Source organism: Alligator mississippiensis, chromosome 6, assembly GCF_030867095.1.
Source record: "Alligator mississippiensis isolate rAllMis1 chromosome 6, rAllMis1, whole genome shotgun sequence".
Lineage (NCBI taxonomy): Eukaryota > Metazoa > Chordata > Crocodylia > Alligatoridae > Alligator > Alligator mississippiensis.
The window spans coordinates 66,414,036-66,554,998 of NC_081829.1; the positions used below are offsets into that span (position 1 = coordinate 66,414,036).

General features: G+C 45.5%; 2 protein-coding genes across 2 annotated transcripts; both read left to right on the top strand.

The window, feature by feature from the left end:
* The first annotated feature begins 264 nt into the window (after nt 1-264).
* LOC102560557 (lipase member M) lies at nt 265-68,810 on the top strand. Its single transcript, XM_006269070.2, has 9 exons — nt 265-372; nt 50,344-50,461; nt 53,525-53,723; nt 56,365-56,474; nt 57,716-57,852; nt 66,431-66,471; nt 66,884-66,953; nt 67,331-67,396; nt 68,577-68,810. The coding sequence occupies exons 1-9, from the start codon at nt 265-267 to the stop codon at nt 68,808-68,810; spliced, it is 1,083 nt and encodes a 360-aa protein (XP_006269132.2).
* A 20,620-nt stretch (nt 68,811-89,430) lies between these two features.
* On the top strand, nt 89,431-118,085 carry LOC102560781 (putative lysosomal acid lipase/cholesteryl ester hydrolase). The gene is made up of 11 exons (XM_019484179.2): nt 89,431-90,026; nt 91,775-91,837; nt 96,494-96,604; nt 97,776-97,893; nt 101,889-102,087; nt 103,170-103,279; nt 109,669-109,805; nt 111,944-112,090; nt 115,572-115,643; nt 115,945-116,010; nt 116,509-118,085. The coding sequence occupies exons 1-11, from the start codon at nt 89,919-89,921 to the stop codon at nt 116,740-116,742; spliced, it is 1,365 nt and encodes a 454-aa protein (XP_019339724.2). The 5' UTR covers nt 89,431-89,918; the 3' UTR covers nt 116,743-118,085.
* The last annotated feature ends 22,878 nt before the right edge of the window (nt 118,086-140,963 follow it).

Here is a 140,963-nt window from a genome sequence, read left to right on the forward strand (position 1 = left end):
TATGTTAGATGTTTCACAGGTTATACCTAGCAGTTTACATCTAAGAAAAACATGGACATTAATTTTTCGGTCAATATTCTAAATAGATTTTCTTCAACTCAAAACATGAAGAGGGTACAAGGGCAAGGGCAGCAGCAAAATGTTGGCCAAAACTTTTTTTGTTGCATAATGGATTATACATTTTGGACAAAACCAAGGGGTTAATGTATCTTAGCAAAAGCAAGATGGATTGTCTGTTCCTAGGATGCCTTACAGAGATCCAAGATGTGGCTGTTCATTACAGTGGTGTACATTATGCAAAGAACTGTTAACTTGGAAGAAGCCAGAGGAAGGAGAGATGTTGATCTTAATCCTGAGCAATTCATGAATATTGTAAGCTTTTTCCACATAGCACAATAATCCTTTCTTTGTTTTCACATGGAATTAACCTAATAAATATCCCAAGATAATTGGCTAGTAAGTGCGAGGCAGGGAAGCAAGATGACCACAGAATCCATTAGAGACCCTCTGAAGAATAACAAGCAGGGCTGCACCTTGGGTGAACTTTTCAAGTAAATGTGGGGGAAGGGGAAGGAAAGGGACAGAACGCTGGAGGGACACGGCTTCCCAGAGAATGGGGTGCAGGCAGGCAGAGCACTGGAGGGGCCTGGGTTGCAAGAGCAGGGAGGAGGATGAGTGCAGCAGTCTCACCTACGCCAGAAACTCAAAATGTCCCTAGCATGGTCTGCCTGCCCAAGCTGCTGCTCTTACAGCATCAGTGCAAAGGCCATGCACCCAGCTACTGCTGCAAGAGCAATGCCATAAAGCAGTGCTACTAGGGTGTGGACTCTTCAGGGGGTGGAGGCAATTCTGGTGCTCATCCTAAGTTGGCATCCAAGGCCAGTGCTCCCCTCACTTATCCCTAGTTATGCTACTATTTGCACTCTTTACATTTCTTGAGGGATCCTCAGAAAGGCAATCTAGACAGTCACCAGCCTGTTCGACACAATCACAGATACAAGTCATTGAATTTGTTATTAGTAATTTCATCAATGTCCTAAGTTATATTCAGATACAAAACAAAGACTTTATCATCTTTACCTGCTGTTTGCACTTCAGAGCAAGGCTTCCATACAATTTGCAAAAACAGGAGTTTTTGCCACTTATTACTATGCTATTTTGGGGCTGTTCAGACTATCTACAGTGGGACAGGAGATGTTAGAGCTGTGTCCTCATTTATTGTGCTGGCATCAAACATTTTGCAGTCATATAGAAGGTCTTGACATTTTGCAGTCAAATAGCAGCTTTCCCCTTTCCCTCAGTTTGTGCCTGTTTTAGGTACGTCATATTTCATGGATTGATCACAGAGAATTGTTTTCCTCCTAAAATGACAACTATCTTCTTCGTGACAATCCTCTTGAATCATAATTCACTTAGATCCTGTGTAGCTACTGAAGCTTTTCACATTTCCAAAATATGAAAAATAAATTAATGACAATAAATAGTTGCCTTCTTTTCAGCCATCTCTACCTCAGACCTTTTCTCAGCAGCATTCTTCATTTGGTTTAGTGATAGAAGAGAAGGGAAAGTTTACCAAACTTACTTCTGGTAGATTTCTGGGCTTTCAGGTTCCTAGTTTGGGACAAATTAAAATAGAAAATTCATGAGGAAAACTCCCATCCTCTAAAAACAGATAAAAATAGATACTATATGAGGATAGGCTGGTACCTGCACTGATCAAACATATTTCCATTGACTTATTTGGAACTTGGAAGTGCAGGGGCACATGATAATTAAACAAATCTATTTTCTTGGCCTATCTCCCTTGCTTGTACTAGATAAGAAAGTATAGAGATATGTACAAGCAATGTTAGTCCAAAGCCTTTGGTCTTCATTTGGCAGTGTGAGATGATCTGGTACAAAGGATACCCCTGTGAGGATCATGAAGTCTTAATGCATGATGGTTATTACCTTGCATTGAACAGAATTCCTTGTGGCAGAGGAAATCCAGGAGACACAGGTACGGCTTTCACCTCACATGAAACAAAATTAGATGAGCAGTCAAACTATTGCCTAATCTTTTTTGGGGGGGGGAGGGGAGGGGGGATAGAGGACCGCTAAAGTAATTTCTTACTACATATAAATGTTCTTTGCAAAGGTTGAAACATCTCTTATTCAGCTAGGCTATGGACAGACATTACACATAAACCAGTTTAAGTGATCAGAAACTGGTTTAAACCTGTAACAGAACAGATGTTCAGTGCACATAAACCAGTTTGAAAATGGTTGAAACCAGTTTGAGATCAACTTGGTTGAATGTAGTATCAGCCTTAACTGATTTGGGTCAAACTGATTTATGCAATGTCTGTCCTAGACCATTGCATAAGACCTGTCGCAGGTCTTGCTTGACCAATATTATTTCCTTTTATGACCAGGTGACCTATCACCTGGACAAGGGAGAGGAGATTGATGTTGTAGATCTTGACTTCAAAAAAGCCTTCGATCTGGTCTCCCATGATCACCTTTTGGCAAAACTAGCCAACTGTGGCTTCGGGTCCACCATGATCTGCTGGCTGGGGAATTGGCTCCGTGGTTGGACCCAGAGGGTGGTGGTTGATGGAAGTCAATCATCATGGTACCCTGTGACCAGTGGGGTCCCTCCAGGCTCTGTTCTTGGGCCTATACTATTTAACATCTTCATTAATGATGTGGACATTGGAGTCAGAAGAGGTCTGGCCAAGTTCGCCGATGATACCAAACTTTGGAGTAAAGCATCCATGCCTGAGAACAGGAGGGCAATCCAGGCTAACTTGACAGGCTCAGGAAATGGGCGGACAAGAACCTGATGGTGTTTAACACCAAAAAATGCAAGGTTCTCCACCATGGGAAGAAAAACCTGAAGCATCCTTATAGGCTTGGCAGTGTTACACTGGCTAGCACTATGGATGAGAGGGACTTGGGGGTCATGATCAACCACAAGATGAACATGAGCCTTCAATGTGATGCTACGGCTAATAAAGTGAGCAAAACTCTGGCTTGCATCCATAGATGCTTCTCAAGCAAATCCCAGGATGTCATTCTCCCGTTGTACTCAGCCTTGGTGAGGCCGCAGCTGGAGTATTGCGTCCAGTTTTGGGTTCCACAATTCAAAAAGGATGTGGAGAAGCTTGAGAGAGTCCAGAGGAGTGCCATGCACATGATCAGAGGGCCTATGATGAGAGGCTGAGAGCCATGGGACTCTTCAGCCTGGAAAAGCATAGGCTCAGGGGGGACCTGGTGGATGCCTATAAGTATATAAGGGGTGAATATCAGGATCTGGGGGAACACCTGTTCACCAGACTGCCCCAAGGGATAACAAGGTTAAACAGTCAAATGGTCCTCCAAGACCGTTTCAGGCTGGACATAGGGAAAAACTTTTTCACTATCCGAGTCCCCAAGGCCTGGAATAGACTGCCTCCAGAGGTGGTGCAAGCATCTACTCTGGACTTTTTTAAGAAACATTTGGATGCCTATCTTGCTGGGATCCTTTAACCCTAGCTGACTTCTTACCCCTGGCTCAGGGGGTTGGAATCGATGATCTTCGAAGTCCTTTCCAGCCCTAATGTCTATGAAATCTGTGAAATCAGTGCTGAGATCCAGAAAACATTCAGGGAGAGAAACTATGTTGTGTCATTGCATTGTAAAATTCTTGAGACTAAGAATGTATAAAATAACTAGCCAATTGCCCATCAGAAATGACAGTGGATGGGGATGGAGCTCCGTGCCCCCCCTGCATCTAGGCCTGCTCCCCCTTTACCCCCTGCTGCTTGGGGTCTGGGCCTGCTCCCCCACCCCACTGCAGAGGTATGGGGAGGGGAGGAGTGGACCCAGGCCCAGTGCAGGGGAGGACTGGGCCCAAGGGTGGGGAGAAGCTGGCCCACCATAGCAGGAAAAGCAGCAGGCCCAGGGTGACCTCATGGTGGTGGGGGAACGGGAGGAGTGGGCCCAGGCCTGAGTGGGGGAGGCCCGAGCCCAAGTCGGGGGGAGATGCTGCGGTGGTCAGGTGGAGAGCAGCAGGCCTGGTCCAATGCGGCAGTGGCTGGGGGAGGGGAGGAGCAAGAGCTCATGAGTTTAGGGTGTTTTTTTTTTCTTTTCTTAAAGGGCCAGAGCTGGGGCAGGTGGGCAGCCATGGCGGGGGGGGGGGCTGGGACAGCAGGGCAGGGGTTCAGGGGCTTATGGCAGAGCCCCCCATGCAAAATGGGGCAGTGGGGGGCAGCAGAAATCACACCCCCACTGGGCAGCAGCTGGTGAGTAGGGGCTGTTTTTAAAGCATCAGGACCTGGGGCCGGGTGGGGCAGCCATGGGTGGGGCTTTCATAGATTTCATAGACATTAGGGCTGGAAGGGACCTCGGAAGATCATCGAGTCCAGCCCCCTGCCCAAAGGGCAGGAAGTCAGCTGGGGTCATAGGATCCCAGCAAGATAAGCATCCAGTTTGCTCTTGAAGGTGTTCAATGTAGGCGCTTGAACCACCTCCGGTGGCAGGCTGTTCCAGACCTTGGGGGCTCGGACAGTAAAGAAATTCTTCCTTATGTCCAGCCTGAAATGGTCTTGTAGTAGTTTATGACCATTTGACCTAATCATCATTCCTAGGGGCGCTCTGGTGAACGAACGTTCCCCCAGATACTGGTGGTCACCCCTGATAAACTTGTAGGTGGCCATCAGATCACCCCTGAGCCTGCGCTTTTCCAGGCTGAAGAGCCCCAGGGCTCTCAGCCTGTCATTGTAGGGTCTGCTTCCCTGACCTCTGATCATGCGCATGGCTCTTCTCTGGACTCTCTCAAGCTTCTCCACATCCTTTTTGAATTGTGGAGCCCAAAACTGGACACAGTACTCCAGCTGCAGCCTCATTAAGGCTGAGTACAAGGGGAGAATGACGTCCTGGGATTTGCTTGAGAAGCATCTATGGATGAGGGCTGGGGGAGTGGGCAGGGGTTGTGGGGGATGGGGGAGCAGGCAGGGGATGGGGCCTGGCAGGAGTCCCCCCATGGTTCCCTCCCCCCTTTTCCATCCCTACCTCCCCACCCCCAACTCCAGCTCTGAGTCCAGGTCCACCTCCCTGCTGCAGCAGGCAGGGACTGCCCGAATCACGGAAGCTCTCTGCATCTTTTCTGAATCAATTCAGAGAGCTTTGAATTGATTTGTGCTTTTTAATTGGTCCCCTGGTTCAATCTGAATTCAGAGATTTGGCCAGCAAATTGGGCCAAATCTCCTCCAAATCATATCAGCACCTGAAGCTTTGCATAGCCCGAATTTCTATTGCGCATGATTTGCTTTGAATGTATTCATTATGGATGTCTCCAAAGTGACTGTGGTTTACTTGGGTATATTCTCCTGAGTTTTTTTGGCTAAGGCTGAAATAACTGCATTAATTAGTCTATGCAATTTGTCTGTGGTTAATGCATGTGCCATTAATCATGTGACACCAGCTGTGTGCAGACACTTTAAACATGATATAAAATAACCAGGTCATGGCCTGAGTGTCCATGTGCCACTGTTTTCTGTGGCTTTCAATCAGTTGTATACATCCTTTCTGCTTAGATGAGTAAACTAAATTCAGACAGCTCCGAATTGTTATCTAGTAGATGTCACCACTTTCAGGACTTTTGATGTACTAGTGGTCACTGCAGCTGACGTTGTATTGCACTGCATGAGCACTCAACATATATAGAGAAATGTAATACATAGAATTTAGCATAGAGGAGGAAAATTGATTTGCAAATATTACAAGAGCAAATATAATTGCTTGCAGGGAAGATAGTGAAAGAGGTCTCAGGATAGCATAGCCAATATCTTACTAGTCTGTAAGAGAAGACTTGCTTGGTTGGGATGTAATAAATAGCAGACAGAGAAAAATCCTTTTTTAATTTCCCAGGCAGACACTTACCTCTTCAATGACTTCTCTGGATATCTAGTATGTATGTTTGCCTACTTTCACTGACCCTATTCAAATAGATATAAATTATATTTTCTTAGGGTTTCTCAAACTTTGCAAAGGTGAATGCATTATATGTATCCTTTTGCCAGGAAAATTAATACCTAAGGGAGAAGTAAAAATGTATCAGTAAACAGTTAAAAACATGTTACATTTACTACTGTGGACATCTTTGTGGTTGTATGAATTAACAGAGTAAAGTAACCCCTTTCTGTGTTCCTTTTAAAAACCTCTTTCCCCGTCTATCTATTCATCATGGCTCTGGCAGCAATTTTCTGGTCACTTTGCTTGCTGGTGATCATTCTAACTCTTGTTTCTATTAAACTTAGTAGGAATCCAAGCTATGCTTTCTACAGAGGCTTATCAGTAGGTGTCTGGTTGCTGATTATGGATAGTCTCTCACAGATAGCAGTGTTCAACTGAATTACATGTTTTGCTTGAGCTTTTCCCATCCTTGAGGTCTCCCTCCAATCCAAATTCCAAAATGCCGAAGGAGTTGCATTTAGGAGCTTTAAAGTGGCTCCTCAATCTGGATTTATAATCAAGCAAACAAATGAAAACTTTCCTCTTTTTATAATAATAGTTGGATAGTTCTTCCTCTCTCTTTTCTGGTCGTCTAATTTTTTTCTTTGCCTTACCTTTTCCCCAGGGCCTTGAAGCCTGTTTCTGAAATCATCTAAATGCATGAGGGCACTGCCAGACCACAGCTTTGGTCTTGTCAATGTCCCCAGCCATTCTCAGATGTATTTGGCTAGAGGTACAAATTTCCTACTAGCTTTTATCCAAGCAACAGGATTTTCAAGCAATAAATGTAGTTCTGAAAGTGCCTTCAGTTGTACAAATCAGTAGCTTTTCTTCCTTTTCTGTGAACAAGCTCTACATTATGAATCAGGATGAAGGCTGAGCTGAACCAAACTGAGTGTTTGAAGGAAGTCTGATGACAAATTTGGCTTTATGTTCTCCTTTCCAGGTTTCATTGCATTTTCATCAATGCCACAACTAGCTCAAAAAATCAAAATGTTTTTTGCTTTGGGTCCTACATACACACTTCAAAACACCAGAAGTCCTCTGCTAAAGTTAGTATTTCTTCCAGAATCATTACTGAAGGTAATGATTAATCAATATTTCATTTTGCAAGTGGCTATACTCATGTTATAATTATGGGTATAATTATATTTGTTCTCTTACTTTCTGCTATTTATTTTAAGGAGCAGTGGGAATAACAAGATTCAGTGAGGCTCATTCACCCATTTATCTATTTATGGATTACAGTGTCACTTAGGCATAATTTTTACAAATATGAATTTAAAAACATTTAAAGTTCTAATTCTTTTTCTAGTATGGGCACATGCGTTTGTGATGTATAGTTATATCAAACCTCTAAAGAAAAAACAGTGTTTCCTAAGAACCCCAAAACTCTTATGACTGACTGAGCATTTCTGGCCCACTTTTATTGGTTTTACATAATCTATATTCAAGACCTGGTCATCATGAATATGTATTGCACAACCTGGCTGCACATGAGAAACAGGGCTCCTGTATTTTGAAATGTTTCCTGTTATTCACTAATTGCGTACACTTGTTTAAGCTTTACCCTTACTTATACTTCAACTTACTCCAATTCTTCACTTTTGACACTTTCCTAGATCCAACCTGTAATGTATGAAAAATAAGTCAAAATAAGGGAGATACCAAATGGTGTTTTTATCTTTTTACAGATGATGTTTGGCAAGAAAGAATTCTGTCTCTTAAGTAGGCATGTGAGAGCACTTATTGCTAGGGTGTGCAGCAACAGTTTGATAAACTGTCTGTGCACTAGAGCACTTTTCCTTGCCAGCAGATTTAATGAGAAAAACTTAAACAAGGTGTGCAAGTTTAAAAAAAATCTGCATTTAAGTTCCTAGCAAAAATTAACCCAAAATGTACAATGTTTGTGTTCACAGTTTACTTAAAACTAGAAAGTAAGATTCTTGTCTTACACAGATTTATTGTTTTTTTTCCCCATCTCCTAGCAAGTGCCATGTAGGCTTGTCTAGAATGGTGGTTCTCAACCTATTTGCCACAGTAAGCCACACTTGCAGCTTCCAATATAGACTCATAGATTATAGGGTTGGAAGGGACCTCAGTGGGCCATCTAGTCCGACCCCCTGCCCCTGGCAGGCAAGAAAAGGGTCACCAAACCTGGGATCCTGGGATCCCAGCTAGGTGCCTGTCCAGTCTCCTCTTGAAGACCCCCAAGGATGGGGTAAGCATCACCTCCCTTGGGAGCCCATTCCAGACTCTGGCAACCCTGACTGTGAAAACCCTTTTTCTAATGTCCAGTCTAAACCTACTCTCCAGTAGCTTATGGCCATTGTTCCTTGTTGTTCCAGGGGGTGCCCTGGTAAACAGATCATTGCCTACTTCATGTTGCTCTCCCCTTATGAATTTGTACACTGCCACAAGGTCCCCTCTTAGACTTCTCTTAGAGAGGCTGAAGATGTTAAGGTCCCTTAGGCTTTCCTTGTAGGGCCTTCCCTGCAGGCCTCCAGTCAAATGAATGGCTCTTTGTTAGGCCCTCTCCGGGTTGTCTGCATCCCGCTTGAACTGTGGCATCCAGAACTGGATACAGTACTCCAGCTGCGGCCTGATCAGTGCTGTATAGAGAGGGTGAATCACCTCCTTGGGCCTGTTTGTGAAGCACCTATGGAAGCACGACAAGGTGCGATTGTCTCTGCTGACTACTTCATCACATTGGCGACTCATGTTCATCCTGGAGTCGACAGGGACTCCAAGATCACTTGCTGCCTCAGCGATGATGAGAAGTTTGCCCCACAGCCTCTAGGTATTATGGCAGTTCTTTCTCCCTAGATGTATCACCTTGCACTTGCCCTTATTGAATTGCATCCTGTTGCTCTCTGCCTACTTCCCCAACCTGTCTAGGTCAGCCTGGATCTGATTCCTCCTCTCCAGGGTGTTAGCTTCACCCCATATTTTTGTGTCATCCGCAAATTTGGACAGGGTGATTTCCATCCCCTCATCCAGATCACTGATGAGGATGTTGTGGGCTGCACCCATACAACTTATTTCCTGTGTATCTATTTAAAAAATATTTTTTATCTATTGTCAAATGGGTCACGGCAGTATGCTGATTGGGCCGCATGTAGCCTGTGGGCCACGGGTTGAGAACCACTGGTCTAGACCATACCCAGCCATGCCTATTGATGTCTCCACCACTCCTCCTAAATGCACATGGGTCACTGATGCCCTCTGTTGCTGGTAAACCACCTATGATTGTCCACTTGATCCTGTATTTTTCTCTGCTGAACTAGTCTACATTTCACTTCAAGTTTGGTATACTTGAACTGTCCCTGTACACTAAAATATTAATTAGAACAGGATTTGTACAGGATGAGATACTTAAAAACACTAATTAGGTGTCTAAGTGGATCTTCATGCGCAAGTACGCTTCTCTTCCATCTATTCATAACTTGAAAAATCCATTTATACCTCTGCTTTGTGACATGCCATCATCTCACCCTTAAGACTGAGTCATACAAAAGTAGCAAGGAGGAGGAATATCATCCACCTTTTACATTAATTATTTTTTTCAGGGGCTAGAATAGGTAGATTGGAATAAATTTGCACTTTGCCTCATTTAAGCACCTAATAGATGGGACAGTATTCAGTTCCTAGTTTCCCAGCTGGTGGGAAGCAATTCTAGAGTACAGTTTTGGGGCACAGAAAAAAGCCAAAGGAATCAAAGATTAGGCACAATTTATTGGGATAAGTTTTGGGGGGAAGAACTTGACTCCCTCACTCCACTACTATATTATTCACAGTTTGCATACTAGAGGGTGGTTTCAAAGTTGGTGGGCATTAATAAAAAAAAAACCAGTTTATTTTGGAAGAAAAGGAATTGATGTTGGAGACATGGTACATAGTTTTAGTGCAGAGAAGGAATGTTCAGATGGTGATTGATTTGCTAGCTGATGCAGTGGCCTTCACTGACTGAGAATAATTCATGCAGGACACTGACAGCATGAATACAAGTAGAAGTAGAGCAAATACACTAAGTGCCTCTAGGGAAAGTTACGTTTCCTGGTGCAGGCAACACAGACTAAGGACTTATTTAAATACTCACGTTTGGGCTGGAGCACTATAAGCTAGTTTTACCTAATTTCCACAAGGAGATTTAAATCAGCACAAGTTGATTTAGGATTTGTCTCAGACCCATTCCCAACCTGCCTAACCTATCACAAGTTTTGATTTGAGATGACAGTGGGTATTGCAGATCTTGCACTACAGCAATATGAAATCAAGATAACACGTAGCTAGTAGCTACGTTAATACAGTTTAATACAATCTGGATTGGACTGCCTGATTCTGAGAACTGTATAAACCCACAGTGAGAGAAAGTTTCTGCTAAATTTATAATCTAAATTAAGACTTGACAAAAGTGGCTGAAGAAAACAACTGTAGTAAATAAAGAAGAGATGATGGGGGTGAAGAGTGAAGGGAACACAAATAGCCAAATAATACTGCAGAAAACACTTGGGGGTTTTATTTCATTTAAATGAAAGCAGTTCATATTTTTCATGGTAAAGGGAATTTCCCTGTTTATTGAGCTGTTGAAAGTTTGTTTGGGTACAGCATTTTCTGTTATTTTAATTTCTTAAACGAAAGACATCTCTAAAGCTAGTTTTTGGTTTTTTACAGAACCTAGTAGATGTGTATTTATCACACTTCCCCGATTATACTTCTGTAAAAAACATAATTCATTGGGGCTGGGTACAGTTTCTGAAATTGACACTGCCTATTAAACTCTGCCTCTGAATCTGTTGTATTGAATATTTTCTAATATTATCTAACTCCTCTTGTTACATGAATGTTGGGGAAAATAACAAATATGCTTGTCTTTTTGAGATTTGCAAATGAGCATATTATGCATAAATTTCAACACTAGGAACACCAGAACCAGGATCAATCAATACCAGGATAATTGTCATGTATCACCTCTCTTGATTTCTAAGTCAGTTGCATAGGTCTTCATTACTAGCAGGAGAAAAGGCCAAGTAAACAACAAAAAAGACTAAGTACCGCAGAACATGAAAATGTCTATTTCTACTTGGTAACAATACTTCTTTTGCTAAATCTAATCCTGAAAAAGAAGGAAAGACATTTTTCATAAAAGACCCCCAAATTTCTAGTTGCAACAAAAATGAACAAGTAGCTGGAAAAATATTTCTATTTTGCAGTTTTAAAAAATAGCAACAGAGACAATAGCATAGGTGGGCAAATATGCTTAAATCCTGATTTATCTAACTAAAACTGTTACAGGTCTCAAAAACTGTGGTTGGATTGTCAGATAGAGTTGCAGACCAGGGTTTATGTGACTAAACACTGATTTAGGAGGGTAATTTGAATACAGTAACTCTATACTGTATTTACCTTTTGTCCCATAAGTAATAAAATATATTATACAATGCTGCATTGGCCCCAGTTGATGCCATAGCATCCTAAGACCTTGTACAGAACTTTAGTTTCTCCTGGGATAGTGTTTTTAGTTTCCCTGGAGAAAGTATGGAGAAAGTATGAGTGTTCAAGAAGTTCAAGCTTTTTTTGCTCTGAGTAAAAATGGCTACTCTAGGAAACACCCACTCTGGGAATAATGAGTTAAATCACTCACAGGACAGTTTCTTATGGGAGAGTAAATGTCTTAACAAGCTGTGTGGGTAAGTTTTTTCTACCAGGAGAATAAAACAGATTTTTTTCAGATTAAAGAACATTAGTAAGAGGCTAAATATTCACAATGAAATAAAACTACACCAAACTTTTTTTCATTTGTAAAAAGAAATCTGAGAAGACTTTTAATGTACTTAGAGCAAGTTTTTCTCCATACTCCTTAACTAATTCAGTCCCTTGTTGGCCTCAGTGGTTCCTTATAGTCATCCTGCCTGGCACCATGCACTTCCTCTTACAGTATTAACCCCAGCCTAACCGCAGATTGGTCAACTCCCTCCAAACTGCCACATGGTGACACTGTATATGATTTCTCATTTTAATAAATGGATTCTATCATACATAAAGGATCCTTTTACAAATAATTTTTAAGCATTCAAAAAAATCCTCCAGAATGCTACAATTGTTTAAATGCTTTGTAATGTAAAAACAGTGTCTAGTTTGATACGTTGCAACAACAGTTTTGTTGTAATACTTTTGCAGTCAAAGAAGAGTAAGCCAGATTATTTGTCCTTGATCTTCAAGGATCAGTCTGCATATACATAGAAATAGCCTCTCTCTAAATAGCTCTGGACTGTCATGCACCTTTAACATCTGACAAGTTTGGGAACAGGTTCTACTCCTTTTGCCACTGTGGACAGCAATGTCATGACATAAGAAAGACCTGTATCTGCTCCCTGCCCTCCAGTGTGTTAACTTTGCCCCATAACTTAGTATCATCTGCGAACTTGGAGAGGGTGCTCTCCACACCCTCATCCAAATTGCTGAGGAAGATATTAAATAACACTGGTCCAAGGACTGAACCCTGCAGGACCCCACTGCCCACCTTCTTCCAGCCCATCCACCACCACTACACATGCCCCTGCTTACCAGCTCCCTAGAAATGGTCAACCTTTTGGCTCTGTGGTTCAAATGAGTGGCTCAGGGCTGGTTCAGTGGCTGGATTGGGCCCCATACACCAGGATTGTGCCTGCATGCCTGGATCAAGCCCTGCACCACCCTTGCCTGGACCTGCATGTCAATGCTCCATGCCAAGATTGTTTCCTGGGGCCCAATACCACCCGTGCCTACCACGCACCAGGATGGGAACCCACACTGTCCCTACCTGTCCCCACATGCTGCAATTCATGGCCTTGTGTCATCTTGCTTAGGCCCTGTGTGCCAAGATCAAGTCTTGGGGCCACATGCTGCCCCCACATGCCAGGATCAGGGACTCTTGCTGCATCTTTCCAGTCCCACGTGTCAAGACTGGGCTTCATGCCACCTTACATACCCAAAATAGCATATGGCCACAGCCCACAGAATACCCCATGGACCCCTGAACAGGCCTCTGGGCTGCATGACACAGGGCTGGGGCCTAGATCTGTGCATATCAGAGTCCTGACCCTTAATATGCAGTTTCTTACAGCATGTTCTAATTTTAAAGTCATATAGCATTCCATAGTTAGCATGTGCTCGCTGTAATGCCTCTACTTAGACTAGAACCAAAGGTAATATTCTAATTTCACAGTTTCATAGTAGTTAGGAGCGATAAGGGACTTTACAGATCATCGGGTCCAGTCCCCCTGCACTTGGGCAGGAAAGACTGCTGGGATCAGATGACTCCATCAAGATGGGTGTCAAGACCCTTTTTTGAAGATTGCCAGGGTGGGGGACTACCACTTCTGGGGGGAGCCTGTTGCAAACCCTCAACACTTGACCCCAGAGAATCACCCTCCATGTCCCCTGATTGGTCCCTTGGGTCACCGGGAGAGGGATAAAAGGGGCAGCACAGCTGAGTCAGGGGAGACCAGAGAGGAACCACAAGGAAGGAGTTTCAAAGAGCTGACAAAGAGCTGGGCCAGCAGGGTGGGAGCAGTTGCCCCAGAAGAACCTGAAGGAGTGGGACCTGCAGGCAGCAGTTGAACCCTCAGCAGCACGGTGTGTGGCTGGCAGGAGAGGCTCCCCGCTGGGCTCCAGGATCCCCTGTGAGAGGCTGTGGCCAGCAGGAGAGGTTCTCCAGTTCCAGCAAGGATCTGAGCAACGACCTGAGAGGTTCCTAGCTCTGCTTTCAGCTCCTCCAATAAGAGGCCAGGAAGCTTGACATGAGGCCGAGGCTCCTGGAAGGTTAAGTCCCCTAGCAGCTTGAAGTAGTGCCAGCACTGCTGGCTGTGTGGTAGAGTTTCTGCCTACCACATACAAGATCTGTGTTCAAGTCCTAGCTAGGATGACTTAGAGTGAGTGAAGTGACAAGGAGAATTTCTTGTTGCAGTGGAAAGGGGTCATTGTGTTTTCCTCCTCTCCCCCTCCCCCCCTTCAGGTACCTAGGCCCTATATTTCTTGTTATTTGACATTTTGTATTTTGTGCCTTTTATATTTCGCCCACCACTATTGTTTGTTCTGCTGTTTGTATTTTATATTTTGCTAACCCTGTCTTTTGTCAATGATTGTAAGTGTCTAACCTTTGTTGAATCCTCCCCCCTTGGGGCATTGTAGTGTCCCCTATACCCCCCTGGTTTATACCTGTTATGTTCCCACTACTGTTCTCTCATTAAAAGGTATATGGTTAAGTTCCCATTGGTAATCTGGCTCTGCTCTATACGGGGAGGCAGATCTCTACACCTCCTACAATGCTTGTGCACCTGCTCTGATCCCTTCAATTGAGGAGGGGGTACATCTTGGAGTACCACCTGGATTACACATCTAGCCTGAGGCAATCTTCAATCAGCTTGTGTCCATTATTTCTTGTCCTCCCCTGGGGGGCTTTGGTGAACAGATGCTCCCCCAGGCCCTGATGTATGCCCTTGATGTACTTATAGGCTGTCACCAAGTCCCCTCTCAGTCTTCTCTTCTTTGAGCTGAACAGTCCCAAGTCTTCCAGCCTCTCCTTGTATGACCTGGTCTGTAGGCCTCTAATCATGCACGTGGCCCTTCTTTGGTCTCTCCTGAGCTTCTCCACATCTTTCCTGAAGTGCGGCGCCAAGAACTGGATGCAGTACTCCAGCTGCAGTCTCACTAAGGCCAAATAGAGGGGGAGTATGACATCCTCAGCCTTGCTCAAGATGCCTTGGTAGATGCATGCCAGTGTTAGATTAGCTCTGCCAACTACAGCATTGCATTGGGGGCTTATATTGATTTTGGGGACTACAGAAGGTGCGGGGAAAGCCTGAAAACAGAGAGAGGGACAGCAGAAAATCACAGGAAAAGTGGCAGGAAAGACTGAAAGGCAGCAGGGCAGCAGGAAAGCAGAAAAAGGCAGCAAAAAGTCACAGGGAAAAGGCAGTAGATGGCACAGGAGGCTGAAAGGCAGCAGGGACAGCAGAAAAGCAAGGAGAGGCTGAGAGGTGGCAGAAAATGGGAGATGGAATTGGGAAGAAATCGGGAAACTAGCAGAGAGGTTGGGGACTGGAGCTGAATGAGAATGAGGCTGGAATTTAAGATAGGGAAGGGACTGGGATTCAGTAAAATATGACCCAACTCAGGGTTGCAAATGACAGTGGTTTTATTGAACAGGGAAGATGGTAACACAATGTCTTATTGGTTCCCTTGCACCCACACACACACATGCATGCACATACAATGGCAGCAGGGGTTAGAGAGGCTTAGTGCAGGGGCTGAAGTCCACTTAAGTCCAGGAGGGGAGAGGAGGAGGGGAGAGAGAGAGAGAGAGAGAGAGAGAGAGAGAGAGAGAGAGAGAGAGAGAGAGAGTCCAAATTGTAGGAGTTGGTGTGCAGGTAATATCTACCTATCTCAGGCTGGAAGTTGATCCTCGGTGGCCAGTCAGGGTCTCCTTCAGCTTGGTGTTGTCCAGAGGGGGTCGCTGGCAGGGCCTCTGGGGTGGATAGGTGACGTAAAGCTGGTCTGGTCTGGTTGGAAATGGCGTTCCCACTGCGTCTGTCTTCACTGCCTCTTTTTATAGGGGCAGACCTTGTGTGACCCTAGTGACAGGAGGCATGCCCAGGCAAGGGTCAACCCCTGGCATACTGAGCATGTGTGCTTCATGCAGGGATGTGCAGTTTCAGGTGTCTGTAATGGTGGGGTACAAAGGTAGAGTTGTTGGTTCTGCAGAGTCTTTTGTCTTTTAAATGCTGGGTTCTTGTCTCTGTTCCTGGGTGAATTCCATGGTTCCTGGATGAATCAATGTGAGGTGATGGCCCAGTTATTATAGGCCATTCAGTAGGTGGATGCCATCCCTTCCCTGTAGGCCACAGTCCCAGAGGTGCGTGCCATGGTCAAAGAAACCGAAGCCCTCATGTTAGCACCAACACCAGAGTCTTCTGTTTACTTCTTCTATACATCTATCCCTCCTGTACTCGTGGCCTGCAACTGGGAGGACTGAAGAGAAAACTACCTTCACCCCAACACCTTGAGCTCAGAGCTCTGTAGACTCTCATAACCTGGCCAGGATTGTTCCTGGCAGTGTCATTTGCTCCCACATGCATGAGGAGCTTGGGGTAGTGGTCAGAGGGCTGGACAAGTTTTGGGATTCTTTCAGTCACATCCCAGATGTGAGCCCCTGGGAGGCAGCAGACCTCACAGGTTAGGGAGTTGGAGTGGCAGATCACTCCCTTAGTCCCCCTTAGTAGGGAGTTGCCCACCTTGCATCTCTTCTTTGGGGGGCCTGGCTGCCTTCCTTCCTCTGCTTGACACTATGACTTACTCTGGGAAAGTCATAGTGCCAAGCAGCATTAGCTTCAATTCTTGAGATATTCAGACAGAACCCAAACTCCTCATTCAAGCAAATCCACTGATTTAATAACAGAGTATCTTGTATAGATAAGGAAGCTAAGGGACTGAGACTAAGTTGCTGACACTAGATCAAAAGAAAGCCTGCAACAAGCAAGGGTGACTTCAGTTTTCCTGTTATCCAGCATCACACTAACACAATGGTTCTCAGCTTGTTTAGACTCAAGGTTCTCCTTGACCATTGTGAGGCATTCCTCAGAAAATACCAGCTCTTAGCTTTCATTTTTTTTTAAGTTAAAAAAAATGTCAGCACTTCTGTTGCAAAAAACTCAAAACCCCCAACAGTTCTGAAGTATTTAACACTACATTAACACGACTCATCAGAATGTGTGATATGAATTCTATGCACCTCTAAGTATATTAAACATTTCCTAAGTTGTGCTTTTAATAGAAACATTTGTGTACCTCTTTCTGGCTCAAAATATTTAACAGTGTTTATTAAACACAATGCATTATTTTTCCTCTATATGTTACTCATATTTTTACAAGTCAGTAAGTTGAACAACACATACCTATACAAAACATTTGGAAACATATAGCTAGGGACCTACCTAAGTTGTGGTTAGATTAAGTGTTTTTTGCTGCCCATATTAGTGTACAGAGCTGATTTTACATACATTTTTCAGTAGCCCCACCCCAGGCTGCAATTGGCCCTGCCCCTCACTTCTAATTGGTGGAAGGCCACTTCACTCAGTCTATACTACTACCTTTAAACATTTTGGGGGGGCTGATTTCAAAGGAAATCATGGCCAATGCCCATTTTACCAGAAATTGTAGTAATAATGGACAATGCTGTTTTTCCCAGTGTGGATACAGTTCAGCCTCTTGACACTTGACAGGACTGAAATGGTTCCTTAGGCCCACAAGGCCTAGAGTAGCTCTGGCATTTGTAAACCAAGTGTGCATTCATGCAGTTATGCGATTGTATAACCTGTTTTCTACAGAGAGTCTGATGGCACTTGTTTTTCTGCAAAAGTCTGATGATAAAGGCTTGTTATGGATAAAACAGTTTGTAATAGTGCATTCACGATAGCCTGGGAGATAGTGACCATCACTTGGTCAAGTTCATTATCCAGCGAAGGGTGGGTAAAGTAACTAGTGGGGCTAAGGTGTTGGATTTCAGAAGGGCCAACTTTAGCAAGCTTAGAAGGCTAGTTAGTGAGGGGATGCAACTCAAGAACATAGAGCAAATGGGGGTCCAGGAGGGTTGGAGGTATCTCAAGGGAGTGATCCTTGGGGCTCAAAAGGAGCCTATTCCATCATATAGGAAGGGAGGTAAGGGGGCAAAAAAGCCCCCTTGGCTGAACAGGGAACTCCAGGAGAGTCTAGGGGCAAAGAAAGAGATGCATAGGCAATGGAAGGCGGGAGCAGCCACCAAGGAGGAATATATCTCCCTGGCACGCTATTGCAGGGAATCAGTTAGACAGGCCAAGGTGGGGCTTGAGCTCAGGCTGGCTTCAACAATCAAGGACAATAAAAAGTCCTTCTTCAGGTATATAGCAGGCAAAAGGAAAGCTCAGAGCAACATAGGTCCCCTGCAGGACAAATCAGAACAGTTGGTGGTTGAAGCAGGGAAAAAAGCAGAGCTCTTCCATGAGTTCTTCTCTTCAGCATTTCTATGTACCGACCAAGGCAATTCCCCCACCTCGATCACTGATGGATGTCCACATGACACCAGTCTGCCTATGGTTAGTTCTGAAATAGTTAAGGAGCTCCTGGAGGAGCTGGATGGGTACAAGTCAGTAGGCCTGGATGATCTCCATCCATGGCTGCTGAAAGAATTTGGATAGTGTAATAGCTGAGCTGCTGGCACAGCTGTTCGAGCACTCATGGTCCTCCGGCCAGGTCCCTGAGGACTGGAGAAGGGCCAATGTGGTGCCCATTTTCAAGAAAGGGAGAAGGGATGAGCCGGGTAACTTTAGACCAGACAGTCTTACCGCTATTTCTGGGAAAATGCTAGAGAAAACAATCAAAGACCACATTTGTGCAGGCCCAGCAGGAGAAACGATGCTGAAGGGAAACCAGCATGGGGTTGTGTGACAGCCAGAACTAGAGGGATTAATAAGCAATAATGTGTGCTTCTTGGAGGCATTTGGTATTTTGCCTAAATAGGTAATATTAGTTTATATAAGCTTGTAAGTTTGTAAACTGCAAATGTAACTTGTCTGTCATAAGTTTAACCAAACTGATAAATTAACTGTTCATGGAACTGACTGGCCCCCATAGGCAAAGCTGTAGCTGTGAGATTAGCTGGCCTAACGGTTTTTTACTCAGGGTTCAGCCTTAGCGATAAAAACTGGATCTAACTGCTAGGCACACCCAAACACATTCCAGGAAAGCATATCCTAAGAAAGCATATTCAATTGAAGCCTAAAAGGGGTTGGGATTTAGGTGGAGCGATGTCAATTTCAAACCTAAACGTGCTGCATCATAATTTGCTTATTGGATAAATCTGAGTCTGGGTAGTAACCTTTTATGATAATTTTAACACCTTTTAATCCCATAGGGTAACAGCTATAAGGCAATATTGTGAGTGGCCCTGAGGCCAACAGATTAACATAAGACTAGGTATAAAAAACACACATCAGGTAACCAGAAGGAAGGAGGGAACAGAACGGTCATTTCTGTCCCACGCCCAGACCCCAGACTCCCAGTGTGAGTGAGGATCGGATCCTGAGCAAGGGACCTTCCCCGGTAATCCCTCTGACAGCGCTGATCATCAGGGACACCTGACTTCGCTGGAATCACTTGGTGCGCACCTGGCATTGAGGGACTATCGATAAGTTGCCAACCCATGTCTGTCTATTTGTTGTTTTGAACAGCCCAGTGTGGCTAATACCCTTGCAGTGCCCAGTTAGCCTGTGACATTGATTTATCTATCTATCTGTTATTATTATCTGTTGTTATTATTTACTATTAGCTCTTTTATACTGTGTTATCTGCTTATCGCATTTATCTTTCTGTTAACTGTTGTGTGTGTGTAAGCTATAATAAATTTGCCTTTATTCCACTCCCAGCTTTGCTTCCTCAATCCAAAACTGAATCAAACAGCCCAGTTGGCCTGTGATAAAACTGATACACTCATAGTGCCCAGCTGGCCTGTGACAGGATTGTCACAGGTAGATCCTGCCTGACAAACCTTGTAGCCTTCTATGATCAGGTCACACACTGCCTTGAAATGGAAGCCAAGGCTGATGTCATCTTCCTGGACTTTAGGAAGGCCTTCAACACAGTTTCGCACCCTATCCTCATTGGGAAGCTAGCAGACTGTGGAGTGGACACCTACATGGTCAGATGGGTGGCCAACTGGCTTAGGGACTGCACTCAGAGAGTGGTGGTGGATGGTTCCTTCTCGGCCTGGAGGGAGGTGGGCAGTGGGGTCCTGCAGGGTTTGGTCCTCGGACCACTATTATTTAATATCTTCATCAGCGATTTGGACGAGGGTGTGGAGAGAACTCTTCAAGTTCACTGATGATACCAAGTTATGGAGCAAAGTTAGTACACCGGAGGGCAGGGAGCAGATTCAGGCTGACCTGGACAGGTTGGATCAATGGGCAGAGAGAAATAGGATACAATTTAATAAAGATAAATGTAAGGTACTCCACCTGGGAAGGAGGAACCCCCAGCACACCTATAGGTTGGGGAATGTCCTTCTCAGCAGCTCGGAGGCAGACAGGGATCTTGGAGTCATAATTGACTCCAAGATGAACATGAGCCAGCAGTGTAACAAGGCTATCAACAAGGCCAATCGCGCCTTGTCGTGCATTAGCAGGTGCATGACTAATAGATCAAAGGAGGTGATACTCCCCCTCTATGCGGCACTGGTCAGGCTGCAGTTGGAGTACTGTGTCCAGTTTTGGGTGCCATACTTCAAGAGGGACACGGGGAATCTCGAGAGGGTCCAGAGGAGGGCCACTCACATGATTAGTGGTCTTCGTGATAGACCCTACAGGGGAAGGTTGAGAGAGCTGAATCTCTTCAGCCTTCACAAGAGACGGCTGAGGGGAGATCTTGTGGCTGCCTATAAATTTATTAGGGGAGGTCAACGGGGAATAGGGGAAGCGCTGTTTACTAAGGCACCCCAGGGAGTGACTAGGAATAACGGGTGTAAACTAGTTGAGAGTGGGTTTAGGTTAGATATTAGGAAGAAATTTTTCACAGTAAGGGGGGCCAGGATCTGGAATGGGCTTCCAAGAGAGGTGATGCTATCACCTAGCTTGGAGGTCTTCAAGAGGAGGCTAGATAGTCACCTGGCTGGGGTCATCTGAACTTGGTCCTCTTTTCTGCCAGGGGCAGGGGGTCAGACACAATGATCCATTGTGGTCCCTTCTGACTCTACAATCTATGAATTCCACCCATATATGGAGCAGATGACTCCTAGTACTATGGAAAGAGGAAAAACAAACAAACCCAACAATAAAGGGGAAACAATTCAGGTTGCTGGTGAAAAACAGAACATTGTCTAACTATATGACTAGAGGACTATAAGTATTACTACCTGAACAGAAGAGGGGCGACTCTTCTCTTTCCCCACCCCAACAATACCTGACAACTGAGGACATCTGATCTCCCTTCAAGGAACCAGTACCTGCTCTGAGATGCTTGGTCAGCTCTTGAGACATGTATTATTAAGACTGGCAATATACATTTCCTTGCTTGCTAAGACTGCTGGAACAGCTCAGATTATATCTATATGCATGCTTAGAGTTAATACTTTATAATGCTCAATAAGACTGATTTATTAAAGGAGATAACTGGGTCCTTGCTTGGAGGGAATAAATAGGTTCTCATTTGGAGAAAACTGAAACATACTTCAAAGCAATATTGACCCTGCTGTTAGCTCTCTTTCCATTTACCCCCTGTTTCTTAGGGCAACACCGGTTTCTGTTAAATTGATTTAGGTAGGACCCATCATATAGTATATTCCATTGCCCTGACAAATGAAGTCATGCCAGTGCCAAAATATGGAGTTATTTTTTTCTCATGTAGCCCAGGTAACTTGGGTATATACTCCCCTTCTCCAACTGAAGGGGATTGTTAGCTGGCAGGTGTGCTGTGGGGTGGGAACTGCAGACCGCTCAGTTTCCCTCCATCCCTACAGAACCAGGCCAGGACAATCGGGGGACTTAACTATATACAAATTTATTTACATTAACTTATCACAAGGGAAATGAACATGGATATAAACATATGTACAATATCTATATAAGATATCTAAACCAGTAACATAAACAATACCCTCTGGGTAAATGACATAAAACCTTATACCAGTGCTCCAGATACAGGTAAGTCACAGGTATATATCTGATCTGAACCAGATAAACCCCAAAGATAAACTCAATCCTGAGGGGAAACCCCAATGCTCTTGGGCTTTTCTCAAGCCCTACAAAGAAGCTGGTAACTTTAGGGGGCCCTCCCAGTGAGACCTCCCCTTTCAGGAGCCCTTAACTAACTGGGGAGGGGGGACTCCCTTCCCCTGTGGGAATCCTCTTTTTCCTACAACTCACGGCTCCCAGACCTGGAGGGTAGTCCTCGTCCTCTATGTCAGGCTGCTCTCTCACCTGCAGTGGGCTGGGGGGGGGGGGGGGGGGCACGGGCACTCCAAGGTGGGGGAACTGTCCTGTACACCGTGTCACTGGCCGCACACCAGAGGTTGCAGACCTGAGCTGCCTCATGCAGCTCCCAGCGTCTGGACACCGTGTGCTGTGCTGCACACCGAGAGCCTAGCTGCTGGAGCCGTCTGCTGTTCCCTGTTGATGGAAGTGATCAGGGGTGTTTCTGGGCTACTGCTTTGCCCTGCTGAGCAGCTCTCCTCAGCTTTTCTAAACCCCGCTCTTCTCTTTCCTCTGTCCCTGATGTGTTCTCCTCATGCTGGGCATGCAGCTCCTTTTACATGCTCCAGGGCTCCACCCCTGAAGCCTTCTGGACTTGAGTGTTGCAGTCTACAATCAGGTCCATGGGGGGGAACTCCTTTCCCCCTCCCCTCAGGAAAGGGGCATGACTGAACTCCTCCTGCTGCCTCCAGATTGGGGGATGAGCTCCACCAATCAGAACAGCAAGATTTCGAGCCTGGGACTCAACCCAAGATCCAAAAGGCAAGCCTGCTATACTCAATAGTACAATTTACTTACATTTTGCAGCAGTCCAGGTGAAAAATCACTGGGAAAGATCTTAACTCAGGAAAGTTGCTGAAGGGGGCCTTGAGGCTAAAAACACTGATTTAGCTGGTGCCCTTTGAGAAAGGCAGGAACGTATCTCACCTTGCTGTGCCCTGCTCTTTCCACTGTATGTCCCTTCAAGTTCCCTTGTCTGCCCTGCAGTGAGAAAAGACAACCCTCACTGCTGAGGCTGCTCCTGCAGTGTCTCATGTTAGTAATGAGCCCTGTGATCCTTTCTACTAGCCCTGAGAGTGTGAGACAAGCCTAGCTGCAAAGTGAAACTTTATCTATACATCCGCCCTCAGCACAGGGCACTGGGAGTGTAGGAGAGGTCAGCACATAGAAGACTGGAAGTGTGTGGAGGTGAACAACACATAAGGTAGCCAGAGCAGTCGCCATCACAAATAGCCATCCTGGCCTATCAGGTGCTTCTCTAGTCTCTCTCTTAGTGCCACAGGTTTTCCTCCAACCTTTCCCTCCTCAGTACTAGTCTTCCCCTGGCTCTCCTCTCTCCATCTTGGTCTCTTAGGGGATTTTCATCTTTCATCTCCGCATTGGTGGCTCACGGTATTCTCCATTCTCTCATCTCTCTGCTTTGGTCTCTCAAATGCTTCTCCAGTACCTCTCTCCTTTTCTCTTGCTTTTTCAGATGCTTTTCCAAAATATATATCTTAACACTTGCTTTGTCAGTTGCTCATCCAGCCTGTCTTCTCTGCTCTTTGGCTCCCCAGGGGCTTCTCTACCCTTGCTTCATCCCCACTTCTGTCTGATGGGTTAAGTTTTTTTTCCAGGATCTCTCCCCTCTCTGCTGAGGGCTGCTCAAGCCTCTGTCTTGGTCAATCGGGGCTTCTTAAAACTGTTGTTTCTCTCCTTTGGTCTCCTGGGCTTTCCACCAGGTTCTCCCTTCAGCCCTAGTCCTTTCCCCTCTGTGCCTGGATGTGTCAAACCTCTCCTAGCTTGCATCTGTCCACCTTTACTTCTCAAGGGTGTCCCCTAGCCCTCATCTTCTAGCTTTGCTCCTACAGTAATTTTCCATCTTCTTGTCCATCTGCCTTCGTCTTTTAGGTACTTTGCCAGTCTCCTCCCTCTTGCTTGGAGCCTTCTTCAGGCCCTTCTTCATTTTCTTCTTCCTCTTTCAGATGCTGTTCCAAAACATCTAGCTTTCCACTTGCTTTGTCATTTGCTCCTTTGCCTCTCTCTCAACTCATCCCTTCCTCAGGGGATTCCCTACAAATCTTCAGCCTTTTCTATCTCTACCTGGGGCTTCACCAGCCTCTCTTTTCCCTGCCCTCATCTCTCAGGTGCTTCTCCAGCCTCAGTTCTGTCTGCCCTGGTCACTCAGGACCTTCTCCTGGCTCTTGCCTCTCCACTTGGGGCTTTTAGTGTCTTCTCTGGTTTCTTCTTTCAGCTATAGTCTTCTTCTGGCTCTCTTCCTCTGCATGCTGCCATGCCAGGGACTTCTGGCTTTCATCTGTCTACCTTGATTTCTCAAGGGCCTCCTTCTGCCCTTTTCTTTTGGCAGTTGCTCCTCTAGTTCTTTTCCCCCAATAATTGATTCCCCATGGGCTTCTTGCTTCCATTTAGTGTGCAGCACTTCTTGCCCCCAATTGGGTGCTGCTTCACTTAGCTCTCTCCCCCAACCCCAGGTCTCTCAGCTGCTTCTCCAGCCTATTTTTCTTGCTTGCCATTTCAAAGGTTTCTCCAGTTGTTCTTTGCTGCTGTTTTATAATAAGTAACTTTCTGGGACCTCTTTTTTGCTCTTGGTCTATCTCCTGTCACTATAGCCTCACTCTTCTCCCCCATGGTCTCGGATGCTTCTCTCCTGCTTGCTGTTTCAGGGGATTCTCCAGTCCTTCTGTTGTCCTGTGTCCTGTCTCAGGGACTTCTGCTGCCACTGTTTTCTCCTCCTTCATCTTCCTCTGCCCCTTTATACATTTGGAGTAGCTCCCAACTCTTCTTCCATTTTCCCCTCACAACCTGCTGTTGGATGCTCTTTTCACCTCTTCTCCTTGAACTCCTGGGTACTTCTCCAGCTTCCCTGTGTATGTCTGGGTCAGTCAGATGCATTTTTCAGACTTTGTATTCCCCTCATTATTCCTTCCAGGTGCTTCTTCTGTCCAACTATCACCTATAAGGGGCTTGGGAACACTGCTTTTCCCAACAAACCCAAAGGCCCCAATTCTTCCACTTTCTGACAGAGGAGCTTCAGCTTGATAGGCCAAACCAAAGGCCTGCAGAGGTAAACAGGGGGGCTGCTGCCTGGCCTTCACAGACAAAGGCTGCCTCTCCTCTGTCATCCCCCACCAGCCTGGCTTTCTTTTTCTGGAGGAGAAAGGAAAAGAGAAGAAGAGGAAGAGGAGGGGGGCTTGGTGCACAGTTGAAATAACAGACTTTGCCAACCCCCCCCCAAAAAAAAAACAAAAACAAAAACAAAACCCCAAACAACAACACATACACACACACACAGGGTCGGTGGGACATATTACTTAAATATGATATGGGATGCTGCATACTTCAGCTGCTGAGTCTGGCAGGCAGCATCTTGGACTTGCAGCTCTGGAATGCAGTGTGATGCAAGTTCAGGTTGCAATATTGAAGGAAATCATGTAACCACTCACTCCCTCCAACAAAGTTTCAAAATATACAGTTGCAGAAAAATTACTGTTCCCCTGGCACTGTCATAGCCATTGGGAGCCATTGCCACTAAAATGGCAGTCAAGGGGGTGCGAAGGGGTCACAGATGGTGGAGCGTACCAAGAGAGGTGAGGCTGGAGGACAGGAGGGTACATGGGTGGTGGTGGTAAGACATAGACAACAGGTGCAGGAACAATTAAGAGGGGTAAAAATGAAATTTCTCTGCCCCATCGTTTTACTTTTGATTGAAAGTAATAAAATTGTTAAAGGTTAAGGATAGGCAAACAAGCAAGAAAGCACACATGTCCAAACGTGACCAGATTGCGGAGGATGAAGGGGTGAGGGAGGGGTGAGAAGTGAGTGAAGGAGGGTAAAAAAAAGAATGCACAGTGCCACCTACTGGCTAAAGGCCGGAACATAGTGGCCCCTCATAGCAAAGTGGATTTATTACAAGTCTTTGGAGTCTCTGTCTGTTTGCACAAACAAAATTGACACATGGAGCGGCGGAGCATGAAAGCTATGTAGACTAAAACATCTCTGAGCAGTGTTAGCTTATGGTGCTTAATGGACTTTAAAGCAGTGGGAAATCCTGGGTTATGCAAACACAAACGCAGTTGTGTCAGCATGAACGGGAAATTTCGTTTCATCTACACACACCCTGTGATACTAGGAATGTCACAACCCAAGGGTGTGATTTTTGTTTGTGTGTGCTTCGGCACTGCTGGATTATTTCCCGCCATTTGTAGCTTTCTTTGCAGGGTGCATTTCTTCGTTGCAACACAGAAATGCACGTTGCAAGGAGTTCCCGCCATTTGTATTCAGATTCGTGCCCCACTATTGGTCAGTTCTAAATTATTCCTATGTGGCGGCTAGCGATTGGCTTGCTAGCCATATAAGAAGCTTGAGTGGTTTCCGCCCAAGTTGGAGGACTCCACGAACATCAGGAGGAGGAGACTTCATGTCTCGTGAAGATCTCTAAGCGCTGCGGAGCCTATTGGACCCAGCGTGTACATCAAGAAGGCTACAGGGGTCTGATCAGCCTCTCGCCTCTCCCTGTCGCTGAACGATCCCTCGACGTACCCTTCCCTGCGCGCAAGTTCCACGGAGCCTAGCAAACTTCGTGTGAGTGAATCCAGAGCTCTGTCCGAGTCCTTAAAGTGGGACTTAAGCGAAGTTTTCCTGGAAGTTTTCCAGCCTGCACCACAACCATCTACGGTGTAAGTAAATAATCTTAAATCAACCATTAAGTGTCCGTACCTAATTCTAGTGTGCCGCCTGCCTTCCCTGACCCGGCATGTCCGGGCTGCTGGCCACAGCCCACCGCGCGGAAAAAGGGCCTCGGACTGCTCCCGGCCTGCACAAGGAATACCAAGCCTAAGCCAGTCTCCCCCCTCCTGACCTTCTCGTCTCCCCCACCTGTGTGTCGCAAAGGCTTCTCTCTTGCTTTCTCATCCCCACCTCAGTCTCCCAGCAGCTTCTCCTGGCTCTCTTGCCTCTCCACCATGCTGTCAAGGTCTTCTGTGGGCTCTCATTGGTCCCCCATAGTCTGCAAAGTGCTTTTCCAGCCTTTTCTCTGGTGGCAATCCAACCCATCACCCACCATCAATTTAACCAACCACCTGTTTCAAGCCCCAGCCTACAGGCAACCAAACTAGGGCTGCATTTATGCTCCCTAAACCACACTGTCATTTTTCAATTATGACCAACTCTCCCAAGGCATGCCTTCTACCTGAGCCCCCAATCAAACCAAGCTTTATAGCACTTCCCAAACTCCCAAAGAACATCCAGCCAAGCCAGGGGTCCACCACCTGTACACTCAGACCCCAGGCTGCACCAACAAAACCACCCTCTGCCCCTGCTGTGCAAAACTTCCAGGATGCAACCAGACAAGTCTTACCCCAACAGGAAACTAAACCTGAAATGGGGTAACCCCAACACCTGCCCATGACCAAAACTGCACCAAGGAATGCCATATCCCTACCCCGTTTAAGACTCTGGTCATATTCCAACAGTTCTGGCCTTGCCCACATCAAGCCAGCCGCTCACCACCACAGCCTGCAAGATTGCACCAAATTAAACAAGGACCAAAGCTGCCACCTGGGGTCAAAACAGTAATGGGTAACAGCATAATAATCTAAATAATAAATGATTAGGCATTTTCCCTAGAAAATGCATGAAGCTGAGTATGCAGAATTTCAACGAACAGTGCAATGTCAATTATACAGTTTAAAGAGAGATCAAGTCCTACAAGGACTTGTGCTAGGCTCATGGCTGTTACATTCGGGGGAAAAATGTTTACAAAGAAATAATATGGTTACTGATTAACCTTTTAGGAAGCCTACAGGCCAAAAAAAGGCTTTTCACAAGAGCTAGCTATCAAGTGAATGATACTCAAGAATCCTGGCAATGCTAAACTAGGCCTCTTCAAAGACAAATGAAGGAAAGGGAGAAAACAACTGAGACAAGTTAAAAAGCAGAAGTCACATGGGTAGATAGCACCTTACCACAGCCTGTCATAGATTCATAGATTCTAGGGTTGGAAGGGACCTCAGTGGGCTATCTAGTCCGACCCCCTACCCCTGGCAGGCAAGAAAAAGGTCACCAAACCTGGAATCATGTGATCCCAGCCAGGTGCCTGTCCAGTCTCCTCTTGAAGACCCCCAAGGATGGGGTGAGCACCACCTCCCTTGGAAGCCCATTCCAGATCCTGGCAACCCTGACCATGAAGAACTTTTTTCTAATGTCCAGTTTAAACCTACTCTCCAATAGCTTATGGCCACTGTTCTTTGTTGTTCCAGGGGGTGCCCTGGTAAACAGATCATCGCTCACTTCATGTTGCTCTCCCCTTATGAATTTGTGTGCTGCCACAAGTTCCCCTCTCAACCTTCTCTTAGGCCGAAAAGGTTAAGGTCCCCTAGCCTTTCCTCATAGGGCCTTCCTTGCAGGCCTCCAAACAGACAAGCGGCTCTTCTTCGGACCCTCTCCAGGTTGTCCACATCCTGCTTGAACTGCAGAGTCCAGAACTGGACACAGTACTCCAGCTGTGGCCTGACCAGTGCTGCGTAGAGAGGGAGAATCACCTCCCTGGACCTGTTTGTGAAGCACTTATGGATGCTGTCTATAAACTGTTGAAATACAAACATGTGCCAAAAATCAGTTATGCCATATAAAGCAAACAAGAGTAAGAAATCATAAAATAGCATGCTAATAGCTTATTTTCTAGGGCAGTGACAGGTTTTGAACCATCTTATGTAGGCAGGCTTATCCCCCACAAAGTAAGGATTTGACAAAGAAGCAGATCAAAACTGAAGGAGACAAAACTTAATATGTTTACTGTTCTAACTACAGAGCATCTCAGGCACCTCATTACATTTAAGGTATATATTTCATAAATATTTTGAACCCCAAGGTAGATGTTTATGGCCTTTAGTGAAGGAAAGGCTAGGTACCCAATGCATACAAGAAAGTATCAGGAGCCTTATATGTCCAGTTAGAAACCAATTACTTCTTAGCAAAATGTAACATACTCACTATGAGGCACATGGCTTTGGAAGCATGGGTTTAACCAGCAAATATTGTCTGGATACGAAAGAAAACTGCAGTGATGTGATAATGCATACACAGGCATGCTGTCTTTCAGAAGAACAGTTATTCTGCTCCTCTGGCCCACCATCAGGGATATTACAGGAGAAGACACTATACCAAAACATACCAGTTGACCTAGGGCATCTATAGATGAAATGGGGGCCCTAAATTGAAGCAGTGGGTTTTTAAAAACACCATTTCAATTTAAGGCCCTTTAAACCCCCGTGTCATGCACACACCCGAACTTACCCGCCCCTCTGGCAGCAGGGAGCAGAGGATGAGCTGCCAGCTGGTGGAGCGGTCCCTGGACTGGGGTTGGGGGGAGGCTGGTGCTTCCCTTTGTGGCAGTGGCAGTCCCCTGCAAAGGCAGTATCTGCCCACAGACACCTGGCTCGGGTGGTCCCGGGACCCACCACTGCCACAGAGAGAAGCATCGGGCCCCTGCACAGCTCAGGCAGGCAGGCTCCAGGGAAAAAAGCCTTAAGGGGGCCTAATTTCTCACTATCACCTTGGTGTTTGTGTCCCCATTTCCTTTTCCTCTGTCATTGCTGCTGTTTCCTTTTCTCCCTGTTTACCTTTTGGCCTGGTTCCTCTCTGGCAACTTACCCTGATCCTTGTGTAACCCAGGTACACCCAAGGGTGTGCCCTATTCTCAGTTGAATAGGATGGGTAGGCAGGAGGGGGTGGGTGCTGTGAAAGGGATGCCAGAATTTCAAGCAGATCCCTCTTTCCTCTATAGAGTTAGCCCAAGCCCAAAGTTCTTAATTATATACAATTTATTAAGTTATAATATACATAAACAAAAAACTAAACATCTCTCTCTCACACACACGCACAGAGAACACTAACCAATAACCAAGGTCAAACCCTAAATAACACTATTTACAACATCACAATACAACATTTCAATTACAAAATATAAGGTGCAAACATGAGCAATCTTAATAACATCTATTCCTTAATACAGTCCCTGACCCATAGCAAGAGATAGTCCTCCTTCCAATGGGGTCCCTTGAGGGGTGTCCAGGAAGCACCAGGGGCCCCTCCCCTTAGGGCCTTGACTAGGTGGGGGGATACTCACCCAGCCCCTTCCCTGGGTTTGTCTGCCCCAAACATCTTTCCCCTGTGGGCCCCAAGGCCCCAATGACTCACGCTTCCTCAGGTGGCAGTGATCAGGGCACAGCTCAATGAGGTCTCCTCTACTGCAATGCCTCTCCAGGCCTCTCCTTCACCACTGGGCTCCTCTCCACTCTGTGCACCGCTCCGGGCACTGAGGGCTCAGCTCCTGTCAGCTGCTGCACCACTGCTGCTGGCTCCTGGGCCTCATGCTGTAACACTACTATTTCCCTGTGCCCTGGCTCAGCACTGAGGGCTGTCTTAGCGCAGGCTGGGCCCTTCAGGCTCCAGCCAGCCATCCTCACGCGGGTTGGCTAACCCAAGCAGTTTCTGGTGCTCTCTGGCTCCCAAGGCTTGGGCCTGTGTGCCACCCTGTGAACCGTGGGACCTGGCCGCTTGCTGGGAGATGGGGCCTGAGCCACCTCACTGAGGGCCCCAAGGCCCTGCCGGGGTTGCAGGCTCAAGCCGCCGCTTGCAGCTCCTGAAGCCTGGGCTCCGTGCACTGAACTGTGCACCGTGATGGGCCCAAGCAGTCTCGCACCACTCCCAGGGCCCAGGTCTCCGCGCACTATGCCTGTGCGCCATCAACAGCCCGAGTGGTATCACACTGCTCCCAAGGCTGCTCCTCCAGTGGCAGCTTCAGGAGCCTTGGGCCTGTTGCCCATTGGGGGAGAGCTCCCCAGTTTTTCTCGGCTCTGCTCTTCTTGAGTCCCTCACTGCACCTGCCCCTCATACTGGGCACGCAGCTCCTTTTATATGCTCCAGGGCTCTGCCCCTGAAGCCTTCCGGCCCTGACAGTTTACAGTTTTCAATCAGGTCCAAGGGAGCTGCACCCCGCCCTCCCCTCTAGAAAGGGTCATGACTTTATTTCTCTTGCTGCCTCCTGATTGGGGGTGTGCGCGCCGGGTCTGACCCCGGGTCGCTTACGTCGCTCTGCACGCGGGCTGTGGCCAGCAACCCGGGCAGGCCGGGTCGGAGAGGGCGGGCGCCAAGCTAGAATTAGGCACAGACACGTAACGGTTGATTTTAAGATTATTTTACTTACACCGAGATGGTCGTGGTGTAGGCTGAGAACTTGCTTGAGTTGCGGTTACAACAAAAAACACGAACACACGTGGAGGTTGCAAGGCTCCACGCAGACAGAACATGAACAATCACGTGGAGGTTGCTAGGCTCCACGCAGACAAACTCCGGATGTCCAGGACAAGCACGCATTAAACTCGTCGTTATGTCTTATAGTAGGCTCCGTTCGAAGACGGGAAGAGGTGGGCGGTGGATCAGGCCGCCAAACTCCTCTGAGCGACACACAGGGTTTCTATTACCCTGCCGCACACACCCAGAGTCCCCACGAGATGGATGCGGAGTCCTCTTCGGCTTGGGCGGAAACTGCTCAAGCCTCTTATACGGCTAGCAGGCCAATCGCTAGCCGCCACGTGTGAATAATTTAGCACTAGCCAATTGTGGGGCACAAATTTGCATATGACGAGCGGGAAACCTTTGCACCGTGCATTTCTGTGCTGCAAAGGAAATGCACCCTGCAAAGATCACTGCAAAGTGGCGGGAACACTTCCCTGCACGCGGGTTCTCTGCGCAGCAGAACTCCTCCGTACAATGAAGCTGTATACCCACGGGGATAATTCTTAGTGCCGAAGCACACACAAAAAAAAAATCAGACCTTTGGGTCATGACAGGGGGATGGACTCCACCAATCAAAACAGCAGGATCTCAAGCCTGGGACTCAATCCAAGCTCTGAAAGGTGAGCCTGCTACACTTGTTATGTCACTCCTCTTCCTCCCTGTCCCACTCTGCTGTTTCCCAGTCTCTCCCTCAGGTTAGCTGTCCCCTAGCCCTGTTTCTATCTTCTCTTGGTGCATTATCTTCCATTGCTGCTTAATGAGCCCTCTTTCCCTGTTTCCTGGTCCCTTCACTTTGCTTTCTTGCCTCTAGTTTTGCTTCATATCCTGTCTTTGTGTCAGCCACTGGTCCTGTCTTGATTTCTAGTCCTAGCCTCCCTTTCTCCCTCTTCCTCCCTTTTGTGGTGTTTGATTTAGGTAAAGGGTTCCATCTTGTTGGGGGTGGTTGAAATCTGGTGCAGGGTGTGTGTTAGGGTATAATTTTAAACTTTTTCATGGAGGACCCTGGCTTGGTTACCTGATATGAGTTGAGGGCAAAGGTGGGCAGGGCTCTTGAGAACAGTGCATACAGCCCTGACACCCTCTTTGTAGCTGTGGGATGTAAGCATCTGATTGGCCTAACCCTGCTGTCAGATGCTTGACCTACCTGTTGCCTAATCATACCTTGGGGGAGCCTTCCCAGGCCCAACTGACCACATAGTCTGTAATGTCTCCATTACAGAGTATTTGGGCACTTCTGGCAGCAGCATCTGCTGCACTGTCAGTACTGTTTTCCCTTGCCCTATCCTGCTTCCTGCTGCCTTTTGTGTTAACAGGCTCCTGGTGTCTCTTCCCCTCCTTCTCCCCCATTTCATACGTTGTCTCTGGGCTCCCAGGCATTCCTTATGCTATTTTGATAACTGTTGTCTTCTTCTTCCTTACCCTTCTTGGTTTGTCCCCCTTTCCTTGTTTTGTACTGTGCCTGCTTTTCTGGTGTCTTTCCTTACTGTGACCCCTTACATCTGTAGTCATCTAGACGGTCATGCTCTCTTCCAGGTCTGTTGCAACCTAGTCCTGCTTTGGGACCCTTTGTGTGTTATCTGTCAGTCCTGCCCCATGTCTCTTCTTACTCTGTATCCCGGTGGCTATGATTCCCTCATCTGTCCTCAGTTAGTCCTTGACTGTCATTTTCTAATCCTGCTCTATTTTCCAGCCTTGGTGTGTTGTATGCTACTTCTGTGTTGATGCTAGTGTTAGTCTCTTCTTTTTCCTTCTTTCTTTTTGTCCCTTGTGTGTAGTATGCTAATTGGCAGAAGCTTAATATTGTAAAATCTTGGGAAAAAGTTGTTGTGTGGCCTATAGGATGGGAGGTTTCAGTGGCAATAGCTTTTCTAATGTAGCCTGGAGGCTTGGAGTGCGGAGAGATGTAGTCTTGGTTGGTTGTAGCCCAGGAGATTAGAGCCAGAGGGATGGGACAGGAGGCCTGGTGTGGTTGGAATGATAGAGGTATGTGATGGAGCAAGATCTGGGTACATTCTTGTTGTTTAGGTAAAGATGGCTTAAGTAGTTGGTTTGGCTAACTGTAGGGCTTTGGAGAGGAGCTCTGACTTAGTTGAGTGCCATCATGATGTTTGGGCTCTTGGCAGGTGGAGGGGACTAGTCTAGGTGAGCAACAGGCAAGGGACCTGTGGGCAGTCATGGCTTAGTTGGGAGCCCCTTGGGACCCCAGGTGTGGTAGCCTAGTTTGGGTGTGAGGTGAGCTGCTTTCAGCCTGGGGATTTAGGGAGTGGAGTTGGGGGGGAGCCATTTCTGTTGGCAGAAATCTAGGGGCTTGGGATGCGTGGAGGAGGCTCAGACTTGTATGTGTAGTCCAGATCCTGAGTGTGCTCTAACTAGGGCTTGGCCTGGTGTTCAGGAGGTCTAAGAGACCCAGATTAGTTTATGGGTCATTTATAGCCCTGCAGGTCCTGCCCAGCAGACTTAGCTGGCTATAACATCCCCTTAAAGGTACAGGAGCCTTGGCTGTGTTACAGCCTCCTAAATGGTTATAGTCAGTAACCATTATATTTCCTTGTCAACTTGCTTTTCCCCATGCGGTGGCCATGGGCCCACCACAGGTCCCTGCAGTACATGATCTTTTAAACTGTGTAAATTCCATTGCACTATTAGTTGAAATTCTGCATACTCAGCTTCACCACACATTTCATAGGGAAAATAACTAATGAACATTTCATAGATTTCATAGACATTAGGGCTGGAAGGGACCTCGAACATCATCAAGTCCAGCCCCCTGCCCCAGGGGCAGACAGTCAGCTAGGGTCAAAGGACTCCAGCAAGATAAGCATCCAAGCATTTCTTGAATAAGTTCAGAGTAGGTGCCTGCACCACCTCTGGAGGGAGTCTGTTCCAGACCTCGAGGGCTTGGACAATATAGAAGTTTTCCCTTATGTCCAGCCTGAAATGGTCTTGGAGGAGTTTGTGACCATTGGTCCTTGTTGTCCCTTGGGGTGCTCTAGTGAACAGATGTTCCCCCAGATCCTGATGCACACCCCGATGTACTTACAGGCTGCCACTAGGTCTCCCCTGAACCTGCACTTTTCCAGGCTGAAGAGTCCCATAATTCTCAGCCTCTCTTCATAAGGCCTATTCTCTTGCCCTCTGATCATGCACTTTGCTCTCCTTTGGACTCTCTCAAGCTTTTCCACATCCTTCCTGAATTGTGGAGCCCAGAATTGGATGCAGTACTCCAGCTGTGGTTTCTCCAAGGCCAAATACAGTGGGAGGATGACATCCTGAGATTTACTTGAGAAGCATCTATGGATGCAAGCCAGAGTTTGGTTTGCTTTATCATCTGTGACATCACATTGGTGGCTCATGTTCATCTTGTGGTCAATCATGATCCCTAAGTCCCTTTCAGCCTTGAGCATACTGTGAGTTTTTTTCTCCAAGGTGGAGTACCTTACATTTGTCAGTATTGAAAGTCATCAGGTTTGTATCTGCCCACTTTTTCAGCCTATCCAAGTCAGCCTGGATCACCAGCCTATCCTCTGGAGTGGAAGTTCTACCCCAAAGTTTGGCGTCATAAGTAAACTTGGCCAGTCCACTTCCGATGCCTGTATCCACGTTGCTGATAAAGATGTTGATGAGAACAGGTCCAAGGACGGAGCCTTGGGAGACACCCCTGGTCATGGAGCACCATGATGATTCACTTCCATCAACCACCACTCTCTGCATCCAGCCTCGGAGCCAATTCTCCAGCCATCGGACTGTGATGTAGCCAAGACTACAGTTGGCCAATTTGGTTGGGCTGGTACCAGCTTTGAAGTTTGGATGGTGACTGGTTGGAATGGCTGGAGCCTCCATAGTATTGTGGGACATTGTGTTTTGCTTTGGATATAGCTGGGAGTGGGTTGGGCAGGGGGGAGATGTTGAACTAGATGTGAGGGTGTCTTGGTTACTCATGCAGAAAGGATTGTGCTGAGGCTTTATTTCAGTGTATATAACTGCATGAGCTTTGAAGCTTGATAGAAAAGCCCTAGCTATTTTTGTTTGTGGGGGTGGGGCCTCTTGGGGAAACCTTGGAGCCTTCTGGCTTAGTTGGTTGGATTTTGGGAGCTCAAGTTGTGGGGGAGGCTTCTTCAGTTGGGTAATGCCTTAAGTTTTGTCCAGAGTCAGGGAACGAGACCTATTTTTCTTCATTTTATTTAATTTCCTTTCCCCATTTTGAAAAGGGGGATGGGAGTGGGAGTGCAGTTAATTTGGCTCTGGTCTGGGGTTTGGGTTGCAGCGGGGACTGTCAGTTGGTTGAAGGCAAACTTGGTTTTCAAGAAGAAACCTACTTTTTCTTGGGTCCTGCAGGATGTTCAAATGGGAAAGGGGCCCTGGGGCTAGGTTGTGGATAGGCTGAACCAATTGGTGCAATGCCTCAATGGGTTGGGGGGATATATGGTGTGGAGACTTACCTTGGTTGGTTTCAGTATTTGGAATGGGCAGGGGTGGGGACATCTCTGGTTTGAGCTAGGTTCTGTGAGAGCAGTGAGAGGTAAGGCTTGGTTTGATTGGGCGATGGTGGCAGGATAGATGTTTGGTCTTTATGGGATGTAGCTTGGGGTATCAAGTGTGGGGTTGTACACCTGGTTTGTTGGGATATGTAATGGGAGCATCAGCAATACCCTAAGTATTATTTTGGATGATGCTCAGGAAGGCAGGTGAATCTGGCTTGTTGGATTAGAATGAGCATGGTTCAAGCCTAACTTGTTTGGCTGTTTCCTGTGGCGGTCCTTCTTGGATGGGTTCAAGTGGGAGGGGAAGGATGGGTTGGCTTGAGCTGCAATCTTAGAAGAGGGGAAAATTTCTAATGTGTTCAGTGCAACATGAGAGGTTGAAAGTGGGACATGACATTGATGTGTTTCATGGGTTTAGGCTGAAGGGTCTGTGAATGAATTCTTGATGGGGGGTGTAGTCCAAGTTAAGGGGTGTCTGGAATCTCTGATAGAGTGGGGCAGGTAGCTGTGGTAGTTTGAAGTCAGGAAGAAGACAGGGGACACATGCACATAATAGACTACATTGGAGATTCATAAGGTTTTGCAAGCTCAGCCTCTTCATTAAATGCTGGGATCTCTAGTGCTGGGATGTTCTGCTGGAGCTGTTCGGCAGCATGCCTGGGGTTTTGGGGATGGTGGTCTTTAATGGCTATAACCTTTGCTTTATTGGGAGCCCTTGATAGGTTGGGTGCAGCCAGGGGTGGGGTGTGGTGGGGTACCTTTCATAGATTTCATAGACATTAGGGCTCGAAGGGACCTCGGAAGATCATCAAGTCCAGCCCCCCGCCCAAAGGGCAGGAAGTCAGCTGGGGTCATAGGATCCCAGCAAGATAAGCATCCAGTTTCATCTTGAAGGTGTTCAATGAAGGCGCTTGAACAACCTCCGGTGGCAGGCTGTTCCAGACCTTCCTGCCTGGGCAGGAAGAAAACTGGGCTCAAATGACCCCAGCCAGGTAGGCATCAAGCCACTTCTTAAAGACTCCCAGGGTAGGAGCCAGCACCATTTCCCTTGGAAGTTGGTTCCAGATCCTAGCTGCCCTAACTGTGAAGTAGTTCCTATGGATGTCTAATCTAAACCTACTCTCCAACAACTTGTGGCTGTTATTCCTTGTTATCCCAGGGGGCACTAGGGGAAACAAGGTCTCCCCCAAAGCCTTCTGGTCCCCCCTAGTGAGTTTATAGACGGTCACCAGGTCCTCCCTCAGCCTTCTCTTGAGAAGGCTGAACAGGTTCATGTCCCGTAGCCTCTCATTGTAGGGTCTGCCCTGCTGTCCTCGGATCATGCAGGTGGCCCTCCTCTGGATCCTCTCAATGTTGTCCACATCTCTCTTGAAGTGGGGTGCCCAGAACTGGAAACAGTATTCCAGCTGTGGCCTGACCAGCGTTGCATAGCATTTGGAAGCTGACTGTTTGTTCTCTGCCTATTCCCTTCCCTTTTGGCTGGGTCTCCTCCTTCCCTTTTGTCCCTTTTTCTACTTGATCCCCTCAAGTCCATCCTACCTGATCCTTCCTCTTAGCTTTCCTTGACTACGGTACCTCTGTCCTGCACTGTTATACCACATTCCTTCTGTGTCCATTTGTTTCTCCCTTCACTTCTCCCTACCTTCAATCCCTTAGTACATGGCAGGCTTATTAACTAGAAAACAACTTAATCCCCTGCTTGGTCTATCACTTGCTGCTTGATCTCAGGTCCTGCCTTTTTCCTCCTCTGGTGATTTTAACAAATTTGTGCCCTTCCCTTCCTTTCACCTCCTTCCTGTTCCTTCCTTCTGCTGTGCCTTCCTGCCTAGTCTGTTCTGGTTTTTTGGTTTTGTTTTTTTTTGTCACCTCTTCTGCATGTATTTTTGTCTTGGGTGGTTCTTGCATCCTCTCTATCTTCCAGTTTGGGTCTGTCATCAAACAGACAAATGTGGTTGGGCTGCTAGAGGTTGCCAGCCTTTGACTGTGCCTGAGGCTGCTGGAGTTGGCTGAGCCTAGTGTATGTGTTGTTATTGAAGAATGGGGAAATTATTCGGCTGTGTTGGTGGGTGGGGAAGATGGGGCTCTAGAAGCTTATTGGAGGGCACAGGCATAGGGAGGAGGTAGTTTGCCTGGCTACCTGAGGAAGGAGTATGGAGGATGTGGTGGCACACAGTGGCCACAGACTAAACAAGTGAGCATTTGGCTTGGTTCCCTGATTGGGTGTAGCCTTGGATGGGAGTGAGCCTGGGGCCTCTAGTACCATGGTTGGGGAGAGGGGTCTTGGATGGCCTGGCTGGAGACTTGAGGGTTATGTAGCATTTGCCTGGAAAGGCTACAGCCTAGCAGGGGTACGTTTGGAACATGGGGAGGAAGCTGATCAGGTTGGGTGAATAGTTTTGTATTCCAGTGGAAGGGTTAGTCAATAGGCTAAGGGGGTGGTGACTTCAGGGGATGAAATTTGGGACTTCATGGAGGAACCCAAGCTTGTTCGGGGTCAGTTCTGTTGTTGGGGCTGTGGCAGCCCTGAACAGATCAAGGTGTGAGAGCTGAAGCTTCATGAGGGCTGCTCCTGCCATGTCTTTATGGTGGATGGGTTTGGGGATGCGGGGTGGGGTGGGGTGGTGGTTCCATGGCCAGGTGGATGCTTATGTCCCTTCAAGGTCTTGAAGGCTTTGGGTTTCAGGGGTGCTTGTAGTTAGGCTTGTTATTCCCTGGCTATCTGTGTAGATACATTTTAGGGGTGCTTCAAAGAAGAGTTTGGGTTGGCAGTGTCTCCAGCCTGGAGCTGCTTTGGGATGTGTGTCATGGGAAGGTTTCAGTATTTACAACTTTGCCTGAGAGAGACTTGGTTTCTTAGGAACAGACAAGGTCTGTCCATCACATAGAGGGGCTATGTGGTCCTGATAGTTCTGAGGCCAGGTGGATGCTTGTGTACCTTCCCCCCCCCCCCCCCCCCCATCATGGATGGATTTTGGGGTTGGATGGGCCCTGCTCATTCAGTGGCCAGGTGGATGTTTATGTCCCTCCAAAGTCTAGAAGGTTTTGGGTTTGGGGGAGATGCCTGGGATTGGACTGCCTTAGAACCTGGCTAGATGTGCAGATATGTTTTGGGGTGTTTCCAAGAAGGTTTTGGTTCATGTTAGAGGTGTCTCCTTCCTGGGGTTGGCTTGAAGCATGTGTCATGGGGAGGTTTCAGTGTTTATAACTCCGGTTCTGAGGTACTTGGTTTCTTGGAGACATGCAAGGCTTGCAAGAGGATGCAAGTTTCATGGCTGGACCTTCTGAAGAGAAATAATGAAGCATCACTTCCTTAGAGGCTGCAGACAGTGTAAACAGAGCAGAAGTGTTGGGGAGAAGGGTGGGCCAGCCCCTCAGGTAAGAAATAGGAGAGATGAGAGGAGTGCCTGACAAAGCCAAGAGAGAGAACATGTTGGAAAAGCAGCTGAAAAATCCGGGGGGAGCAAAGTGTTTCTGGAGAAGAACCTTAAGAGCAATGGGAAGGACAGAAAGGCTGGAAAGCACCTGATGTCATGAGGGGAACAGAAGAGAGGCTGCAAAGGAACTGACACGTGAAAGGAAGAAGCTGGAGACTGGAAAAGGACCCAAGAGTCCAAGATGGAGCCAAGAGAAGCCACAGGTGCACCTGACAGCTATAGGTGGCACCAGGAGAGGTTGGAGGAAGTGCAGCTGAGAAAGCAAGGTGGAGATAGAGGGGTAGGTGACCACCCAAGGAGGTGCTAAAGAGGGCAGAGCCACATCTGAGAGCCTAAGGCAGAGCTAAGAGGTTTCATGTCCCCCATCCCGCCCCCCCAAAATGTTTAGTTGGAGCCAGGAGAAGCTGCAGGGGCACCTGGGAGACCAAGAAGATGAAGGAAAGAAGAATGACTGGAGGAGCACCATTAAGGAAGGGATAAGGATGAAAGGTTACAGAAGGAAGCCTTCTCTCATCCCATGCTACAGAAGGAAGGGGAGCAAGGGGTGAAGAGAGAGGTTGGAGGCAACCCACAGGCACTACAGAAGCACTTCAGAACAAGGGAGAAGGAAGAGAGATTGGAGAAGCACTTTAGAAACCAAGAACGGAAGAAGAGACACTGGAGAAACACCTGAGAGAGGAAGAAAGGAGAGAACTGTGAGCCGCCTGAAGACTCTTCCAGGCTCTTCTCCAGCCTAAGTCCTTCCAGGGCATGTTACCCAACTTGTATTGCAATAAGGTTTAACCATTCTAGGGGACACCCTAGTGTAAATACCCCACCTACCCCACTCCTTTGCTGACATGTAGCAGCAGCCAGGCAGTGAATTAGGCAGGCAGATTAATGTTTCACTTCCTACTCCCATAGCTGGGAAGCTGTCTGTCTACAAGTTGGGAGATGTAGGGGGGGGGGGGGGGGATGTCTAAGGGTCCAGGAGAGGAGAGGAGGGGGAGAACAGGGGAAGCCCTGGGGATAGGGAGCAAGGGGAGGTATTCTTAACTTTCAGGTCTCCAAGGCCCTGCTGACCCAATGGGTGACTGCTCCAAACTCAAGCTACCACTAACACCTATCAACATTGGTGCATCTCACAGGGTAACATGTTAGAAGGCCCCAATGCTAGTATTTCTTATCTTTAAGTGAAACAGCACTTAACCGATGGAAGAAAAAACCATTAAGGTTGCTGTTTGTTGACTTTTATTTAGCTGTCCAAGGAAAATAGTATTTAGCAAACACTTGAGAGAATATCTTTCTGCTCTCCCTTTGGTACTTACGGCACACAGTTGGTTCATCAAAACTGCATGATCCCCAGTAGTACCACCCCCTCTCCAGGGCTCACCACACATGCACTGGGGCTTCAGTAACTGCCCCCTTCTCTGGGGCTTTTGCCCCCTCTCAGGGCACTCCTCAATACTGCTGCCCCCTCTTGGGGCCTTCTCTGTCAGGCCACCCTCTCTGGGCTCAACATGCCCACACTGGGCTTCTCAATAAGGCCGCCCCCCCCTCTGGGGCTCACCAGGGCCTCACTGGGGCCTCTCAGTAATGCCCCCTCTCTGGGGATTCTCAACTGCTCTTCTCTAGGGCTGGGGTCTACACACCCCAAACGCTGCACCCTCACTGGCACTGGGGTCCTCACACTCCTCTGTGAGTTCCCTATGGGGCCTCCTCCAACCCCTAATAGCCTCTCCCAAACCACCGGTCACAAACAACAACATAAACAGAAGCCAACCGGCCCAAACAACATTTGGTCCTACCAGTGACTCTTTTACTCTCAGCAATGTTGGATGCAGCTCCTGTATCAGATTTCCTCTCTCTCCTAGGACAGAGAACTCCTTCCTCTTTGACAGCTGGCAGGGAACTACCTCTAGCCCCAGCACCTAGGGTTTATAAGGGAGCCAGGCCCTGCCCCTTCTGGTCAGCTGACCTTCCCTGGTTGCCCCGGCAACCCACAGCTGAGCTCCTTATTTCCTGCTAGGGCTTCCTCCCTAGCAGTTTTCCCCTCTTTGGGAGCAGGGTACCTCAGTGCTCTATGACACTGAACCAAGGCCTGATACCCTATTTTCACCAAAAATAACCCAGAATTTTGCACTCAGTCAATTTATGGATGAGTAATATAGCTAAATTAATGTATTTATATTGTAAATAGCAATCATATTGGTTTGGAAGGACTGTTTGAGGTAACTTTGCTGGACTTTTTGAAGGGCTCTTTGTTTGACTTTTTGAGGAGTTCTTGGCTGCAGTCTTCTCAGGAGTCTTGGCTGCAGGTTTTTTTCTGGAGTCTTGTCTGCTTTCTTAAAAAAAGTGTTCAAGGACGTTTGGGCAGATGTTTTCCAGGGAGATGGGCAATACCATGAACTTGTTCGCAGTGTGACATGGCATGGCATTGGATCAAGCATTGTAAAGTTGAAACTGATGTTAGAAAGTTGAAACTGGAGTGAATTTATAAATGTTGTAAGTGTGAAATGTTGTAACTCGAGGACTGCCTGTATTGTAAAGCAGGATTTTATGCTATAGTACTTGCTGCATCATAACTCCTTAAGTCATCAACATTTTGAACTCTGAATCCTACAAATCTTGTTTATCTTTTAAAGCCAGTCTACAAAACAAGAGTATAGGATTTTTTTGGAACTGTATTTCTTTCCACTAATTGCCAACCCAAGAGAGGACAAACCCAAAACTTGGGTGTGGGGGCAAGGAGTCCTTTATTCCCTTACATACATTTGACATTGAAACAATATAATACTTGTTTCATTATGAAGAAGTTAAATAGGCTATCATAATATTTCTGATGCTTTCTGGGAAATAGGTTGGTGTTCACTAAGCATACCATCACTAGGATCATGGTATTAAGTTTCCTTGGTTTACTTCTGTAGAGAGGAATTGTCACAAGTATCTTTCTCTTTTCCTTTCCCATTTTTTTCTGTATTTATCAACATGACTGATTAGTTCCGAGTCCCAACCCATCACCCTGACAAGGGGTTAAGTGTGTTCTGCTTCATTCCAACCTCAGTGGGGGCACTTATTTTTTTTGGTTTTTATTTTTTTTTACACTAATGAAAACAGACTAAAATAAGTGATTTTTAGCTCACAGAAAAATGGGAAGAATTTTTCATAATTTTCAATGTGGAAAAGCATTTCTAGAAAGAATGGTGCCAAATTGTTTCCATTGTCAGATAGGGAAAAAATAAAATGACTGCTTAGTTTGTAGCAAAATGTAGATTACCTATGAGGAAAAATTTTCCTGCTATAAGGGTAGGACACACTATGACAAGCTCTCTAAGCAAGTTGTGAATTTTTATTTACTGGGGGACTGTGTGCTTGGGATAGCCTAGGTATGCTTGACCCTGCCTCCGAGTACTTGGTCAAAGATCAATTTGCAAGTGAATCCTGTAATTACACGTACCTGGTAAAATTCCTGCGATGTTCAGGGATAAAGTTTAGGGAAAAAACACCACCTGGAAAGGTTAAGCTTACCAGAAGTGCAAGAGCCTACAGATTGGGTAAATTGTGTATCCACTGTGGGCTGGGGAAAGATGAAATAAGAATATGCTTGGCACCAAGAGATATGAATAAAGTGATAAGAAGGGAGCAGTTTCGCTTGCTTACAGTAGAAGAAATAGAAAGGCTAGTTTTTTTCATCATCTAAACTTTGATTGGAAGATTTTATTCATACACTTGGATGTCCAGACTTGGTTCCTTCCATGAACCATATGGTAGGGTTCTTTGATTTGAAGTGTATCAAAGAGTAAAACAACAGACACCTGAGGTTCAAGTGTGGGTTGAATTTACTTAATTACAGGTGTCAAATCCCCAGGTTCCTTGCTGGCCAGATCTCTGGGGCAAACAGTGCCTGTCAGGGCCAGGGATGACTTCTTGTTTCTGGCTGTCACTCAGAATGTGATCCTCATTCTGAAAGAGTAAAGCATAGTCTCTGAGTACTTTGGTACACTTTATTCCCAGAGTGGAATTCATAAAGCTGTTTTAGCCCATGCTTACAATGCTGCAAAGCTTGATGCTACTGAAATTATGGTCTATTTAGTGATGTTTGTGCAAGAACCCAAGTTTGCCTATTGATATCTGTTCTGGTGCATATTAAGATGGGGACACGCTGATACTTGCCATTATTTTGCCCTCAGTCTGAGCAAGCAATTGAAAGGCAAGATGAGTCCCCTTTTCATGCTATTGCTGAACTGCACCATCAAACCCGTGTTATACCTAAGATACATAGATGACATCATCATTTAGACAGAAAACCAGCAGTCTGATTGATTGATTTTCATCACAAATTCAATTACCACGAATCCTCTATCAGATTCTCTTGAATACTCCAGCACCAACAATTCCTTTTTAGATACTATGATCAATATGCAGTATGGTAAAATACAAGCCATCATATACAAGAAACCCACAGACCATCATACATATCTACACAGAACCAGCAATCATCCTAAACAAATCAAGAAAGCTGTGATATACAGCCAAGCCCTTCAATATCAGTGAATATGCACTGAGGAGAATATCCGTGATCTTCCCCTTGCAAATCTCAAAAGGTCTTTCATCCAACAAGGACATCCTCCCAGAGAGAGAGATCATACTTTTGAAAGAGCCACGCAGATACCATGTGAAGAATTGGTGCAGTACAAAAAGAAAATCCCTATGAATCTCACACCGTTGTTTATAACATACCAACCGTCTTGGAACCCATATGGAAAATTCTCAAACAATTGCACCCCATACTAGAAAAAGACCCAATTCTTAAAGATCTTTCCAGAACCACCCATCCTAGCCTTTAAACAAGCACCGAACCTCACCAGACACATCACCAGAAGCAAACCTCCTATGGCCCAAAGCACACGGAATGGATCCAGACCATGTTGGGACAAGAAATGTAAAAACTGCCAACACATCTCCACACCCCCGCAATAACTACACTCCACAACATAACCATCACCTTTTCTGGATCTCATACCTGCACCTCCAGAAATGTAATACATCCAATCCAGTGCACTAAATGCCCTAATGGGGAAAATATGTAGAGGAAACCAAGAAACATCTGTGCACCATAATGAATGCACACTGAAAAATCCATCAAAGACAAAAAATACCCAATTACCTGGGGGTGCACACTTCTCATAAGACAACTACCCTCTCTCCAGTCTCTCAGTTCTACTTCTCAAAGGGAATTTACAGAATACCTTTTATAGAAGAGCCTTCACACTTCATTTCATAAATCTACTAGATACAAAAAATCATGGACTAAATATAGACAGGGGAGGCACAGACAGGCCCAGGGTCAGAGAGGACCTAGTCAGGGAACTTCTGGTGGGATTGGATGTATTCAAATCACCAGACCCTGATGATCTCCACCCCAGAGTGCTGAGGGAACTAGCAGAGGTCATTGTGGGACCCCTGGCACAGCTTTACAAGCACTCGTGGTGCTCTGGTGAGGTGCCAGAGGACTGGAAAAGGGCCAATATGGTCCCCATTTTCAAAGAAGGGAGGAAGAAGGGCCCAGGAAATTATAGGCCTGTTAGTCTTACCTCGGTCCTGGGGAAGCTTTTTGAGAAAATTATCCAGGTGCACACCTGCGAGGGGCAAGCAGGGGAGTGCATGCTTAGGGGCAACCAACATGGGTTCATTAGAGGCAGGTTCTGTCAGACCAACCTGGTGGCTTTCTGTGACCAGGTCATAAGATCCTTGGATGCAGGTGTCGCGGTGGATGTAGTCTTTCTGGACTTTAGGAAGGCCTTCGACACTGTCTTTCACCCCATTCTCGTTAAAAAATTAGGAGATTGTGTTGTTAATGCCTACACAGTCAGATAGGTCACCATTTGGCTGGAGGGCTGCACCCAGAGAGTGGTGGTGGATGGGTCATTTTCGACCTGGTGGGATGTGGGCAGTGGGGTCCCCCAAGGCTTGGTCCTTGGCTTGCACTGTTCAACGTCTTCATCAGCGACTTGGACGAGGGGGTGAAAAGCACCTTGTTCAAGTTCATAGATGACACTAAGATGTGGGGAAAAGTGGCCATGCTAGAAGGGAGGGACAGGCTGAAATTGGATCTGGACAGGTTACAGGGGTGGGCAGATGAGAATAAGATGGGATTCAATACTGACAAGTGAAAGGTACTGCACCTAGGGAGAAAGAACCAGCAGCATATCTACAGGCTGGGGAACTCCCCTCTCATCAGCACAGAGGTGGAAAAGGATCTTGGAGTCATTATAGACTCCAAGATGAATATGGGCCACCAATGTGGGGATGCAGTCAGGAAGGCTAACCCTCAACTTGTCATGCATCCACAGATGCATCATGAGCTGCTCCAAGGAGGTAATCCTCCCCCTCTATATGACATTAGTCAGGCCAGAGTTGGAGTGCTGCATCCAGTTCTGGGCGCCGCACTTCAGGACATCATCGAGAGGGTCCAGAGGAGGGCCACTCACATGATCAGGGGGCAGCAGGGCAGGCCCTACGAGGAGAGGCTACAAGACCTGAACCTGTTCAGCCTCCACAAGAGAAGGCTGAGGGGGGATCTGGTGGCCATCTATAAACTGGCCAAGGGAGACCAGCAGGCAATGGGAGAGTCCCTGTTCCCCCGAGCACTACTGGAAGTAACAAGGAATAACAGTCATAAGTTGGCAGAGAGTAGATTCAGGCTAGATATCAGGAGATACTACCTCACTGTCAGGGTGGCTAGGATCTGGAACCAATTTCCAAGGGAAGTGGTGCTTGCTCCTACCCTGGAGGTCTTTAAAAAGAGGCTAGATAGATACCTTGCTGGGGTCATTTGACCATCATAATTTAAGAATGTACAGCTTATATAGTCTGGAGTAAATAATGTTATCTCGAACTAGGGATTTGGTTTCTCAAGCTAAGAATTTGGGGTTGAGTCATGATCCAACACACCTGGAATTTACTGCATTCCACTGTATTACAACATTCTACTATCTAGGCTCATGGTTTGGTCACGCTCACAGAGCAAGAAGCTATGTGCTGTTTTGCCGGCCTACTATGGAGTCAGAATACAAAACTCGTGCTATTAGCATTTAGCAAAGCCCTTACTATTACAGTCCATCCCTCAATTGCGAGACAGATCACCAAGAATTTGAGGTCTAACTCGCAATCGTCCTAAGCAGTTCATATACGCTGGATGTTATACAGATGGGCGACAGACTGAATGCACAGATACAAAAAGCATGTCCATAATAGCAAGCATACAGCTACAATACAAATAACAACAATAGGATGGAATAGAAGATTTAATACAACATTCACTTTAGGGGACCACCCTTTAAAAATGTCTCACCAATGATGCACCGTGAGGTCGTGCTCTTCTTGGGTGATTCTCAGTAGTTCACCATGCTGGGTCATTATCAGGACTCTGGTTCAGGCAATGGTGGAAGCTATCTTCTGGAGCTGGTGAGTGATTTCTTCACACTGGTCAAGTAATTGCTCACGCTGTGTAAAAGAAACCTTAACTGGTATCACCCACACAGGAATGGGGAGGGTAGAGTGCATGGCTTCATATGAGACATTAAGGAAGGGGATGCTCTCCTTGTACATAGGTCAGTAATAACCTTCACCTGATGGCAGCATTCACACACAGGGGGTGAGGAGACCTTATCCCCACTCCACTGAATTGGATTAGGAGAAAATACACAAGCTGTCCCATTCTTTAAGGGTCTCTTGTAACCACCAGCGTTCCCACCTACAATGACTGGAGTCATGACTGTAAGTGCATGGCTCATACAAATGGTTACAAGCCAGGCACACGCATCCCTCCAGCCAATTCTCACAATTGTCTATGCGATGAGTCCTATTCATTAGATCAATGTGGGAACCCTCAAACGTGGGGACCCACCATTGATCTCCAAACAATCGGGGGAATATCTGCATTTCATACCACATGCCAGGCCAGGTCTGATTAATGGCTAATTTAAACTCCACTGTGCAAACTGAGGTATTGCACTGGGTGTATTGAAGGAGGGGTTGCAGCCAACCCTCAAACTGTAGCCCCAGGGCCTTTCGTCATTCTGACCTTGAAGATCCTTGTATGACAGCTCTTAAGTTATGATATTGCTGATATGCTTGCAATTGCCAAAGCATACACAAGATGGCATTCTGAAAGGGTGGTCCCCTAAAGCGAATGTTGTATTAAATCTTCTATTCCATCCTATTGTTGTTATTTGTATTGTAACTGTATGCTTGCTATTATGGACATGCTTTTTGTATCTATACATTCAGTCCGTCGCCCATCTGTATAACATCCAGTGTATGTGAACTGCTTAGGACGACTGCAAGTTAGATCTCAAATTCTTGGTGATCTGTCTCGCAATTGAGGGATGGACTGTAATAGTAAGGGCTTTGCTAAATGCTAATAGCACGAGTTTTGTATTCTGACTCCATAGTAGGCCGGCGAAACAGCACATAGCTTCTTGCTCTGTGAGCGTGACCAAACCATGAGCCTAGATAGTAGAATGTTGTAATACAGTGGAATGCAGTAAATACCAGGTGTGTTGGATCATGACTCATCCCCAAATTCTTACCTTGAGAAACCAAATCCCTAGTTCGAGATAACATTTTTTACTCCAGACTATATAAGCTGTACATTCTTAAATTATGATGGGTTCCTCCACTCTGGCAAGAGTTCTGACTTGCGCGGAGCCCCAGCGCAGGCTATCGTATCCCCGGGATCGGGACAGTCCGGGGCCGGGGGAACTATGCGGGGTGGTGGCTGCTGGCTAGAGCTGATGTAAAGTGACCATCCTCTCTGCTCTGTCCTGTTGCATGTCTCTGCGAGTATCCTGAAATAAAGCTTTGCAAGGGTGAGAACAACTGTGAGTATGTCCTTTGTTCAAGTGTAGGGAATCTTCTGAACCCAGTAGTTCATTCTAAGACAATTGGTTTTAGAAGTGGGATTTCCCTGACGTTTGACATGGACCTATTTAAGAGGCTGCAGAAGCGGAAGGGAAAAGGATCAGAAAGAAGGATGCTGGGTTGGCGTGATACCTGGTTGTGGTATGGGGTAGCAAAGGCACTCTGTAAATGGAGTCCATCCATTTATTGGAGTAAGGAGAAGTGCCCTATAACTCCTTCCAAGGCACAACGGTGGGTTGAGAAGGACCTTAAGTCTGAGGGGGAGAGTGCTACTAGACGCACTGTCCCTTGACTGCTCCTTACGATGCTTGAATGTCTGAGTACACAAAATACTCATCTGCAGGAACAGCTTGATCAAGCTGTCCATTGGCAGATGCATCTGAATTTGAATGAAGCAATATTACATGAGTTATGTTCTAAACAACTTGATTGTGCCTCCCCTAACTGTTCCTCCTACCCGCCGGAGGTGGTCTCCCAGCTGTCTAAGCTGGAGGCAGCTCTGGCGATGACAGGGATACCTTTATGGGATGCTAGGAGGATCACAGGTCAGTGGATAGATCCAGAAGAGTGGGATGGGAATATATGGAGTGATGAAAGTGAACATGCTGAGAGTTTGGCTAGTGGGGAGTGCTAATGTGCATTCACACGACCAGTACATTATGATCATACCACCCAGGGACCTGCAGGAGTCAACAGATCCCAGGAGATCAGGGGGTACACAACAGCGGAATTGTGTACCTTGGCAGAGAAATTTCAACAAGGGCCAAAGGAGGGACTGAAAACATGGATATTAAGGGTACTTAATGAAGGTGGTGCGCATGTAAGTATCACTGTAGCTGAATTGAAGGCATTAGGAAATCTGACGAGACAATTTATACAATGCTACAATGCGTACTGCACAAGTCCCAGTGGGCACCCATGCTCTGCTATTAGATTGGTGTATAGAATGCTGGATGGATAGGTGGCCAGAGAGGGGAGATCATGATGATCCAGGGCCACAGGCGGACCATGGAGGAGGGGCTGGGGATTTTGAGGGAAAAAGCAATGCAGAATGTAGGGCGGGTAGGGAATGGTCCAGAGAATATGCCTCTTACATCTCAGATTAAGAATTTGTTAATCAATACTTCTCCCTCCCATCTGCGTACCCATGTATCCCTCCTATTGGCGGAATGACATGGGAAAACGGTTGGGAATATAGCTGCTAAATTGTTAGAGAATACTCCTCGGGTGGAGGCTGGGGGTTCACGAATGCAGGCGGTTCAGAAGCAAGCAGACAAGGAACAGAGAGGATGGTCACTTTACATCGGCTCTAGACAGCAGCCACCACCCCGCATAGTTCCCCTGGCCCCGGATTGTCCCGATCCCAGGGATACGATAGCATGCGCTGGGGCTCCGCGCAAGTCAGAACTCTTGCCAGAGTGGAGGAACCCATAATAACTTAAGAATGTACAGTTTATATAGTCTGGAGTAAATAACGTTATCTCAAACTAGGGATTTGGTTATCTCAAGCTAAGAATTTGGGGATGAGTCATGATCCAACACATCTGGTGTTTACTGCATTCCAGTGTATTACAACATTCTACTATCTAGGTTCATGGTTTGGTCACGCTCACAGAGCAAGAAGCTATGTGCAGTTTCACTGGCCTACTATGGAGTCAGCATACAATACTCTTGCTATTAGCATTTAGCAAATGGACTCTGAGCGGTACATGAAAAATCCATTTTGCTATCAATGCTGATGACTCAGTATTGGATTTCCCCAATGTTCATTATTTTGGATGCTTTAAGGATGTTCAGGAGAACTGCCTCTCACAATTGTACTGGGATTGAATATTTTGAGCACTCAAGTATATATTTAAAAGTCAGGAGCTAGAACTCAGACATACTTCCTTTCCAGTTTTTTGTTTCCTTTCAAAATAATTTAGTTCCATTTGTATCAAGACTTTTCATTTCCTCACCAATTACCATTGATTGTCCAAAGTAAATAGATCTGATCCTTAAATCTGATCCATTTTGAAAATGTATTTCTGAATGTTTGTTCTTCCTTGATACTGCGCCTATGATAGTGTTTGGATAATGAAGGGAGAACATAGGCAAAGTCAAGAATTTTGAAAACTCTGAGTTGCTTTTTAGTTTATCTGGTTTAAACTGAACTTTTTATACTGAAAACTAAGGTGGAAATCTCATGAGCCTGAGTATTTCCTGGTTCTAGCTAGGAAAGAAGCATAGTAACAGAAACTGAATTTTGGAATATTTGAAGTGTTTCAAATTTCATTGACATTAGGACTGGAAGGGACCTTGCAAGATCATCGGGTCCAGCCCCCTGCCCAAGGGGCAGGAAGTCAGCTGGGGTCAGATCACCCCAGCAAGATAAGCATCCAAGTGTTTCTTAAAGGTATCCAGAGTAGTACAAATTCTAAATTTGTAAAGTGCTAGAGCTTATGCAAATCAAAGGTAAACGTATTGTCATTTAATGTTTTGTTGGTCTTTTTGCAGACTGAGATGATTAATTACAATGGATACCCCAGTGAGGAGTATGACGTTTTGACAGAGGATGGCTACTACCTTAGCCTGAACAGAATTCCTCATGGTAGAGAAAATCCTGGGAGCACAGGTTGTTCCATTTTGCTTGGCACAAGACAAAATGTGAAATTATGTTGTGTCTCTCATTTTGCCAGTACCATAGTTGAGTGCTAAGGCAATTTTTGAAGTCTTTATTATTTCTGAAGCATGAAGGATGTCCAAAAGGTCCCTCATAAGTAACTATTCTTGCAAGTTTATGTATTGTAGGCCACAGTCTCCAACCTAGGACCTCAGCCTTCCCAGATCTCCCAACATTCCAGCTGCCCTTGCAGGTTGTCCAGGAGCCTCCATCTGGGTCTAGCCTTCAGAGGTGGCTGGCCAGGGTCAGCTGACATCTCACTCCCTACCATATAAACCCCTAACCCAGAACAGTAAGCATCTGGGCAACAGAGCTCAAGCCCCAGACTGCTTTACTATTTTTTGTGGCCTGTGCCTCTGCTTAATCTCCAGGCTACCCAACCCAACTGACTCTGACTCTGAGCTCTGTCTGAATTTTTTATTTCCTAACTTAGCTTATTTCCCGACTCTGCTCTCTGATTTCTGGCCACTTAACCTGGCTTGCCTTTTGTTCTCCGACCCTCTGGATTTCTGACTTGACTTGTTCCCAGACTCAATTCTTGGACTGACTTGTTTGCTTTCTAGCATGGCCCATACCTGGATTCTGCTCACTCATCCCCATTCTGGTTGCTCCCTTGACCCTCAAGTGATGCTGACTACCCACAGTGTGGCATGACATGTATTTCCAAACTCCCTTCTGTCATTTGAGTCTTGAACTTAGAAAATGTGGTATTTGATTGTAAATTAAGGTCAGTTGTACCCTGCAGTGAATGAGGTGGCCACACCTTTTCCGTTAAATTAATGATGGACTGGAAAACAGGAGTTGTGCCATATAAACCTAGCAGCTTAACTGAGTGCAAGGTGGGGAGCAGGGGCACGACAGTTAGCAGTCCTAGTTGGTGGGAGGCACAAAAATACATAACACTGTTTTGGCTGCTGATTGTGCTGCTGCAGTAAGCATAGCAGCAGCCAGTGTTGCTCCTTGTGTCCTAGTTTCCCTGGTGGCAAAGCTGCCCAGTTAGGCATCTGCATAAACTTACCAAAATCTAGGTCTACAATCAGCCTTTTCCCTTCTACAGAGTCTAGGAAAGAGGCCTAGTATTTGGTCAAATGGGAAGTTGCAGATAAGTTCTTTCAGCTATGATGTATAATAAGACCTTGGAGAAGTGTGGAAAAAAAAAATAATTGTGGAAACCTTGTTTTCTGATGGTGCCCCCTTACTGAGAGCATCTTTATATGTGCTATGGGGGTGGGATGCTTTTAATTAGAGCAGATCTCAATAGCTGTCCTAATTAAAGCACCCCAAGTATCTTGTATTCAGTGCTCCACACTTCAAAATGGTGACAGGGGTGCTCTATCTAAAGGGGAAGGCACCCTGAGATCCCTTGCTTGCACTAATCAACCAGGGAACTCCTCAATTATTTTATATTGTATCTGTTTATTTATCTTCATATGTTAGATACTCTCTTAACCCAAATATATGAGCAAACACTCACCATATTCACCAACAAGACCTCAGTCAATCTGAACAATGCATTCTGCTCAAATTGATTTAAAATGTCTACTTAATTCACTGTGGACAACACATCACCTCTCCTCATGAATATTAGTATGTAGCTATTCACAATATTATAGAGTAGTCACTTACAAACTTCCTGAAGTCACAGAAACTTTTCATATAACTTGTGCCATACAATCTGTGCCTCTTCAGGCTATGTGAGCTCATGCCAACCAAAATGGCCTGGCAATGGTGACAGACCACTTCCCAGGCCACTCTACCATTAATCCCAGTCTCATTTCACATAATTGCCCACTCTGCTATTAACCCCCAGTCAGGCACCCTGATGACCTACCGTTGAATCCCAGGATTCCGTGGAACCCAGTTTGAAAACTACTGTCGTAGAAAGTAAAATTTTCCTAGTGAATAATGCAAATAATAGATGCAGAAACTAGGAAATAGAGACATTTTATGGAAGTATCATCCATTGATTAAGTTGTGTATAGATACTTCCTGGTTATGAGATTGTGTTGGGCAGTTTGCCTTCAATAACTTCAAATGACATCACAATTGTTAATAAAAAAGGTAATTATGAGATAAAGAAACTGGGCAGAACCATGAACTGAGAGGAGTAAAATATTGTGGTCAGAGAAAAAGGTAGTGTTGAGGAAATATCACGGTCAATACATTTAGCAGTGTAGCAGGGTATGAGAGTTGAAATAACATGCATATGATGCTGTATTGGGGCGGGCAATTATTTCAGGTGGAGGGCCGCTTACTGAGTCTTGGCAAGCTGTCAAGGGCCATATTTGTAGCTCCACCCCTTGATAGGTACCCTGCCCCCTGGTCGCCATCTTGGGGCTGGAAGTCCCTCCCGACCCCTGACCTTTGCCAACAGAAGTCACTCCCCTTGCTCCCAGAAGTACTTCTTTCAACAAGGGGTTTTGCCATCTCAGAACCAGAAAAATACCAAATTATATTTAAAAAAATCAAACAGGAGCAGATTAATATTTATTTTCTAAATTTTTAGGGGCCCCATGGGCCAGAGAGAATGGCCTGGCAGGTCAGATCCAGCCTGCAGGCCATATTTTGTTACATAAATAACATTTATGAACATCAGAAAGGATAAAAAACAAGCTGATACAGATTATGCTGTAGATGAAAACAGCAACACTAATTCAGCTGGGAGAAGGGAAAGCACCTTGGCTTTGTGGTCCTTTTTAATGTCACACTGCCAGAAATGAGTTAATTTTATTTTGTGGCATTTCAGAGAGGAACAGCACAAAAATTGTCAGGGAAGGATCAACTTATGTAACTTGTATATGTTTACCCATATCCATAATTTTGGGTATGGTTTGACAAAATGTACTGTCTGCTCATTTCTCTCCCTCCCAGCAATTATCCTTCTGTCTGTCTGAGCTTTTTTTGACTACTTTAAGGCACAGGTTGGTACATTTTCACTTGGAATTAGATGGCATCAATTTATTAACTTAAAAGAGGAAGTGTAACTTCCTAACATATCCAATATTTCTTATTCAGGTCCCAAGCCTGTCATGTTGCTTCAGCATGGCTTGACTTTAGATGGTAGCAACTGGATTGCCAATCTGCCCAATAACAGCCTGGGCTTCATGGTAGCAGATGCTGGATATGATGTTTGGCTAGGAAACAGCAGAGGGAACAGCTGGTCTAGAAGGCATCAAAGTCTTTCTGTTGATCAAGAAGAATTCTGGGATTTCAGGTAAATCAAATAGTAAAGAAGCTACTGAGCTGGCAGTTCCCTGGTTTCACAAGTCTGTTATGCATAAACATAAGGCCATTGTATAAATAGCCAACTCTTTCTGCTTCATGCAAGCTAGTGATCCTACATATCAGTTACGATTAGGCTTTTTCACAGGTATGAAAAGCTTAACTTCCCCAAGTGCCATTCTTATGCAGACTCCACAAAGTTTGTACACTAGGTGGCTGCAATAGAGGAAGAGTTGCCTGAGCAGGGACAAGATGTAGAGGAGTTATCAATTCTAAGAACCCTTCCCTAACCTGCAACAACTGCAGTTTTTATAGTATGAGCAAGGATCCAGGTCCTGAATTCACTTCAGTTTGCAGTGTCAGGACAGGGCTAACCTGGCTCTTGGTCATGACGAGGGCCCTACTGGGTTTGTGGCAGTTCTCCCTCATGCCCCTCAGCCACTGATTGATAGAGGGGCCCCACTTCTGGCTCACTCCTGATCAGCAGGGAAAAGAGAACTGCAGCTTTTAACTTGGCATTGCTTTTGTCTTTCTGCCAATCAGCAGCAAGCAGCAGGACTGCTGGGGCCCCTCAACCAATCAGCAGTGGGGCGATACCTGAAATTAAATGAAGTTCCCAGTTTTCAGATGAACTGAAGAATTAATTATTCACAAACAGTTACTCTTGAGTTGTGTTTAAGGTGTCTGTTTTGGCTTTGACTTTTTGTTAGGAGAAAATAATTTACCAAAGGAAATATCAAAATATCCCCACCCTTATTCCTGGTCTGTCTGCAACTCCCCAGTGGCCCATTGGGACAGCCCTTCTCAATTTAATTCCCTCATTGCCAGAAGAAATTGAAAGGGCAAGAGCTTTCCAGAGCATCTGCCACTTTGTTTCTTTCAACAGACAAATAGGTTTGGGAGCAAAACATTTGAGGAAAATTCCCAGTCAGATAGGTTCACAATCACTGGGAGTGTGCACCTTAAGAGCCCTATGAGATGCAAGAGAAAGACAAATGCTTGTAGCATTTTATTATAACAGATCTTTCTGACTTAAAATTCATCTCCCGTACCTAAAACTACCAGACCAGATTTATTAAATATACCCTTTCACTACCCTGGATATCAAGGACTGGAATGAAATATTTGATCGTTGTGTCCAATTCCCTTACATTGCAGGCAGGCAGCTTCATTATGAGTCCCAAAGGATCCATAAGAACATATACTTCAGTCCTTTCCACAAACCCCTAGCCACAGAGCTCTCATTTAGTGCTGTTATAGAATAGTTAATATCCTTAAACTGCCATCTTTACTATGTAATATGGTATAAATCCAGGTTTCATTGGGGCTATATCTAAACAGTTGATGTTTTTGTTGCCTTTTGGGGCAAAATTTGTAGGCCACACAGCCATTAGAGGCTAGTATGCCTGGATTACTTTATTCTTCTTATTCCATTCTTATTTTTTGTTTCTAAATTATTTTCAAGTCAACTTATAGCTTTTTGAAGAAAACTAGTTATATTCCTTTTAATTGGTTGTGAAAATAATATTCCAGAAATGTTTTAGTGCAAGGGTTTTCCACCTTTTTAAAGGAGTCTACCCCTTCTTGTAGCAGCAGCCGTACGTGGAGCGAGGGGGGTGGGGGTGGTGGCCAGATGCAGAGCGGGCAGCGGGGCGGGGATTGCAAGCCATGGCATGGGGTGGTGGATTCATAGATGCTAGGGTTGGAAAGGACCTCAACAGATCATCGAGTCTGACCTCCTGCCTAGGCAGGAAAGAGTGCTGGGGTCAGATGACCCCAGCCAGATGCCTATCCAACCTTCTCTTAAAGACCCCCAAGGTAGGGGAGAGCACCACCTCCCTTGGAAGCCCATTCCAAATTTTGGCCACCCTTACCGTGAAGAAGTTTTTCCTGATATCTAGCCTAAATCTGCTCTCTGTCAGTTTGTGACCATTGTTCCTTTTTACCCCAAGAGGTGCTCTGGTGAACAGAGCATCTCCAATCCCTTGCTGCATCCCCCTAATGAATTTGTAGATGGCCACAAGATCGCCTCTCAGCCTTCTTTTATGAGTCCCACTGCCCGTCAGGGTGGTGGGTGGTGGTGCTCTGTCCCCACCTGCCCGCACGTACCCCTTAGCACCCTTCTGTGTACCCCAAGTTGACAACCCCTGATTTAGTGAATTAGATTTTCCTTTTGGTGTGGCATTATTTAAATTGTAGCTCAGATCGCAAATCCATGAAATGATCTTCAATAATTTGTCATAGCTCTTGGTTCAGAAATGCAGTGTGGATTCCAGTAAAATTTGAATTTAATTAAGCAAGTTAAAATTTGTACTAGGTATGTGCATTTGCAGAGAGCTTCTGCATGTTATCTAACTACTGTTACTTGCTCAGTTATATAAGTACTAATTGACCTATATCCCCTTTCTTGTCTTTAGGGCTTGACCCCAAATGGTTTCATTTTAATGTAATCTGATCAAAAGTATATTTTTAGATTTATGATACATTTATATAAAGCACTCTTGTTATTACCTAGACAGTGTACCAGAAATGAGCAATTTTTTATTTATCTATGGCACCAAGGCTTGTTAATGTTACAGTTTGTGTGCAGAGATGGGAATTGACTTGCATCCAACTTTGAATTTGCTTTTCAGTTTTCACGAAATGGCAATGTATGATCTTCCTGCAATGATAAATTTCATTCTGAACAAAACTGGACAGGAGAAAATATATTATGCTGGCCATGCTCAGGGCTGTACTATAGGTATGTTTCAAGGATTAAGATGGTTTTGTACCCAGTTTGGGGTCTGTATGCCTAAAGGGGTGTGGGTGGTTTGGTATAGCCAGCTTCACTGGTTAATAACTAGACTTTGGCAAAATCTGGGGGCTGTTATTGAGCATCTCCACTGAAAACTTTTGCTTCTTAGAAAATACAAGTCCAGTGATTTCAGGTTTCAGCTCATTGCTGCTAACAGCTTAAACCTGCCAGGGTTTTTGACTGAGGTGAAACATTTATGCAAGCACTAAACCTCATATCCAATGTCACAGACTTTCCACCAAATGGTTATATATCTGTTTACTTGGAATTTAACTGCTTCCTGGGTAACTTCACTGTGTGCTCTACATTGTCAATGGTTTAGACTAGGGCGTTTCAACCTTTTTTAAGGAGTGTACACCTTCTGGGTACATTTTTGGCATAGCAAGCAGTGGTGGCGGCAGCTAGATGCCTGTGCGGCCTGCAGAGGGGAGCTGCTGCCCTTGCCTCCCACCCCTCCACCAGCTCTGCTCCTGGTAGATGGCAGAGTGCAGGGTGGTAGGTGATAGTGCTCCATCCCTGGCTGCCCGCACATACCCCGTAGCCCCTTTCCAAGTATCCCTGGGGGTACACATACCCTTGGTTGACAACACCTGGTTTAGACTGCTGTGAATCTCCTTGATCTGTGATGTTGTTTCAGGAGTGGGTACCTCAAGCTTTTCTGTGAACAGACTTATTGTTACCGATAAATTGTGTGCAAGGAATATGGGGAAAACTTGTGAAGAAGGTGGGAAGTATTGCAGATGACATAATGCAGTCTGGAAGGGCAGAGCTGGAATGCTGTATTTTTTCAGTAATCCCTGGTTGGTGAAGAAGAGTAATAATAGACAGTCTTACATCACATAATGTAGCTCTTGGGCTCCTTTCAGTTGTTCTCTTTTGTTCCCCAGGCAGCTCATGGAGTAGGGAACTGGAAGGGAACTTCTGAATGATGTTCCATGAGTACTGCTCATGGAGGTAGCTGGCCTATACTCTTCTTTCTAGATTTTCACCTGAGTAGCAGAGCTTCCAGTTGAAGGGTGGAGTTCTGAGCAGAGCCAGCTGGGCATTTGCCATCAGAATTATATTAATAAAATATTCATTTTTTTCATAGGGAAAAACAAAATTTCTTCATTGATGCTATCAGTAAAGTGATAAAATGACAATTTTTTTTTTTTGCAAGATTGCCATATTCTCTTGTGATTTTTCAGATTTTGTAGCATTTTCAGCAATGCCAGAGTTGGCTCAAAAAATCAAAATGTTTTTTGCATTGGGTCCCTTATATACATTTCAGCACACAATAGGTCCTGTCTCATATCTTCTGTCCCTCCCGGAGGCACTTTTTAAGGTTAGTTATATTTTATTTTCCTAATGAATAAATTAGTTAATCATTGAAATTTTAATTTTTATATATAATATATATATATGCTGAAATTTTATTTTCCTATGTTGTTACTGCTTAATTAGGCTCATGCACCCAGCAAGGTGGGTGGGCTGGTCCTGAAGATATGTGCGGGGTAACGAGGAGATAAAAACTCTCCCTTTTGCCACAGTGACTTTTCTGTTCCAAAGGAGTAAAGAGGGTACTTCAGGAGATGGGAGGTTGGAGAAGACACTTGGACATTAAATTAGTGATAGGGTGAGTTCCCCTGCATACAGGCATTGGGACCATGCATGTGAAGCAGTTTGCCTGAACAATGGAATTCTCATTCTACAGGAAATATTTTTTCCATTTCAGGATTAAACTATGAGAGATTTTTCTATCAAAATTTATTTTAACTAAATTAATTCAACACCCCACTCCCTATCCCCACCCCTCAAAAATCCATTGTTATTGGATCAGCCTTCTCTTTCAAAAGACAGTTAAACAAAGATGCTTTCAATGAGCTCCACCATATAACTACCTTTCTTGCCTACCTCTGGCCGCTCAGTTTACCATCTGCCAACTTCAGCCTTCTTCCAAGTCTGCTCTGTTTCCTTCTAATCTTCATTTGTTTTCTTTGTTTTCTCTCATCTAGCTCCAGGAACAATGGATATTGTTTACTGAATGAAATGTCACTGGCAAGTGTTTTTAGGGCTTATAGATAATCATATTCCCATGCAGAAACAGGAAGGCCTGAATCACTTAATCATAATAATGTATGAATCTCTCGGTGTATCTTAGGCCACATACTGTCCTCCAGTGAGCTTGCCTTGTACAAAATGTACTCTGATTAGTAGATAAGGTACAAATGTACCTTGTCTTCCATTGAGTGTCAAATAGCCTAGTTTATACCTGTGAGGAAACAATACATACACAATACAGGACAAGTTTGCATTATTCACATACTTTTCTTGGATTAGCCTGCTGAAAAAAAAAATTCTTTACCTCAGTCTTTCTGACACATCTGCCTTTTTCTGACTCACAAAAAGGAGCAATGACTACAACTCATTACAACAAGCTAAGGAAATAAAGAGTGGGCCAAAGTACTGCAAGGTGAATACGTACGTGGTTGGATCATCATACTTAATGTGTAGTCATCAATGGCTCAATGTGTAGTTGGCCCGTGATATCAAGTGGGATTCCCCATGGGTCTGTCCCTGATCCAGTCTTGTTGAATCTTCCCATTAATGGTTTGAGTGATATCACTGAGTGCATGCTTAGCAAATTTGCAGATGACACTGAACTGGGTGTAATTGCAGACACTGGAGGGCAGGACTAAGATCCAGAATGACTTCAATAGACTGAAAAAATGGTCCACAGTCAGTCAAATGAAATTCAACAAGGACAAATATAAAGATCTGCATTTGGGCCAGAATAATTATATGCACACAAATACAGATTGGGGAACAGCTGTCTAGACTGTAGTGCTGCAGAGAAGGATTTAGGGATACAGTAGACAGTAAGCTGAATATGAGCCAACAGAGTGCTCTTGCTATGAAAAAGGCCAAGAGAATACTGGGTTGTGCTAACAGAAGTGTTACCTTGCAAGTCAAGGGAAGTGATTCCTCCTTTCAGTTCAGCACTGGTGAGGCCTCACCTGGAGTACTGTGTGCAGTTTAGGGCACCATACTTCAGGAAGAGTGAGGACAGCTTGGAAAGAGTCCAGTACAGAGTGACAACAATTATAACAGGCTTGGGAAGCAAGTTTTATGAGGAAAGAACTAGGGTTATTTAACCTGGAGGACTAAGGGGAGATTTGTTAAGTCTTCAAATACCTGAGAGGCAAATACACAGAGGTTGGAGATGTGCTTTTCTCTGTGGCTGTGGAGGGACAGAACTAGGAGCAACAGCTTGAAGTTGCAGCAGAGGAAATTTAAATTGGAGATTAGGAGGAACTTTCTGACTATGAGGGCAATCAAGCTTTGGAACAGGCTACGTAGAGATGTTGTGAAATTTTCATCCTTGGAAATTTTGAAGAACAAGTTAGACACACCTGGCTGAGATAGTTTAGTCAGGGATGATCCTGCCTTGAGTAAGAGGATGGGTGGTAGGCCTGTGCAAAGTGACTAGTATTTGCTTTGGATTCGGCTGATTCAGGGGACAGTGATTTAATTCGGTGATTTGAATTACTGTCCCAAATCGATTCAGCCAAATCTGATTTGGAGATTCACTCTCTGCCGGATCAGCTGAATTTCCAAATCAAACAGGCCTCATCCCCTGCCCACTTTCCCAGCCCCATCAATGGCTGCCCTGCCTGGCCCTAGCCTCCCAGCTCTTTATAAAAAAAGAAGCCCAACACTCACTGGCTGCTGCCTGACACTCACTGGCCCCTGCCCTCTCTCCCAGCCCCATCAATGGTTGCCCCACCTGGGCCCAGCATCGGCTTGGGGGGGAAGCCCCACTCTCACTGGCTCCTGCCAGGTGGGGGGGTGATCCCTGCTGCTCCCCACTGCCCTCACTTCATGGGGGGCTCTGTCATGAGCCCCTAGAGGCCCCAACAGCAGCTGGTGAGTGTGGGACCATTTTTAAAGAATAACGAGCTGGGGCTGGACAGGGAAGCCATGGGGGGGGGCACTGGGAGAGTGGGCAAGGGTCAAGGGGTGCTCAGGGAGGCTGGGGGAGCAGGGTGGGGTTGGGACCTGGCTGGGGTCCCCCCCTTCCAGCTCCCCCCTGCCCTCTACTTACCAGCATGGAGTCCGGGTCTAGCTCCCTGCGGCAGTGAGTGGGGACTGCCTGAATCCCTGAAGCTCTCCGAATCATTTCTGAATTGATTCAGAGAGCTTCAAATTGATTCAGACCTTTTTATTGGTCTCCTGATTCAATTCAGATTTGGAGATTTGGCCACCGAATCAGGTCGAATCTCCTCCAAATCAAATCAACACCCAAAGCTTCACACTGCCCTAGTGGGCAGAGATGTGTGTTTTCCAGAAAAAATTTTCCAATGCCCTAAATAGAGTGTGATCTGATTTAGCATGCTTATTTGACTTATATTTAGTAAACAAAACTAAAAAGCTACCCCCATGTTAATTTTATGTCTCAATAGCCATAAGTATTTGAACTGAAATATTTGATTAGGAAAAAAATTAAATACAGCATACTTAATGTGGTTTAAATGCTATATTCAAACAAATCCAAAGTTGTATGTGGAAAGAAATTATTTTTATTGGAATACTTGTAAAAATGTAAAGACAATACTGTGGCAAAGTGTTGCTCCCTGACTAGCCAGTGTCAGTTTCCCTACTTGCCTTTGGGCACGCCACCCACCTGATTCACCTGCCATGACTTGTTCTTAATAAATTATGATGTTAATTAAGGTGGGAGGCTGCCCATGGGGCACTATCTGCAGCTCGGATCCTCCCCTACACTGCAGCCCAAGCCTCACAGTTGGCATCCAGATGATACAGCGCTTCCGGCCTACAGACGGACCAAGCTTAGGCCTTGTTGTCAGGCCTCAGACACACTCACATGCATACCACCCTCCTCTCATGAGGGCCTCTCACACTCTACCCCTTCTTACAGAGTCTCTTTCACACATCGACAACTTATGCTATCTTGCTCCCTCTTGGAGCGAGCCCCTTAAGCCATAGCCTTTATCTAGTTCGTACCTTGGGTGGCAGACGTACCATCTTTTGGGCCTCTCCTGCAACCCTCACTGGGGTAGTGGCAAGCCAGTTACCCAACCAGGTCTAAGCTTGCTCTGGCCCCTTCCGAGGGCAACTCTCTCTATATAAACATACTGGGCTCTCAGCCCTCTGGTTTTTCCCCCGCTTCACTGAGGCTCCTCATCTCTGCCCCCTCAATGGGGCTCCACACAGCCCCCTCATTGGGGCTACCCCCTCACTGGGACTCTACATCTCCCACTGCCCCCCTTCACTGGGGCTCCATATCTCCGCCCCCTCACTGGGGCTGTCCTCTCACTGGGGTCCTCATTCCCACCCCTCTCACTGGGGCTCCACACTGCCCCCTCACTGGGGCTACTCATCTCTGCCCCCACCTTCACTTGGGGCTCCACACTGCCCCCTCACTTGGGGCCATGAGGTTTCCATTCCCGGAGGGCTCAGGTGGCCATAGCCATGCCTGGGCCCAACTACCTTTCCTCAGAGTTCTATACCCCACAGGGCTCAGGTGTCTGCAGCCATACCTGGATCCCACTCTCCCTCCTAGGGGTCTTGCATCCCACAGGGCTCAGCTGTTGCCTGGCCCCAACTACCTCCGGTGTTACATGACCCACTTGTAGGTGAGGGCTAGGGTTAAGGTGCCTCTACCTGCCTTTCACCAGGGTGACAACTGGCCTGGCATTTCCTGGGGGCTCCCACGCCACTGAGAGCCCCACCAGGCCACTCACTCCCTGCAGGGTACAGTTTTAGGTCATGGCCAGGACCAGGAGGCTCCAAACCATCCTCTACAGCTCCTGCTCTTACCTAAAGGAAGTTATGGAGCCTTGAAGCCAGGCACTGTTACTGCCTGGCTTACCAGCAGCAAACTGCCCTGTTTATATGGGCAGCCAGAGATCTAAAATGGCTGCCACAATGAAGCACCTGCTGGCTGCTTGGTTCCAGTCTGTGCCCTGCCACAAATATGCAATAGCATGTACTTTCCTTACATTGTTTGTTTAAATTTAAGGAAAAAAATGATGGCACTGAAAACATTGACACTGATTTTAGCCCACCCAAAGAACTGTGCTTGATATGCCATGGTTGTCTACTCAGCTACTTCAACAGAGTTTAATTCTTCCACTGAGGTCATTGTGGAACCTCCAGTTTCACTGTCACTATCTGTAGAATCACTTGCAGTATTTATTAGTTCTATTTCAGAATCAGATTGAGGCAAATCTGATTCAGAACTACTTGAACCACATTTTCTTTTGCTAAAGGATGGTTTTAGCATGTCATCGTAGCTATTTCGTTGATGTTGGAAACATTCTTAGCTACTTCCATAATTGTATTGAGAGCAGTAGATAATTAATCTTCTGATAAATGTTTTCCTCTGTGTTGAGGATCTGAAAGGTTTGCTGCCAGATTAACTAGATAAGAGCAAAACTCAGATCTCTTAGTAAACATTTGTTTTACTACTTCTTTTTTGCATAGAGGTGAAGAAGGCAAAAGCTCAATTATATTTTCATTTAGTTGTCTGAATATCTCTGAAATATTTGAAAGACTTGGTGCATCTCCTTCAAGTTTCTTGATAGCCACTGAAACTGGTAATAGCAAATTGAATGCTCCTTGAACTTGAACCCAGAACACATCATTGTTGAGAATCTACTTAACGGGAATAATCTGGGATACTGCATCATTCATTGAAGCAGACTGCAAACAGTTCTTTGTGGACAGAAAACTATGTAAACACTTTGTAGCTGAGCCCCAGCTAGATTCTTCTGGCAATAAAAGTGCACTTTACTTCCTCTGGTTCTCATTCTGTAATTTTTTCAAAGTCTGATTAGTAACATGATGATTGTTAAACACCTTCACAATCACTTTTCAGTTTGCCACTATTGTCTTCATTGTATTCACATTTACTTATGTCCTTTGCCAGAAGATTCAACCCATGAGCAAGAAAGCCACATATTATTACATGAGGATACTTTGCCTTTGGTATTTGCCATGCAGCTTTCATGTTACTCGCATTATCAGTTACAAGGGCTTGTACCCTGGAGGGACCTGCACTTTCAATATTTTCAATCAGTAATTTGTATGATGATCCTGTATGATGAGAAGATTTTGGTAGCAATTGCTTTCAGGAATATTGGTTCAGGTGTTGCTAACATAATGTTCTATAAAGGATTTCCTTGTATGTCAGTCTATCCATCTGACATCAGAGTCAGTGATTTTGCTTGACCAATCCTTTGAATAACTATTTTTAAACTCCGTCATACTCTCTATCTAAGAGAGAATGTGATGAGTGATAATGTAACAGTAACTTATATGATGGGTGAATTAGTTTATAATGTTCCTTCCAGTATTGATTTTCAGTTATGGAAAGAGGTGTACCACCTGCAAATATAGCTTGAGCTAATGTCTCACCTGCTTTTTCTTGATCTTCTTTTGACTTTTGTCCACAAAGCTTGATAAAAAGCTTGACTGTTTTGAACAGCTATTCATTCATCGTGGATCACATATCTGGTGACAATGATCTTGAAAGTGAGGATCTTGCTTCTTCTTCTCCCAGACCTGGCAGCTCAACATTTTCATTTTCCATTTTTTTGCAAATCTGCTATTTCACTTGAGTTACCAAGTTCATGCAACAGAAGTGGAGAGAGATTTTTATTTTAGCCTATTCTAGTCTGGTCTCATCCATCAGAAGGAGAAGGAGAAGTGGCAGGGAACTTGCTTCCTTCCTCCCTGCCAGAAAGAGCACTTTGCTGCTCAACTTGCTGCTCAGTTGCCCTGGGACTGCAGAGCCAAAGGGAAGTAGTCTGGCCTCTGCCATCGGGCAGAGGACTAAGCTCGTTCTCCTGGGCTGAAACAGTGAACATATCTATTATGTATTTTTTTAAAATATATTGTTCAGCTTAAACCACTTTGGGTGCTTAGTTCAAGCAGAAAAGCAGGATACAAATATTTTAAATAAATAATAGTTCAGAGTTGCATTAACAACTTTTAAAATTATAATGTTTTAGAACAATATAGATGCTAATCTATACTGTGTGTTAACATATTAATTTGTTTACTTACATAGGATTCCTGAAGTAGACTTTTCTCAGATGATGTTGTTCCACCACTTTGTTGTATTAGTTTTCTGTATGTGGCTTGTACTCTTTTAGAACAGTTTCTATGTATTTTATTAAATGTTTCTTCATTCTTGTTGCATTGTTAGTGTACTCCTGCCCACAATATTTACATGTACTTCAAAGAAAAAGCACTGAAAAACCGGGGGCAGTGAAGGGCAGCAGCAGGGCTGGGGGGAGGCACTGGGGGGCATGAGGGGCACCAGCATGCTTGGGGGGGGGGTGCTGCAGGGGGCTTTTAATTTTAATAATGGATTTTGGGGGTTTTGTCAGAGAATTTGTGAATTTTTATCAGAGAAAACCAGGACCCCTGCTGATGACTAGATCACTGAAGATTCAAAATCTACTATTTTGAATACAGGTACTCCTCACTTAACGACCTACCTGTTTAACGACCACACGGACTTACGACCAGCTCTCTGAGCAGTCGGTATTGTACGAAACGTATTGTGGAAACGGCAGCGCGGTGTCTCAAGCCAAGGCACACAGTATCAAGGGAAGGCTCCTCGCTTATCGACCAATTCGCTTAACGACCTAGTCGCAGGAACAGAACTCGGTCATTAAATGAGGAGTGCCTGTATATGCAGTTTCCAGAATAAATTGGCTGAAAGTTATTTAATGAACAGCAACTGGATAAATTCTTAATTTAATGTCAATAAGAATATTTCTGTGAACTGTAAAATGTTATACAAACTTTTTTGTATGCTATGTGTTTTTGAGTTTTGAACTAGAAAAACTCAAGAGCTGATAACAAATTTCAGTTAACAGAATTTTTTAATAAGTTAAGCAGCTGCAGGGTGCTTCTACATGTGCACTTTATGAGGAGTTGACTAATTAGCTCTGCAGTAAAGCATCACAGTCTACATGTGCACTGGTATTAGAGCACAGTACATTAATTCTGATCAAACATGTGTAGACTATGATGGGCTGGCTGGGGAATGATTGTGTTAAAGTGTGCAGGCTGGCTGCCATCTAGCCCTGTACTTTATCTTCCTCATGCCCCAGCCAGCTCCCAGCCATCAGACTTTGCTACCCAGAGCCCAGGGCTGACCTCCCCTCTGGACTCCTTGACATCCTAGGTCATATAGATGCACCCAGACAGTATCACCAGGCTTAATACTTTTTGACCAGGAATTATTAACCAATGGAAGATGAGTTAAATCTTATCCCCAGAATTGCAAAAAATCTTGGAAACCTGGTGATCATTTGGAATTTGTTGAAACCCTTATTTGGTAAAAGACCATAATTAAATTACAAATCTCTTTAGAAATAGTTTTTTAAAGTTAATAAATGCTGATTAGATGTTATAAATTTGCTAAAGGCATGAATGACATAGATTATAGAAAATTATAAGTGTGCTTGAATGAAGCTATGCTATAAACCAACTCTCAATTTGCTGGCCTTCTGCATAACTAAGCATTTATTAAAGTATCTATGAATATTTTAGCAATACTTTATAAACGAGTCACCGGTAAGACCATAATCTAGTACTGTAGTAATTTTTTATAGCTTTCATTGACAAAAAAATTATGTAGTTTAGAATGGTTGGTAAAATCAGAGTACACAGTCTATCAGTTTAAATAAAACAGAACATAACGTATGATACAAAAATGTATAACAAGAAATAATATACAACAGTAGAGAGACAAAATAAAAACAGGATTTCTATTTGATTTTTGGCCCTTTCTCTTTGTGCAAATAACACAAATACTCCTAGGAAGTATAGTACAGGCTGTAAGTTTAGACAGAAGTCAAATTATTTTTCCTTTATTAGCCCAGTACTTAATATGGTCCACTAATGAGGAAAATAGTAATCTAAAGTGTGACCAGGGAAGCTCTACACATCTCCATTTTTCCCATTCCTCGATGTTCTGTTCATATAATTGCCTGCCCCAAAGATTTTAGGAACTAATTGCCATAAGACCCAGACAATGCATATAATAAACTGAGAGGAAGAAGAGGAATAGCAATGATAATGATTTAAAGGGTTTAAAATTCCAATATACCAGTACTGCTATTTGAGGGCTCAGTTTTTGAGGGCTCTTTTAAATTTGCAAGAAGTATGTTAGTTTTCACTATGCCAATAACATGACTTTCTAGATTATTGACATTTTATGGCATTTCCTACTGTAATGATTGAAATCATTTTTTGTTACCATGGATGTTTGCTTTGGTCAGCTTGTTTTTGCCTATAGAAAACACAAACATCTAAAATAGTTTTCCCTTGCAGAGTCGGACAGATGTGTATATATCACACTTCCCAGACTACACTTCTGTAAAAAATGCTATTCATCTGCGTCAGGTAGAGTCTCTGAATTTATAATACTGGTTAACCAGCTTATTTTCCATATGTATTGAAATGGATTATATGATCTGTCTATAGTCTTAATGGATTGAGTCTATCGCTACTCAATTCTGATTGCTTCCCGGGTGAGAGTGTAGAATGTGTGTAATACTTGTAATTGAAATTACATTAGAAATATTCCCTTTTGTACTTGGGGTTCAGGCATCCAGTATCAGGCTAATTTGACAATGTGTTTTATCAGGGAAGATTACGGCCCTCTTATACCCCATTAGGCAGTAGCTGGCTGCTTCCCTTTTGGATTGAGGGAATAATGACAGCCCTCATCAAATTCAATGTGTATGGTATGTTTATCTCCTCTTTATTTTCTTTTCGAGTGTGCAAAGACTGGGGAATTAAAATGCTTTGACTATGGCAGTAAGAACAATGAGAAATACAATCAGGTAGGTTATGTCATTGTCAATCCTTCTTGAATAAAATTCCATGTCAAATGGCAGAGATTTTGAGGTAGTGAGCTGTGAGCTCATTTACCCTGTTTAACAACTCCACACAGATAATTAAAAAAAAAAAAAGTGATCCCAGTAGAGACATATCCCTTCTTGGCTCTTCCTTGCTTGTCTGGAACATGCAGATCCAGGGCTGGCCCACAACTTTTTGGGGCCCCTGCAACAAGTAGTTTTGTGGCCCCTTGCCCTGAAGAAGCTGGTGGGGGGGAGTGGCATATAGCGGCCGAAGCTGGCGGGGGGAGGAGGAGGAAGGTGAGTGGCCAGATATGAAGCTGATGGTGGCAGCATCAGTGGTGGGGGGATGGGGTGGCAAGCTGCTGGACGCAGGGGGCCCCTTAGGTGTGGGGCCCCCTGTGGTCACAGGTTTTGCCGTATAGGACAGGCTGGTTCCATATAGTCAGCTGCATTCTGTGCAGTGCTGATTTATAAATATATTCTGTAACCAGCGGCAGATCCAAGATTTTTCTAAGTTGTGGTGTGGAAGTGGCCTGCAGTGGTGGCTGCACCCCCTGATCCCAGCCACTTCTGCCCCATCACTGTGGGCAGACTATGCTGTGGGAGCTTCTGGGGAGTTTTTAAAGTCCTAAAGCAGGTGACATATTCCCTTTTCCCCTTCCTGCTCAGAGGTGATACCCTCCTTCCACCCCATTCCTCTACTTGCCTCTGCTGCATTCTCTATTGCTGGGGGGGGAAGGTGTGCAGGGAAGATCCATAACTAGAAGAGCTGAGATGGGGCTGGGCTCAGGTGGAGAGGGGATAGTGGCAACAGGGCAACTGGAGAGTTCCCCCCTCCCCACCCTGTCCATCCTCAGCTGAGCCCAGCCCCTGCACAGCAGGCACGAATGGCTCTGGTGCTTCTATGCCCTTGGGACAGTAGGGAAAGACAGGCAGGAAATGGGGAGGAGGGGTAGGGATTGGGGGGAAGGGTCAGGGCAAGGCCTTTTTTTTGAGCAGGAAGGGGAAAAGGAGCGTATTTTTGCCGGCTGTAGGAACTTAAAAAAGTTCCCAGAGGCTCCCAAGGTGCAGCTGTGCCACTGCATCCCCTCTGGATCTGTCCCTTGTTGTAACTGTTTTTTTCCAATATTTTTTAACATCTTGATCACTGTTCTTTCCTTAGAGCACCCCTCCTTTCTATAAAATAAAAGATATGACTGTGCCTACAGCTGTATGGAGTGGTGGAGAGGATTGGGTTTGCCACCCTGAGGACACAGCACTTTCGCTTCCTCGAATTACTAACCTAGTGTACCACAAGAGTATTTCTGACTGGGTGCATTGGGATTTCATCTGGGGAATGGATGCAGCTGAGCGTATGTACAAGGATGTAATTGCAATGATGAAGAAATATTCCTAAAGTGTTGAGTACTATTTTGTGATTGAGTTAATTTTGGAGGTGCAGCTTTTGGCTTTGTGCTGGTTTTCTATGATAATTTTTTATTTAAATAGAGAAATGTCTTTAATTAGGGTGTGGACATAGGTAAAAATGGAACGATTCCCAAGTATTGCTGACATGAAACCCATTTGCAATTCTGTGAAATACTGTGAGTCTGATTTCCAGGTGTGGGAATGAGACCCCAGCCCAGCATGAATTAGTGTCAAAGAGTGCTTGTATACACACCTTAGAAGTTCTGGGAGGTGGGTATATGGTGGCTGCGGGCTTTTTCAGTTTTATGCTTTCCTTTCTCTCTTAAGCAACAGTTCAATAAACTTTAATAGCAAGCAGTTAACTGAAGTCTTTGTTGTGCTTCTCTGACTGGGGGTGGCTGGGAATGAAGAGTGTTTGGACCCATACTTTGGGGTTCCTGGGAGACCTGATTTGGATACAGTCAAGTAGGAAGTGAGGATATAGCTCCTTGTTAGGAAGACAGCCTTTATTGAATGGGTAATGCAAGGCAGCTCATTGATTTTAAAAAATGGTAACAAAAGCAAAATAGCAAGGGACAGAGCACTAGAGTTGTGTCTCCATACCACAGCATGTAGTGGGGAGTGGGGCAGGGAAAGTAGAACTGATTCAGTATTTGGAAGACCAGCCAGACTCATGTCACATATAACAGATGTCTGCTCCAATGTGTGCTAATTACTGTCAGAGCAGGCTCAATTTAATAGCTCATTGAATGAGCTTTAGTTAAAGCTCCCCCTGGCCCATTTTGAAGCATGGGATGCTGAATATATGTGACGCTGCAAGCACTTTAATTAGAGTGGCTCTGGGAGTTGCTGTAATTAAAGCACCCCCGCAACCCCGGAGCATGTGCAAAGATGTGCTTGGTGTTCACATGTAACACTGAACCAGTACATGTAAACCAGTTCACAAGAGTACTTGATTTTTCTAGGAACTCTTAGAACCATTCCAGGCAGCTTTAAACTGGTTTAATGCATTTTCATTTTTGTCCATTTGAGGTTTAAGACACTTTATGTGTTGTGTGTGTCCATAGTGACTTAGTATGCCCTTAGTCAAATGATGGTTAACCATCATCAAACATCATCTGGACTCAAAGCAGCCATTATCCAGAGGACAACCCTCAACTTTCAGGAACTGATTGGCCACCTTTTCTGTGAAGTGGAGTAACATCTGGGATTGCATGAGACCATTGGACAAAGTGTTTTTCTCTCTCTTTATATAGAAGTTAATATAACATTTAACATATTGATCAAAGTTAGATTTTAATTAAGTTGAACTGTAGGAGTTGTATTCCATGTTAAACTATAGGTTGATTATGCTTTAGCAATCCTTTAGCACCATGGGTGCATAACACATGGGTTGGGGGTTGAGTTCCCGGTGATTTAGCTGTGGCAATGGTAATACCTCAGATCACAACCTAAGCAGAGTGGAAGGGAAGAAGGTAGTGGAGCAGCTCCTGGGCTGTAGTAACCAACCTGACTGCTCTTCCCAGACTCTCTCCATCAGTCCTTTTCCCTTTCTGGAAAAATTCATAGTTTCATAGTTGGTAGGGTCAGAAGGGACCTGAGGAGATCATCTAGTCCGACCCCCTGCCGTGGCAGAAAAGAGTACTGGGGTCAAACAACCCCAGCCAGATGTTTGTCCAGCCTCCTTTTAAAGACCCCCCAGGGTAGGAGCCAGCTAACTAAAAATATAGTTGTCCAACTTCCTGGTATGCCTCTGACATTGTTGTTGAAATATGTACAGCTCTGTCTCCACCTTGAAGAGGAGGGGGTTATGAAAGAAGCAGTGTCACAGCCCCTAGGGGCACCCAGTTCTGCTTTTTGCTTTTAGGGGAAAATTGCGCAGATCATAGCAAAGGTTGAGGATCAAGGTCTGTACAGAATAAAATAGTTGTTTACAGAAAGTTATATGCTATGTGGTAGAAGGCTTGCAATATATACTTAAAAGTTAGTCTTCTGGACAGGAACACAGAATACTTTTTCTGAACCACTAGTTTCAGCTTAATCTGTTTGAAAAGCTGGTTGCCTCCTATTAATCCTTCCCTAGCTACACCACTGATTTATAGTACTTCAGTTATGAAATGGCCTGTGAGTTTTAATATTAATTCAGACGTGTCAAAGATGCAGACATATCATCTGGTCTTGGGTGTTGCTCATAAGTCTTGGTGTTGACACACAGGCAGTAGGCAGAGCATGCCTGATGGCTCTGTGTGTCACATACAGCACCTGCTCCTGCTGCTCTGAGACCAAGCTGTAACAACACCTACTCCAATGCATGTTCTGGAGTGGCAAGATGGCTGCAATGTGCAGCACAGCCCTGGAGAAGGACTATGCTGCGCACAGTGCCCACTCCAGCTGCTCCAGAACATGTGCTGGATCTGTCATATTGGGTTGGTCCGTGGGTTCAATCCAGCCTGAAAACCAGTGCTACAGCACTCATTTAGCCTGGGGGGCTGAATGTAGTTGACACCCCTGATTTAATTGATCAGTGCTTTGTTTCTGTGACTTGTGGAGTTGCAAAACTCTCTGATTACTTTATTCACTATTTAAACTGTACAAAGCCAGCACTTGTTCCACCTGACTCTCTTGGAAAATTAGCTTTTAAGAGTTTGATTAAGGAAGTTAATAAAATACTTTAATTCAGTTGAATTAGTGGTATGCTACAGATAGGTGCAATGTATGGGCAGAGGTACTTTTCTTTCCACTAGTTCCATGTTTCACTTTGAGGATTGAAGTTGCCATTACAGATAGTAAAGACTCTGGGCACCTGTACATGTTGATTTTGTCCTGCTAAATATATTATTTAGGTTTTTTCACCTCTGGCAATGTACCAAAATGATTCCTGTTATTATTTTGCATGTAACAGGTTTAACACTCAACATTCATTAATGTGCTATTACAAGTTAATGTTGCTAGAGGGCACCTCATATCAACTTTACCCTCCAGCCCTTCTACAACTAAATTACAGCAGGGTGCAGGTTTGGAATGTAATCTGTGTTGTGCTTGGTACCTTTTATTCATAAAATAAATAAAGCAGTAAAGTCAATGTTGGGGGACAGGGTGGTTGGGGTGAGCCTGCTTTTGCTTTAAGTTGCTGCATGAGATATGCCCCCCCCTGCACAGTAGCCAGCATAAACCCCCAAATCCAGCCCTTGGGGGGGGGGGGGCTAGAACCCCGTGCTCTCTGTGGCATGCTCCCACCAGCGATGCATTTTTGGGTGCTCTCCCTGTGAAACATACTGGCACAGCAGCCATTTTACAGCAGTCACTTTTTTTTGGGGGGGGGGGGGGTTTACTTGTTTGTCCAAGTCGCATCATGTTACTTTTTGCTGCTGCTTCCCACCTCCCACCCCCCACCCGCTTTGTTTTGTGGGTGGACTAGCACTTTTCTCTGCTTAGGTGGGTCATTGTGTACATAGGAATGGTGATTACCTTCCTCATTAGACTAATAGATTCATAGACACTAGGGCTGGAAGGGACCTCGGAAGATCATCAAGTCCAGCCCCCTGCCCCAGGGGCAGGAAGTCAGCAGAGATCATAGGATCCCAGCAAGATAAACATCCAAATGTCTCTTGAAGGTGTTCAAAGTAGGTGCTTGATCCACCTCCAGTGGCAGTCTATTCCAAACCTTGGGGGCTCAGACAGTAAAGAAGTTCTTCCTTATGTCCAGCCTGAAATGGTCATGGAAGAGTTTGTGACCATTCAACCTTGTCATCCCTTGGGGTGCTCTGGTGGACAGACGTTCCCCCAGATCCTGGTGAGCACGCCTGATAAACTTATAGGTGGCCACCAGATCACCCCTGAGCCTGCACTTTTCTAGGCTGAAGAGTCCCGTGCCTCTTAGCCTCTTATCATAAGGTCTGTTTTCCTGACCTTTGATCATGGGTGTGGCTCTCGTCTGCACTCTCTCAAGCTTCTTCACATCCTTTTTTGAATTGTGGAAACCAAAACCGAATGCACTACTCCAGCTGTGGCCTCACCAAGGCCGAGTACAATGGAAGAATGACATCCTGGGATTTGCTTGAGAAGCATCTATGGATGCAAGCCAGCATTTTGCTCGCTTTACTAGCTGCAGCTTCACATTGAAGGCTCATGCTCTTCTTGACCCCCAAGCCCCTTTCGTCTGTAGTGCTAACCAGTATAGCACTGCCAAGCCTATAAGGATGCTGCAAGTTTTTCCTCCCAAGGTGGAGAACCTTGCATTTTTTGGTGTTAAACACAATCAGGTTCTCATCTACCCATTTCCTGAGCCTGTCAAGTTCTGCCTGGATCACCCTCCTGTCCTCAGGTGTGGATGCTTTACCCTAGACTTTGGTGTCATCGGCAAACTTGGCCAGTCCGCCTCTGACACCAATGTCTAGATCATTAATGAAGATATTAAATAGTATAGGCCCTCGGACAGAGTCTTGAGGGCCCCAATGGTGACTGTGCACCAAGATGATTGGCTCCCATCAACCACCACCCTCTGGGTCCTAACACGGAGCCAGTTCCCCAGCCAGCGGATTGTGGTGAGGTCGAGGCTGCAGTTAGCCAGTTTAGCCAAGAGTTGATCATGGGATACCAAGTCAAAGGCTTTTTTACAGTCAAGATATATAACATCACTCTCTTCTCCCGTGTCCAGGTGATAGGTCACCTGGTTGTAAAAGGAAATAAGGTTGGTCAAAAAAGACCTGCCCAAAACAAACCCATGCTGGCTATCCCTCAGGATGTTGCCATCAGCCAGTCTGTTAAGAATGGCCTCTTTGATAATCTTTTCCAAGACCTTCCCTGGGATAGAGGTCAGGCTGGTGGGCCTGTAGTTTGCCAGATACACTTTCCTTCCTTTCTTGAAGATAGGCACCACATTGGCCTTCTTTCAATCTTTGGGCACTTCACCAGAGCACCAGGAGTTCTTGAAGATCTGTGCCAGGGGCTGAGCTATGATGCTAGCCAGCTCCTTGAGTACCCAGGGGTGTAGATTGTCAGGGCCAGCTGACTTGAAGGTGTCCAGCCTCTCTAGGTGTTCCTTCACAAGGTCAGCACTGATGGAGGGTAAGGAATCTCCCTCACCCGGGCCTTTTTGTCCCATAATGGGCAGGGGCGTCCAATGGGACTGGTGAAAAACTGATGCAAAGTACCCATTTAGCAAGTTGGCTTTTTCCTGGGCGTCGGTTGTCAGTTGACCCATCTAGTTTAGCAGGGGTCCAATGTTGCCCTTGCTTTTCCTTTGGCTCCCCACATATCTAAAAAAGGACTTTTTATTGTCCTTGATATTTGTAGTTTGTTGGAGTTCCGTCACAGCCTTGGCTTTACTGGTTCACTCCCTGCAGGTCTGGACCAGTGCAGAGTATTCCTCCTTGGAGGTGGATCCAGTCCTCCATCCTTTGTAGGTCTTTATTAGCATGATAAGACTCAAGTAATTTCCCTGAATGATTTAGAATTAAGGCAGAAATGCTAACTTCAGAAAGACTAACTTCAGTGTGCTCAGGAGATTAGTTAGCGAGGCACTGAAGAACAGAAGAATTGGTGAGATGGGAGTCTAGGAAGAGTGGTTGTTCCTAAAGGGAGTAGTCCCATGGGCGCAAGACAATCCCCTTGTGCAGGAAGGGGGAATAGGGGCCAAGAAACCCTCTTGGCTGAACAGGGAAATCCAGGAAAGCCTTGGGGCACAAAAAGAGGCATATAGGCTGTGGAAGCAGGAGTTAGCTACCTAGGCAGAGTATACGTACTTGGCCCAGACTTTTAGGGAGGCAGTCAGAAAGGTCAAAGTAGAAATGGAACTTAGGCTGGCAACAAAAATTAAAGACAACAAAAAGTCCTTCTTCAGGTATATAGGGAGCAAACAGAAGATGCAGGGTATCATAGGCCCCCTATAAGACAAACGAGGGCAATTAGTGACTGATAGCGGGGACAAAGCTGAGCTCTTCAATGAGTTTTTTGCCTCTGTATTCCTGAACTCAGATCAGGACAAATCTCCCAACTGGATCATTGACAGGCATTAAGGGGGAACCAGTCTACCAACTGTTAACACTGACTAGTGAAGAGACACTCGGAGGAGCTGGATGTGTTTAAGTCAGCAGTCTGGGATGATCTTCATTCAAGGGTGCTGAAGGAACTGGCGAGTGTCATAGCAGAGCCATTGGTATAGCTGTCTGAGCACTCTTGGTGCTCAGGTGAGGTCCCAGAGGACTGGAAAAGGGCCAATGTTGTTCCTATTTTCAAGAAGGGGAGGAAGGAGGATCTGGGTAACTATAGACTGGTTAGTTTCACCTCTATCCTTGGGAAAACCTTTGAAAAAATTATTAAGCATCACATTTGTGGGCATCCAGTGGGGAAAGCAATGCTAAAGGGCAACCAGCATGGATTCATAGGAGGTAGACCCTGCCTGACTAACCTTGTTTCTTTTTATGACCAGGTCACAAAATGCTTAGACACAGGAATCAAGCTGAATGTCATCTACAGTAAACTGTCTGGTAACTGGCACCTTACAAGCCGGCATGCTCTGTTAACCGGCATGCCAACTTGTAAGGTAAAGTGAAACTGGAAGTGCCCACTGTGGCACTTCCGGTTTTTCTGAGCTCCCATGGCCTGGGGCAAAGCAGTCTGCGCTGCCAAGCCCCCATGGCCCAGGGGCATAACAGGCTGCACGGGGCTGTGCAGGGCCTGCCTCCCTGTCTCTCAGGGCCCACATGGCCCATTGGAGGGGCAGCAATGCAGCGGGAGGGGTGGAGGGATCCGGCAGGAGAATTGGCAGCTGGGGCTGCTCAATTAACCAGCATATTTTGTTATCTGGCATCCCCCTTTCCTGGGGGATGCTAGATAACAGAGCTTTTACTGTGCTTGGATTTTAAGAAGGCCTTCAATATATCTCATTATATTCTTATAGATAAACTGAGTGACTGTGACATAGATTACATGGTCAGGTGGGTGGCAAATTGGCTTAGGGGTTGCACCCAGAGAGTGGTGGTGGATGGGTGGTGGATGGGTTGGTATTGACCTGGAAAGATGTGGGCAGTGGAGTCCCACAATGTTTTCATCAGTGACTTAGATGAGGGTGTGGAAAGCACTCTTCCCAAATTCGCAGAAGATACCAAATTATGGGGTACAGTTAACACAGCTGAGGGTGGGGAACAAATTCAGGCAGATCTGGACAGGTTGGAAAAGTGGGCAGAACAGAATATGATGCAGTTCAGTAAGGACAAATGCAAGGAGCTGCACCTAGGGAGAAGGAATCACCAGCATGCTTACAGGCTGGGGGGAGGTCCTTCTCAGTACAGCAGTGGAAAGGGATCTTAGAGTCACTGTTGACTCCAAGATGCACATAAGTCATCAGTGTGACTAAGTGATCAGTAAAGCTAACCGTACTTTATCATGTATTAGCAGGTGCATGACAAACAGGTCCAAGGAGATGATACTTCCCCTTTATGCGGCATTGTTCAGGCTGCCTTTGGAGTACTGTGTCCAGTTTTGGGTGTCACACTTCAAGAGGGATGTGGACAACCTCCAGAGGGTTCAGAGGAGGGCCAATCATATGGTTAGGGGCCTTCAGGCAAAGCTCTACGATGAAAGATTAAGTGTCCTGGGTCTCTTCAGCCTCCGCAGGTCATATTACTCTGATCCCCTGGTTTGATTATCTGGCTCTTGATTTAGGTTTAACCCCTTCTCTATCCCCAAAGTCATGGTCTGGTCTGGTCTGGTCTTCCTGTCGAGGAATTTTTTTGCTGATCCCTGCCTGCAGTTCCTTTAATGACAAGTGGACTTGCTTATCACAGCAATGACTGTAGCCCTTCCATGTCCTTGCTGTCCAAACTGTTGTGGCACTGATCGGGCAACTTTCTGTATTGTTCCCCAAAATCTGATGCTGCTGACTTCTGTCACTCATTCACACTGTACTAACCTACTTTTGCTACACAGGCAGCATCTAACCTTTTCTTCTTTTTAGGAAAGACCTTTTCCTTAAGAACCCCCAGTTTGAGACTTGGGCTGGCTAGAGAAATGTTAATTTTGATGCAGTGCCTATATGTGTGCATTTGATTCCCTGCAGTTTCCCACTCCTCCTTGTCTCCAACCCCCACCTTCCACCTACCACTGCTCCTGCCCTGATCTTCAGACTCTTCCCCCCCTCATGGGTTGTTGCTAAAATTTCATTCTCCTTCAGGCACCTGAAAGAGCAACCCCTAACCATCCCCTATGTCCTGCACAAGTATCACCCAAGATCCCCTCTACCCTTCCCCCTTTCATGTTGTTTTTTTTAAAAGAATGATTGCAAGCCAATGCAAGAGCCAAACCATCTCTGGACCCCCATGCCTGGCATGGTGGCCACCTTGCACAGTCGGCATTGAGAATGTAGTTTTCTTTTCCCATCCCTGATCATGCCCCCTACACCCAAGCAAAGACCACCTGCTTCCTCAAATCCAGCCTTACTGTGGCAACTCCCAAACCCCATTATCAAAGGTATCCAAACCACTTATCAGCAACATTTTATTGAATGCAAAAATAAATTATATGAAATATGAAATTAAAAAACAACACAGGGACACAAAAGCACAGAGCGCATTCGCCTGCCTGAGCAGCCATTATGTGTTCTGTCAGGCAATTTCTCACCACAGCTCCTCTACAATTGAATGTCTAACCCTGCTCTTTGCCCTGCTTGGCTCTGTCTAGATCTGGCAGCTGTTCTCATTTCTCTCAGTTCTTGAGCCCAAGATGCACTGAAAATTTCTCCCCATGTTTCACAAATATTGTGCAGAATGCATGCTGCCACTATGAAAGCAGTGATGTTCTCTGGCTCTACCTCCAGCCTGTAGTTCAGTGACCTCCACCAGGCTTTTAGGGGCCCAAAGGCAAATTCAATGATCATGCAGCATTTTCTGAGGTGGAAGTTGAAGGTCTATTTTTGTGGGTCAGTCACTTGCCCCCCCATATGGCTTCATGAGCGAGGACAGGAGTGGGTAAGCTGCATCAGCAATTATTATCAATACAAAGGTCAATTGACTTGTGGGTAGTGTGGAGAACCGATAGGGCTAGCTTGCAACTTGCATGGCACCCTAAACTTTTGGGGACCACTTGGGGGTTGTGAGGGGGTGGCCCAGAAAGCCCCAAGGTTGAACACTGACAGAGAATGTAGGCTGCTGAGCAAAACACATTCTGCAGCCTGGGGCAAATGACCTGAGTGGGGTTCAAAACATGGGGTGGATGCTAGGGAGACCTCTCTCAGAAAGTGGGATGGGTGGATGCTGGGCAGTGTGGGGAACTGATAGGGCTGCCTTGCTGAGCCTACTGTTACCTCCAACTTTGGGGGTCAAGCCTTAATTCAGACAATGAGTAAGAATGCGTATTGTTGGCCAAAGATCATTTTTCAGCAAAGGTGGATCTGGATGCAGACTAGGGAGAGCTCAGAAAACAGATTGCCATAAAAATGCATACCCTGTGAAACTAGACTGGCTATGGTTGGCAGTGTCAGGGGAACAGAGCATTTTGCCTTTCACCCAGTTCCACTGAGTTATTAAGGATTATTTGACACGGGGACCCTAAAGTGGGAAACTTTCAGGATGTGGTAATAGAGGAGTATAGGTGTGAACATGTCAGGCTAAAGTGTGTCTCTTGCTCTGACCTCCACCTGTGATCAACTTGAATGCAGACAAATACATGCAGACCCCATGCTGATGAAGGCTTGGGAGTAACACTGCTTAGTTTTCTTCAAAGAAAGTTTGGGAAAATACCGCTAGCATGCTGGTGTAAAAGGAGGGGAAAAAATCATCAGAAAAAGGGACCCTCAAGTCTATAAGTTGTAATTCAAAGTATAAAGGCTAATAAAATATCCTTCTTTTTGTGTGTATACAATCAAATCAAGGACTGGCCAATGCCTTGTGGCTGGCAGGTGTTGGGGTTGTGTGTGTGATTTACAAAGGCTTAATTCGAGGTATAGCTGTAAAAGTATTCTGATGAGCAGACAATTTATAAATATTTCCAATGATGGCATGCCTAAGAAGCAGATAGGCAGATAGGAGACATAGCAGATAGGTGATAGAAGACATAGATATGTCTAGAATAGATATGTGGTTGGGGAGGTGAGAACAGGAAGACCTATGACAATGGAGAAATGGCTCCATAAAAAAGAGAACACAGCAGACAATATTAATGTGTCATTGAATGATGCCATTTGCTTTCCCACAAGACAATTTCATTAAGAAACCAGGGTCTTGTGAAAAGTTGGTTCCTGGTATACTACGGGATGCCCACTCTTTCTTCATGCCACCAGCATAGATTATTGAAGTTGTGACTAGAGTACATGTACTAACAGAAAATGGTTTTAGTACAAAAACTTAATTAAATTGATTTACTCTTTAAGGAGCTAAGATGATTTGCAGAACAATTTTGATCCATTCCAGGCAACACCTGCTGTGGAAATGCATTCATTACACCAGAATACTACCAATTGAACTGAAAATTACCTGGACTTAACAGTGAATCCAAGCGACACCTGGTGGACAAAGGGTATCAGAAAATGGAAAATGGCGATTTAACCTGTATGCAAGAATACACATAACAGAAGTATCACGATAAAACTAAACTTGCTAGAACAATTGACCATGGTAAAACTAAAATATATAAAAGGTGGTCTAACTTTCTATGATAAATTGGAATCTACATTGTGCATGTGTATTTAATCACACAACTAACCTAGCGAAACAGTGATTTTTAATCTTGTACGTAAACAGCATATAACGTGTACAAGTGCCCTATACTTTCAAATTGTATGCATCAATGCAGTTTGTTTGGAAAAATCTTGATTTCTTCCAGTGATATCATCTGGAATAACCATAGCCCACAAGTAATTTGTTAAAATTTAAGGAAGAGTCGTCCAGGCTTATTTTATTTTACTGAAGGGAAAAAGTCTTACAGCTCATTGTGATGTAATTATGTCAGGCTACAACAGGATTTCGATGTTAAGCAGGTGGAACAGTTCCACGCTGAAGCTGAGGGCTGTTTCCTATGGGCAAATGCCCACTCCTGTCGAGTTCTCCATTGGTGATTCTAAAGTCATAGTTTGCTGACATATTTAAGGGCTGAGGGGAGGAGGAAAAAGGCAGAATGTTTAGACAAACCTTGATAGCTCTATGACGTTGACTTAGGTAGACACAAAAGCTGTTGCTCTCCAGAAAAGCCAGTATCGTAGCAGGTGTTCCTTATTTTTTCTTAGTGAGGACAAGAGGAACTAGGATTTTGCTTCTGGCAGTTCCCTGCTGTGCAGTAAATTGAGGGGAATGGTACAGAAGGCTGGGCAATTTTTTTTTTAGGTGAAATAGTTAGTACAATGATCTCACCCAATCCCTGGTGTTACTTGCCTCAACAGAAAAGGTGGCTGCTCAGTTCTGGAAAGAAAAGGGTACATTGTTGGCTGGTGTGGTGCAGACAGGTGTTGAAGGCTGGATTTATGACGATGAGGCGCACAATTTTCTTGCTGCTCCCTTTTATGCTTCTCTTCCACTTCACTCCTTCAACAACACTCTGCTTTCAGATTGGTCTCTCTGTGGTTAGCATACTGTCCATATTTTACCCTCTCAGCAAATTGCTTTGTTCAAAAGGCTCATCACAAGTATATCCCTTAATTTGGCCTTTCCCAGTGTCTTTTTTTGGACACTGCCCATTGGTCTCCCTTATCACCTTTCATTAACATATCCAATCATTTCATCCCTCTGATTCATTCAGTTAGTTCAGTTAATTTGAGCTGGTAACAAAACTATTATTATGTGTTAGAAAAGTTTCTTACAGTGATAGAAGAGGAAAGAAACATTATGCTAGCAAACTCAAGGCCATTGCTGCTTGTGAGAGGCAAGGCCAGCTGATATTACAGACAGCAAAATGAAAAGTTCAGACAATGAGGCTATATGGAACTTAAGCAATGATTAAATACGGCTGAATATAGAATAAAACTTTAAACAATACTATAATTTACCACTCTGTAAACAGGTGCAACTTAAAAGCATAAAATATGACAAGTTACCCGAACAGCCCCATCCCCTGAGAGCATCACTGCCTGGGCTTTGCTGGCTGAGCACTGAGCCTAGCCCCATCTGCTGCGAGCAGTGCTCCCGAAGGCCAAGCCCAGCTCCATCCCCTGCAAGTGGCACTGGGTCAGTACTAGGCAGTGCTGGCTGCAGCACCTGGCCAGCACCAGCTGAGCCCGGTCCTGGCCCTTATGAGCAGCTTGATAGAGGTGGCCTGGGCAGGCTGCGCTCATTGGCACCACGCTCAGGCAGGGGATGAGGAAGGCAGCCAGCTCCAGATTGTGTGGCTTCCCCCCAGTGACGCGCAAATGGCAGCCAAACTGTGTGCTGTGAGGCGGCAGCGCCTGCATGGGCCATGAGTGCCAGGTACCTGTCGGTGGCTGTGCACCATGATGGAGGAGTGTGTGAGGGGTCCCCACAGACCTACACCCTCTGCCACACCCACACCCTGCCCACCTGAGCTCTGCGCCCCCTCTGCCTCCCTGATCCTGGACTTTGTGCTCCCACCAGCCTCAGCCCCACACTCTGCACTGCAGCTCCCCCTTCCCCGTTGCTTCCTTACTAGGGCTGTGCAAAGCTTTGGTCCCTGATTCAGTTTGGCAGAGATTTGGCCCAGTTCAGTGGCTGAATCAGAGGACCCTTTAATCTCTCGGAATTGAATTGGAACCCTCTGCATTGATTCAGACAGATTTGGAAAGATTCAGCAATTTGGCCATAGACACAGCTTTGAATGTTTTTTCTACATACCTCTAGGTACTAGGCAGGTCATGAACGCTGTGATGGTGGGGCAGATGGAGCATCCCACAGGAGCACGAGGGGCTCCCCAGGGCACTTGGCAGCAAACCCAGAAGTGGACCAGAAGCACTTCTGGCCCACTTCTGGGTCCACTGGGGAACGCACGGGATGGCCGATTGCTCAGCCAGAGGGGCGCAGGGGGGCCCACAGTGCACTCCCTGGTGGACTCAGAAGCGGGCCGGAAGTACTTCCGGTCTACTTCCGAGTTTGCCACTGAGCACATGGAGGGCCCCCCCGCACTCCTGTAGGACACTCCATCTGTCCTAGCATCACAGCAATCACAAGCCACACTGGTACCTCGAGGTATGTAGGAAAAACATTTAAAGCTGTGTCTATGTCTGAATCACCAATTCTCTGAATCAGCATCAAATCTTCAGATTTGGATTCAGCCGAATTGAATCAGGGACAGTGATCCAAATCTACTAATCGAATCACTGTCCCTGATTCGGACCCAATCCGAATCCGAATCAATTAGGGCCCACTTCACACACCCCTCTTCTTTACCTGATGTCCCAAGTGCTGTGGCAAGTTGACAAGGAGCCACTGGACCCTGGGGAAGCTGAGTACCCTAGGAGCTGCAGTAGCATCAGCAGCAGCCCTATCAGGAAGCTGTGTGCTAGCCAGGCTAGGCCCTGGATACAATATATGAGCTGGAGTGGAAATTTAAGGGTCGATATTTGGGCTCCAAACCTCAAATTATACACTATGAAATTTGATAAGTGACCAGGAGTAGTGGTAGCAGAAGGCAATGCCATAAAAAGCTGGGTTAAGTATCATAAAACCACTTGATTCTGAAATGGATGGCACCTGTTAATCCCTGTTATAAAAAAAAAAAATAGGAGTTGGAACTGATGGTAGATGAGGTCACAGGTTGTCTATAAAGTAACATGAAAATATGCTCGTAGCCTACCTGTGCTATTTTAAATTGCCTGGAGTAATTATCAGTAAAGTCTGCGGCACAAGATTTGTAGCATGTGCTTGTAACCAGAATTCAAATTCTTCAGGAACCTGGGGTGCCTATTGTGGATACAGATAAAGAACTTGACAACTGTTGGTGAAGTTTTACCAGGAAGGAACAGGAGCATGTTTCAGTCCTGGTTCAAATGGTTTGCAATTGTATGCTTTATTTTTAGTATTGTACATCAGATGTGGAGGAAACTTTTGGTAGGAGTTTGGCTTCTCTTTCAACAGCAGAGAAAACATAAGGGGATAAACCAAACTCACTGTGTATTTTCTAGAGAAGTTTTATTGGTACTGAAGTTAAGTGGGTGGTCATAGAGACTAAGATTGGGATGTTTTTATTATTCTTATTTTTATCATTGTGGCCCAAATAAATGGGAGAAGTAAAGAGATGTTTTGGGCGGGCTTTTAACTGACATCAGTAATGTGTTCGACTCAATGAAAAATATATGCAGTGAAAAAACAAAAAAACCCTTTTTGATTCAATAGGAAATGATTAACTTAGTTTTCAGACATTTTTAATAGAAGTAAAGGAGCTCTAGGAAGGCTACCTTTGCAAGAGGATTTGGGTATAGGCCATTGCACAACTGAGGAAATCAGGTATATCTTGTTAGGGTGCTCATGTGCCCTAACCAGGGATAAAAGAGACTCAGATTTGGATCCTGTTTAGGGCAGGGATTTACATCCAGGACTCCTATTTCTCAGGAGAGTGTCATAATTGTTAGACAGATAGTGGGGTTGGTTTGCCTCTCAATTCGTCCTGCTGAGTAATTCATTTGGCATAAAGCATTACATATGGACTAGGGCAGGGACAGATCCAGGGAGAGGCCCTTCCAGAAGATGCATCTTCTTGGTTCAGCTTCCAGATGATCTCTCAGATCTCATGTTTTTCAGAGTTGTTTCCTCGGAAACTAGACTTTTTGTAAGTTAAATTCTGTCAGCGTGAAAAATGCTTACATCTAAGGCTGAGTCTTTCTAATCTGTAGCAACAAGTCTTAGACATTCGATTGAAACTAAGAAGCATCCCCTGTTCACATCCCTCTTGCTAGATAAACCCCTGAGTGTAGATCTTTCCGAATGGCTTAGGATCCATGAAAATAGAAATGATTCATACATGGAATAAGATGAATGTTAAAATAATGTCCCTCCCTCCCTCCCATCTCCCACAGCAGGGACCCCAGTCCCACAGACCCTAGGCATGTGGTAAACTAGCTAGTGCAGACATGTGTATGTCTCCAATTTCACTGGGACAGGCAGACAGAACAGTGACCGCTTAGGGCTGTTTGGAGCTAATCAACAAGTCAGCTGGTAAGCTGTTTAAGAAGAGTTTGAAGTAATGGAAAAAAGCTATTGTTTTGCTGATCAGGTGATAAACACTGTTATCAGTCCCCTGCTGGCTTGCTTGCCTGTCAGTTTGCTGCAGACAGTATAAAGAAGCAGGGAGGGAGATTGAAAAGCTCTGTATCATCAACAGATGCATGCACTGCACCCTCCCCCCTTGCCTCAGAGTGCTAGCAGGGGGCTGGGGTCTGGCAATAGTCCTGACCCATGAGCAGCAAGCAGGGAAATCCTGGAATGGTGCAGGCAGACCTCCCTAATCAGAACGTACTGCCGGGGCCTGGCTACACCCTCCTCAGATCAGCACTGTGCAAGGAAAGGGGGAGGGCTTCTCTAGCATCCTGGCTTCTAGCCTGAGCCACTGCAGGTGGGTGCCTGAATATCCTCAGTCCAGAGAGAATGTCTATTCAGTTACAGACTGGTTCAGCCTAGCCAGGTTAGACTAACCTGCAAAGATTGAATCAATTCAGGCTCAGGCGTTTTGAACATGTATATCTAGCCACACTGTCCATCTAAATTCACGTTCATTAGTGATAGGGAAAAGGTTGGGATTCAGGGATCTGATACAGGCTGGCTGCCAAAAATAAACTGCAGTCTGTTTTCTGGGTTGTGGGAAAATCAGCTAGTATCCTGACACCCTTGCTTAACCCACAGTGCATAACCCTAGTTTCTATAATGCTGTCTACGCTTATCCTTAGCTAAAGGGAACGGTTTTAAATAATGCAAGTTGGCCCCAAATTTATCTTTCCTGTCCAGAATGCCCACTGACTGCAGGATTAATTTACTAGGTCTCTTATTATCTTTGATTAAAATTTTTATTTCTAATTATAGTTTGTTGTACTTGGCAAGATACCCAAGGGTTTGGCCTGTCACAATATGTTAGGGCACCTCTCTTACCAATGGAAAAAAGAGTTAAGATGAGCATGTCACAACCCAAAGTTGTGATTTTTTGTTTGTGTGCGCTTCGGCACTGCTAAATTATGTTCCCGCTAAATTGCAGCTTCTTTGCACGGTGGAGTTTTCTGCTGCAGAAGAGAACCCCGGTGCAACGGAGAATTTCCCGCCAATTTGAAGCTTTCTTTGCATGTTGCATTTCTTTTGCATCTAAGAAATGCACGGTGCAAGGAGTTCCCACCATTTGTATGAGAATTCGTGCCACATTATTGGCCAGTTCTAAAATATGCACACGTGGCAGCTAGCGATTGGCTTGCTAGCCGTATAAAGAGCTTGTGTGGTTTCCGCCCAAGTTGGAGGACTCCACGAACACCAGGAGGAGGAGACTTCACGCTGTGTGAAAATCTCTAAGCGCTGTGGATCCTTACGGACCCAACGCATTTCTTAAAAGGCAACAGGGGCCTGAAAAAGAAATGGACCCATGGAGCTTCAACAACTCTGTGGGAGAGAGCGAATTTGTAACAGCCCCTGGCCTCTCCCCGTCGCCGATAGATTCCTAGACGTATCCCTTCCTGCACGAGAAACTACCAAACCCGTGGAGCTTCAACAACTCCAGGGAAAAGAACGAATTTGTCGTAGTCCTCTAACGAGGATTTAAGCGGAGCTGTACCTGGAAACTGTCCAGCCTACACCACAACCACCTTTGGTGTAAGTAAATAATCTTTAAATCAACCACTACGCGTCCGTAACTAATTCTAGCTTGCCTCCGGCCTTCTCTGACCCCGCGTGCCCGGGCCGCTGGCCACGGCCCGCGTGCACAAAAGGGCCCGGATCGCTCCCGGCCCGCACAGAGCAAAGAGAATATTAATGGAAATGATTAAAAATCCTTTATTTTGTTTCACCTGAGATCACCACATCAGGTACTAAATCCGAATGCATTCAAGTTTGTGACAGAATGTACTAAAAATATTCACTGAATCAAAGAAAAAATGAAACCCTGAGGCCATAGTTCTATTGAGTGTTTTGTTCAGTCCATGCTAAATGAGTCTATTTTATCCCTCCTCTCCATTAATGCTCCAGCCATCCATGCACAATACAATCTTGCTAGCTACCCCCATGGAAGGTGATGCTACAGTGAACAGAATGAACTGAACAAATTCACATCTACAGATGGTTCCCTCTGTCCCTTTGATTCTTCAGCCTGTGGCTATGCTCTCAAGCAGAAATGTTGGGTGCTCAGGTGAGGGAGGCTTGATTTATGACGTAATTTATAACCTAACTTTCTCTGACATCAGGAGAAGGGATTGCTGTGTAAAGCCACATTGTGTAGCTGCTGTGGTTTCAGACTTGGGTCTGTTCCCTAAGTTAAGTAAAAGTGAAGCTAAACCTTCCAATAGAGAGGACACCTCAGACTTATGGGGTTGCAAAAAGCAAACTTCCAAATGCCTAATGAATGCTTCCGTGGCAGTGTCTGTCAGGCTGTCATGGTCTCTTGTGTGCATTTTGTGTTGCAGTTTGGCTCTTGGGTACTCTTTGTTAGAGCAAACTCATTCCTTTGTTAGAGCAAAGCCTTTATGTTCTTCTTGTTCCTTTTTTTTCAGATGTGAGCAACCATCTATGGCCCTCTTGAGATTCATTACAGACTTAAAACTGAATTTGCCATGTTGGAATGGTATGTTTTCTGTTCTGAGCAAGGTGCTTGTCCCTACGTTGATCTAATTTTGATCCACATATTTCCCTTTCTGAATCTCTTCCTTTCAGTATGAGGATGTTGTCTTTTTTACTCCTGATAATAGATTACTGGCACTGTGAAAAAATCATGGTCTTTTCAGTTTGGATTTGTGATGGAAGAAAAGAAAATGAGCTTTGATTCTGAAAACACTTGAAATATGTGAGTCTGTTTTTCCAAATAGCTGCTCAGTTTGGAACTTCAGGTTCTTGATTACACATCTTGTGCCCATATGAAATGTCCTGACCATATTTTTTTTTTAATTAGGCTTCTTTGCTCTAGCTCAAATGAGTCACTAAAATCCTAGGTCACTTCTGAACATCTTGGTCTTGGATAAGTCTCATTAGCTAATGCAATTTTCTGTAAATCTCATTGTTCCTGGGAAATGGGTTAGGAATTTGATGGGAATGGGATCTCTGGGAAGATTTCCAATATTTCCTGGATTTATTCAGGAGAGGTGTACAGCAAGAGTAGTTATTCATTGCTGAAACATGGAAATATTTGTTCATAATGTGTAAACAAACCCAGGGCAAGTGTTGCCTTGTAGGGTCAGGCCAACTCAGGATCTCAATATTGTGCTGTTAGACAGGAGGGCATGGTGTACAATTGCACATGCACACACTCAAAAAAAAATCAATTAGGTGCATACACACACTCTAGGTGCATACACCCCCACCAGGCATGCGCACACACACACACACACACGCACTACCAATTAAGGCACATACACATCCAAAATTACCAGCCTACGCAGATGCACATCTATCACCAATTCAAGCACCTACACACACTATACAGACCAAAAGAAATTAGACCAGAATCAATTACCAATACCTGCACACCCAATACACATAAACAGATCACTAATTCATATATCATGCACACAGTGACATACATGTATATTAGTTCACATACATACCACTCACCTACACATATGCACAGGTGAACTCCTAACTTGGGTGTTGTGGTGTGTATGTATGTGCTTGGTGTACTTGGGATACCTGGGGGAAGGTTAAGGTAAGAGAGAGAGAATGAAAGTGTAGGGGGTGAAAGTTGCCAGGACTGGGATTAGTACCAGTAGACTAGAAAGAATGCTGGGCTGAGGAGCTGAGGCTTGGGGTTACTTCAGGTTACTGGTGGTGGAGACTGAGATGAAAGTTGCCGGTGCCCAGATTAGAACCAGCAGACTGGAGGGAAGTTGGGGTAACTTAAAGTTAATTGGTGTTAATTGAAAGCAGAAAGCTGGCAGAGCAAAGGAGCAATGCTGGGGGAGAAGCCCGGAGGTTGGAGCCAGAGCAAGGAGGCTTCAGGGGAACTGAGAGGTATGTGGGGAAGAGGAAAACTGGAAGTGGGTCTGAGAGCCTGCAGAAAGCAACAGGGCTGAGAGCCTGCAGAAGGGGAACAGAGAGGAGGCAAAAAGTGGCAGGAACAGGGCTGAGAGCCTGCAGAAAGCAACAGGGCTGAGAGCCAAGAGAGAGAGAGACAGAGACCGGAATTTGAAATAGGGAAGGGACCGGGGCTCAGTAAAATACATCCCAACTTGGGTTTACAAATGATAGTAATTTTATTGAACAGGGGAGATGGTGACACGATACTTTATTGGTTCTTTTGTGTGCATGCACACACAATGGCAGCAGGGGTTAAAGAGGCTTGGTGCAGAGGCTGAAGTCCGGGAGGAGAGAGAGAGAGAGAGAGATTCCAAATTGGAGGAAGAACTATGCAGGTGATATCTACCTATCCCAGGCTGAAAGTGGGTCCTTGATGGCCAGCCAGGGTCTCTTTCAGCTCAGTGTTTTCCAGGGCAGGGTCGCTGGCAAGGCCTCTGGGGTGGATAGGCAGTGTGACGTGGAGCTGGTCTGGTCCAGATGGAGAGGGCATCCCAAGGAGTCAGTCTTCACTACCCCTTTTTTATGGGGCAGACTACCTCTGATCTCCTATGGGAAAGGCCTGTCCAGGCAAGGTCAGTCCTGTTCCAGAGGGCTCCAGGTGTTCTTACTGAGCATGTGCAGCCTCGGCACAATGGTGAGTTGCCTCATCTTTTGTTTCTTTGAATGCTGAGGGTGGTTGCAAGGGCTGGGTCCTTGGTCCAGGTATTGGTGTTCATGGTTCAGTCATTCAGAGGGAGCTACTTTTAGACCTACTGCCATAGTCTCTCAAGCACCCTCATTCATCCCCATTCATTCAGGAACCAAGTTACATAGGAGGGGTAGTATGAGTCATGGGTTACACAACCAGGCAAGGGGATAAGATGGAGGCTTGACATGACTTACGCTAACTTACATATATAGGCCTAAAACAGTAATCACGCAATATAAAGGCAGTAAAAAAAAAAACAACACAAACATAATAATTATCACTTATAAAACAGTGGATATCTATATCAAAATAGCAGGGCATTTATTTGCAAAGAGGGAGATAAAAATAAAACTTACTACCTAAAATAAAAATGTTAAAGCTTATCCTACATCTTAGCTTACTTATACTTATCTATAGGGAATAAGAGGGAGGCACAAAGTCAGGAATGGTTGGGGAAGGGGAGGGAATGCATTTTAAAAGAAAAAAAGAAAGAATAACTGGGCCTTTTGCCACACAAGGAAAATCACAGAAAAAAACATCTGTTTGAGAGACTCCAGGCTCTCAGAGCTGTAGAGCATAAAAAATTACTCCTTGTCCTCTCTGCTGTCTGCCCCTCTGACATGCCTGAGCTCCTGTTTCTTTGAGAGAGACTGCAACAGAAATGGTCCCAAGCTGCTGAACAAGGACTAGCTGTGGGAGGGAAGGTAGCAAGGGAACAGCTGCAGACTAAGTGCAGCAAGCTGCACACCTGTAGCTGGTCAGGAGAGCACCTGACAGAGGAGCTGTAAACCTGGGTTCCTGAGGCAGAGGAGCAAGGCATTCACGAATTTTATGTGAAGAAGAGGTCCTACTAGTGCAGACAGGCAGAGGGGTGGAAGCTGTGGGTCAGAGCAGGGTACCCCAGGGGCTCAGAGAAGGCCAAGTAGTGGGGAAGAGGCTTGTGTGTAACCTGAAGGAAGCCTTGTATGTTTTATTTAAAGCAATGGGCTTGTATAGTTTGCTGGAGGGAAGGACAGGGGGACACACAGGAAAGCCTGGGAGGTGCTTTAGATCCTGAGCCCTATCCAGGGCAGGCTCCAGGCTGAGAGAGCTAGGGCCTGAGCCTCAACAGTGAGAAAGGGACAGGGCTAAGCTGGTCCAAGATGAGCTCTGGTTTGCCTTTTGGATAGATTCTGTGGGAACCAGAGGACAGTTTAACTCTCTCTCACTGAAGGTGTTTGTGTTTCTGTACAAATTATGCATAGCTTTTGAGAGATCACAGTCAGTATTTCATTTATGGATGTTTTCCCAGGAGAGGTGCAGGAGCAGGTTTCAGTCTTGGTTTAACTGCTTTGCAACTGAATGTTTCAATTACAGTAGAGAAGAGAAACTGCTGATGAAACTTTTGGTGAGGGTGTGTTGTCTTTTTCAGCAGAAGAGAAAAGATAATTAGCTTAACAAACTTGCTCTGTACTTACTGGAGACTGCTTGTTTGCACTTGAATCTCAGTGAATGCTTGGAGTTACCTCAGAGTGGTGTGTCCTTGCAGATATGGATAAAATAGGAATAATGTCTTTCTTCCTTTCATCTTTCTGGGCTCCAGAAGTCTGATCGTAAATGTAGCCCTGGCTATCTAGAAAGGTCACGCTGTCCTGCATAGTCTCAAACTTTGCAGGGGATGATTTAAGTCAGGAGTGTCAAACATATAGACTGTAGGATACATCTGGGCCATAGAGCCCCATGACCTGGCCCATAGGTCTTGGACCAACTGCTCAAAGTTGGGCTGGCATGTAGGCTAGACTACACACCATAGACAATGACCATGGCACAGTATGTTGGTATAGGGCCTGTACTGCATGCAGCACCCTCACCAGACTGGCCCTGTGTGCTGGTTCTGGAACTGGTCCAGATTGGGCTATGCCAGAGCTAGTGCACAGGGTTGGTCTGGTAGGGCATATGTCATCCCTGCTCTAGATGTGGTGCACAGGGTCAGCACAAGGGTCATGCTGCACAGGCCACCTGGCCAGACTGGTTCTGGGTACTGACTCAGGTGCTCAAAGACATCCTGGGGCCCAGTCTGGACCATCACCAGACCCAGCTTGTAGCATTGGCGTGCATGCAGCATATGCCCTTTGCAGGCCCCAGGCTGAGTAGGCCCTGGTGTGGGGCTGATGTATGCTTGAGGACAGACTGGCCATGCATGCTGCGTGTGGTGCCCAGGGCACACGCCTTCAGTGCCCTGCCATACCAGCCCTGCACGCTAGCTCTGGTGCAGCCTAACATGGCCTACAGGCTGGCTCAGCAACCCTTATGTAGTCCTAGGGCTAGATGACTTGCACACTCTCAATTATAGGTGATCCAATTAAGCATCAAATAAAGATCTGTATTGAGGTCAGTGGAGTGAGGACTGAACAGAGTATTGGTGATCTGAGGCTTGTTGGTTGAAGGAGACTCAGTCTTGTTCTCTTAAGGGACAAAGATGTGGAGCAGACCGTGAAAGGAGCAGCTCTTGGGAGAACCTCACTTACCTTCAAAGCGGGGCAGGGGTTGTCTCTCTTCATGAATCTGTGACTTCAAGAATAATTCTGATACTGAGAAATGTTTAGCATGGCAAAAGCATGTGTTGAAACAAAAGTTAGTAGTTACTGGAAATGCTAGCTAACAATATGATTCCTATTGCATCCAAATGCCTACTGCAAAATACAACTGAGATGGTGTTTGCAAGAAGGTGATGATGATGATCAAAAAAATCTTGGACAAAAAAAATGCAGTGAGCTGGCAAAGAATTGGGTGGATTCCCTCAGCCCCAAATTGCAGCCTCTTAACAGCTTGTTTGTTTGAATGTGTATTGGTGTGCACTACTGTAGTATCATCATTTCAACCCACTTAATTTAAATTATGAAATAATTTTTTTGCCCTGTGGGCTACAGCTTGAGATGGGTGTTCCTAATAGTGCACTAAGTCTGAAACAATACAATTGCACATGCTCAGGAACTAGCAGAGAGAGAGAAAGTGAATGAAAGAGTTTGTAGGACAGATTCAAAACTGCTGCTCATTAGGGAGGGAGGGAGAGGAAGGGGAACAATTATTGTTTCTTTTCATTTCTTTAAGCAAATGGCAGTCCTATTTATTTCATTTCTTTTCTTTTAACGCTAGGAATACCAGCACTGCTCCCCTTGGAAGATCGGTACTGCATCTGGGTGCCACGGAAAGACTTCGGTGAGAAAGATCTTCTCTTTGCCTTTGTTATTCAAGACTGGCACGTTGATATTTCCTGGGGCAGGATGAGGGATTAATCTCTTCCCAGTGGTTTTCACCATGCAAAACCAATTTGTATGTAATGATGCAGGTCCATACATGGCAGAATTGGTGTTGTCTGCCAGGGAATAAATCTTTATTGAATGGGGCTTTTTGTCCCTCTTTTTGGTTAGAGGATAGCTTTGCTTAGGGTCAGAATTTTCCTCCTCTTTTTCTATTTTAAATAAAGATATCATCAAAAAAGGATCCAAAAAATCTGTAATTTCAGTAAGTGAAATGCAGGTTAAAACATTTCTTGCTATCAAAACTGCCTGGTCAAGGAGGGAGTTTGCATCTAAGCTTGCATCTCTCATTCATGCCACCAAGGTACTTTGAACTGTTTTAGCAGGTCTCTCGATTTACCTTAATCCTTCTTTTTTGGATTAAGTATTATGTTTCACCTTTCAGACGGAGCCTCCTCACAGGGGTTGTACAAAGTTGTGGTCAGTGTGCTGAGATTTTGAGATGCTGGACCATAGTTTAAGGACTCCCCTTAAGGGCATTGAGCATGGGGTGGCTGAAAAATAAAAGGAGCTATAGAGGCATTGGAAACAAAGATGCTTGTTAGGGAGCCCAGACAGTGTATCATGTAAGATTTTTTTTTAGTTGTATAGTTTAAACTAAGGATATGTTCCTTGGGGAAATAATGTTCCTTCAGATACAGCTCACATGGTAGATCTGGATTATTTAATTAAAAATAACAGATGGGCAATCAAGGACTCCAGGTAGGAAATGTCAGACTTCAGGTTGCCTATACAGCTTGTAACAGCTCCCTCATTTATATATCTTGGTGTGAAGTGTTCAACTATGTGTTGATTTCCCCCCCACCCCTTTTGCTCAGAAAGAAATATGGTTTATGGAACACACGCAGTATTTTCCCTTATATCACTCTCAAAAATGCCAGTCTCCTTACAGAGAAGACTGGTTTGCAAAATTTAAGATGAGGCAGACTCACTTCAGGGTTAATTTTAGTTTGAACCAAGTTGGTCAAGCGTCAGCACTTGGCTACAGTCACTGCATAGTCTACCTGTTGTAAGGGAGTAATTTCCATTGCTGTTCTCAAAGTGTCCAGTGCTCTGCATCTGTTTAAAACCTCAAAGAGCATTCTTGCTAGGGAGGCAGCTCCTGAATTTCTCATTTCCCTGGCGTGGGTAGTCTCAAATGGAGATATGAGGTGGCTGAACAATTGAAGGGTTTAAGTTTGGGAGACCTTTTTCCAAACTGGTTCTGCTTAGGTCTTATTTTATTATTTGTAACTTCCTAGGGGTTTGACAAAGATTAAGACAAATGAAATATTCCTTCAGATACAGCTCACGTGGTAGGTCTGGATTATTTCATTAAATACAATATAGGCGGGCAGTTGAGGACTCCAGTTAGGAAATGTCAGACTTCAGCCTGCTGGTGCAGCTCTTAACGGCCCCCTCGTGCATATGCCTTGGCATGGGGTGTTCAGTTATGTGTTGATTTATCCCTTCCACCCTTCCCCTCTGCTCAAAAAGAAATATAGTTTATGGAACAAACAAATCTTTCCCTTTATCTCACTCTCAAAATGCTATTCTTTTTAAAGAGAAACTGGTTTGGAACATTGAAGATAAGGCAACCCCACTGCAGGGTTAGTTTGTGTTTGAACAAAGTTTGTCAACAGTCAGCACTTGGCTATAGGCACTGCCTGGTCTAACTGTTATATGGACGTAATTTCCATTGTTGTTCTCAAAAAGCTTCCAGTGGCTCTGAATCTGATCAAAACCTCAAAGAGAATTCTTGCTAGGGAAGCAGCTCTAGAAATTCTCATTTTCCTGGCCTGATCTGGGTCATCTCAAATGGAGATGTGAGCAACTGAAAGTTGAAGTTAGGGAGACCTTTGCCCAAATTGTTCCTGCTTAGATCTAATTTTTTTTATTCATAGCTTTCTAATGGTTTGGCAAAGAATCTCCATTTTTCTCCTTTCCCAATTTAAAATGTTAAGTTCATGAGAATGTAAGAACTGGCATTTAGTGGTTTAATATGAATGTAATGTGTAACAGGAACCAGGGGGCAGTTTGTAGAGCTGTGCTGACTCTTAATTTGGACTTCAACTTACAGAAATGCCCAGAAACTTAGGGGCTAGGGAAAAAGGGAGAGGAAGCTTGAGGTTGGAGTAAGGGGAAGACAGAGCAGTTTCAGCCCTACCCAGCAGGGTGCACAGTAGGGGCATGCGAAATGGGCCCTAATCAATTCAGATTCAGCCCAAATCGGGGGGCAGTGATTTGATTCATTGATTCGGATCACTGTCCCTGATTCAATTCGGCCGAATCTGACTCTGAACATCCAAAGCTGATTCGGAGGATCAGCGATTCAGACATAGACACAGCTTTAAAAGTTTTTTCTACGTACCTTGAGGTACCAGGCATGGCTCATGATTGCTGTGATGTTGGGGCACGTGGAGCGTCCCACAGGAGTGCAGCGGAGCAGGGTGCTCAGTGGTGCGCTCAGTGGTGAACCCGGAAGTGGACCAGAAATACTTCTGATCCACTTCCGGGTCTGCCGGGGAGCGCACTGCCCCTCCTTTCCCCCTCCCCCCACCCGACGCCTCCCTCGCTCAGCGATAAGCCGCAGGGGGACCCTGGATGCCCCCCTCAGATCCAGGAGGCACCAGTCACTGAGCTGGGGGCACTCAGGGGGCCCCCCCCAGCATGCTGTGTGGCAGACCCAGAAGTGGAACAGAAGTGCTTCTGGTCCACTTCTGGGTCTGCTGCCGAGTGCTCTGGGGAACGCCATGTGCTTCTGTGGGATGCCCCATGTGCCCCAGCATCATAGCACTCACGAGCCCCTGCTACCTAGAGGTATGTAGAAAAAATTTAAAACTGCCTCTATGTCCGAAGCACCCAATCTTTCTGAATCGATTTGGAGGGGTCCGATTCAAGTCCGAGAGATTAAAGGGTCCTCTGATTCGATTTGGATTTGGAGATTCAGTCACCGAATTGGGCTGAATCTCTGCCGAGTCAAATCGGGGCCCAAAGCTTCGCACACCCCTAGTGCACATTGGAGTTGGAGATCTCACTGGCATAAAAGGATTGTGAAGTGAAAGAGCTTGACTCAGACGTGGGGCAGCTGCTGGCTGCTGTTTGAATACTTTAGGGACTAAAGTAGGGTTACCATACATCCGGATTTTCCTGGATATGTCCTCTTTTTAGCTCCTCCAATCTCAATCTGGGATTTTTTTTTTTTAAATATGATTGAATGCCTGGGCTTTTGGTCAGCTCAGCTTTTTTCAGTTTTTCCCAGCACTTCTGAGCTTGCCCTAGCAAAATGCTGCTTGGGGCTGAGGGCAGGGTGATCGGAGGCAGGGTGCACATACATGTGGCTGATATGTAACCAGGCAGCAGGTGGGAAGCATCCCAGCAGCTAGATACAGCTAAGTCTGTGTGGGGCAGGGGTTGAAGGGCCAAGGCTTGGGGACTGTCCTGGGGGAAGTGTATGTTGGGGGGAGAGGGGGCAGGGGTGCCTGCTGGCACTGGGGAAAGCTGTCCCAGTACCAGCAGGGCCCTATGAGCCACAAAGACACTAGCCTTAAGAACCCTTGCCAGCCCTGTCTGTCCTCCAGTTTTCTCCCAGTAGCAGAGTGAGGGTTCCCTGTTACAGGCTCTCAGCTGCATTCCTGTCAGACTTGGAGCCTCACATTTTCCTAAAGACACCTCTGTGCTGAGATTCCTCACTGTTCTGCTTCAGAGCAATTCTTTTCCATGTTTCAGAATTTCTGACTTGATGGGAATTATAGGATCTGATTTTCATTTAAGATAGTATGAACTTTCTGGGGTATAATGTGAAATATAAGTTTATTCTGACTTCTCACGTATGCAAAGGGTATGGAACATAAATAGTTTACAAGTATGAGCTGTTATTGCTCAAGTTTAAATAGAAATTGAGAGAACTCTACTTTGAGAGGGTTTGTGATGAGAGGATATTTTACATTGGCCTGAATCGATTTCATTTCTTGCTAATGCCTGGCCTTCATTGTTTAACTTCCCATTGGGAAATCTATTCTCCAAATTTCTTTTTTTGTTTGTCTCTTCACCCCTCCATATGATCAACATGTTATAGACTGCAAAATCCAGAAATGGGTGCACAGATTTTTCTGGCTTCCCAATATCCTCCTGTTCATACATCAAGTGTTCTATTAGTCACATTGTTGCATGTGATGTTCACAATCAGTTAATTGTAGATGTCTGCTCCTTTGCAGGTTCTCTGCTTTATAGAATACAGTCTCCTTTCCAGTAAATAACTCACAATTTTAGGAACACAGAATTGAGGTTATGTCCCATTTTATTGTGCAACGTAAGAGTTGCTAGTATGCTATAAATCCACAGGTGATTTCTTTGTTTAGCAGCATTTTAAATAGCCCTCCCACCCCATGGTACTGCTGAACTGTTGCCCACTGTTAATGTAAAGTTAGATTACAGCAAGCATGGTACTAGTTTCTCAAGTTTTGTTGTGGCGATCATTTAAAAAAATAATCACAATATACATTCCCTTACATAAAATGAAGTCTGTGTTTAATATTAATAACACTATCTTTTACCAAGTACACTTATTTTACAGAGAATGGAGATGTGGCTGTTTGTTGTAGCGCTATGTCTGACGCAAGGATCTGGCAGTTCCAAAGTTAACGAAGGAAAATGTCACGTGAATCCTGAACAGTTTATGACTATTGTAAGTTGATTTCACTGCCAACTGTGTAATATGACTGAGCAAAGAATGAATCTATGCCATTGAGAAAAGTCTTATCAGTTTGTCACTGAAAGAAGTGGGAGATTAGTGTAAGAACCACTACAGAAAAAGTAGCATCTATATATTCAGCCTTTTCAGTCTTTTTATCCTTTATCCTGATGAGTTGTCAAGGATAGTAGGTGTCCTCAGCCTAATAATAGAAAATCTATTATGTGATTAATTATTTGATGCTGCAGTGTGCTAAACCTAATGAAACTTGAGATGAGTCACTGGATTCTTGTATGGAGTTCTAAAAAGATGTTGAGCAATATTTTGCTTCTCAGTTTTGCTTCTTGGCTCTCAGTGACTGGATTCTTTACGGAGGCATATCTGGGCAGTTCCACCCCCAAGGCAGCCAGGATGTATGCAGAGGCCAGCACATAATACCATCTTATCAAGTGCAGTGGCACGTATTGCACTGAGGCAGCAGTTATTTTGCACCACTCTGCAGAGACAGAACCAGGGTTGCTCCAGTTGCTCCCCACTTAGTTATGTTACTTCCTTTTAAGTGTTCTAAAGCAGACTATTTTCAGGATGCCTCCCAGTCATGATACTGGATCTGAGGTTGTCGACCTTTTGGAAAAAGTTTGAAAGGTCAGTATTTATGACCCAGACTTGTTTCTATTTCATCAGTGTAACAAATTTAATATTTGTATTCCAAGTTCCTTATTCACAATTTTATCCAGAATTGACATTTTCTTGTCACTGACTATTGTTTCTACATGGAAAAGGAAACTCTATTAACTCTTTAAAAGGCATGGTGACTTTTTTACTTATGGTCCCATAATATTTCATCACTATATTGAGATTTGGATTAGTGAAAAGAAAATGTTGAAATTTGTGCATGTTTGGTGTGAAGTATGTTCAAAGCATGGAAAACACAGCCAATTCCTGAACTTCTGATTTCTACAAGCTATGTAAGATCTCAAGCTGTATAGATTCTCAGAGAAGTTTTGCATGTTTTTCTGGTTTTGGCCAGGAGAACAAATTAGTTCCAGAAACAAATTCACATTGCTTTGGGTCTTTATTTCATGTCCTATCTGAAATCTGAGAAGGACTGGAGCTTATAACGATATAAACAAGACACTTGGGCAATTCCTGATTTATTTTATAGAGTGAGATGATCAGTTCCAAAGGATACCCCAATGAGGACTACGAAGTTCTGACAGATGATGGCTATTACCTTGGCCTGAACAGAATCCCTCATGGTAGAGAGAATCCGGAGAGCACAGGTTGTTCTATTTTGTTTGACAATAATATGCAAAATGAAATAATAGTCTTGCTCTTAACCCAGAGACAATCAGCTGTTAAAGCAAATACTTAAACTCCAAATATGGTTTCTAAGCCTAAATAGGAAATAAAAATAGTAATCCTTATGTCTCCATGTATTTCCAAACTTGTTTCTAAACAATAAATTGGCTTAGTATTTAAAAACAAAACAAACAAAAAAAAAGGTGCACCATTGATTTAAAGATTTTTTTTGTTTGTTTTGAGCTGTTACTGGTGGCCAATTAATAATGAGCCATATTGGCCGATATGCAGCCCACAAGCCTGGAGACCAGCCTCTGGCTGGTTAATCTGTTGTGGGGAAGGGGCTGGGGGAGGGAAGGGGCATGGCGGGGTGCAGATTGAGGTCTCTGCTTTGAGGGAGGGAGGGAGTGGGGCTGGGGCAGGGACAGTACTGAACAGCTGGGGCAAATGTGGGACAGAGCTGCGCGGCTTGTCTAGGGGGTGGGGGGTGTATCCCACTTCTACACACACTCCTGGGACACCATGGGGGATATGTGCCCCCCCCCCCCCCGGATCAGTGTGCAGGGTGAAGATGGCCTGGGGCCAAGGGCAGTGCCAGACTCTTCTCAATGGGGGGGTTGGGTTGGGGCTGCGCTTGGGGTGGGTACTGGTGGAGCTGGGGTGGGTGGGCTATAGCCACTCCAGAATTTTCCATAGATCTCCCATTGTCCCCCTTCCAGCACCAGTGCTGCCTGCCCCGAGCACAGCCCCCCTCTCCACTGTGAAGAGCCCAGTGCTGGCCCCAGCCTGCAGTGGCAGCCTGCCCTCACCCCATGCACAGATCCAGGAAGCACATGACTCCCATGGTTCCCCTGAAAGTGTGCAAAGCAGTGGAATCTGCCGCTCCCTCTTCCCATCCCCTCTGGGCGAGCCACTCATGGCTCAGTCCTGTGCCTTACCTTGCCCTGCCTGGGCAGTGCCAGCCCCAGCCCCACTCCCTCCCTGTGGGGCCCCCAATCTGCGCCCCCCCATGCCCCTTCCCTCCCCAGCCCCCAACAGACTTGCCAGCCAGATGCTGCTCTCCAAGCTGCCACAGACAGCAGCAAGGGAGGTTTATTGACAACATTATCAGCCACATGAACCAAAAAAAGCTGGTTGCTGATAATGTCAATTTTCCTTTTATCGGTACCAATACAATATGGACCGATGTATTAGTGCATCTCTAAAAAAAAAAGATATTTTTTTTTTTTTTTTTTTTGTGGCATCAGTGTGTGGAATGTGTGATGGTCTAGGTCTATGTGCTTGGATTGAGCCCAACAGAGAATTTGACTGTTCTCCCCTTGAACAGTCAAATAGCCCCTTGCACTATATGAGTGCTTTTGGCTAGAAAATGATATTTAGAGATTTGATTTTATGAATTGGCTTGTAGATAAAGTAGATATTGCATTAGAACAATAGTCCAAGGGAATGGCAAGGGTTAATTGGTTTTTAAAATACTGTTTGTGACAAAGTTTCCCAGCCTTCAAGGCAGACATCATGTCTGAGGCCAATGCATACACAGGCTGGGAAACTGAAGACCTAGTGTACCCCACTGTTTCAGAACATGATGGGCTTGCCACATTGGAGGCAGGTCACAGTGACCAGTGGCAGAGCCCCTGGGATTTCAGGTTTTGGTGGGCAGACCAAATTAAGAGGCTGGGGCATGACTAAATTTAAGGTGTGTTCATGTGATCGGTTCAGGGAACAAAGGAATACACTGACAGGATTGAACGTGGACAGTATGACAATCACAGGGAGACCCGTCAATGATGTTAGAAAATGCAGAGTCATGAGGAGGGGAAAGGGATACAAAAAGAGGGATTTCAGAACAGCAAAGGGTCCCTGAGGGGGGAACCTGAGGCCACCATGGACAGGGGGCATACCACCAGCCTGTGTCACCCACCCCGCTAGGGGGTGGGGCTGGGTCTCAGCCTTTGACCTGCAGGTGCTAACTTCTGACATTCAAGAAAGAACCACACAGAGGTGGATTAAGGTGTACTGGGGCCCTGGGCAAACACAAAATCGGAGGCCCCCTCCCCACATGGGAGCCGGGATACAAGCGGGGGTGGGGAGGGGCCCCTACCCCTCCTAGTGCTGGTGGGGGAGGCTGGTTGGACCCTGCTGGGCTGGGGTGGGTACAGACACATGTGAGCACCCTCTATTCTCACTCAGACACAAATGCACTCTCCCTGCCATGAACAGACATACACAGACAGATGCATAGATATGTACGCGCACACATACACATACACTTTTCTCTCACAGTATCTTCCTCCTCCCCCACTCTCAATCACATGGAGCCAGCCTCCCCACCCCACCCCCATCCCATTGCAAGCTGTGTGTGGCTCAGTCTAGCTCCCTGCCCGTTCTCTATTAAACTTACCTGCAGGAAGCTGCTGCCTGGCTGCCCTGTGCAGCCACACAGATGTAGAAGGGCAGGCTGGGCTGGGCTAGGCCAGGATTGCTGTGCCATGTCTCTGCAGGAGAGCAGCAGGACTGGGAGGGGTGGCTGTGGGGGGGCTAAGATAAATTTTAGGGGGCTATAGCCCCCAAGGCCCTCCCAGTGCTGCTGCCTGCAAAGGCATTGTGCAGCATAGCACTTGTGGCCCAGCCCTGACCACCCCCAAACCCAACCAGGTGGGGTGTTGCTCTCCTGGCCCAGCGTGGCCCCCTCCCCCCTCAAGGTGCAGTGCCACTTGGCCTGCCCCCCTCCCTTCACCTACCCCAGGTGCAGCATGGCTCTCCCAGACTGGCACCAGCCCTGTCCCCCCCACCCCATTGGTGGAGGGACCCTGCTTTCAGCTCCCAGGTAACCAAATGAAAAAACTGCAGTTTTAAGCTTGGCACTGTTTTTGTCTCCCTTCTAGGAGACAAAAAGGGGCACTGAGTTTAAAACTATGGCTTTTACTTCCCTGTTGATGAGAATCCTAGGGCCCTGAACTGGTAGAGGCCTCTGGGCTTGTGCCCAGCTGGCCCATCCATTAATCTGTCTATGAAGCCACAGGGTAAAGCTCAGGTACTGACCGGATGTACCTTCCCTCTGTGACAGCCCTAGGACTAATAGATAAAGAATTGGGGGGGTGGTGAGGGGTATATTTTGTTTGTGTTACCTGCATTATTCTTATCTGGTATCACTGTGCATCAATAATATTTGCCTATAATTGAATGGAAGAAATTGTGGTCAGTGTGATGGTTTGGGTCTGCCTGAAAGGAGTTATGTGGGTCATAAATCCAGTGCCAATAAGTGCAAGAGAGAGTTGGAAGGCAGTAAGGTGAAAGTGCTGTGTACTGTTGTCAGTCATCAGACTGACCCCTGATTCTGCAAAAATGTATGAAGGTCCTTGGTGACTAACTGTAATGTGTAGAGTTGAACATATGCCTGGGGCCTTCATATGAGCTTGTAAGCTTTGGTGCCCATAGAAAAGGGGACAAATACTGTTTTAGGCTTCAGGTGTGCCAGTTCATTACCTTATGGAATAGAATAAGTGCTCTGAAGGACCCTTAAGGTTGCTTTACAAGTATGTGATCAAAATGTTTACCACTTAGAGACATATAAGAGATGGGGCTGGAGGGACTCACCTATGAGTAGAGACTAAAGTTAAACATGAGTACATTTCTGGTTGAATGCGACTAAAACTAGGAATGCCCAATGTGATCCTACAAAGTTCTGTTGATAAAGGAGGAATGGATTGTGTCCAGTCATTTCTCTCCCAAGAATTTTCACCAGTTCCTCTGTCAAATCATTTCTGTCTTCTTGGAAGCCAATCATAATTTATATTCATCTTTAAATATTATCTTGAAAAGGTGATGCCAGCACTTGCTGTAATTCTAATTCAGTTCAGAACTACTCTGCTCCAGAAAATTTAAATAAAATGTTCCCTTGCAGAAGGGAAGGAATCAGGTTATGATTATACTGTTGGGAGTGTGATTTTTGTCTGATCATTTGTTTCTTTTTCAGGTCCTAGGCCTGCTGTGTTGTTGCAGCATGGCTTGGTTTTAGATGGTAGCAGTTGGGTTGCTAATCTTCCTCATAACAGCCTGGGCTTCATGCTAGCAGATGCTGGCTATGATGTTTGGCTGGGAAACAGCAGAGGCAACAGCTGGTCTCGAAGGCACCAGAATCTTTCTGTTGATCACGAGGCATTTTGGGATTTCAGGTAGATTTCATGCAGTAAATTGTATAGAAACAACTGATCATGGTAATTTTGTGATTTATTCTAGAGATGCTATTCATGCATCTGTATGGAAACCGGTGATCATTGTCTAAGCAGCCACATCTTTTGGTTTAGTGGAAGCAGGTGTTGGTCCACGATGACTGAGGGGAATTTGCTTTGTGCTGGACTCATACAGCAGTGCTAGGCTACCAGGTCCTGTCTCCCACAAGGAGTGAGTGAAGGAAAGAAACATGCACTATTAGTTCTGATTAAATATTATGGGGAAACTACAAACCAAGGCAGAAGTAGGATAAATTGTGTTTGGAAGAAGCAGCTCTGGATGTGACTCACTCTGTGAAATCCTCTGTATTGCATCCTTTGGTTCTCTTGTTGTGCTGGAGATAGGTAAATAGATTTCCATTTCAAGGGAGCAGGAAATTCTGGTTGCTCAAGGGAGATCCAGTCCTATCCCACCGTTGTATAGGCAGAGGTGAGTATCCTCACCTGGCTTTCACTTGATTTTGCAATGCACCTTTAAATGTACAGGTCTTCAAAGGCTAAGAGTGACAGGCCTGAGGGCTTGAGTATGGAAGATCAGGGTTAGTGAGAGACTGTTTGTTTGGTTTTTTTTCTCTTATAGATAATTGTATTATTTTCCTTTCTAGACTTACAGAAGACACACAGGGTAGAGCTGGTGCTTTGTTACAGAACTAGGTGGAGAGTATTGCTAAGAGTGCCTCTCAGCTATAACTTACATTAGCACAACTAAGTCCTCAGTTTTTAAGGACTAAATCTGCTTGAAATTCAGATTATTCTCCATTACTAGGATATTTGAAGCTCTTTAATAAATTTTAACCTGATCTGACCCCAAAAGCCATGGTATTTACTATCACAAGTCCAAAAATCAGTAAGACATTTGTACTGCTGCATGCAGGGGCAAAGACTGAAACTTCAGGATGGAAGAATTAACTGTTGTACCTATTAACTAACATCTGGCAGACCTGTGATTTTTTTTTTTAAGGATGTTTTCAGTGTAGATGCACAAAACTGTAACTTGAATGCAATTTTGTCCTTTTGTTTTTCAGTTTTCATGAAATGGCCATCTATGATCTTCCCGCCATGATTAACTTTATTCTGCACAAGACTGGACAGGAGAAAATATTTTATGGTGGCCATTCTCAGGGCAGTGTTATAGGTATGTTTCAAGGAAGACTCTGGTTTGGTGAAGGTGAATAGCCTTCACTGGTGAATAAACAGGTTAGGAACTATTTAGAAAAGCTGAATGTGTACAAGTCAATGGGGCCAGATGCAATGCATCTGAGGGTGCTGAAGGAGTTGTCTGATGTGATTGCAGAGCCACTGCCCATTGGCTTTGAAAACTCATGGTTATTGGGGGAGGACCCAGACTATTGGAAATGGGCAAATGTACCACCCATTTTTAAGGATGGGAAGAAGAAAGATCCAGGGAGCTACAAACCAGTCAGCTTCAACTCAGTCCCCAGAAAAATCATAGAGCAGGTCCTCAAGGAACCTATTTCTAAGCACTTGGAGAAATAAGTGCTCAGTAACAGTCAGCATCGATTCACTAAAGGCAAGTCATGCCTGACCAACCTGATTGCCTTCTATGATGAGGCGACTGGCTTTGTGGATGCGGGGAAAGCATTGGATTTAATATACCTTGACTTTAGCAAACCTTTTGATACCATCTTTTGATTCTTGCAAGCAAGCTAAGGAAATATGGGTTGGATGAATGGACTGTATGGTGGATAGAAAGCTAGTTGGATTGTTGGGCACAATGGGTAGTGGTCAATGACTTGAGGTCTATTTGACAGCCGGTATCAAGTGAAATGCTCTAGGGGTCAGTCTTGGGGCTGGTTTTGTTCAATATCTTCATTAATGATCTTAGATAGATAGAATGGAGTGCACCCTCAGCATGTTTATGGATTACACCAAGCTGGGGGAAGTAGTAGATATGCTGAAGGGTAGAGTTAGAATTCAGAGTGACCTAGATAAATTGGAGGACTGGTCCAAACAATATCTCATGAGGTTCAACAAGGACAAGTGCGAAGTCCTGTGCTTAGGACAGGAGAATCCCATGCATCGCTACAGGCTTGGGTTCAAGCAGCTAAGCAGCAGCTCTGCAGAAAAAGACTTGGGGGTTATAGTGGACAATAAGGTAGATATGACTCAACAGTGTGCTTTTGTTGCCAAAAAGGCTAACAGCATTCTGGGCTGCATAAGTAAGAGTGTTGCCAGCAGATATAGGGAAGTAATTATTAGGCCTGTGCAAAGTGGCTAGTATTTGCTTTGGATTCGGACAATTCAGGGGACAGTGATTCAATTTGGTGATTCAGATCACTGTCCCAAATTGATTCAGCTGAATCTGATTCGGAGATTCAGATTCAGACTTTTTCCAGACAAGTGGGAAAAAGTCCAGCAGAGAGCAGTGAAAATGGTTTGTGGGCAGGGGCACATGACTTAGGAAGAAAGGCTGAGGGAACTGGTCTTATTTAGTCTGCAGAAGAGGATGCTGCGGGGGTGGGATTTGGTACCAGCCTTTAACTACCTGGAGGGTGGTTCCAATGAAGTTGGAGCTGGAATATTCTCAGTGGCAGCAGATGACAGAACAAGGAGAAATGGTCTCGAGTTGCAGCAAGAGAAGTTTAGGTTGGATATTAGGAAAAACTCTCACTGGGAGGGATGATCCTGGCTGGAATGATGTGGTTCTGAATATTCCTGCTTTGAGCAGGAGGTTGGACTAGATGACCTCCTGAGGTCCCTTCCAACCTAAATTTCTATGATCCTATGGGTGTAGAACCCAGGGTGTGGTAACCTCAAAGAGCAAGGGTAGTTTGATCTGGATTCCCATTCTTTTTGACTGCTCAATGACAAGAATTTGGTCAAATCAGGGATCTCTTCCTGGAATTTCCACTCAGAATGTTGTTGACTATTGGTTTCAGGCTTGGATTTCCTTATTACCCTCCCCACCCTTCCCCCACCTCCCCCTGAACTCAAATATGGCTGTTTTACTTTTGGGAAGTAAAAACATTTTTTTTCTTCAGTCCATTGGTGTAATAGTCACTCCCTGCCCCACAAGCTGCTTCATACCCCTGATCATCGATGTTGCCTTTCTCTGTACATGCTCTACTTTCACTGTATCCTTCTTGGGATGTAGAGGCCAGAACTGACAATTGTTCCAGATGTGAGAAAGTTCAGGTGAATACTATCTGGTGCTCAGAATTTATTAATGTTAAACATATTAGTTTAAAAAAAAATTCTTTCTTCTTAGTTCAATTTGATTTAATGCATCAGATCTATCTAGATGAAAGAATTGGCCCCATGTAGGAATTTTCCATGATATCGTAAAGACAGACGCAGATCATTAATTTGTTCCGTGTGGCTGTAATGTCCCTGACTCCTACTCCTTGGACACCTCATGGTCCCACCAATTGTCTAGCTGGCTTCTTGCTTCTGATATATTAAAAAAAAATATTATTAATTTAAGCATCTTTTGACAGATGCTCTTTTTGTGGTTTGCCTTATTACACATTTACATTTAACCTGCCAGAGTTTGGGTAGATCTTTTATGTTTTTAACAATGCCTGCTATTCAGTGTTTTTACTGGAGAGTTCTTTATCCTTTCTGATTTGAAATGCTTGCTTTCCCAAAGCTTCTAATACAATACTTTTAAACAGCTGAGGCTGCCTGTAGTCCTTCTGCATTTTTGACTGCTCCTTTTAACTTCTTTTTAACTAACTTCCTTCTTTCTAACTAACTTCCTTCTTTTGGCCAGGTACAGACATTACACTTTTACCTGTATAAGTGTTTGGAAACCAGTCTATACCCATAACTGGGCAGGAATTCAGCACACAAAACGGGCCTATATCTATAAGAGAACAGAACTTCAGTACTGCTACCAGATTTGCCCATCACTTTCGGGTGTGCTTATTTATTAGGGATATGTTTCTAGGGTCTCTGTAATTCTATCAATGTGCTGCTTGTGTACTTGTGTTTCTATATGGAGCTGTATATCTCCCTTCTGCAAGTCCTCATCCCCAATGAAGCTATCTTGCAGGACTCAGTTTCAAGGGTTGGGTTCCTCCAGTCACCAGATCAGTCATACACACACAGATTAACGTGACATGCCTGACCCGGCTGGGTTGATCATCATGAACAGGCTGATACCCTCATATGCCAAGAATCAGTTCATCAGAGCAACAATAAACCGCAGTTAGATACAAGCACACAGGTAAACAGAATACTTCTGAATCCAGCTGGGTGTCCAGCTGACACCCTCGTGGGCCAGCATTCAGTTCATTAGGGCACGTCTGATCCAAACTGGGTCAATCAGCCTGTACAAGCTGATCCCCTTATACGTTTCAAATTTGGCACGTCCCAATCTTTAGTCTCTTGATGAGCAGACTCCACAGTATTTTTGGGCTTCACAGGGATCTTTAGCTTAGGTAAAAGAAATGTTGCTGCAGAGCAAGTGGGGAAGGAGAAGCAGAGAAGGAAAAATACCCGGTTACTACCAGTTTGACTATAAAAGTTATTTATTGCTAAGTATATGAAATATATAATGGCACTAGTAGTAATAGACATGCAAAGGAAAACAAACATAAACAATTACAACACTACCCTGGTTTCACTATGTATTTGGGGAAACTTAGCTCAAGCTTAACTAATACAATTTGGGTTCAGAAACCTATGCCTAGAGAGGGAAAAAAAAAAAAAAAAGAGAGCAAGAGCTGGGATCTCCCAGTCCAAGGCACTCAGGTTCCAATACTGACTGGTAAAGTTCTTAGCACAATCCTTGAAGGGAGACGATCTGTTTCTTCCAGCTTCTCAAGAACAACAGTGAGTGGTGTCAGAGAGATTTCTCATCTTGAAGCACACCTTTGCTGCTTTTTACAGATTTTTATACCCTCAATTCAGCTTCTTCAAAGCATTCTTTCAATAGTGTAAATAATTGTCTTTTCTATTTACAAGGGGTTATCTGGTTTGGAACATCTCAAGAAACTGATTAACAACCAGGAAAAACATAAGTTTTTAAGGAGTAACCAGACACTTAGAAGCCAGCTTGAAATTCTTATGGATAGCAGATATACTGGATGGGATATCTCATTGTTTCTTTAGAAACAATAGATAGCTTGCAGCATCAGGGTTTTGTATTTTTACCTGTTCTGAACAAGCCTCAGCTTAGCATGACTTTTCATAAACTTTTGTGGGGAGGACTTCCACCAGTCATCCTGGGAAAAGTATGACAACACTTGTGGTAAGAGCTCCAATGGGCTGGACGCTGTGATGAATTTTACCATTTTTCAAATGGTGCCCATACCCCCTCTGATTCAGTCTGTTGCCTCAGCATTCCCTAACCCGGCAACCGATTTTTAGTCAATCAAGTTTAAATAGAACTCCCATAGTGGGACTGTGGAATGTACGGCCCGAGATGCCTATTAAACCTTACTTCTGCTTAGTTCTGGTTAGATGAGGTGCGGGGGGGAGGAGTCCTTTGTAAATCCAGATTAGAAATGGCCTAACAAATGCTGAGCTGGGTGTGTGCAAATGTGGGTTAATTAGCATCTGGAGCACAGATTCCCTATCATGCAGTGCTCCCCTGCTTTTCTGATCCCAGAATTAACTGTGGTCTTTGCTTCAGGTGTTCTGTTCTCCATCTTCCATGTAAATGAATGGTCATCTGGTTCCATCTCAGACGCAAATATGACTTAGGGCAGTTGTTCCCTTATCTGGAGTGCTTTAGGTGCGTCTCCTACTGCATCTTCATTGTCTTTTGTAATCAGTTCTTGTTCAGGTAGAGAAGGGGAGGGGGGTGGAATTCTTTGCGAGTCAGACAGGCTGTGTCCTGTGCTAGGGTTCCCCAAGAACACAGAGCTGAGAGGTAACACTACATACAGACAATGGCGGCCCAGCAGGGGGCATTCCTGTACTGAGCCACCCACCTTACTGCTCCCGACCACCTACCAGGCTCTGAGTGCCTCCCTGGGGTGCCTCACATCCGGCCAACCTTCTTCCCAGAGCACACCTGCTAGCCTTGAGTCACCACTGCTACCGCCAAGGACTCTTGGTCTGTCAGCAGTGCTGTGCCTCCTGGGATATACAGGCCTTGTAGACCTTGAGGGTGCTTGATCCACTGCAGGAACTTGGGGTGCTTCCCTTGGCTGGGAGCGCAAATAGTGTTCTCCCTTAGTCAGCTGGTCCAAGGGGACACAAAGGCATGCCCCTCTCCCAGCCAGTTCACCATGCTTATAACGATGGAGAACTTTATTGATTACAGGGAGTAGGTTTGGGGTAGGGTACATGACAGAGCAATATTAAAGGATAACCTTAGAGGTAGCCACTGATTATGCATCTGCTGTACTGCAAGCTATATAACAAATAGATTTCAAGTAGCTTACTCACAAGTATCATCCAGAGGCTGGTTGCTTTCCTCTGAAGGCAGGCAGTTTCTTGTGTGTCCAGGTTCGAGAGAGAGGGAGAAGGGTGCAGCCTTCAGCTGCTCTTCCTCTCTCCCCAGGAGCCTTAGGGCTCCAGCATGGAAACTCTCTCCCTGCTTTCCAGCATGGCTCTGCCAAAAATGGCTTTCTGAGATGGCTTTGCCCCTTCCAGGAAAAAGGGATCCTATATATCCCTGTTGTGACCTCATCACTAAGTTCCCACCAGAAGCATCCCCATTGGCTGATGCCTGGAGCTTGAAAGTGACCTCACCTTCCATGTCCAATCAGGCAGGTGTTTCTGATGCCAGACAATCAGTTGAAAAAGCAGTACTGGTCACCTAGTTGTGTAGGTCCCTGCCTCCTTGCCATGAGGTAAGTGCCCAAAACAATAGATGTGGAGCTCCCCCCTTGGCTACCTGTAGCTTCTCACATGAACAGGAGCAGGATCCCCTTACCTCAGGAACGTTTCCAGTTTGGGTTACAATTCAGGGTTACCTGAAACAGATTGGGGGGAGGGCTGCCTGCCCACTGCAGTAACCATGGCAACCAAATTGACAGACTGGTGTTAAGCCTGATAGCAAAGTTTGGGGAGATACTGTGTTGGCATTCGGCCACACAGATCAGTTTAAAAGTGGCAGAACTGAGTCTAAGATTATCTTCTGCACCAAAGGTCGTATGTGTGTTCTGTTTATACTGATCTAAACTGCGCTTCTGGTTGAAACCACCTGACCTAGATCAGTTCTGCTTTGGGCTTGTTGAATGTCTGTATCAAGACTGTATGAAAAAAAAAAGTATCTTTATTTAGTGGGTCCTGGCAGATGGAGCTGGACATAGTAGAGAGCCTTAGGCAGGATAACTTAGACCAGTCTTTACTTTTCCATGAAAAAAGTTAAGGTTTTTGACACTTTCTCTCAATTTTAAAAGTAATTTTTGTCTATTCTTTGGTTCACTCTAATGCTGAACTTGTATTCCATCTGACTAACTTTTTTGTAGCAAACTTGATTTTATTTAAAAAAAAAAATCTATGAAATGAGCTCTGGAAAGATCAGTTAATTGAAGTGAATGAACGTTATCATTGTTACCTCTTTCAACTTTTGTATGATTGCTGTAATTTTTGGTGATTTCTCAGGTTTCATAGCATTTTCAATGATGCCACAGCTGGCTCAAAAAGTCAAAATGCTTTTTGTGTTGGGTCCTGCATACACATTGCGCTACAGCAAAAGTCTTTTATTACACCTCTTAGAACTTCCTGATGTGATGCTGAAGGTAAGTGACTTGTCCAAAAATTTTATTAAGATAATGAATAACTCATTGTGGATTAAATCAAAATGGGATTTTATTTTCATGTGCTTGTGCTCTCTCTCTCTCTCTCTCTCTCTCTCTCTCTCTTATATATATACTCTTTTGTATTCGCCCATATGGCTGACATACGTACTGGAGAGAGATTCAAGAAAATAAGTGGAGGGAAAGAAAACTCTCCCAGTTCTTACAGAGCAAGTTTCATCATTTAGCAGAAAAGGAGGGAGATGATGGGGGTTAACAACAGATTATGAATTAAGGGATTGGTATTTCTCCTGGCCACATGCAACCCTTGGAAATACGTACATATATTAGTGGTGGTTAAAAATGCACTATAAGGAATTCCACAGCTTTGGAATATGACTGAATCCTGCATTTGGATACAAAGAGGGGCAGGGAATCTGAGACTTGAAATTTTCTAAAATATTACTTTGACTTCATTTCAAATTTATTTTGTTTCAATATTACAATAACTTCATTTTACCATAATTATTAACAAATTTCCAGTGATTCAACCTTACTGAAATGGAACTTTTTGAATTTCTGAAAACAATGCATTAGTACATTCCAAAAGAAAATTTTGAGGTAGTTTTCGAGTTTCCTGAAAAAAATTTCCATTTAAATTAATCAGGACTTTGTGACAAAATACTGTTTTATAAGGACATATTAGATCAACTCTACTCTATAACAACTATTCCTGCATAACTAGTGACTTATCTTGCTTTCTTTCAGCTTTCATTCCTCTTCAATTATCCTATGCTTTTTCCTTAGCTCCATGTGTTGTAGTCTCATATCTGTGTTTTACCCACCCCTGATGTAACTGCTACATCTGCCTGTTTTCTGTAATGTTGGTTACACATATTATCACCTTTAAGTTTTTATTTCATTTAGGGTTACAGGGATTTAGCATGTTCATATGGCTACAGAAGCATGAAGGTGTAACAGGCTTGTGTGGCATGTTACATAATGACACAATTAACTAGTTAATTGCACAATAAATTTAGACCAGCCATATGTGCCAAATAATTACCACACCATAAAAATGACTGTCCAGCTTTAAAAAGAGCCGATCAGCTATAAAGCTAGTGCTGGAAAATATATAACTACTCCATACTTGTTTTCTCTCCAGCTTTAATTTGAACGTGTAGCAGAGCCCAGAATGATTGGAGCTGATGAGCACTCTCAAGTGGCAATGCTACCTTGACTTAAAAAAAAGGTTTAAAAGTTACACTTAGCTTGCAAGTTGTTAAGAGCAGGTTAGACTAACATTTGCATGAGATGATTAAGTCAGAGAGGATCCTTTCTTGAATAAGGAGGTTTCCAAGATATGACATTCCCACCACATTGTGTAGTCCAGCAATTTCAAGTGCCAGACCTTGCCTGATTATAAGTAGCGATTTGAACTTGGGTCTGTCACATGTTTGGTGAGTAAGTACCTGACATCACAGGCCTGGGCTATTTTGGGATGCTCTTTTACTTGTACAGGGTCTCTTCTGGTTTGTTTAGCATTTTTTAAGGGGTTGCTTTTGGTCAAATGTGGGATGAAACCAAAATCTTCAGTCAAAAAAATCTGCAAGATGTAATTCTTGTTTTCTAGCCAGCTGTCTTGTCAGGGATGGATGTACGTGTGTCTGGAAAACAGTGCAATCCAGCAGCCTTGACCAATGAAGTATCAAAATCAAAAAGAAATCCTAGCTGAGTGCAGTTAGTAATTGCAGTCCAATTAACTGCACCGCCATGAGGAAATTTGTATTCCCAATTAGATGCATTAGGGTCAGGGGCAGGTGGAGACAAGTGTTTGAGTGTGTAAGTGTGTTCATATATAAAACAAGAATGATAGGGAGAAGATGAAGAGAAACTTCCATCCTTGACAACATTTCTATATATATTAAATAAAAAGGCAATGATTTCTGACATCTTTAGTACAGTGGTGATCTTGTTTGCCATGTTAGAAACTCCTCATCAAATTGAACTTTCATACTTATCCTTTCTGACATCTACTTTTCCATGATTTAAATGTACTTATAGCTATTACATTATGAAAAACTATGGTTAAAGTATCTTTTAAAAGCATTGTAGTGAACATAGCCCCTGTGTTTACACAGCTAATATTTGGCAAGAAAGAACTGTGTCTACTGAATAAGAGGTTGAGAGCATTTACTGCCAAGATGTGCAGCAGTCCTTTAATAGACAGACTTTGTGCCCAATTCCTTTTCCTGAATGGTGGATTTAATAAGAAGAATTTAAATGTGGTATGTATAACTATGCTCCCAATTTGTATTGATCTGCATTTGTGTGAGAATCTTTAGAAAGTTGGAAAAATGAGGTGGTTTTCATTGTTGCAGGCGCTAATGAGTCACATGACCTGTTCAGTTAGAATGTATTATCCCTCTGTATTGATTTTTCCATCCAATAACTTTAACCACTTTTTCACACAGTCAGGCCTATATTCACTTTGTATTTCATTCACATATCTAAAATCTCTGTGGAGATAACAGGCATATTTTTCATGTAATGCCATGAAGAATTTCCATTCCTAGTTAGTGTATTCTGAAGGCACTGCAGAATAATTTAGATGGATGTCATCTAACTAATGCCATCTTTAAGTTTCAAATGATGTGTTCTTGTGAACCTAATCCTTCTGTTCCATAGTGATTTCATCCCCAATGTTCATTTTGAGTTTCAAACTAGAGAAGAAACTCAAGTGCTCAAAACAGTGTTCAGGTAATAGTTTTTTATCTTTAAACATTGGGAGCTATAGAGCATCTCCATGTTTCATACTGTCCTGGAAAGAATGATAACTCAGGCAAAGTGCACTCAATACTTGGCCCATGTTGGCATAAAGCTCTGTGGGTGCATCCAGATGAGTGCGTACGTGCCTCTTGCAGTGTCTCAACCTGCTTTGAGATACTGAAAGATGCACGTGCGAGAACAAAAAAACGAACTGCAAATTTGCAGCGCAGGGACAAAATTAGACCCCTAGATATCCAGGGGTCAAAAAATACTCTGGGGGAAAAAATGGGGCAGGGCACAGTCCAGGACCATGCCCTGAGGCAGCCAGAGGCTTGGTCCTCCACAGAGATGCTCTGGTAGCCAGCCAGAGCATCTCTATGGCTGCCTCTCACCCCAGTGCTGAAGCACGCTGCCTGCCCATGTGGGGCAGGCAGAGGAGCAGGCTGCTGGGACCTGCACCTGGCTTTGTGCTAGGTATGTAGGGGGTTGGGAGCGCTGGAGGAGGGGGGAAAGGGACCATGGGGGGGTGCCCGACCATAGCCCCCATTTATTCCCCTGCCCTACACTTGCTCTCCGACCCGGCTCCAGCCCCAACACACACTGGCATTAGGAGCAGTGGCCAGGGGCCACTTGGGGCTTCGTGGCACAGCTCCCCTGTGTGGGGAGCAGTGGGGCTTGGCCCCAGCTGCCTGGCATCCCTGCTGCTGCATTGCATGGGTGCAGCAAGCTCAGCAGGGTGCTGCACACTGTCTCAGAACCCCAACTGCTCAGGCTGAGTTGTGCTGAGCACCAGGTGACAGCTGTGGCACCCCTGAGCTTCCAGACAGTGTGTGGCACCCTGCCAAGCCTGGCCACACCCACACAATCTGGCAGCTGCAGTGCAGGTGCCAGGTGGCCAGGGCCAAGCCCTGCTACCCCCCACTACTCCATTGGGGGGGGCTGTGCCATGAGGCCCCTAATGGCCCCAACTACTGCTGCTGCTCCTGGTAAGCTGTGGGCAATGCGGGAGGCTGGAGCTGGGTGGGGAAGTGATGGGGTGGAGAGCAGGAACCAAGAGGGGGAGAAATCAGGAACCTGGAGCTGACTGGGGGTATTCCTGAATCTTCTCCAGGCTCTTGCTCATTCCCCTGCTCATCTTCAGCCTCCTGCCCCTTCCCATGAGGGAAGGGGGAGGGGCTGGGACCCTGCAGGCAGGGCAGTCCATGTGCTGTGTGGGAGGGCTGTGCTCTGTGGGGGGGCAGGGGACCCACCCCTCCTAAGTAGCCCCCACACCCACCCACACACTGACCCGCATCCCCCAACATCCCTCCACACCCACCCACATCCCCTCATCATGCACCCACCATGTGATAAGGAAACCAAAAGCAAACATTAAAACATATAGATATTTAGGATTTATTTTATTATGATGCTAGAGACACTGGTAGGCTTTCAAATTGCGTTAACATTTTGCCTTAGAAGCTCCTGTTTATTTGTAACATTCAAATACCCTGGGCCCTAAGGCACACTTGGCTAACTAGTAGCCCCTATTGTATGGGCACTAGTGGGTGAATGGGTAATGGATGGCTACAACAAAATACTTGGGACAAAAAAATCAAAAAATAGGACAGGAGTGACATGAGGGTCAAAGGGTCAAAGCATGAAAATGAGTGCACCTGAGGGGGACACTGAGCAGAGCCGCCTGGGCCTCACCCACTGATCCTCAGAGGCATCCAAGGAGCTGGTGGATGCTGCCCACTGGTGCTCTGCCCAGAAATGTGTTCAGACAAGTGAGAGGAGAGCAGCCTCACAATCTCTGGGCACCTTCCTGGCCAGAGCCTCCTTCCTGGTCAAGTATAGGGCCCACTTGGCTAGGGCCAGGAGGAGGTTGACCAGAAGGTCCCAGGACTTAGTGGGGCCGTGGATGGGGTGATCAAAAACAAAAAGGTGGGGGATGAAATTCAACCTCAGTAGGAGGAGGTTCTGGAGGTGGAGATGGAGGGGCTGCAGCCTGGTACACTCGGGGGTCATGTGTGCCAGGGTCGTCTTCTGCCCGCAGAAGAGGCAGGAGACCCGAGTGTCTGTGAAGCTTGCCATATACACGCCCATGGTGATGGCTCTATGGAGGAGCTGCCAGCTGAGGTCCCCAGTGGCTCATGGGATGGAGTACAGACTCAGCCACTGGGGTGCCCCAGCCATGGCCTCACTGAGCAGGTTCCACCACTTGGTGTCTGAGCGGGACACAAGAGCAGCATGATGGATCATGCAGCACGCAAGCATGTAGAGGTGGTGGCAATGGACAGTGGAAAAGTGGACTGGTCTGTTGTCCTTCAGCCCAGCCCATGCTGGGAGCCACCCCACCACCCTTGCCTCCAGCTGGTGCCAGTTCTATGGCAGGGAGGGGTCTGGGGGGGGGAGGGTAGACCCCCAAATAGAGCAGTGAGCCCACGCTTCACTGCAGAGCATAGGTGGGAGTGAGCCCACCTGTCACCCACTGCCAGGCCAAAGCTCTTGACCCAGTTGACCCTGGCAGAGGATTGAGGCACTTGTTGGTTTTGAATAGGGCCCACTTCAGACACGCCTAACGGGCAGTGTGCCTAATAGATAAGTTATAAGCAATCTGAAGTTGTTGACCTGTAGGACTCGACTGAAACCAACTGCAGTGAATTAACCAATTCTTAAAATATTTAGGAATACTTTGTAAATCCTTTGTAAAATCAGTATAAATGAAGCCTTGATCTAGGGTATTTTCAGGCAGTCTTTACACAACTCTGTTTTACATCTCCATTGTGCACAGTGTCTGCTTATGACAAAGGCGAGTCCCCAAGCTAAGTAACAAAATATGAAGACAGAAGTTTTCAAAAATTATTTCAGGTTCTCAGAACCCCTATGAATTTCCAGATTACTAGTAGTTCTGTGACACAGCTGTTGAGGGATGTGCTTATTGCTTCCAAAGAAGTTTGTCTTAGTCCATCCATTTTGAAAACACAGATATCTGAAATACTTAATTTTCTTTTACAGAGCCGGACAGATGTGTACATGTCAAAGTTTCCAGACTATACATCTGTAAAAAATATTCTTCACTGGGGTCAGGTAGAGTTCTATTAACCAGTGCTATTTTCAATTATACTATGATGTGGTTTGACATTCTGTCCCCTCACTTGATTTATCCAATCAGAATTCAATTTTGATCTTTTCTGGAGAAGTAGATTGTGCATAGTAAATGATGGGAATTAAATGACAAATGATTCCATCTGTTGCTAGGTCAACCTAATTATCAGGTGGTTTCTTGGGAAATGTCACCAGATAGATTGTCAGTTTCTCTGAAGGGGGTAATATTCTGTTCATAAAAGATGGTGTGGAAATTTTGCTCTAATTTTCTTTCCTTTTTTAGAACAAAAAAACAGGAGAATTCAAATACTTTGACTATGGCTGTAAGAACAAGGAGAAATACAACCAGGTAAGGAATATTGTTGACTGTTGACAAGGATGATGATGAAAAAACTGCCAAATGAATAACAGTTGGTTCATTGGCACAGTGGGGAGCAAGGTGGCACATGGCAGAGAACTGGAACTGCACTTCTTTGGATCCTTGTGTTTTAATCAGTATATTGTGTTGTCTTGTCACCCTTTGTAATTTCTTCTGAAACAAATGTTCCTGAAATATCTGTGAAGAATTTTTGTAAATCCTTATATTCTTTATACAGGAAAACTTCAGGATGGAATATCCTGTGCCAGATACAGCCATTGCCCTAGTTCTGGGGTGGATCTTAAAGATCTCTTACAAAAAGATTTATAAGAACAGATCCCAGTCCTGATGCCTACTATCTGGGATATCTTTTTCTTGGTAGAGGGAAGATCCCTGTGTGACACACCACTGTTTTGCTTTGACAGTCATTTTGTATAAATGTTCATTATGCCAGTAGTCTTTGAAAAACTCTCCCACTTTTTCTACCAGACCACCCCTCCCTTGTACAAGATAGAAGATATGATTGTGCCTACGGCGCTGTGGAGTGGTGGCCAGGACTGGGTTTGCCCCTCCAAGGACCTCTCCCTTCTTCTACATCGAATTACCAATTTAGTTCACTACAAGAATTTTCCTGATTGGGACCACTGGGACTTCATTTGGGGACTGGATGCAGCTCAGCGCATGTATAGTGAAGTCCTTTATCTGATGGAGAGGTATCGGTGAAAGAGGTTTTCTGCTCTTAAATTAAGAATTAATTGTATTCCTATAATTTTTGTTTGTCTGGTTGTTTTTGTATTTGTTGGGAGTTGTGGTTTCCAGGCTACATTTTTCAGGAACCACTTGGCAATAGAGCAATGAGCTTTCTGAAGGTAAGTCTTGCATTCAAGTGTCTTGCATCTCCTGGACTCCTTCCATTAAATAGAGATCTATGGAGTGCACAGGTCTAGGCTGCATATGTACCTTTTATTACCTAATCCTCAGCACCTTACAACCTGTGATTTGTGCTCCTGCTGCTGCAACTGACAAATCCTTCATTTTGCCCATGCAAGGTATATTTGTGCTGTGCTCTGTTAAAGTGATACATGCATAAATGGCTCCAGCATTTAGTGCTACTGATTGAAGCAACTATTGCTCAGCTGTCCTTAGTGTGTATGAAATGCGTTCCTTCTGGGAAGAAGCAATGTGCCTGAGATACTAAGCTAAATAATTATTTGTGTTTGTGGAACATATTCAGTAATTGCACCAGAAACAATTTAGGAGATAATTGGAGAGAACAGGCATCTTCCATAACCAAAGCTGCTAAAAAGGCAAGTCCTGGCCAGACTTCTTGGTTTGTGAATGACCCTCCTGGCTGCAGTGTTCATGGATAGTTGTACCATGTATGTTCAACAGGGCTGAATACTTGGTGGACAGACTGTAGCTGTGACAGCATCATGTGTCATCAGCATTTAGGGACTTTTTCCCTATTGGCACAATAGTTTTCTTATCAATCGGGCCAGGGAACTTCAACTTTGAACACTAGCCTGCTCAGAAACTGACCACTGTGGACTGAGATTTAGAACCTAGCATTTCCCTAGCATGTGAGCAAAAAGGAGGCTGAAGGATCTGCTGACAGGGATAGTTCTTTAAGTAATGGATGGGGCATTCCCCTGCCCTTGTACATGGGAGCCTTCCCAAAGTCAAGGAAGGTGGAAGCCCAGGAGCAGTTTTGAAACAAACGTGATGGGAATTTTGTTGAGAAGCTTGCTGTTTTCCCAAGATCTGAACTCATAATATGCCCAATAGGGTCAAAGTCTGTGGGTTTAACAATGACTTCACAAAACCTGTGTTCATTCCTTGTGCCATGCTGTGGGGAGGAGGGGTGGTTACCATTCTTCTGCATTATAGTGAGTATATCGAATTTCTTAGGAATTTGCTGTGGCTCTGACTGCTCAAACACATTCTTTTGCTTTCCTATACGTTGACCTCTAGTCCATGACCAACAGTTCTTTGTTGTTAATAGACTCTATTAAAAGTGTAAAGCTTCTATGGATACTTTGGTTGTCATTAAAGGAAAATGACCTGTGCATCATGTGTTATCAGTTTATATCCTAGCTCTTTTGCTCAGCCTGTTTGGTACTGTGACGTCTATGGGCCTCACGTCCGGTACCACCCTTCGTCTGGTAGCCCCTCCCCCTCGTCCCTCCTGCCACGACTTGGATGTTAAGTGATTCGAAGGAGGGGTTCAGTGGAGATCTTCTGCCAGAGGGGCTTGCCTGACATGAAGGGGGGTACTCACGGTTGGGTCCTCAGATGTTCCACGGGGCTCCGCCACCCCTACACCCTGTCCACTCGCCAACTGGTCACTTGTTGATGAGATGGTCATCCGCCGCTACTTGCAGCCCTTCTTATTGACAGGCCTCCCTGAGACCAACGGTTGTCTTCAGGCAGCCTGGCTCAGCCTCCACCTGACCCGGCCGCTAGCTCAGGTCCTTTCCTTTCTTCTCTCCCCTGTTCTCAAAAATACTGCTCCTCGGGAATGGGGGAACTTCCTGAGTTGCTGCTCTGGTCCCAGCAACCCCTGGGGGTCACTCCTCCTGCACCCACCAGGGCTTCCGGCTCTCGCCTCAGCTGCTGGGCTGATGCCCAGTTGCCTGCCTGAGGCTCTGGCTTTGGGGAAGCCACAGCGGCAGCGACGTGCTGCACGCCTCCTCTCCCCTCCTCTGGCTTCCCCCCTACCGCGGGGTTTGTCGGGGCTTTTAAACTTCCCACGGCAGCTGCTGTGGCTGCCGCAATTGGCCCAGCTGCTCCCCTTGTCGGGAACAGCTGTTTAAACAGCCGGCGTAGCGCCAACTCGCGTGGCCATAATGGCGGCTGCGTCTGCTGCTGCTGTCCCAGCTCCACTGCTGCCGTCCCTCCCGGGGGTGAGTAGCCCAGCCCGTGGCTTTCTTGAGGGGGTGTTGTTGCCCCCCTATCCTGCCTATCCTCCGCCTGCACCCATGACGGCAGCCCGTCGCCATCACAGGTACAAATCATTTATTAACTTTCCTCTTGTGAGTCAAAGTCCCCACTATCATTGTCCTCATTTATCTGGATCATAGTATACCTACATTGTTAGTACATAAGTAAACTTCGATTTAAATGTTCTTTTCCAGTTACAACTCAGCATATTTAGCAGCATTCACAAGGGTTTTGGTGGCTACACCTAACTGAGATGCCTTTACACAAATAGAACAAGGATTGAGATAAGCAAAGGTGAGATTAATTAAAAAAAAATGTTTAATCCACATCTTTTGTTACCTAAGATCACATATAGGTAGCTAAAATTCAGAAGTTGGTATAATTTATTCCTAACAGAATGTAGTGAGGGTGGAGGCATCTCCCTGCTGCTGTGTGCACTTTGGGGAGGGGGCATGAGGGGCATGTGCCCCCCCAGATCTGTGCATGGTGCAGGTGTGGGTTGCCTGCTGAGGGCTCAGACTTCCCAACCTGTTGCCTTCCCCCAGGGTCTCTGTGGCTCAGCAGGCAGGACCCAGTGTGGCAGAGCAGAGTGGGCCCAGGGTGGAAGTTCCTTGCCACTGCAAGCCTTGCACCACCCTGGTGAGGTGCCCCCTGCCCACCTGACAGTAGTTGGGGTGGTAGAATGGAGTTGTGCCCCTCACTGCTGATAGGCAGACAGGGGGTGCCTCACCAGGGTGGCATGGGGCTTGCAGTGGCAATGAGCTTCTTCTCCCAGCTCTGCTCTGTCCTGCTGCATTAGGTCCCATCTGCTGGACTGTGGAGGTCCCAGGGGAAGGCAGCAGAGCAGGGAGCCAGAGCCTGTAGTAGGCAACTCCGTCCGTATTGCCTGTCGGGGAGGGAGGGCCAGGATCCACATTCTGCTTCCTGCCCTGGTGGCAGCTGGGTTTGGGCACTGCTGCAGAGGGTAGGGGGCTGTGGACCTGTGTCCCTGGCCCTGTAGCCTTGGCAGCTGGGGGCCCCAACCAGTAGGGCTGGGGGGGCCAGGGGGCTGTGGTTGAGGAGCAATGGGCACCAGCAGGGCTGGGGGACGGGGGGTGAAGTGATGGGCCTGGACCTGGGTCCCGGTGAGCGAAGGGGGTAATGGGAGGTCTGATTTTTCCATGATAAGACTCCCCAAATCAAATGCCAAAATATATAGGTATTTAGAAATTATTTTATTATAGTGATGAGGCACTTGTAGGTTTCCAAATTGCTTTAAAATTGTAAGTATATCAGTAAAATATTGTGTTCAACTGATACTGATATACATTGTAGCATTTCATTTTAATCACAGATTTTGGGAGGTTTGTCAGATAATTTGTCATTTTTTAAATCAAAGAATTTGTCAGGGGTTTTATCGGAGACTTTGCAGTTTTTTTAATCAGAGAAAACTAGGATCCCCAGTGATAATACACACATGGGGTCAAAGGGTCTTGTTACACATTTCACTCTTAAACTGCTTTTAGTGTTTATCAGAATTAGCTGGAGTTTGGAGTAGTTGCTCTTTAAGGCTAAAAACCTTCTCTGACTTTCCCCAACCTGCAGAGCTGTGACTTGCCACTAGAGGGCTGGTGAACAGGGGCCCAACTAGGAGCTACATCTGTGAGTTGCCACTACAGGGCTGGTGTGCCAGAACAGGTTTCTGTACTTTTCCCTAGGTGGGGTGGGGGTGAGAGATGGGTTTGTGGGGGGCAGGAACATGGAGCTGGGCAGTAGTGAGTTAATAAGATGGGGATGGGAAATGAGATGGGAGGTGTAAAGGAAATGAGGGTGAAGGAAGGTTAGTGAAATGAAGCAAGTCAGTCATTGAAGGATAAATTATATTGAAATAAAAAAAAGAAAAAAAGAAAGAGGAAGTAAATTAAAGAAGTCCTCATGTTTTAATACTTTGGGATTTGGGTTGGGTATGTGGAGTGCTGGTCATGCTTCCTAGGGTGGCTGGGAGGTGGGAGCAGTGAGGGAAGGCACTTTTGAGGGAGCTACTGCCCCAACCTTGGGAAGGAAGGCCCAGCTCACAGGGAGCTGATTCAGACCCCTTACTCGTTCCCCTCCTAATACCCCACCCAGACCCCACTCCGAGACCTGTCAATGTCCTGTGACCTGGCTAGCTGGCATATGTGCTGCAAACTGTTTGCATGGGCTTGCATACCTGGGGGTAGGAAGCTCATACCCTCAGGGGCAGGAAGGGGAGTTGGCTTGTTGCCAGCACCACCCTCCTGTGGGCAGTAGAGTTCAAGTGGTGGAAAGCTTGTCCGCACAAAAGTGTGTGGAGATGGGGACACTGCATCCTGGGATGCTGGAGAACTGTAACTTGAGTGGCTCATCTTTGGGTAGTGGTCACACATTAATGGAACATGACTCGAGTAACATGGATCAGAGACTAATCTTCCCACAAGTGGTATAACTTTAAGCTGCATAAGGTGTAGTTAAAACTATTTTCAGGTGTTAATATGTGGACAATCCAGGGGTTAAGAGCTCCAGGAACCACCAAAAATTGTGCAAGTAGGGCCCAAAAGAACAAGGTAATATTTCTAATGTGTTTAGTTTAGTCCATTTTAAATGAGTCCATGCTCTTTCCCACAACCCCACCCAGAAAAGAGTGCTGTGCGCTCCCACCTAGAATGTTGATCTAACAGTTGACACAGAACTGGCTGAGCCAATGCATGGATACATGCAGGTCTTTTTTGTACCCTTTGATTCTTTATTCTGTGATTATGACTTTCTGAAAGAGGAGTGTGTGCTTGGTGCTGAGGTGAGAGAGGCTTGCTTTCTGATGTAACTTACTGTCTTACTTTCTGAGAGAGAGGAAAGAGTTCCTGCAAAAACCACATATTACTACATGCTCTGGTTTTAGATTAGGCCAGATCTGTACTTTATGGAAAACCAATTCTAATTTAAATAGAGCGGAACTGAAGAGGGAGGGGAAAGGAGTAGTGTGGGGGGGAGGGGGAAGTTGCCAGCCTGCAGCCCTACCTGATTCCCAAATTACCCTTCAAACTCCAAATTGCCACTTCCACTTCAGACTGCTCCCCTCCATCCCCAATTGTCCCCTCTGCCCCCTGTTTGTCCCTCCACTGCCATATGAATCTTCTGCCACCATAATCAGCCCAACAGTGGCAGGTGCTGGTTCCTGCTCCTTTCTTTGTCTTGAAACAATTGACTTTTGACATGCGTAGGACTTTTGTTCTCAGTTTTGAATGCCAGTTTAGTGTTGTTTCAGGATTGTTTTTAAGCAGCTCCTGCATCTTGTCCATGGCCTGCCAGGACAGCAGCTGCTGGAGCATAGTTCTCTCAGGATTTCCCCAGGGAGCCAGTTATTAGACATTCTAAGTACATGGCCAGGTCTTCTGAGTTGGGGCCCTAACTGAAAGTATAGAGTAAGGGAGTTAAGTCTACCACATTCTAGACTTCCAGTATTGTCTGCTAATGACTGTCTTTGTGACATGGAAATCATACAAGCCATGTTGCAAAGACTACCCTAGCTTTGGTAATTGTGTTGGACTAAAGTTTATGTGAAAGAGTGCTATCAGGGAGGTTCGGTTCTCTACAGCTTGAAGCACTTGCTCTCTTTTGGTGGCAACTGGGAGAAATAGAGCTTACCAGGAGCAAGCCTGTATATAATGCGTGCATCTGCAAGGAGTGCTTTACTTCACAGTTGACTAATTAACTGCATGGTAAAGCGTCACTGTCTACACATGCAGGCGATTACTGCACAGTAAATTTGTCTACTGTGTGGTTCAGTTGCTACTGTGCTGTAGTAACTGCACAGTTTGACATTTTTTAGATGCTCTCAGTCACCTCACCACTGGGGGCTACCTTCAGGCTAGCCCCAGGGCCATGGGGCTTGGAGCTTCTCCAGCCCTTGGGCTGGGGTGGCTATTTGCTCGGCCGAGCCTACCCTTTAAAACTCTGCAGTGACTCTGAGGGCTTGTGCCACCTGGTGCCTCCCTCTGGCCCTCAGGTCCTGGAGCAGTGGTCCCAGGCCAGCTGCAGCAGCCAGCACAGGCCCCAGCGCTGGCCCCCAGCCCAGCCCCACTGCTTGCCTGCCTGCCTATCCCGCGCTGTGCCACTGCTGTGTGCTGCAGGCATCTGCCCAGGGCCAGACTCTCAACTGCAGCCCCTGAGGCCATCAAAAGAACCAGGCTGGCATTGCCTGTGATGCCACACAGCACCTTCTGAGGGTCCAGGTAGTCCCAGGATGAGACCATGGACTTTGTTGCATTGTGGAGTGAGGCTGAGGTCTAGAACCAGTTTGCCCAGGGTAGGTGCTCTAACGCCCACATCTATGAGGGCCTAGTGGCCAATATGCAAGACAGCGGGCATGACCAGTCAGTACCAGTGCCACAGGAACAGTGGGTCCATGTCACTGACCACAATTGCTATTTAGGGGCTGTCCATAGGACTATGTCCTTTGTGGAAGCTGGATCATATCCTTGTGCTTCAGGACCCTAGGTGGAGCACTGTGTTCACCAGCCTGCTGGAGCCTCCACTGTGGCCTGACAGTGGTGATGAGACATTAGCAGGGGAGGGCGCCTTGGGGAACCAGGAGCCCATCCCACTGCAATTCCTTCTCCTGGTATTGTCTAGAAGCTGTGGCAGCCTGGGTCAGTGCCTGTTCTGCAAGCTTTGGGTGCACAGCCCCAACCAGGAGGCCTGCCAGGGGATGGCCCTACCTGCCCTCACAAGCTCCACCTCCTCCCCACAGGGGACTCATACCCAGTCATCCAGGTACCATACCGCTGCACCCCAGGATGCCACTGACAGCATGTTGTCGCTGCCAGCGGGGACAGACTCAGGCCCCTGGGCACACCTGCCACAGCCACATGGTAAGCCTTGCACTGGGAGGAGGGCCCTCCCCTCCCCACCCCCAGCCATGTCTCTACCCCTCCTTCCCTGCCTGACCTGGCTAAGCTCCCCCTGGCCCCCAGAGTTCCCTCAACTAGGCAGACACAGGCCTTGCACTTGGAGAAATGTGTCAATGCTGGTGGTGATGTCATCCTCAGCTGTGGGTGGCTGGGATGCATAGTGTAGGCACAAGTGCCCCTCCAGATGCCAGTGAGCATTGTAGGGAAGTGCAGGCTTGCCTGCTGTATGTTTGAAGTTGAGGATTCTGTGCCAGGTTCTCAGGTACACCTGGCACATCATGATCATCATCAGCAGGGTATAGTGGGTCAGATACCCCTTGGTCTGCACAAACAGCCTGTCACAGCACACCCAAGACACTTACCAGGGGCACACTTGGGATGCAGGACATGCCCTGGGGGTGGGGGGTGGAGGGGGTGGCCTGCCCCAGGATGCCTTGGGAACGGCCCCTTGGAGGGATGGCAGGGGTGCTACCAGCTTGCCAGCCCCTCTCCCCCATTAGAAAAACTTCTTACAGTGATAGAAAAGGAAAGAAACATCCTGCGATCAAACTCAAGGCCATAAGCTGCTCACCTCTGGGTCAAGATACAAGGGGGATCAGGAGAGGGAGACCTGATGGTGGGTTTCTACTACAGGCCTCCCTCCCAAGAAGAGGAGAGCAAGCAGGCATTCTCTGGGGAACTGACTGAGGCAGCTAGCACTAAAGACATGGTTATCATGGGTGACCCCTGACATCTGTTGGGAGGATCATTCAGCCAGCACAAGCAGGTCAGCCAACTTCTTGAAAACTATAGATGATCTGTTGCTGACACAGTATGTGGAAGGGCCTACTAGGGGTAAGGCCATTCTGGGTTTAGTGCTGACCAAAACGGAGGACATGAGAGGCCACCTGAAGATTGTAGGTACTCTGGGCAATAGTGATCACAACTTGATTAGGTTCGCCATCCACCGAAAGGCTGGGACATCAGTTAGTAGAACAGAAGTCCTAGACTTCAGAAGGGTAGACTTTGGCAAACTCAGGAGGTTAGTTGGAGAGGCCCTCTGATACCAGCAACTGGATGATTTGGGAGTTCAGGAACAGTGGTGCTTCCTTAAGGGGGCAATTCTCACTGCTGAAAAAGAGGTCATCCCCATACAGACAAAAAGCAGGAAAGGAGCCAGGAGACCCGCTTGGCTCAACAGGTATATTAGGGAACTATTGAAAAAGAAAAATGAAGCGTACAAGCAATGGAAGAATGGTTCAGCAACCAGGAAGAAGTACACTTATATTGCCAGGGTTTGTAGGTATGAGGCACGGAAAGCCGAGGCAGGCATGGAGATCAAGCTGGCAACCAAAATAAAGGACAACAAAAAGTCTTTCTATACATACATAGGGAGCAAGAAAAAATCAGGCTGCACTGTGGAACCTCTACTGAATATGGAGGGGCAGCCCACAGTTGGTCCCCATGTGATGGGCTAGCTGGTAGTGATTTGGACCAGGGGTTTTGAAAGGGTAGAAGATGATTGGAAGGCTTGGGATTCCCTTTCCTCACCAAAATGGTAGTGATTTGGCCCAGGGGTTTTGAAAGGGTAAGAAATGATTGGAGGGCTTGGGATTTCCTTTCCTCACCAATCAGGCCCCAGAGACTCCCCCACCATGTCCCCTGATTGGCCCCTTGGGTCACCTGGAGGGGGATACAAGGGGCAGCACAGATGACTTGAGACCAGTGGGGGACCATGAGGAAGGAGTTTCAAAGAGCTGGCAAGAGCTGGGCCAGCGGGGCAGGAGCAGTTGCCCCAGAAGAACCTGAAGGAGTTGGACCTGCAGGCAGCAGTTGGACCCTCAGCAGTGTGGCCAGCAGGATAAGGTTTCCTGCTGGGCTCCAGGATCCCCCCTATGAGGGGGGTGCAGCCAGCAGGAGAGGTTCCTCAGCTCCAGCAGGAAGCTGAGTAGTGACCTGAGAGGTTCCCAGTAGGCCTATATGAATAGGGAACTATTTGATTCAGGTTTGGATATAGCCAATTCAGATGCCAGTGATTCGATTTGGAGCTCTGAATCGTTTTCCCGCTTCTATTTGGCCAAATTGGCTTCAGAGCTGATTCGGAGATTTGGCCATAGGGTATAATGGGGAATCAATGAAATATCTATAACTTTGTTGTTTTTTTTTGTCTGATTTGGATGAAATGTTCAGAGGTGGTAGTTTCTGCTGAGAGCATGAAGCCTGCTAAGTTTCAAGGAGATAGATACAGGGGTTTGGGGGAAGATACAATTATTGAAAGCAAAATTCATGTCACTTGTATGTGTTAAGCCACAGTGGAGTCAAAGCTGCAGGGGTGGAGTGGTAGCCCCTGCTGATGCCACAAAGCCCACCAAGTTTTAAGGAGATAGGTTTAGGGGAAATGGGACCTCAATTTGCTGACAGACAAAACTTGTGACATAGATGAGCCTGTGTGTGTTAAGGTACAGTGGGGTGAAAACTGCATGGGTGCTGGTCCCTGCAGAGGCCACAAACTCCTGAAAGCAAAGCTCATGTCATATGTATGTGTTAAGCCACAGTGGGGTCAAAACTACAGGGATGGTAGCCCCTGTGGAGGCCACAAAGCCCACCAAGTTTCAAGGAGATAGGTGCAGGCGTTTGGGGAAACTGCACCTCAAGCTGCGGACAAGCAAAACTCATGATATGGGTGACACTGTGTGTTAAGGCGCAGCAGGGTGAAAGCTGCAGGAATGGTTGCTCCTGCTCAGGCCATGATGCCTGCCAGCTGTTGAGGAGATAGGTGCAGGGCTTCTGGGTTCTGGGGCTCTGCACCCCTAGTTGCTGACAGGCAAAACTCATGTCATGGGTGCTTGTGCAAGTGATTGTCTCTGTCTTGAAGCAGAAGCAGTTCGGCTCTGTATTGATTATTTCCCCCTCTTAGTCTGTGGTTTTGTAGGTGTTAATCCTTGCTCATTAACTCCTTATCTAGTAGCTACTAGCTAGCTACTGTGTATTGAGGTGGTCCCTGAGTGAATCATGATTGATTGGTAACACAGTAGCTTAGCAGCCAGGCCTGCAGTAGTTTCAACCCCCCACCCCTCCTGACAGATGCAGTTGCACAAACACCCATGACATGAGTTTTGCCTGACAGCAGCTAGAGGTACAGGGCCCCAGTTCCCCTGCACCTATCTCCTTGACAGCTGGCAGGCTTTGTGCCCTCAGCTGGGGCTACTATCCCTGCAGCTTTCAACCTGCTGCGCCTTAACACACACAGTGTCACCCATGTCATGAGTTTTGCTTGTCCGCAGCTTGAGGTGCAGTTTCCCCAAACCCCTGTACCTATCTCCTTGAAACTTGGTGGGCTTTGTGGCCTCCACAGGGGCTACCACCCCTGTAGTTTTGACCCCACTGTGGCTTAACACATACACATGACATGAGCTTTGCTTTCAAGAATTTGGGGTGCAGTTTCCCCTAAACCCCTACACCATCTCCTTGAAACTTTTCAGGCTTTGTGGCCTCAGCAAGGGCTACCATTCCTGCATTTTGCACCCCACAGTGGCTTAACACACGTGTGACATGAGTTTTGCTTTCAGAACTTTGGGGTGCAGTTTCCCAGAAACCCCTGCACCTATCACCTTACAATTGGCATGTCATGCTCTCAGCAGAGGCTACCATCCCTGCAAGTTTCATCTGAATCGGCCAAAAGAAAACAAAATTATAGATATTTAATTGATTCCCCATTATACCCTATGGCCAAATCTCCGAATCTTTTCTGAATCAGTTCAGAAGCTCCAAATCGATTCAGAAAGCCTAAAGTGTCCCGTGATTCAGATTAATAGATTCAGCCTCTGAATCATCCTAATCATCTCTGAATCTGAATTATGAGCTGAAGCTTTGCCAAGCCCTAATTCCCTGCTCTGCTTCCAGCTCCTCCAGCAAGAGGCAGGCCAGCTTGACATGAGGCAGGGGCTCCTGGAAGGTCAATACTCCTAGCAGCTTGATGCACTCCTAGCACTGGTGCCTGTCTGGTAGAGTTTCTGCCTAACATGTGGAAGATCTGAGTTTAAGTCCCAGCTGGGTCAAGCAGAGGTCAGTGAAGTGACAAGGAGAAATTCTTCTCACAGTGGAAGAGGGCCATTGTGTTTTCCCTCTTTCCCCACTCCAGGTACCTATGCCCTATATCTCTTTTTATATGACATTTTGTATTTTGTGCATTTTGTATTTTGTCAACCAGTATTGTTTGTTGTGCTGTTTGTGTTTTATACTTTGTTAAGCCTGTCTTTTGTCAACTGGATGAATATGTCTACAAATGGAAATGCCTAACCTTTATTGAATCCTGCCCCCTCAAGGCATTGCAGTGTCCCCTATGCCTCCTGATTTATATATGTTATGTTCTCACTACTCTTTTTCTCATTTAAAGGTATATGCTTAAGTCCCTATTGGTGATCTGGCTCTGCTATATATGGGAAGGAGGGTCCCTACACCTCCCACAGCGCTCGTGCACCTGCTCTGATCCCATCAATTGGAGAGGGGGTACGTCTTGAAGTACCGCCTGGGTTACAAAAAGTCCTTCTATACATACATAGGGAGCAAGAAAAAATTGGGCTGCACTGTGGGACCCCTAGTGAATATGGAGGGGCAGCCCACAGTGGATTCCCTGCAAAAAGGCTCCTAAGTACATACTTCACATCAGTATTCCAGAAATCAAGTGGGGGCTAGTCACTTGTACATAGTCCCAGGGTATATTGTGAAGACAACAGATGTGAAATCAGTCCCAAACAGGTGAGGGATCTCTTAGAACACTTGGACATTTTCAAGTCTGCTGGACCAGATGACCTGCATCTGAGAGCCCTTAAAGAACTGACTGAGCTTATAGCACGGCCTCTGGTGAAGGTGTTCAAACAGTCATGGAACTCGGGAGTGGTGCCGGACAACTGGAAAAGGGTCAACGTGTTACCTGTCTTTAAGACAGGGAAGAGGGATGACCCTGCACACTATAGACTGGTCAGTCTGACTTCAGTCCTGGGAAAAATGCTTGAAAAATTTGTTAAGGAGTCCATCAATTACAAGCTGGCAACTGGTGGGGTACTAAGAAGTAACCAGTACGGCTTTGTTGAGGGTAGATCATGCCTGACAAACCTGGTATCCTTCTCTATGACTGGGTAACTAAACATCTGGACAAGGGACATGAGGTTGATGGCATTTACTTGGACTTCAGTAAAGCCTTTGATCCTGTTTCCCACGAGATTCTCTCAACTAAATTGGAGGTCCAGTCCAGGGTACCGGGCTGGAACAGTCTACAGTGTGGTGGGTGGACAACTGGCTTAGAGGCCAATCTTAGAGAGCTGTAATGGATAGGATGGCCTCAACCTAGAGGTCTGTCTCCAGTGGTGTCCCCCATGGATCTGTGCTTGGACCCATGCTCTTTAACATATTTATTAATGCCTTGAACGAGGGGGGTGGAAAGTTTAATGATTAAATTTGTGATACTAAGCTGTGGGAAAACATGAGCACATCAGAGGATTGGGTAAGGATCCAGGATGATCTTGACAGACTGGTTCTATGGAAGGAACAGAATCAGATGAGCTTTAACAGGGAGAAGTGCAGGGTTCTTCATCTGGGTAGGAACCATCACCATAATTATACGATAGGTGGTGGTACACTGGCTGGCACACCATCTGAATGGGGCCTGGGGTCATAATCGACCAGAAGATGAACATGAGCCAACAGTTCTATGAGTTTGCCAAAAAGGCAAATAGAATTCTGGCATGCATCAGCTGATGTGTTGCCAATAGATCAAAAGAGGCGCTTCTCCCTCTCTATATGGTGTTAGTGTGGTCACAGCTGGAGTACTGTGTCCAGTTCTGGGCACCACACTTAAGGAAGGATGAGGACAAGCTTGAGAGGGTACAAAGAAGGGCCACCAATATGATTATGGGCCTGGAGGATAGGCCGTATGGGGAGAGAATCTGGGAACTGAGCCTGTTCAGTCTGAGTAAGAGAAGACTGCGCGGTGATTTGACAGCTATCTAAAAGTACATTAGTGGTGAGCATCAAGATTTAGGGGAGCAACTCTTCAGGAAGGCACCTCAAGGGAGGATGAGGATCAACGGGCATAAGTTAATAGAGGGAAAATTCAGGCTGGACACAAGAATTTTTTTTTTTCCTGGAAGGGTTACCATAATCTTGAACACTCTCTCAGCAGAGGTGGTGCAGGTGCCATCCTTGGAGGTATTCAAGATGAAGCTGGATAAGCATCTTGTTGAGCTTGTTTAAGCCCAATAACTTCCTGCCGATGGCAGAGGACCAGACTTGATGATCTTGCAGGTCCCTTCCAGATCTTTGATTTTATGATTCTATATTGCAGACACCAACAAAATGAAAAGTTCAGATACTAATGAGGCTATACAGAACTTAAGCAATGATTAAATAAGGCTGAATATAAAAGAAAACTTTAAACAATACTATAATTCACTGCTCTGTAAATGGGTACAACTTTAAAGTATAAAATATGTCAAGCTGCCCTAGAAGTCCCTGTAGCAGGTACTGTGCCAAGAGCCAGGCGTGTGTTCCCCTGGGAAGGGGAAAGGGCAGGCAGGCTGCCTGTAGCAAGCACCCAGCAACCCACTTGCCCCTGTGGAGTAATCAGGGTTGGGGGCTTGGCCAGGGCTGCCTGGCCAACTTACTGTGGTCCCTGGTCATTTGTGTGAGGATGACCCCTGATCTGAGGCCAGGCAGTGTGTAGTCCCCTCGTATAGTGTATGCAGAAATGTTGCTAACTCTCACAAACAGCCTCTTTCTCCTGGCTCTACAGGTCCAGCAGCTGTACATGGAGAAGAGGCACCAGCTGCATGTATGGATGCACCTTCAGGGTCACTGTCAGTTTCAGCCAGTGCCCTTCATATGCAGCAGCTCTGGCAGTGGTGGACCCAGGTGCTGGACTGGTTGGTCACCATGGCAGGGGAGCAGCTTGCAGGTTTGTGGGCTTAGTGCATGGAGGGACTAGGAGGACTATGTGTTCTGGGAGAAAATCCTGGCCCTCGAGGAGAGACGCATTCTCTTCCCCAAGAGGATGGTGGAGGCCCAGGAATGGTAGTCAGCCATGGTGACCAGGGCAGTGGAGGCCATAGAGGAAGACCATTGGGTGCTGAACACTATCCTGGCTCTGGTGGTCACCTTGATCCCTCCTGCTGCTCTGCCCCCAGACCTAGCCTCACCTGCCCCCTGGCAGCTGCCTGCTGCCTAGCCAGAATCCTGACTTGGGCTGAGGTGCAGCAGCACTTTCTGTGGCCAGGCCCCCTGCCAAGGCACACACCGCAGGTCCTGCCAACCAACCCCACCTCAGCTGCTCACCCCAGCTCTGGCCCCAGAGCAGGAGCTGCCTGCAGTGGAGTGGGACCAGCACCACACATGGGCTCTGATGGTCCTGGCTCCAGGTTGCAGGAGGGGGAGCTGACTGTGCCAGCAAAGCAGCAGCTGCCCTCTTCCCAGGTGAGTCCCTTATCATGAGCCGCACTGCGGCATGTGCATTTGCGGTGGTACAGCCAGATGCTGGGGTGTTGGGCACCTGTTCCCAGGATCTGCCCCATAGGCACCCCCACCTTACTGTCACCTACCCCCAGAGAGCGCACAGAGCACTATACATAGTGTGAATGGGGAAGAAGTTTCTTTATTGATGGTGGGTGGAGTGATTGTTGGTGGGGCTCTGTAGGGAGGGGGGGAAGGACTCTGTTGTTTGGGAAGGAGGTGGGGAAGGGGTCTGTTGTTCAGGGAAGAGAAGGCAGGGGCTCTCTTGTTTAAGAGAGAGGGTGGGATAGGGTCTTTGTTTATGAGGGGAATAAAGTGCTTTTCAGAAAACTACCTGAAGTGAGAGTTGTGCTCTGTCAGTGCATGGAGGGGGTGGTGTCTGTGGCTGGCCACCCAGGTAGCTTATAGTGGGGAACATAGGCATGGGTGACTGATGCCTCCTGAGTCAGGGCAGGGGCAGTTGCCCCCCCAGCGGACGGTCAGCGACCAGTTGGGGGCGGGGTAAGGGGGGCCCCGTGACTGATCCTGCATGCCACTGGCACTTCTGGACAAACCACTGGCACTTCTGGGCACTCCGCTGGCACCGCAGGTGGTTAGGTCAAGGGATGTTATTGTCATGGGTGACCTAAACTACCCAGATATTTGCTGGGTGGAGCAAACAGCCAGGTCTGACTGCTTGCCTAGGTTCCTGGCTGTATTACAGGACCTTCACCCTATCGAGGAAGTGCACAGCCCCACTAGGGGTAATGCCTTGCTGGACCTGGTCCTGGCCACGGGGGATAACCTGGTGAGGGGACTGCAGGTCCTTGACCACCTGGGCAATAGCGATCATCACCTTCTGGATTTCACTATCCAACACAGGGTGTCAAGTGCTTATACCAAGGCTAATGCCCTTGATTTCAGAAGGGCCAACTTCAATGAGCTTAGGAGACTAGTGGGGGAGGCACTGAGGGCCCAGAAGTTAGAAAAGATGAGAGTCAATGAGGGATGGTCGTACCTTAAGGGGGTGATCCTCCAGGCTTAAAGGATAACAGTCCCTGAGAGAAGCAAGGGGGTAAGAGTGCTTAGAAACCCCCTTGGCTCAGCAAGGGCATTCAGCAATGCCTGAGGACTAAAAGGGGGGTGTACAACCAGTGGAAGGGAGGAGCCATCCTCATCAATAAATTAAGCAACTGTGGCATTGATGCCTACACAGTTGGATGGGTAAAATATTGGCTGATGGGGCGCACCCAGAGAGTAGTGGTGGATGGGTTGTACTCAATCTGGCGAGATGTGAGCAGTGGGGTACCCCAGGGCTTGGTCCTCGGGCCTGCACTGTTTATGTTCTTCATCAGCGACTTGGACGAGGGGGTGGAAAGCACGCTGTCCAAGTTTGCTGATGACACTAAGATGTGGGGGGAGGTGGACACACTTGAAGGGAGAGAGAGGCTGCAAATAGATTTAGATGGTCTACAAAAGCGGGCAGATGAGAATAGGATGGGGTTCAACGTAGACAAATGCAGGGTGCTGCACCTTGGGAGAAGGAATCCACAGCATACATACAGGCTGGGGAGTTCCCCTCTTGAAAGCACAGAGGTGGAATGGGATCTCGGAGTCATTATTGACTCCAAGATGAACATGAGCTGCCAATGCCAGACTGCAGCCAGCAAGGCCAGCCATACCTTGTCATGCATCCAAAGATGCATCTCAAGCTGGTCCAGAGAGGTGATACTCCCCCTGTATGCGACTTTGGTCAGGCCGCAGTTGGAGTACTGAGTACTCTGAGATGCTTGATGGAGTTATCCAAAATGACAGATATGAAGTTTTAATCCTGCCTACAGACTTGCTGCTTGTACACGCTACGCAGGTTTACTTCGGTTTAATTCTCCCTAAACTGAAGTGGTGGTTTTTTAAAACACTGCTTCAATTTAGAGAAAATTAAACCAAAGTAAACCCCCATGCATGTACACAAGGGTCAGGCCTGATCCTTACCTGCCTCTCCAGCAGCAGGGGGGAGGGGAGGTCAGAGGTCAAGCTGCGGTGGGTGGAGCAGTCCCTGAGCTGCAATGGGACCAGTGCTTCCCTCCGTGGTGGTGGCAGCACCCCACAGGTGGCCCCCACCCACTGGCACTGGCAGTCCCGGGGGCACCGCAGCCTTAGAGGGAAGCACTGGGCCCCAGTACAGCCCAGGCAGGCAGGCAGGCTCTGGGGAGAAAAAAAAAAAAGATCAGGCTTACTGCTTTTTTTTTTTTTTTTTTCTTCAGTGCCTGGAGTGTGGGGTATACTCTATTCTCAATGTTATTAAATGATTGTGCAATATAGGCGTAGTGGGCACGCTTGACAATACAAACTCCTCAATGCTATAATTTATTGTATATTAATAAATATACAGCCTGCACAGGCTGTTGCTGAGCTGTCTGTACAGCCCCTGAGCTGCATGGGGCCTGGTGCTTCCCTCTGCAGCTATAAGGTAGCAAACTAAAACATCTCAGACATGTTTTATTTTGCTATGTCCCAAAGTCACTTAACGTGCAATACATTGCCGACAGCGTAAACAGCTGCGCCATTAAAGTGGTGCAAAAAGGCATTTAAGCTGCTTTAACGGCCAATTTTGTGGCATGTACAAAGTTAAAGGTTAGTTTATAGGGAGTCATCTCATAACAGAATATAATAGCATTTACAGGACTGAAGTACTCAGCAAGTTACCCATAGACTGAGGCACTAGATAATACATTATTACAAAAGGTTCAAATGTGGTGTCTTAAATGAGGCACGTAGGGACTTCAAGAGATGGAGAATCTGCCAAAACTCTTGGTAACATATTTCAAATAGTAATTATCTTCTTGTTGAATAATTATTCCCTCAGGTCTGTTTGAATGTGTGCAGTTTCTACTTCCTGGTAAATGACTTGGGTAAATTAAACAGCTGTTTACAATGAAATATCTTACAGAGAGGCACATGGTAAAAAACAGAATCAAACCACCTCATTCTATTTTTGTATAAGCTAAGTAATGTAAATATCTTAAATTACTCACAGGAAGACAGGTGTTCCAGACCACAGAGCTATATTAGTAGTTCTCTGCTTGGCCTTTTCCAAATTCTGTACAACAAGACAACATTTTATCTTTACAAGAAATTTCTTTTTGTTGCTGTTAGCAATAGACTCTAGTAGTTCATTGTGTTCAGAAGTTCTTATTACATAATTGCCTGCCTTTGTAAAAGAATGAACTGATTTTTAAATTGTTTTTAAAACACAGGATAATGTCAGTTGTCATAAATAGCTAATATTGCCTTCTGTATTTTTGGCAATTGCTTTGAAGATGTACTTTTTCTGTACGTTCTTTATTAATTTATTTAGAATCATCTCCCTTATCTATAGCCTTATGTGATCTAATGTGACATCTAGCCACGGTTCTGCATTAGAAGTAGAGGGGGAAAACATGTACACTGTCATGGAAAGAACGTAAAAAACATATCTTGTATATAGTAATATTGTTTGAGATCAATATGGACATTCAAAGAGATGAAGAAAAAATATCTTCTGCTTTCTTGTATTTGAACATATTGAATTTTACTGAAGTTCTGATGGCATCCCTTAAATGAGGCCCAGCCCATCTTTTTGCTTTTAGGAAAAATTATGCAGATCGTAGCAAAGGAAGAGGATCAAAGTCTGTACAGAATAAAATAGTTCTACACAGAAAGGCAGATGCTATGTGGTAGAAGGCGTGCAACATATATTTAAAATGTTAGTCTCGCCAGCAACACAGAATACCTTTTATGAACCACTAGTTTCAGCATAGTCTGTTGGAAGGTTGGTTGCCTCCTCCCTAGCTACACTGCTGATTTGTAGTACTTATTCAAGTTATGGAATGGTCTATGAGTTTTAATATTAATTCAGGCATGTCAAAGATGCAGACATATCATCTGGCCTTGGGTGCTGCCCATAGGTCTTGGCATTGACACACAGGCAGCGTGATGTGGCTCTGTGCGCCTCATACAGCACCCATTCCTGCCTCTCTGAGACCAAGCAGTAACAGTGCCCACTCCAATGCATGTCCTGGAGTGGCAAGATGGCCGCAATGTGCAGCACAGCCCTGAATTAGGACCATGCTGCACACAGTGCCCACTCTAGTGTGCTCCAGAACACATGCTGGATCTGGCATATTGAGGCTATCTGTGGGTTCAGTCCAGCCTGAAAACTGGTGCTGCGGCATTCATCTAGCCTGCGGGGCTGAATGAGGTTGACAGCCCTGATTTAATTGATCAGTGCTTTGTTTCTGTGACTTGTGCAGTTGCAGAACTGATTCCTTTATTCACTATTAAAACTGTACAATGCCAGCATTCCTTTCACCAGATTCTCTTTGAGTGTATGCTTTTAAGGGTTTTATTAAGTAAGTTAATACATACTTTAATTCAATATACTTGCAGTGGTATATTGCAGGATAGGTGCAACATACAGGCAGATATATTTTCCTTTTTACTAGTTCCCTGTTTCACTCTTAGGATCACAGTTGCCATTATAGGTAATAAAGACTGTACTTTCCAATTGTATGTGTTAAAGCAACTTTTTTTTTGGAAACATCTTGATTTCTTCCAGTAGTGTCACTTGGAATAACCATAGTCCACAAGTAATTTGTTAAAATTTAAAAAAGACTTGTCCAAGTTTTTTTTTTTTTTTTTTTTATTTCCCTGAAGTGAAGAAGCTGCACTGTCTCACATAATGTAGTTATGTCAGGCTGCAACAGGGTCTTGAAGTTGAGCAGGTGGAGCAAGTCCATGCTGAAGCTGTGGGCTGTATCCTGTGGGCAGATGCCCACTCCTGTCCAGTCCTCCATTGGTGATCCTAAAGTCATAGTTTGCTGACATATTTAAGGGTTGAGGGGAGGGGGAAAAAGGAAGAATGTTTAGACAAACCTTGATAGCCCTATGACGTTGACATTAGGTAGATATAAAAGCGTTGCTCTCCAGAAAAGCCAGCATTGTAGGAGGTGTTCCTTATTCTTCCTCAGCGAGGACAACAGGAACCAGGATTTTGCTTCTAACAATCCCCTGTTGTGCAGGGTATTGAAGAGAATCCATACAGAGGGCTGGGCAAATCTCTTTGCTATCTGACCAGTGTTGAAGAAGGGAAAGCCATAAAAAGTGGGGCTAAATCATAAAAACTCTTGATTGTAAAACAGGTGTGACCTGTTAATTTCTGTTATAAAAAATATCAGTTAAGAGTTTGAATTGATGATAGATGAAGTCACAGATTGTCTACAAAGTAATATGAAAGTGTGCTTGTACCCTACCTGCACTATCTTAATCTGCCTGGAGTCATTATCAGTAAAGTCTGTGGCACAAGATCTTCAGCATGTGTTTGTAACCAGAATTCAAAATCTTCAGGAACCTGGGGTACCTATTGTGGTTGCCAGCACATGTTGAATCATGGGATCCCAGGTCTTCACTGCTATTGCACCTTTGCTAGCCAGAGCAAACTTTTATACACGTTAGTGCTATGTAAAGCTGCTAAATCCAATGTGGTACTTGTCTAATAATATTTGAATCAGGAGATGAATATCAGATCACCATGGTTAATAGGAACCTGATGTACCTAGTTTTCTCTTATAGTTGTAGACAATTTGGAGTTTCAGAAATCTCCAGACAAGCTATTACAGTACTTTGTTTTTACTGGCTGTGTCTACACAGGATGCTGACTGTGCATCATTATTGTTCAGTCACTTAGTATTTGTTTATACTAAATGGGTATAAACTAAATGGGTAAAAACAAGTACTAAATAACTGTGATGTAACCAGAGGTACTATCCAGTAAGTAGCACCAAGGAACAGCTTTTTCTTGATGCTGACAGCATAGTAGCCCAAGGTCTGCTGTACAGTAGCATCACATCATGCTTTCTGCCATATGATGCTTAATACTTGTTTATCCAAGTACTAAATGACAACTGCGCAGTCAGCTTCTCAGGTAGATGTGGGTACATTAAAAAAAATCAGTTAAGTTACCTTAGAGTTAAGTTAGATCAGTTAAGTTACCTTAGATAAAGAATTAGTAATGGAGAGGCATCAGGATGTGTGTATTCTTGGTGAAATTAGCTGAGAATAGGGGTCCTTTTCAGTCTTTATTTTGGACAGTTTAAGTTTAAATTAATGTAGGAGAAATAGTAGAGGTAGCAAAAAACTATAATATGTAAGGAAGTTGTGGGATAACCACGATCTTGATCAATCTAAAGGATTATACCAGACACTTTCAGAACTTTCAGAAAAGCTGGAGTGTTGAGGCCACGAACTGGAGAATGCTGCTCTGTACCTTATAACTGCAAAAGATGACACAAAGGAAAAGGATATTGACTACACAGGAAAGGATACTGACTACAAAAAACATTTCATTTAAGAATAAATAAAATACTTTGATCCAGCTGATGATTTGTTTTTAATTTTGAATTTCCAGAGATCAGAATAATTTATTCAAACATTTCGAAGTACAAGAAATAAGATTTGTCTGCAGCTGAAGTTAATATTAAATCAGGAGGAATGATAAAGCCTGAGGGAGCTGGAACTGCTTAGTGGGTTAAACGTTTAGATCTAGAGAAGAAAAATTAGAGATGCAATAGGACATTAGCATATGTGGGGTGTGGAATTTTGGACTGGTCTAAACAAGAAAATGTATTGCTCTGCTAGTTCTTTAATCACTTTGTCCAACAAAACATGTCTGTGCACGAAGTTGTATCTACCTTTATGCTAACAAAAAAAATCTTATGTCACTGTAATGACACTGTAAAATTATATATTTATATCCAGACTTCAAAGAGGAGGCTGTAAACACAAGTTGAGTATTATTTCATGTTGTAATAGGAAATAGTTCTCTGCAAATATAGAGCATGATTAGTGACACAATTTAGAAGGCTATAACAGACTCTCCCTTATCAGATAAAGCCTTAAAAGCAGGCATTAAGGAGGTGTGGTGAGAAGAGAAAACCCTAAAACAGCTTTAGGGCTGTTACAGATCAGAGACACAGTTGTTGGATTTTATACAATATGATGCTGCATTTCAAGCCTTGACTTGTCTCCTTGCTTCTGAGAAAGTGGCTTGAGTTCAGGGAAAGGATCTTGCCCAGTTATAGCAGGAAGGGTTGGGGTAATATCTTCACCTCCCTCTTCTGACTTGTTTGCCTTTTAGATATATACTGTAGTAACAGGCCAGCATCTTTATTTTTTGTCTACTTCCCTTCTGTGTTTCTCTACAATTTGTGCATGGCTTGTAAGAGATCCATAAGTGACAACTGTTGGTGAAGTCTTTTCCAGGAGCAGGGCAGGAGCATATTTCAGTCTTGGTTCAAATGGTTTGCAATTGTATGCTTTATTTTTAGTAGAGTATAGAGGATGTGGAGGAAACTTCTGGTGGGGTGTCTTCTCTTCCAACAGCAGAGAAAACATAAGGAGATAAATCAAACTCAGTGTATTTTCTAGAGAATGTTTGTTTGTACTGAAGCTAAGTGGATGTTTTATTGGATCAACTGTATGATTTTTTTTATAATCATCTTATGGTCCTTGGTGTGTCCGTGTCTCGTGAACTGCCGGTACACCATTTGTGAGCAGAGGTACCCTAAGCCAAGCAGTGTCCATCTAAATTTGCATTCATTAAACAAAGGGAGGAGGGTTTAGATTCAGGGCTCTGGTATACGCTGACTGCCAAGAATAGACTGCAGATTGTTTTCTGGGACCTGGGATAATCAGCTAATATCCTAACTATCCTAATTGGCTAATATCCTGGGAAATGGGTTGGGAATTTGAAGGGAATGGGATCTCTGGGCAGATTTCCTGGATCTATTCAGGTCAGTTGTACAGCAGGATTAGTGAGTTACTGCTGAAACATGGAAATATTTGTTCTTAATATGTAAATAAATACAGGGGAAAGAAAATCAGAGAAAAACATCTGTTTGAGAGACTCCAGGCTCTGAGAGCTGTAGAGCATAGAAAGTTAAGGAAAATGAACAGAAAGCAAGAAGCCTTGGTTTTCTTTTGTGCAGAGCAAGAGAGAAAACATGAGTCTGGCACTGTCCTCACCCCTCAGTAGCTCTTGTCATGTTCTAGACTGATCAATTTTCTTTTCACAAGCCCAAATACAATTTAGGGCACAACTGGCTACAGAAAAGGATCTGGGGTTCACAATGGACTACTACAAGCTAAATAGGAGGCACCATTGTGGTATCACTGCAAAAAAAAGCCTGGAATATATTTAAAAAAAATGGTTGGTGCATGTAAGCCGCTCTATTCAGGATTGGTGAGTGATCCCCTGGACTACTATACAGTCCTAGGCACCATATGTCGAGTACATTTTGGACAAAACAGAAAGGGTCCAATGAAAAGCAACAAAGGGCCCTTCTCTAGACTCTCTCAAGCAGAACTGGACTCAATACTCCAGCTGCGGTCTCACTGCTGGCTACAGTGTTGCATTGCCAGCTCATGTTCCTACTGTGGTCTATTATTACCCCCATGTCCCTTTCATTCATACTGCTGGTTAGGTTGGTGGTGCCAATCCTGTAGGTGTGCAGGGGATGGTTCATCCCCAGGTGGAGCGCTTTACATGTCTCAAACATCTGGGCCATGGCCCTATGACCTGGCCCATAGATCTTGGACCGACTGCGTAAAGCCAGTCTGGCATATGGGCTAGAACTTGCACCAGAGGCAGTGCCCATGGCACCGTGGGTTGGCATGGGGCCTGCACTGCATGCAGCACCCTCAAGAGGCTGGCCCTGTTTGCTGGCTCTGGAACATGTCCAGATTCATCAATGCCAGAGCTAGTTCACAGGGTTGGTCTGGTAGGGAATAGGTCAGCTCCACTCTAGATGTGGGTGCATGGGGTCGGCATGAGGTGCATACTGCACAGGGTGCAACCATACTGGTTTTGGGTGCTGACTTGGGTGTTCACAGGTGTCCTGGGGCCCCATTTGGACCATCACCAGAGCCAGTTCACAGCACGGGAGTGTGTGATCATGTGCCCTATACCAGCCCTGGAGTGCGGCTGGTGCATGCCTGGGGCCAGAATGGCCATGTATACTGCATGTGGTGCCCAGAGTGCATATGGCCTGCAGTGCGCTGCCAGACTAGCCCTGCTCACTAGTTCCACTGCAGCTCAACCAGCAACCATCATCCATCCCTGGTACTAGGTGAGTTAACTGCACCTCCCCTTCCAGTGATCCAGTTAAGCATCAACTAAAGATCTACGTTAAGATAAGTAGAAGGGGTTGAACAGCATGTTGGTGATTTGATGCTTCTTGTTAGTTGAAGGAGACTTGAAAGGTCTGCTTATGCTTTCTTTTTTTCAGGCAGTCTATATACATGTAGTTTTTGGCATGTAAGGTTTAAGGTGCAAGTTATGAGGTATAAGATATGACCGGAGGTCTTTAAGAACTCATACAGGTACTGTCCACTTGCTCACTGACTTAATACAGTGAGTTTCTGCATATTTTCCATGGTGTCTCTCTTTGCATTATGGCATTTATAAGCTGCTGCAGACTCCTACAACTTAATTGTGATTTCTGAGCGTATGAGATCCCTTGTCTTCTTTCAAAACACTTTTGCTTTGTAACACTTTCTATAAAATGCTTCCTTTCCTCTATTAGTAGGATTACTGATTAAACA

What these genes read in the sequence shown, in the direction of transcription:
- LOC102560557 (XM_006269070.2), top strand. Translation starts at nt 265, where the DNA reads ATGTGGCTGTTCATTACAGTGGTGTACATTATGCAAAGAACTGTTAAC. An exon ending in TGCTCAGGGCTGTACTATAG is followed by an intron (nt 56,475 to 57,715) that starts GTATGTTTCAAG and finishes GTGATTTTTCAG; the next exon opens with ATTTTGTAGCATTTTCAGCA. An exon ending in TCCCGGAGGCACTTTTTAAG is followed by an intron (nt 57,853 to 66,430) that starts GTTAGTTATATT and finishes TTATTAGCCCAG; the next exon opens with TACTTAATATGGTCCACTAA.
- LOC102560781 (XM_019484179.2), top strand. Translation starts at nt 89,919, where the DNA reads ATGTTTTCCCAGGAGAGGTGCAGGAGCAGGTTTCAGTCTTGGTTTAAC. An exon ending in CTGAACAGTTTATGACTATT is followed by an intron (nt 96,605 to 97,775) that starts GTAAGTTGATTT and finishes TTTATTTTATAG; the next exon opens with AGTGAGATGATCAGTTCCAA. An exon ending in TTCTCAGGGCAGTGTTATAG is followed by an intron (nt 103,280 to 109,668) that starts GTATGTTTCAAG and finishes GTGATTTCTCAG; the next exon opens with GTTTCATAGCATTTTCAATG.